The 144,179-nt window shown below is 38.1% G+C and overlaps 1 long non-coding RNA gene across 1 annotated transcript; it reads left to right on the forward strand.

Moving 5' to 3' along the window:
• The first annotated feature begins 16,676 nt into the window (after positions 1-16,676).
• On the forward strand, positions 16,677-105,967 carry LOC123334981. Its single transcript, XR_006553156.2, has 3 exons — positions 16,677-16,966; positions 77,480-77,608; positions 104,922-105,967. It is a non-coding gene; the product is annotated as an uncharacterized LOC123334981 (long non-coding RNA).
• The last annotated feature ends 38,212 nt before the right edge of the window (positions 105,968-144,179 follow it).

The following is a 144,179-nucleotide window of genomic DNA, read 5'->3' on the forward strand; positions in this document are numbered from 1 at the left end:
TTAATTAAGGGCGTTACTAGGACAATAAAATAGTATTAGAACACAAGTCTGGGAAGATGTATGCTAAACTGGGATATAATGGAAATATATAAAAATCATATCTATAGATAAATTTGAATTCCATATATTACAGTACTATACAAAGGTCTACACAATCTGATACCAGGTCATCTCTCTGACTTCATGGCCCCCCACTCTCTCCACCAGCATTGATCACTTCACTCACATTGGCTTTTCGGTGTTCCTCATAGCCTGTCACCTCAGGGTTTCTGCCTTTGATCTTCCCTTTGCCTGGAATGCTCTTCCCTCATATACTTGCAGCTTATTCCTCAGTTTTATTCAGGTGAGCCAAGTCTCACCTCCTTTTAGTATCTGTTAGACCAGTAATTTTACATAAATCATATAATCTCTCTGAACCTTAGTTCGCTGTAATGGACCTAATTCCTACTTCACAGGATTGCCACAATGTCTGTACATGTTAGGTACACAAAACATAGCTGTTAACAAAATGAAACAGACTAGGAAAAGATGCTTTTTTCTTTTTACCTGATGATTTTGATATGTAAAGCTTAATTTTTTTTCTTTGTTTATACATTCTTCCTGTGATACTCTTCAGAACTCTTCAAATGCATGTGACAGAAACCATTGAAAAGTGATTTTAGGAAAAATACATAGGCTGGTGTGACCAGTTAACTCACGGGTGGATTGGGATTCACAAATCCTTCTCTGGGTCTCTCACTCTCCAGCTCCAGCTCTCACTCTACCCGGATCTGTTTCTTGCCAAGTGACATTCTCTCCTGTGCAGACAGACATCCTCCATCTGGCTAAGGAACTCGCTCACCACTGGTTCCAGGCTTCTTCTTTCCAACCTAACACAGTGGAAAGAGCTTCTGTCTCCCAATACCCATCATGAAATATTCTGGGATTTATCCCTCACTCCCAATCCAGCCAGTTTTCCCAGGACAACTCCTAAACCCGAAGGCATCCATTGATGTAATGAAATGAACTTGTCTTTTTTGTTTCCAGAAAGGAGCTCATTTTGTTGCTTGAATTATTTTCTGAGTCCTACAGCTCAGAGGAAGAACTTTGGTTGAGAAAGTCTGGATACACGTGCATGCTTAGTTGCTGAGTCACATCTGACTCTGCAACCTCATGGACTGTACCCCACCAGGCTCCTCTGTCTATGGGATTCTCTAGATAAAAATACTGGAGTGGGTTGCCATTTCCTTCTCCATTAGATCTTCCCATTCCAGGGATTGAACTTGCATATCCTGTGTTTAAACTGCATTGCAGGCAAATTCTTTACTCGTTGAGCCACTGGGAAAACCTAGAAAGTCTGGATGTAAGGTTTGTAAATGCTCAGGCCCAGATTAGAGAGGTGATCAGAAATACAGGGTGGGGAAATTGTGGTTACTCCCAGAAGCTATACCAACCACCTCTGCTTAGCTGATGGCTTTAAGGGGAACACTGTCTGTGTGCTTGGAAGCACATTGCTAAGCCTGTTTCTGCGGTGAAGATCCCTGTCTCCCAGGGCCCTCCCCGAGGCTCTGGAGTGAGGCTGTTATCATTGCCACGTTCGGGGGCCCAGAGGAAGCAGGATTGTGCCCAGTGGATTCTTCTGGCTGGCTTCCCGGGTCGTCTTCTTGAGCTCTTTATTGAAGCACCTCAAGAAGTGGGGTGGGGTGGGGGGGAGAACTTTCTGAAGTGAAAAAGTGGTAAATATTCTCCTGGTTGCTGGAGTAACATTCAAGCACCGCCTCAAGTTGTCCCTCAGTGCCTCTGTCAGAGCCATAGTCAGGCTCGTCTGTCAGTTCCAGTGTGACATTGCATATGTTTCTATACAATGCTTCTTAGATTACAATCCTTAGACAATAATCATCGTCAGCGGGATAGTCTTGGAAAACAAAGGCGAACAGGAGCATCCGGAGCGCCCCGAGTCTGAGCGGAGCCTTTGGCTCTTGGCAGCCTGCGCCTGCTGGGGTCTACGATGGCTGCCGCCGTCTCAGTTTAGTGAGTGACGGCTTGTCTCGCCTCCTGCTATGAAAAAGGCCCAAATTTCCCTTCCCCTCCTACGACTCTTTGATTTGGTCTTGTTTTTTTCCTCTGTGTGCAATTTTTTGCCCAGAAAGCTATTTCTCCTTTGACTTTTGTATTAAAGGTTACAGGACACATTCGTCCGTGAGGATTTTGTTGGTCCTTCAGTGAAGAACAATCATGGCTGTTTGGTTCCCTTCATGGATAGTCACATGCGTTTTGACAAATAAGATGCTTCAGCTCAAATTATGTTGTCTTCCTTAAGTTTTTATCTTATTCTTTAAAAATCTTAATTTTAGGGTTGTGAAAATCCTAGTAGAAACTGAGGTCCTCTCTGTCAGCTAGCAATTTCTAGTTTATTTCTAAATAAGATTTCAGTCTGTGAAGACTGAGAAAAGCAGAAAAAATGAATCCAGCACCAGACTCTCTCATATATACAGAGCCTCTTTTTATGTAAAATATCCAGCCAAGTTGGACTAATGCTTTTGTGTGGATATTAATTATTAAGATAATTTCCTTAATTTGCCTATGGAAATACAGCTACACCTAAACGGGGTTGGAAGTTGGGAATATACCTCAGTGCTCTCGGTTTTGTTTCATTGCTTTTCCAGAATATTAGTTTCTTCAGTCCTCTATTGTTCTCAGTACATTTTTATTCCAGTCTAATTCATTTTTATGCCCCAAATTACACCTCTGTGTCAATAAAGTCTAAATTGTGGATAATTTCAATTGTCTTCTCACACATCTATTCTTATCTTTCTAGTTGACTAATCACCATTCCCATTTCACCCTTCACAATCTCAAATGCTGCATACCTAAAATCAAGATGTTCATCTAAAATCACATTTAATTTTTTTGACCCTAAAACATCCAGCCTGCCTGCCCTCTCAGTGGTACTAACACTTTCCTTTCCAACTACTATCCCTTTCTCCTCCACCCCTCACAGCAAAATTCTCCAGAGCTATTTATACTTGTAGTTTCCTGGTCCTCTCCTCTCTTTCTATCTTGAATCAAGTCTAACCAGGCATTTGCCTCTCCCTGGCTCAGGCGGTAAAAGGTAAAAGCATCTGCTTGCAATGTGGGAGACCCAGGTTTGACCCCTTGGGTTGCGAAGATTTTTTTTTGCCCCTGGAGAAGGAAATGGAACCCACTCCAGTATTCCTGCCTGGAAAATTCCATGGATGGAGGAAACTTGTAGGCTACAGTCCCTGGGGTTGCAAAGAGTCGGACACAACTGAACGACTTCACTTTTACTTTTCCACAGAAACAGCTCTTACCACTGATAACCTCTGTAAACTCAGTCCTCAAATCCCAACTCTCATTTTACTTGAATTGTCATCAACATTTTCTTGTTTGTTTTTCAGTGCAACGCATTCTTCTCCGTGTTCTGGTGTTTTTCTGGCTGATCCTGCTCCATCATTTTTTGCTGGTGCCTTGTCACCTGCTGTCTGCAGTGTAGAACTGTCTTATGGCTCAGTGCTTACACTTCTTTTCTATTTTTGCGCCATTTGAAAATGTTCTCTTTCAGTTTTATGGCTTCAAATACTATCCAAATGTTGGTTACTGTAGACCTGTATCTCCAGCCTGAAACCCTTCTTTGAACTCCGGACATCTCTACTTAGATGATTAATAAACATCTCAAATTTCATGTGTTCAAAACTGAGCTTCTCCGACCTTCCTCTATAATTTTATGCCTTCCACAGTCTTCTGCATCTCAAAAAACCCATTCTTCTAACTATTCAGCCCAAACACCTCAGAGTAATCATTGACTTTTTCTTTTCTCTCATAGCCCCAGCTCCAGTGCATAAATAAATCCTGTTATATTTACATTCACAATCAGGACTGCCTACATAAATTGGGAGGCTTTAGTGTAAAATTAAAAAATGTGAGACCATTTATACAACAATTATTAAGAGTGTGAAGACCACAACAGTAGAGCATTCAACCAAGAGTAGTGTCTCATGAGACTGCCTAAGATGCCACCTATGAAACCTGTTCACAATATATTTATTCTAGCTATTTCTCACTTCTTCCATTCACGTTAAACCCAAGCCACCATCGATTTTTCTTGACGTATTTAAATGGGGTCCTACCAGGCCTTCCAGTTCTCCCCTTTGACCCTCTCAAAGTATTTTCAAATGAGCAGTCAGAGACCTGTGGATAAATCAGATAATGTCACTTCTTTGCTCAAAACCTTCCAGTGACAGCCATTTCACTCACAGTAAAAATCTCCATTTTTCTTTCCCCATCTCTCTTTTCCACACCTAGGTTATTGCAATAGCTTATAAGTTGTCTTATACTTCTCTCCTGATTTTTATCCCCCTGCATACCTTAACAAGGTCAATCTTTATGAAACACAGTTTTTTTACCACCTCACCTCATAAGACACTATCTTCATCTCCTATAGTTTCAAGTAGAAACTCCTCTGGCTCTTAAAACCCTCTGCAGTCTACTCCAACTCTATTTTTAAAAAACCAAAACTACAACAAAACCAAAGACAAACAAAAAAAATCCATTGTCTATTTTTTTTCCTCTAAAAAGCTCCAATCTCTTTAGTCAAGTCGGGCTCAGATATTCTTTATATTCACCCATAATACTGCTGACATCATTTCCTTTAGTAGGAAGCACAATTTTTTGTTGTTGTTGTTCTATGCCTGTCTTGATCCTCCCAGGCTTACATTATTTTCTCCTTCCTCCCTAAAGCTTTCTCCGACTATCCCAGTTCTCACTGATTGACCTTGAATTCTAACATCTGTTGAAATTAGTTTTTCTACTACTTATTTTTACAGAAAGATATGCTCCCTGGCCTTGGTAGCAGGTTTTTTCACCTGAAAGCACCTTTTGGATAGGGTCCATATCTTTTTCATTACCCACTGCAGTGCCGAGCCCAGGGAGAATGTTCAACACACGTTTATCTATTGACTGTAGTTTCCCAGGTGGTGTAGTGGTAAAGAATCTGCCTGCCATTGCAGGAGACACAAGAGATGTGGGTTTGATTCTTGGGTGGGGAACATCATCTGGAATTCCTGTATTCTTGCCTGCAAAATTCCATGGCCAGAGGAGCCTGATGGGGCTGCAGTCTATGGGGTCAGGAAGAGTTGGACACAACTGACCAACTGGGCACACACACGCATAGACATCTTAGTATTTAATAGTTACTGACTTATGGAACATATGTGTTAACAGGCACTACATGTTAAATCAAAGAAGACTTTTTTGGAGTGTACCAGAGACAGCACCCATGATACCCAGAATAATGAGAGTTACCATGTATTGAGCACTTGGCAAGCATTCCACTAAGGGTTTTGCATAGTCCTCACAAAGCCCTATGAGTTAGATATCATAGTTATTCTCATATTAACTGTAAGTAACTTGAAGTTCAAAGGGATTGAAGGCAGGAGGAGAAGGGGAAGACAGGATGAGATGGTTGGATGGCTTCACCGACTCAATAGACATGAGTTTGAGCAAGCTCTGGGAGTTGGTGATGGACAGGGAAGCCTGGCGTGCTGCAGTCCATGGGGTCTCAAAGATTCACACATAACTGATCGACTGAACTGAACTGAAGGAATTAAGGACGCAAAGCTAGAATACACAAAACTGTTTCAAATACAGGTAGTTGAAGAGCTGAGCTAAATTGCCTCTTGTAGGTCTGCTTACTGGAAAATTTTAAGGCCCTGGACCACAGTAATTTCAATACAGTTTCCAATATACTTTGCTAAGATGCAAATAATATTTTCTGTATCAGAGAACTATATAGACTTTGTATTTTTTGTTGGATATCAGAGAAAAATAGCCAAATATACACCCATTTTCTCAGTTATGTCCACTTTGTAAATAGCTCTTGGCAACCTGGGGGCCTACACTCTGAGTGCATAGTACTCCATAGTCATTCCATCACTGGGGCAAGAATTCCAAGGGTCTGCCAGTCTTACAGATTAGTCTTGGAAAGATTTGTTTTTCAATAGTTGAGTTTAAAAACATTCTAAATTATATTTGCTACAGTTTGTTTGAAGTGTTTTTTTTTTCCCCCAGCCTTTCTGAGTTGCAGCTTAATTTTTCACTGTCTCATTTTAATTTCTCTTTCTTTCTAGATTTCATCCTCTCATTCATTATTCTTTGTCTCCTCTCTGTTGCTGGCTTTTCTTCCTGCAGCTGGGCTCTGGTTAGAAGGGATGGACGCAGCTGCCCAACCGTTTCCACATTCTTCACTGATATGATTTCCTTGAGGTAAAACATCATTTAAGAAGTATTACTCAACAATTAAATGTGTCTGTCCTCCTCGAATTCCGTGTCTGAAAGTCTGCCAATAAGGCCCTTTGCAGTTGTTTGTATTGGTTTGGATCCCTTCCTGTTATGTACTATTTTATTTATTCTGTGGTGCTTTGCCTTTTATGTCATATTTTGTTATAGCTCTAATTTCCTCTTTCTATCTAATCACAACCACTGACTTAGTTCCTCTGTTAGCTTTCTTTTTTTCAGGGGGAGAGGGTTCATTGACCACTTTTCAGTGCTTTTTAGACTAAATGTTTCATCAGTTTGATGGGCCAGAGTTCACAGGGCATAGGAGTAATTTTAAAGGCAGGGGTTAGATTCTTGCTAAGCCTTGGAAGATTCTAACTTGTCCACTATGCTCCTGGCTTGAAACAGGAATAATGTATATGATATCACTAGTTAAGGACACAAAGTTATGCCCATAAGACAGTGATTTGGGGGTAAAACCTGAGACTATCCGATTTGAATGTTATTTCTGAAAAGAAGTATCTTTTAATCTTTCAGCTGTTATCACAGACTTTTTCAAAGTAGCACTCTAGAGCTGAGTTTTCAATGGAATCATTAAGTATTTAAAAATGCAATTCTTATTAGTTCATTGAATATACCTTATTCATTATGCCTCATTTATCTTCAAATAAATAAAGATTTATCAGAGTACCTGAATCAAATGCTGCTCTTTAACATTTAGAGAGGGAGAAGCGAAAAGTGGATCCAGGGATAATGTTAATATATTTAACAACCATGAACATCAGTGATCAGGATGGAAGCCAATCTTAAGAAGGGGTTGAAACATGTATAATATCGTGTATGAAACGAGTCGCCAGTTCAGGTTCGATGCACAACGCTGGATGCTTGGGGCTGGTGCACTGGGATGACCCAGAGGGAGGGTATGGGGAGGGAGGAGGGAGGAGGGTTCAGGATGGGGAGCACAGGTATACCTGTGGCGGATTCATTTTGATGTTTGGCAAAACTAATACATATTGTAAAGTTTAAAAATAAAAATAAAATAAAAAAAAAGAAGGGGTTGGGTCTTGGAGACTCCTGACAGTCTAGTACTTAAACCTCGGTTGCTGAATTATTGGGAGACTGGGGTCCCAACACAGGGCACCAGGAAGTGCATGTGGGGGACTTGAGCTAGTATGGAATTATTTTAATACTTTAATTAGTAGATTACATCTCAGTCTGGGGTTAGAATGTACTCACAGTTGATTTATTTTCATTCAGTTAAAGTCATCCCTTTCCAACATATACAATATGACAGGTAGACTCAGAGAGAGAATTGGGATGGCATGTGATTTTTTTTTCATGGTGGTTCCTAGTGAAATGTGTCCTGGTCAAGTTTAGATCGTTTAAAGTTGAGGCTTTCAGCTCTATCAGAAGCAAAGCCTATCTTTGTCTATGTTTCAAAATACACTAAACTTGGGATTGAGTTTTGACTGTACCAGTTATTAAATGTATTTTTGGGAAGATCACTTAATAACTTTGATCTTCACCCTCCTCCCTTATATGTAAAAAGATGGGAATTGCATAAGATGAACTCTAAGTTCCCCAGGTCAGTAGGTGCCCAATATGCTACTGGAGATCAGTGGAGAAATAATTCCAGAAAGAATAAAGGGATGGAGCCAAAGCAAAAACAATACCCAGCTGTGGATGTGACTGGTGATAGAAGCAAGGTCTGATGGTGTAAAGAGCAATATTGCATAGGAACCTGGAATGTCATGTCCATGAATCAAGGCAAATTGGAAGTGGTCAAACAAGAGATGGCAAGAGTGAATGTCGACATTCTAGGAATCAGCGAACTAAAATGGACTGGAATGGGTGAATTTAACTCAGATGACCATTATATCTACTACTGCAGGCAGGAATCCCTCAGAAGAAATGGAGTAGCCATCATGGTCAACAAAAGAGTCCAAAATGCGGTACCCGGATGCAATCTCAAAAACGACAGAATGATCTCTGTTCATTTCCAAGGCAAACCATTCAACATCACAGTAATCCAAGACTATGCCCCAACCAGTAATGCTGAAGAAGCTGAAGTTGAATGGTTCTATGAAGACCTACAAGACCTGCTAGAACTAACACCCAAAAAAGATGTCTTTTTCATTATAGGTGACTGGAATGCAAAAGTAGGAAGTCAAGAAACACCTGGAGTAACAGGCAAATTTGGCCTTAGAATAAACAATGAAGCAGGGCAAAGACTAATAGAGTTTTGCCAAGAAAATGCACTGGTCATAACAAACACCCTCTTCCAACAACACAAGAGAAGACTCTACACATGGACATCACCAGATGGTCAACACCGAAATCAGATTGATTATATTCTTTGCAGCCAAAGATGGAGAAGCTCTATACAGTCAACAAAAACAAGACCAGGAGCTGACTGTGGCTCAGATCATGAACTCCTTATTGCCAAATTCAGACTGAAATTGAAGAAAGTAGGGAAAACCACTAGACCATTCAGGTATGACCTAAATCAAATCCCTTATGATTATACAGTAGAAGTGAGAAATAGATTTAAGGGCCTAGATCTGATAGATAGAGTGCCTGATGAACTATGCAATGAGGTTCATGACATTGTACAGGAGACAGGGATCAAGACCATCCCCATGGAAAAGAAATGCATAAAAGCAAATGGCTGTCTGGGGAGGCCTTGCAAATAGCTGTGAAAAGAAGAGAAGTGAAAAGCAAAGGAGAAAAGGAAAGATATAAACATCTGAATGCAGAGTTCCAAAGAATAGCAAGAAGAGATAAGAAAGCCTTCCTCAGTGATTAATGCAAAGAAATAGAGGAAAATAATAGAATGGGAAAGACTAGAGATCTCTTTAAGAATATTAGAGATACCAAGGGAATATTTTATGCAAAGATGGGCTCGATAAAGGACAGAAATGGTATGGACCTAACAGAAGCAGAAGATATTAAGAAGAGGTGGCAAGCATACACAGAAGAACTGTACAAAAAAGATCTTCACAACCCAGATAATCACGATGGTGTGATCACTGACCTAGAGCCAGACATCCTGGAATGTGAAGTCAAGTGGGCCTTAGAAAGCATCACTACGAACAAAGCTAGTGGAGGTGATGGAATTCCAGTTGAGCTATTTCAAATCCTGAAAGATGATGCTGTGAAAGTGCTGCACTCTATATGCCAGCAAATTTGGAAAACTCAGCAATGGCCACAGGACTGGAAAAGGTCAGTTTTCATTCCAATCCCAAAGGAAGGCAATGCCAAAGAGTGCTCAAACTACCACACAATTGCACTCATCTCACATGCTAGTAAAGTAATGCTCAAAATTCTCCAAGCCGGGCTTCAGCAATACGTGAACTGTGAACTTCCTGATGCTCAAGCTGGTTTTAGAAAAGGCAGAGGAACCAGAGATCAAATTGCCAACATCTCCTGGATCATGGAAAAAGCAAGAGAGTTCCAGAAAAACATCTATTTCTGCCTTATTGACTATGCCAAAGCCTTTGATTGTGTGGATCACAATAAACTGTGGAAAATTCTGAAAGAGATGGGAATACCAGACCACCTGACCTGCTTCTTGAGAAATCTGTATGCAGGTCAGGAAGCAACAGTTAGAACTGGACATGGAACAACAGACTGGTTCCAAATACGAAAAGGAGTTCATCAAGGCTGTATATTATCACCCTGCTTATTTAACTTATATGCAGAGTACATCATGAGAAACACTGGACTGGAAGAAACATAAGTTGGAATCAAGATTGCTGGGAGATATATCAATAACCTCAGATATGCAGATGACACCACCCTTATGGCAGAAAGTGAAGAGGAACTCAAAAGCCTCTTGATGAAAGTGAAAGTGGAGAGTGAAATAGTTGGTTTAAAGCTCAACATTCAGAAAACAAAGATCATGGCATCCAGTCCCATCACTTCATGGGAAATAGATGGGGAAACAGTGGAAACAGTGTCAGACTTTATTTTTTTGGGCTCCAAAATCACTGCAGATGGTGACTTCAGCCACGAAATTAAAAGATGCTTACTCCTTGGAAGGAAAGTTATGACCAACCTAGATAGCATATTCAAAAGCAGAGACATTACTTTGCCAACAAAGGTTCGTCTAGTCAAGGCTATGGTTTTTCCTGTGGTCATGTATGGATGTGAGAGCCGGACTGTGAAGAAAGCCGAGCGCCGAAGAATTGATGCTTTTGAACTGTGGTGTTGGAGAAGACTCTTGAGAGTCCCTTGGACTGCAAGGAGATCCAACCAGTTCATTCTGAAGGAGATCAGCCCTGGGATTTCTTTGGAGGGAATGATGCTAAAACTGAAACCCCAGTACTTTGGCCACCTCATGTGAAGAGTTGACTCATTGGAAAAGACTCTAATGCTGAGAGGGATTGGTGGCAGGAGGAGAAGGGGACGACAGAGGATGAGATGGTTGGATGGCATCACTGACTCGATGGACATGAGTCTGAGTGAACTCCGGGAGTTGGTGATGGACAGGGAGGCCTGGCGTGCTACGATTCATGGGGTCGCGAAGAGTCGGACCCAACTGAGCGACTGAACTGAACTGAACTGAACTGAAGTTCCCTGGAGATCTAACACTCTTTAATTCTATGTAAATATCAACAAGAAAGCTTCTTTGGCCTGATGTTTAATAGAGGATTAAACAAAAATTAACTCCTCTTCTAGGATGTATAAGAAAGACACATTATGACTAAATTCAGGTGCACAAGCCACTCCAAATAATCACTTATTTACATCTTTCCACATGTATTTTCAACAGTGTTTAAAGACTATCTGGTTGAAATCTTTTTTCCTCTTTGATTTGAATACAAAAGAATATGATAACTATGATATATAAAATGGCCTTTTCTCTATAGTATTCAATTATACTCTGAAACATTACCATACCCTTTTTGCTTTGAGAGCACAGAATTCTTCTTTTTGCCTTACATGGAAGACATAATTTTTAATTGTTTAACTCAATTGATATGAAGAAGACATGTTAGTTGCTCAGTCGTGTCCAACTCTTCGCAACCTGATGGACTATAGCCTACCAGGCTCCTCCGTCCATGAGATTCTCCAGGCAAGAATACTGGCGTGGGTGGCCATTTCCTTTTCCAGGGGATCTTCCTGACTCAGGGACCGAACCCGGGTCTCCTTCATTGCACCAGGGAAACAATTGAAAATCTCAATTGAAAATGGGTTGAATTTTATGAAAAGTTGTTTTCGAGATAGCATTTGTTATTTTTGGAAACTTGCAGAATGATCTGTGTTTTACATGAATGACACATATGTGGTAAGTCAGAACTAATAAAATGTGTTATAAACAGTCTTTACCCCAAATCAAAGAAGGAAACCAGAAAAGGTAATTTCTTCTTAAACCTTAAAAGCTACTCAGCAATGAACCGGAATCACACACCAGGATTCTGTTAGCTTTTGATGTGTCCGCGGGTCTCTGAAGCACAAGAGCAAAATTGTTTAGGTCATGTGGTTCAATATCGACACTGAGGACCTGTTCTACAGACAGTAGCTTTCATCCCTAATGGTCACATTTTGACAATGTTCTTATTTAGCATTGCAATTATCCTTCTCATCTTACAAATTGGAAACTGACATACAGGAGGTTATTTATCCAAAGTCACTCAGTGATTCTGGGTCCACTGAGAGGAATCACTTCTCAGATGGGAGACTGAGTTTTTTTAAAGAGATTTGATTAGCTCCAGGGAACAATTGCAAAGAACCCTGTATACGACAGTTACTGAGCCACGTAGGTCCTTCTAAAACCATGCTCTATAGAGAGATAGTGCTATCCAGAATACCTGGAATATTTTATCCAGAGTGTGTATTACACTGCTGAACAAGGCTGCAATGGGCACTAGTCTTGGCATCAACATTTCTTCTTCCAGTTCCATGTATGTCACAATGAGTCATCGTAACATGAAATTCTATTTATTGAAGACTTCACCAGCTGACAAATTTCCTCACTTTTTCACCTTAATCAATACTGTGGTAGGGGTATTAGTCAGTTTGTATGTATATATCCAACATGATATCTATATCAATATTTATTTATTGTGAAGAATTAGTGAGGCTTGGAAGCTAACACCCTGCCCCCTGTCAGCTGGACAGCCAGTGGTACCGTTCCAGCCCCACATGGAAAGCATAAGAACCGGAGTGCTGATAGTGTGAGCGCCAGTCCCAAAGCAGGAGCAGCCCCAAGTCCTTGCTCAGTAGTCAGGCAGAGAATAACTTCTCCCTCCCTGGCTTTTTTGTTCTTCAAGCCCTTCAGAGACGTGCTGACACCCACCCACACTGGGGAGGGCAATCTGCTTACCCCAGACAATTGATTCAAATGTTAGTCTCTTCTGGAAACATCAAAGACAAACCCGAAAATAGCATTAAATCAAATATCTGGATGCCCTGTGACCCAGTCAAGTTGACATAAATTAACCATACATGCATATAAGTCACTTCAGTCATGTCCGACTCTTTCTGACCCCATGGACTGTAGCCTGCCAGACTTCTCTGTCCATGAGATTCTCCAGGCTAGAATACAGGAATGGGTTGCCATGCCCTCCTCTAGGGGATTTTCCAGGCCCAGAGGTCGAACCCGAGACTCTTATAACTCCTACATTGGCAGGCAGGTTCTTTACCACTAGCGCCAGCTGGGAAGCCCCAAATTAACCATCATGAAGTGTCTGATTAGCATAAAAGTATCAGAGGCCCACGGAAAGAGTCCCATTGCTGCTGGTTGGGATTCAGATACTTCAACTGACAGACCACATGTCTCTCTCTGGATGGTTCCCTCTGCCCATGTTATAGTTTACTGGTTCCAAGGAGGACTAACTAGATAAACCCACTCTGCCAGTCAGTCGTGAGAAAACACATTAGGGAAAAAGCAATTCATCCAGTATATGTGAAACCCTTTTTTTTTTTAAATGTTTGAAATATTACATAATCTATTTTCCACCTAAAGTAATTAGAGAGATTATACCCAGTTTTGTTGAGAATGTAGGGAAATGAATTCACTTATCGCAGTTACAGGATTGTAAATTGGCACAATCTTTTGGGAGGAAACTATGCATATATTTTGACATGATGAGATATAATAGAGGTTCAAAGATAAGTGAACAGTTGTTGTCAATTGTGGACACTTTATTGTTGAAAAAAATTGGGAAAATTTACCTGGTGATGGGAGATTGGCCAGATAAATTAAATCTAAACCATGGGATACTATGTAGTCATTTAAATATCACATTGTGGGAAGATTATTTATGGAAATAGGGAACACCTGATACCAAAGTTAGTCTTAAGTGAAAAAAACAGACTAATAATCCAGTAATATATTGTTCAGTTCAGTCACTCAGTCATGTCCAACTCTTTGTGATCCATGGACTGCAGCATGTCAGGTCTCCCTGTCCGTCACCAACTCACAGAGTTTACTCAAACTCCTGTCCATTGAGTTGATGCTGCCATCCAGCCATCTCATCCTCTGTCATCCCTTTCTCCTTCCACCTTCAATCTTTCCCAGCATCAGGGTCTTTTCCAATGAGTCAGCTCTTCACATCAGGTGACCGAAGTATTGGAGTTTCAGCTTCAGCATCAGTCCTTCCAATGAATATTCAGGACTGATTTACATTAGGATGGACTGGTTGGACCTCCTTGCAGTCCAAGGGACTCTCAAGAGTCTTCTCCAACACCATAGTTCAAAAGCATCAATTCTTCGGCACTCAGCTTTCTTTATAGTCCACTCTCACATCCACATGACTATTGGAAAAAACATAGCTTTGACTAAATGGACCTTTGTTGGCAAAGTAATGTCTCTGCTTTTTAATATGCTGTTTAGGTTGGTCATAACTTTTCTTCCAAGGAGCAAGCGTCTTTTAATTTCATGGCTGCAGTCACCATCTGTAGTGATTTTGAAGCCCCTCAAAATAAAGTCTGTCACTGTTTCCACTGTTTTCCCATCTATTTGCCATGAAGTGATGGGACCAGATGCCATGATCTTAGTTTTCTGAGTGTTGAGTTTTAAGCCAACTTTTTCACTCTCGTCTTTCATTTCATCAAGAGGCTCTTTAGTTCTTCTTCACTTTCTGCCATAAGTGTGGTGTCATCTGCATATCTGAGGTTTTTGATATTTCTCCCGGCAAACTTGATATCAGCTTGTGCTTCATCCAGTCCAGCATTTTTCATGATGTACTCTGCATATAAGTTAAATAAGCAGGGTGAGAATACACAGCCTTGACAAACTCCTTTTCTTATTTGGAACCAGTCTGTTGTTCCCTGTCCAGTTCTGACTGTTGCTTCCTGACCTGCATACAGATTTCTCAGAAGGATGGTCAGGTGGTCTGGTATTCCCATCTCTTTCAGAATTTTCCACAGTTTGTTGTGATCCACACAAGCAAAGGCTTTGGCATAGTCAATAAAGCAGAAATAGATGTTTTTCTGGAACTGTCTTGCTTTTTCCATGATCCAGGAGATGTTGGCAATTTGATCTCTGGTTCCTCTGCCTTTTCTAAAACCAGCTTGAACATCTGGAAGTTCATGGTTCACATATTGCTGAAGCCTGGCTTGGAGAATTTTGAGCATGACTTTGCTAGCATGTGAGATGAGTGCAATTGTGTGGTATTATATTAATTGTGCAGTATTATATTGTTAGTAGTATATGTCAAGTATGTTCAATACACAATTTTTATAAAGGTCAGTATTTATTTATGTATATGGGCTTCCCTGATAGCTCAGCTGATAAAAGAATCTGCCTGCCATGCTGGAGACCCCAGTTCGATTTCTGGGTTTGGAAGAATCCCTGGAGAAGGGATAAGCTACCTACTCCAGTATTCTTGACTGAAGAATTCCATGGGCAGAAAAGCCTGGCAGGCTACTCTGGGGTTCCACGAGCCTGGCAGCCCATGGGGTTGCAAAGAGCTGGACACGACTGAGCTACTTTCACTGTTGCTCTATATGTATATAATATAAAACATATGTATGTAATAGTATATATATAAATGTATACTTTATAATTTATAAAAGTATAAATGTATATATAGACACATTCTAGAAGATTATAAACTAATATTTCATTAGTAGTGAAATTAGAATTAAAAAAATATATATATTTTTTGCACTTAGCATGAGTTGTGTAATTAAGAAAAAACTAGTATCTATTATATAGGATAGTGTTATAAAGAAATCCAGATATAATACAATTTATCACTTTCTCATTAAACTGATTTTTAATTATTTTTTTAAAATAAACCTGGTCCTTCTCCAGACTTGAACTGTACCTTGCTCACACCATTTACCTGTTTTGGGCTATGAAGCTTCCTAACGTCTTTAATAAGGATTATTATAAGCATTTTCTTACTTGACTTAACCAGTCTACATTTTTATCATCATTTTGACATATAAGAAAAGAGCTCATAGTTAATAAGGGGCAGTGTTTTGGTGTTTGCACTAGTTTTATTTCAGTATATTCTAGGTTAGAAGTCAGCCTAAGGCTTGGTCATAGGTGTTTGAGCTTAGTTACCATAGTTTCCTCTAAGATGTAAAAGACATAAGCTTTTTCACGTGCAAAAAGTCAGATATGGGAATTTTCTTGAAAACTAGCTCTCATAACTCAGAGTTTGAATTCCTATCAGATAGTAATGAGCCAGAGATGAACAGCCACTGTCCTTTGAAAATGGCACACATCATGCAGCTTGCCATGGTTCCTACCACTCCGCACTTTATACCTGGCTGAAATTCCTTACCTGGATTTATAGACATTTTGGTTTGCTATCTATTTTTAAGTCATCCTTATTTTCATTGTTTTTAAGGATAAGGATGAAAGAACTGAGAAATGAATAGTATTATTTTTTTAACTCTCTTAAGTAACATCTCAATAGTAATTGAATCTATAATTTCAGGTTAGGTTTCCTTTATTTTTCCAAAAAGATGAAAGGTGTGGGCATGGAGAGAGAGGGTCAGAGGAAGAGAGGGAGAGAGAGGGAGAGAGAGAAAACAAACTACATAAAAGGTATTTGATAGAGGAAAGCATGAAATGTCAAGAAAGTTGGTATTTGTAAGATTTTGTTTCTTTTGGTTTCTAACTTTATCAATGGCCATACAAAATTACTTTTTGTATTTGAACAGTTCAATATTTATTCACTTTGTGCTTTAAAGTAAATACTTGAGCCTTTTTTCCAACTGCCTTTGTGTGTATGAGCAGAAAAATAATGGAACATTAAAAGGAAACTAGCTTTGCAAATTTATTGAAATGGAAAACAAGACAAGCAGATTATCTGGGAGTACTCCAAGGGGGCGATGATGCTCTGGCCTGTTAGGACATTGGGGCATCAACCAATGTGCAATTAAAAAAATAAAACCTGTGAAGATGCGATGCGGGAGAATAAAAGCCTATTAAAGCGCTCCTAAAAGTTGAGACTCTTGCCAGCAGAGCCATCTGTCAAGAGATTATGGAGAAGAAAATTTCTGCAGGAATTTTCCCTTGGGACCAGAGGAAGTGCCAAGAAAAGGTGTGTGGCATCAGGAGTGAGCACAAACTCGAGTCTTCCGCAGTGCCTATCACAGACAGAGCGGGAACCATCAGCCCACTGGGTCTCAGAGAAGAGAAGAGAAGAGATGGCAGTCTTTGTATTGCTTTTGACCAGAGAACCTAGGTCATTTTAGCAAGAGTTCATGAAAACCAGTCTCTTTTAAGGTAAGTTAAACTTCGTTGCATTGATTCCTAAAAGTTCTCTCTGATTCAAAGACTGTAAAATAATACATTGCACTTTGCCTACTAAGGATTCTAATACAAAAATGAATGTGAAATTTATGTCAAAATGCAGAAGGTGATCCAAAATACTTGAGCCAAAATTAGAATGTCATTATTTTTTAACTTGGATCTTTGGAGTTTGTGAAAATATCCAAGACATTTACTTATATGAAATGCTGAACCAAAATGCTGTTTTCACTTATTTCTTTCAAGTAAATGCTGGGTAACATGTAATCAAAATGGACTCATGAGTATTTGCCTCTAGAGAATTCAGTTCATACTGTGCTGTGAAATAATTAAAAACCATACAACCATGAAAGTTATAAGAGTTTATAATAGGGACAAATATTTTGCAAAGTTCCTGGAATCATTTCAGGAAAAGATACTTTAAATTTTAATTCTAAGTAAATCTCAGTTCAGTCCCTGACCTATGTTCCCATATAGTACTATTTTGTGGTTTTAACAATAAATATTCCCCAATTTGCTTTGTGGTTGACTTTATTTTTCATTCTTTTTTAAGGTAAGAAAATATGTTGATTATAAAGTTGGGATAAAAATTACAGATTTATGACCTAGATTACAAAGATAAACATGCATTTTTTCCTTTCAAATTTTTCAAGTCAGAAAAAGAGTTTCCTCCTTAAATGACAAGAAAATAAACATGTAAGAAGTTAAGTCTCATGCTAATTTAGCAAGTATTTTTAAACCTATGAGAAATTGTTAATCAGAAATTAGGACTAACTGTAGCTTAATTCAATTTTATTTTATCTTGATCAAAATAGAGACATTTTGTTTAACATATTGGTTACTTAGAGAAACGGATATGAGCAGACATAAATATAAGTGCTAAACAGTGGTAAGAAATAATCTTATCTTCTGGGAAAGAACACAAAGTCCAAGAAAACAGTGCTAATTTTGAAGGCTTGCAGTGCTCATGCTGGCATGGTGCCCATTTCAGATTATTGTGCCTGTAACTGGAGAGACATTATCTTGTGATTTTTAAGTCAAGTTATCCTGTGAGTTCAGTTATAGTGGACAATGAATTTTAATAACCCAGGCCTTTGAATCTTCCTTTCTCTCTTACTAAAGAACAGTTTGCCTGTATCACAAGGGTAGTGTTTACATTCCTTTATATTTCATTCATTCTTCCATTCACTCATTCATTTAACCAATATTTAGTCAGCAGTGTTCAAGTGGAAAGCATACTCGGGCTTGGCATTATTAACTAATGAATGGATGTGGTCTCTCCATACTCTCAAAGGCCCTACAGTCCAACACGTGGCATATAACTTCTCTTTTCAGTTTCAAATAGTTTGAAAACCAAAACTTAAATATTATTCCAACAACATGTATTTAAGGCTAACAGAAGTTCAGTGATAGCCTTTGGAAGTGGTTGTGCTAATTGCGTCATTCAAGACTTCCAGTGCACTGATTTTATTTGTACTTCAGAATTTACATTAACAAAATTATTCAGTAGTAGGTACTGAACACATTATTTGCTCTTGGTTTTTCATTAAATATAGTTTGAGATTCTTTAAAAAATGTGAAACAGATTAATTTTGGATGTAGAAAATGGTAAAAATTCCTGTTCAATAAATGTAGACAAATTATTCTGGGAGATTGACAGATACTGCATCTCATTTATGGTCAGTCTTATTTAATGTATATATCTCTGTATGTTAAGTGTATTTGAAATTAAAGGACAGATTCTTACCTGCTATATCCATTGTTCCTAAGATTGATTGTGGAGGGGCAGGGAGGTGAGCATTTCAAGCATTTTTGGCAGTATTACCATAATTGGTCCTGAACAAAAATGATATTTAAGTTCTGAGTTATGGAGATCCTTCCTGGGATCCTTGCCAGAAATAATGAAGCTCTTGCTTGGATGAATGGGTCTGGAAACTGTCACCTCAAATAAAATGGGTTTTATACTAGAGTACTACTGCCATATCTTTTCAAAATAATGAAATGCTAAGTTCAAGAGTCAATATTTTGATACTGCAACATTTTAAACAGTAATATGAATATAACTTTTTTTTTCCATAGAGAAGGTGTTAGTCAAAAGGAAGCTATTTGGGAACAAAATCTGGGGTATTAAAATCATAGTTCAAATGCCCATGAGCAAAGAAAGCAACTGATTGATTTGACTTTTTTTTTTTTCCTTCAGATAAAACCTATAGTAGATTTCTAGTGAGGAGTTTGATGTTTCAAACCTTTGTTTACTGGTCACAAATCATGTTCTTATACCATATATTTAAAAACGTGCATCCCCTTCTGTCTCTGCTGAGCACCTAGGGATGGAGTACTCATCGTTTTGGGGGCTGCGTGATTATTGAGCGAGTCCTTCCCTGTCTCACTAGAACTGGTGTGTGCTTTGTCGCTTCAGTCATATTCAACTCTTTGTGACCCCATGGACTGTAGCCCACTGGGCTCCTCTGTCCATGGGATTCTCCAGGCAAGAATACTGGAGTGTGTTGCCATGCCCTCCTCCAGGGGATCTTCTCGGCCCAGGGATGGAACCCACATGTCAGGTCTCCTGCATCGGTAGGTGGGTTCTTCACCACTAGCACCAGCTGGGAAGTGCTGTTACCTGCTTGCTTTATATCTGGAATGTAGTAGATGAACTTCTCTTCAGATGCAGTGAATCATGTGAAGATGCGTGAAGTTATGATTAAGTATGAGGGTCTAATAGCAAACATCCTGGGTTTCAGTCTTGCTTTCTAGTTACTACTCTGTGAGGGCAAGTCTTCTATCTACTTATCCCAGCTGTAAAATGGGGCATAAGAAGGACACTGTTGTTATTGTGTGGATCAAGTAAGATAATGTGTGTACTGAGCGTGCCATACTGTATATTCTCACAGATGATGATGGTGATAAGAGTCTGAAGAAATTCAGACCTTCCTGGTGCCATGTTTGAATTTTTGCATTAGCCTCTGTGTCCAGTTTTGCATATCTTTATTGCATCCTATGCAAGTTGCCAGATAACTTTCTCAAAAGTACAAATCTGATACTGTTACTTTCCCAGGTGACTCTCCACACTTTGGCTAAAGATCCACACGTCCTAATATGGACTATGGGCTTCCTCTCTCTCTCCCTGCAGTTTCTCACACCTCTGAGTCTTGGCATGTGTTGGTCTTCCTGCCTGGAACACTTACTTCCTCTTCCTTACCTGGCTAATTTGAACTTAACCTTCAACATTAAGCTCAAGCTGTCAGAAAGACTTTTCTGCCCCCACCTTCACCCACCCCTCTTTATCCTCAAGAATGTGCATGGTGGGTCTGTTGTTGTTGTTTTTCAGTTGCTAAGTTGAACAACAGCTGTTGTTCAGTTGTCCAACTCTCTGCGACCCCTTGGACTGCAGCACGCCAGGCTTCCCTGTTCTTCACTATCTCTTGGAGGTTGCTCAAATTTATGTCCACTGAGTCGGTGATGCCTTCCAACCATCTCATCCTCTGTCATCCCCTTCTTCTCCTGCCTTCAATCTTTCCCAGCATCAGGGTCTTTTCCAATGAGTAGGCCCTCTGTTTTAGGTTGCTAAAGTATTGGAGCTTCAGCTTCAGTCCTTCCAATGAATATTCAGGGTAGATTTCCTTTAGAATTGACTGGTTTGATCTCCTTGCTGTTCAAGGGACTTTGAAGAGTCTTTTTCAGCCCCACAATTCAAAAGCATCAATTCTTTGGTGTTCAGCCTCCTTCATGGTCCACCTCTCACATTTGTACATGACTACTGGAAAACCCATAGCTTTGACTATATGGGACTTTGTTGGCAAAGTGATGTCTCTGCTTTTTAATATGCTGTCTAGGTTGGTCATAGCTTTTCTTACAAGGAGCAAGTGTCTCTTAATTTCGTAGCTGCAGTCACCATCCACAGCAATTTTGGAGCTCAAGAAAATAAAATCTGCCACTGCTTCCACTTTTTCCTCATCTATTTGCCATGACGTACTTGAATCTAATGTGGCTCTAATTTTCTTGTCTGTCAGCTTGTCATTTCCTTCAAAAGACTGTGAATAATTGGAAAACAGGGGCTATATCTTTTTTTTCATCAACCCAGAATTTAGTACAATCTCTGTCACCTAGAAGGTGTATAATCAATGTCAGTAGGTTGAATAAATGTTCTGGTGGACATGTAAGGAGCAGCGATACTACTTTTATGACTGTGTTTATCTTCTAAGTACTGATGTCATACAGAGATGCTGAAGTAAACACAGGGCTCCACGAAAGGGAGGGTGAGCATGGCATAAGTACACTCTGAACATACTTTTGCGTCTCTCAAAAGAACCTTATTTTACCCTTTTTGCTGCAGAGCTGGAATAAAAGGGCATGCTATTGTGCTTTTAATTTGAAATACAATTTTTCAACTGTACACTGACAGTAAAGAATGAATTTTGTTGAAATTTTTGATCAAACAATTTGGGCTAGTGTATCACCAAAGTATTGGTCGGAAACTTCTGGATCTTTACTCACTCTTCTCTTTAGCGTTTGTTGAATCTTGTATTTGGAAGTCGAGATTGCAATAGTTCTTAGACTGATTCTATCTGTCTAGATGTGAAGATGTGGCCTTACAAAACAAGATTCATATCCAAAAATACTACATAATGCTATTAGTGTTATTAGGAATGCATTCAAAATATTTACAGAAACACTTGAGCTGTTTTATGAGACTCACTCAAGTTCTGTTATTCTGACATCTTGACAATGAATTCGGATTTTTACTGTGATTTGTGTATTTTTGAGTAAGCAAATAGAGGAGACTCAGGTACAATCGCTCTTCCTTCTTCAAAGAAGGAGCTGCTTCTAGAAACTCTAAATTTGCATTTCCTGCACTTTGAAATAAACTGTTTTCCATCTAGAGCAAGAACCTCCATCCCCAGGTTCTTTCCGGCCCTTTCCTCTGGCACCTGTTGGGGGTCTCTGCCACTGCTGATATGACTAGAAAAGCAGAAGAAGGAAGATTTCTCATCACAGGCACGTGCTCATGGTTGCATCGCTCATTCTGCTGCTAGCTTCCACTCATCAGTCCCTTCTCTTTCTTGGCACTGCTGTGGATGTGACCCTGTTTGGAACCTTGCTTTCAAGGCTCCATATCCTTAGCACAGTGCAGTGAACCAAGACTCAGCCCCAGTTGGTTGCATAGGTCTTGTCCTAACGTGAAACTTGGCAGGTAGCTGTGCTATCTCCAGGGTTTTCTTTGTGGGTCCTTAATAGGAAAGCAAGTTGTGGCCAAACTGGTTTGGACCGAGAATGTAACAGCCTCAAACCTAACTGCTCTGAAAATGACTTACACCAGAGTAATGATGAGTTATAATCAAACTGTACTACCTTCTGATGTAAGCATTTCATTTTCCTTCTATTCCTTTTGCTTTATGATCTACTCAGAAAGGTGCCATGGGCCATTTTATATTTTTATTTTTTTCTTTCAACATTATGGACTGAAGGTCTACCATGCAGACTAATGCTTTAACATTTTACTCTTTGGGTAAATGAGTCCACATCTGAATTCTCTAATTGCTTCTTTGTGTTTCCAGGACCTGGCATAATCCTTGGCACAGAGTAGATATTTACCTTTTGTGAATACTTGAATGAGACACTAACCACAATTAGAGTAGCTGGTATATGGAGGCAAGTTGGAGAAACCATGTAGATTCTCCTTAACTTTTAGGAAAACTGGCATTGAACTGGCATCAGAAAATAGCTGAGAGACCATTCTCAGATCACTGGATTTCTCTGAGAAGTTTGTACAGAAGGACAGTCATAGGAAGGAGCCCTTAAGGCCCATTCTGGAACCTCTCATCCATTACTTTTTAAACTTTGATTCTAAGGTTATACATAAACACAACTGTAAGGGGAGACCACAAAATTCCATGGACTACAAGCCAATATGCCTAGGCAAAATACCTAATGTTTAGTAAAATAATAATTTTGAAACTGTTTTATGAAGTTGAAGTCCAGATTAAGAGAACAATCAAATGAAAACTGAATCAATTGACAAAATTTCATCTTTGTATGTAACTCAGTTCCTATTTCCATTTTTGCTTCAGTAGCAGTTTCCTTGGTGACATTCTTCACAACAGTGCTGCAATAAATACCTTCTTGTCTGAGATCTCCAAAGTTCTGTACAATATGATTTCTGGTGCATGTATGTATGGAATTTTTTGTTGTTACTAACAATGAACACAATAGAAGTCACATTTATATAATAGTTTATATTTTATTAATCATAAATGTTAACAATGTAAGGGGGCTTAACAGATCTAAACAAATTCACTCATTTCACAGATGAAGGAACTGAGTCATAAAGTGATTAACTTATTTTCCCCCCAGGGAAAAATTAACCAAAATTGTCATTCAAAGTTATGTTTTCTATTATACGAAAAAGTGATTGTCAATGAGACGCTCAAGGTCAAGGTTGATATCTGGCTTCATCTTCTTTTAAAAATGAATTTAATGACTTCATTAAAATCTAGGGATGTATAAAAGGCAGGAATACTATCACTCTGTTAACAGAGATTTACTTATCAGAATTTCAAACAAGGAATTCATCAAGCTAAAATTCTTTCCAAAGAATAGAACTGTCCTATATTCAAAGAGCGCGAGGCCCATATCTCCTGTCATGCCCTTGAAAATCCTGACAGCTTACTCTAAGGTGGCTGCAAGAGGCTGCTTCCTGTCTCAGCTGGCTCAAGGAACAGGAGCTCTTCAGAGGGCCAGTATGCTCAGAGCATCCTGGCATGTCTATTGTGAATCAAGCTTCTATATTCCCAGGTTAGCCTATCCAGATATCCTTATGGCTGTTTATCCTTCTAGGGGTCCTGACGGCGGAGAACTGGCCTTTAGAGTAGAGTCCTCTGCCACAGTGGCTCAAGACCCAAGGCTATTCAAGAGGAAAAGCAGAGACAAGTACAGGAGAATAGTGACTAAGACTTCAGCACACACATACATACACACTCACATGCAGCAATTTACAGAGAGACATACTATGGCAGTGACTTCTTTATCTTGAATAAAGAACTGAGTTCTTTAAAGAAAAATGGCATAATTAGAATCTATTGTTCTGTCAAATTGGTCTTTCTGAGCCTCCAACTTGCCAAACTTGTCTTTGTCTCCAGACCTTTGCACCAATTATTCTGCTGTTTGGAATGTTCTCCCTCTATTTTCATATGACTGACTTGTCATTATTTGTATTTTTCAGCTTAAATCTAAACCTCAGAGAGGCTTTTCCTGACCAGTCTAAGAAAGGCAGCCAATTACTCATCTGTCTTCATTCTTTGCATTGCATCATGCTCATCAATACCTTATATTTTCGTTGTTCATGTTAAAATGTATATTCTATCTTCACCCTTACCTTGGCAGAATAGAAGACCCTATGAGTGCAGGATCTTGCTTGTTCCCTCATATCCCTTTGTTGACACATAATAGATATTCAATAAATATTTACTCAGTGGATAGCTTTGTCATCACCAGAGATTAAAAAGTTGCTTGAATTATAACTGGGGTTTAATAAAAAGTTGTTTAACTGAGTTTGAGGACTAATAGTAGTGGAAGCAATTCCAATAAAGTTATCGCTAACTCTCACAATGTTCTTTGACACTTTCTTTCCATTTACTAATTTGGGATAAAATGTCCTTGATAGTTTGTCTTAGTTATGAAAATAATCAAAATACTTGATATGAATTTGGGCGAGATTTAGCATTACACTGAAGCTTGATTTTAAGGCTGAGATGGTTTCTACATGTCTCACAATTGATTAAACAATCAACCAGAATACACTGAAGGGTCAGGTTTATAAGATTCCTTTACATTTTATCTGTTATGTAAGCTTTTAGATGAAGAATATGGTTAGACTAAAAATGTCATGCCGTTATTTTTTCATCGTGTGGCACATTGCTGTTCTCTTTAGTTTTGTTATTTATGTTATTTACTTCTATAGTAAGACAATGACAAGAGGTACATCACTATTTTAAAACAGAGTTTAATTATGAAGGTTTTGTGGTGATAAGCAGAATCAACAACAAGCAAACTAACTTATTTTCATGTTAAACTGAATTACAATTGCCAAATATTTGTTTTATTTTTAGGGGGCAAGTCTAGTAATCTTCTAAAATAATGTCAGTTTGATTATATTCTATTAAGAGCACATCAAGAGCACGTTGTGACAACTGATTCGAAAAAGTACTGAGTAATTCACTTTACTGAATGCTGACAACAAATCTGCACCAGTTTATGAGAACACTGGATGCAGACGAAAGCCAGGAAATGAATAGGGCGTTTTTCAGTAACTGTAACAGACCCCATGCTCAAACCTGAGACTGAGATTGGCACATATTAAAAAATGTTGCTAACTTTTAATCTACCACTCCAGCAGGTTTCAAAAAATTCCATAACCAACAACCTGGTCCCCCCAAACATACTTCCCAATCTGTTCCCTTTCTTCCTAAAACATGCAATGTGTCTGTGACGTGGTCCTGATGCGTGGTTTTGTTTGAGCTTGACGAAAAACTGTGTGAGATGCCTCTGTCCTCCACTGCATCCTGGATCCTGTTGTCTTGCTGGATTTTGCTGACATTAAACAGAGTCTTTAGGGTTCAGAAAGGCTGGGCAGGTGCGTCAGACACATCAGAGGCAAATGTGTAACAACGCGGAGCATTTCTGCTTGGCCTGTTGGGTCTGACATGCCAAAAGAGTCCAGAAGGAATAGCAGTGCCTTTTGAAGTAGCTGAGATGCTTCCCTGATGTCACTTCTCTGAGCTGTAGATCAATGCCTGGAAGATGAATCGGAACATGTGAGAAGAGTCACCGAGGGGAAATGTGTTGGAAAGGTTGCAGGAGTGAAGCACCCAAGCCCAGAGAAAAGATGGGGTGAGATGTGCAAGCAGGAAAAACAAAGGGCTGAGTCATTGGAGGCCTAATTGACAATGGCACAGCTGTGACAACAATTTGCCGGCGGCCTGACCTATTTGATGAAAGGGCCTCCGCTTTCCTTGGAACCTCAGAGTTGCCGCGGCTCACAGGAACGCACCACTCGTGTTTCCAGCTGGCTCAGCCTCATAAATACCTCAACTCACAAGATGACGTTTTTAATGCTCGATTCTGCATTTATATTTATTGCAATTCAACATATCCATTAGTGCATCTATCACTGATGAGTTTGTCACTGTTTCAGGAAAACAGTCTATCAGGCTGCATCAATTTCACTTTACAAGCTATTAATGTGCTATAATGTAGTAGACAATATCGTGTGGATATATTTGATCAGAGAGGTGCCCGAGTCAGATTGAACTGAGGCTTGCAAAGGGACCCAAAATCTTAATTTATTTATTGTGAAGAGGAACAGGCTTGGAGCACAGTGAACGTGTTAATATAACAGGTGTATCTTTTTCACTTTCTCAAAACAGGCACGGAAAAGAACAAATTTAAGCCATCTATTTTGACTCAGTTTGAAGCACAGCAGACTTATAATATCTTGTTGACACTTGACATGTTTATTCTTTTAGCAGAGTCATGATCATGTTTTAATATTTTCTGCATGCAATTAGCAGCTTTATTCAAGAGACAATGATGGGGAGTATGAGGCCAGGAGATAGAACCAATTATGGCCTTCTGAACTGGGGTAAATAAAAACATTAAAACAGTAAATAAAGCACAGATTTTCAATATATGATGAGATATTTCTGGATGCTGTAATAGTTTCTGTTAAAAATAAAAACAAAAGGCACCTGCACAACAAAAATGTAAAATTCTGTAGAAATGAACAGTGCTGATGAGAACGGACAATATACTTTCATTCTACAACTAGACTCTGGCAAATCACTGGTATCTGTGGCCTCCAGAGGCTGAACTAGCTCAGGACAGTCTGAGCTAGATGAACATTTCTGGCCATAGCAAAATGCGTGAGCCTCTTTCTAAGTCTTATAGTATCAGTTACAAAATGTAAAGGGAAAGACATTATGTACTTGAAAATCTGTTTGTGAAATATGAAATCCCTCCATGAAAATTTTCTAGAGGGGTTATACATAGATAAACACTGGAGTCAGGCAGATACTCCCCTGAACCCTTACAGAGTTACTTTACAATTCTTGGCATTGAGCAAGGTAATAGTGTCTATAAACCTCAGTGTTCCGTAGGTTTAATGAGGAAGACTCATGCATAGCATTGTTGTTAGAATTAAATGAGATTCAAACCGTGGTACATCCACTCAATGAAATACATGTAGCTGTTGGAAAGATTTAGATGATCCTGTATGGAATGTTATGAAATAATTTCTAAGAACTGGTTAGATCTAGACTGAAACTGTCTAAGACTGAGTATTATAGATACTATGTAAAAACATGATATATAATATATACACACAGAAAAATTTTGGTGGGATATATGAAACATGGAAATGTGTGATAAGGTAAGAGTAAGATTTGCCTTTCATATTATGTCCTTTTGTACTGATGTCTTTCTATCTGTTCATATTTTATGATTAAACATATAGTTTAATTTTGTAAAAGGATATAATTCATTAAAATGATTATCTGGCATATATAAGAGCTCAATAGATGCTGGCTGTTTCAATAATGCTAGTAACCAGTGTGCCTTTTCCCCATGAGGTGTAACAGACATCTTTGCTCCTGCTTTAAGAAGTACAGTTTGATTCTGAGGCTACATGAGGAGTTGGCATGAGAATAGATGGATTTTCAAGGTCCATGTGATAAATGTCTCCATATGTGGCTATGTAGTAAACTCAGGAGGCACCAACAGGATGAGGGGCTGCTTAGAAAGACCGCCAGCCCTTCGAGGACATCTTTATAAACACAGTGCACAGGGTGAGGGAGGAAGCTGTCCCTGGCTCCTCTTCCCAGGAACCTGGTGCTCCGTGTGGGCTTCCTATTTTAGGAGAGATGTGACAAGTTCGAGGATGTGCCGAGGAAGAGGCCCAGGACAGCGCAGGGAGCAGAGTGCACACCAACAGGAATAGTTCATGGAGCTGAGGACCTGGGGAAGTGCATGAAAGGGGCCCCTCTAATGACAGTTCAAGGGCTGCCACACAGAAGAGGGATTCAACTTCATCTCTGTTCCTGAGGGCTGAACTAGGACCACAGAGTAGAAGTTAAAAGGAGATATATTTCAGCTTTCAGCCGCAGCTAAAACCCAGCACGTCATGATTTATAGTAGCAAATGCCACCCTAGGCAAGGATAGACTTCTCTGTTACATTCTGAAGCTAAAATGTACCAAAGCATCTGGATTCTCCCAAGGATAATGCCCCAAACTTCAACTAAATAAATAATCCCCGTAGATACAGCTTTGCAAAGGTTAGATACATCCAGGGGATGAACTTGTGTCTGGGGTGGAGCTCCCCGCCCTCCTTGGCTCCAGCGCCTCACTGCTCCCAGCAGTGGTCAGTAACTCACACTATCTTCTTGATTCTGCTTCCAGCCCCCCTTCACTGCATTCTGATATCATAGCCTACAGGGTTCAGATACTGGACATCACTGCTTGGTGAGGCTGGGTTTGTCTCTGCCTTTAAACAGCGTCCTCCCTCCCCTTTTTTTTATCCTCTGTGATCTCCTGGTCTTGCATTTATACTTCTGCTGCTGTATTTTGCTTCTGTCTCCATTAACATTAGTTGAGGGATACTTGTTTCTTCTCATTAAAACATAAACTCCTTAAGGGTTGACACAATAAATGTTTGTGCCCTGCTATCTGAGAAGAAAGCAAGCCTTGGTAGATTGAAACATACCCCTTTAGGAAGAGTAAATGGGGGCAGTCACAGATTTAAATGTAAATTTAAATGTTTTTAGCAAGCCACCCATCACCTCTTTCTGGCCCTTAGTTTTGCTAGAGATCATCTGTCTCTGGTAATTAGCAATGAGGAAATTTAAAGCACAAAATCAGAAGAGGACTTTTAGATAATGGAGTATATGAAACCTGTATCACAAATCAAGGAAATCCATAATAAAGACGTATACCCTTCTTCAAAGTTTCTGGGCTTCAGCTTATGGATACTTTCATATTTGTCTATGGATGAGTCTCTAAATATTTTGCAATTATAGTTGCATAGGGATGGACGACTCCCTGGTAGCTCAGCTGGTAAAGAATCCACCTGCAATGCAGGAGATTCCAATTCGATTCCTGCATTAGGAAGATCCCCTGGAGAAGATACAGGCTACCCACTCAAGTATTCTTGGGCTTTCCTGGTGGCTCAAATGGTACAGAATCTGCCTGCAATGTGGGAAACCTGGGTTCAGTCCCTGGGTTGGGAAGATCCCCTGGAGGAGGGCATGGCAACCCACTCCAGTGTTCTTGCCTGGAGAATCCCCATGGACAGAAGAGTCTGGTGGGCTACAGTCCATGGGGTCACAAAGAGTCTGACACAACTGAGCAATTAAGCACAGCACAGAATAGGGATGGACGAATATTGTCTTTAAGGCTGGAGCAGAGTTCAGAGGTCCACTGTTGCACTAGGCGTTGACTCTTTGTAGAAAACTCATTTGCAGCCCTGGAAGCTCCAGAGAGCAGAGGCAAGCCTCTGGACAGCATGGGGATATAGCACTAGCTTACATTGTGTAGTCAAACTATTTCGCTAAGAGTAACTGCTTCTTGTAGACACATCACTCACTCTTTCAGGCCAGTGGAATCTTATAGGTGTCAGACTTTTCAACAGGCAGCTTAATTTTTCTCCCTGACTGCCTGTACCCTGTTCAGAAGTGTGTTCAAGAGTTTGAAATAACAAACACAGGTTTCATAAGCACTTCACTTAAAGTGAAGAAAGCAGGATAAGATTGTAGCCTAAGCCTCAAAAAGAGTGGGGCCTCTGAATCAGGTTCATATGTTAGAGTGAAATACACTAAATGTTTGCCCTAGATTTCCAAAAATACACCTCAAGTCTGAAAATCTAGCACATTAAAAATAGTCTGTATGTCTTAGAAATATTAGGTTTTCTTTTTAAATAAACTTTTAAATATTTTAAATTCAAGGAATGAAAAGCAAATATCCTGATGGGAAAGAAAAGATATCACTTCTAAAATGTCTCTAAAATGTAAAATTTTCTTCCATTTATTCCTGCAATCTTATTGTTGTTCTGATACTCATTAGATCAATTTAGTAAACTATTTAGTAAGTATCTGTTCTGTGCCAGCCAGAGTCCCAACTACTGCTGAACATTATATAGTCAGCCTAGATTGAGGGGCTACAACCTAGGCACCTGATATTGCTTCAAGACACCTAGATGGGTTGTAGTTTTCACAAAAGTTTAATTTTTAAAATATCTGTCATCTGAGCTTTGACTCCAGGAAGGCAGAGCCTTTCCCATCTTGTTCTTTAACAAAACAATGCCTAGCACAGTGAAGGCACATGATAGGCATTCAAGAAAAGTTTGCTGAATAGGTGAATTAAAGAGTGATTATCCTATTTCAAAATAGAGTAAAAAAGTATTGTGAGAAAAGGACCCACAAAGCCCTGGGATCCAAAGATACGTCTTTGGTGAGATGTGAATGAATGAATATAAAATTTGTGTTACATGTGTAGAAATTTGATCAGATGGAGATACTGCACCCACCTTCATCCTAATACATTTGAAAATGAAGGTTTTACATTCCAGTCCCTAAAATGTCCCTTAGGGTCGGGGAGGGATATATAAAAGACAATGCTTTGTTGTTACCCCAACTTGCACCTGCCTGCATGAGCATGTTTGGGTATCGTCCCTGTCCTTCCTAACTTTGGGGAGAGGGAGCAACCTTTGCTAGTATTTACAGATGACAGAGCTGAAGGTATTTCAAGCCCCGTGCATGAGTGCAGACCGCAAGATCAATGGAGCCCTGTGGAGAGTTCACAGGCACCGCGTAATGACTTAGTCCTTCCTGTCCTGGGAGCTGCTGGTGGGGAATCCTTTTGCTGTCAGCAGTCCCACTTGCATGCTCACTCTTGAGCAGTGTGACATGGTTTCTGTGGTGTTAGCCACCCCCATTCTGCCCACGGGCACTCCTGTCGCTACCCAGAAAATGACAGGTTTTCCACATTACCTCCGGTGGTGCCTCACAGCATCCCCATCACCTGTGATCAGCAGCTTTAGCTCCCCTTTCTGCTGTTCCTTTGGCGTCTGTCTCTGTTGGTTCTCTGCACACTGTTAGCCTGGCAGTCTTTGGTGCCAATGGGCCGGGTTTTGAAGTTGGCTGGCTTGCAGAGTAGGAACTCAGCACTGATGACTCCTTCTTGTCATTGGAGGTTACACACAGTTTATCTGAGAAAATGAACACAAGAGATTCCGGGCTGGGGTATGGCTCTGGAAGTGTGCCATTCTTTGCAGGGCTGGCCCCATCAAGAAATTTAGGGCAATTCTATTTTCTAAGAGTTAGTATGGTACCCTGTGTATGGACGCATCCTTTGAAAGAATTTCCTTAGGTCTGAATGGCCTATAGATATGCTGAATACAGGGCTTCCTTGGTGGCTCAGCTGGTAAAGAATCTGCCTGCAATGCGGGAAATCTGGGTTCAATCCCTGGGTTGGGAAAATCCCCTGGAGAAGGGAAAGGCAGCCCACTCCAGCATTCTGGCCTGGAGAATTCCATGGACTACACAGTCCATGGGGTTGCAAAGAGTCAGACATGACAGAGCGACTTTCACTTCTCATGGTGGCCCAGACAGTAAAGAATCTGCCTACAGTGCTACAATGTGGGAGACCTGGGTTTGATCCTTGGGTCAGGGAAGATCCCCTGGAGAAGGGAATGTCTACCCACTCCAGTATTCTTGCCTGGAGAATTCCATGGACAAAGGAGACTGTTGGGCTGCAGTCCATGGTGTCGCAACGAATTGGACAAAACTGAGTGGCTAACACTTTCACTTTTTTTTTCCTTTTTTTTTTTTTTCCATGCTGAATATATGTTAATTCTCTCATGCATGTAGGTTTCTGATTTAGGGATCATCAATGTCATGTAGAGGTCATTATTCATGATTACAGATTAATTCTTCTTTTTGAAGGTTGATCAATATATATTGATGGCCATTGAACTTTAGAAATTCACAACCTAATGATATGAAAGAACACCTGATGAATTTTCAAGTGGCAATTCTATATTCTTTATTATATCTTCTAGCATAATCAACTAAAAGCATACTTCATTTTCTCATGTCATTTTCATATCAAACTTAGGGACCACAGTATATCTAAGTCAGAAACACAATACCACTAACAGCCAGAGTGTCTAATAATATTGGCTGGAGTTATACATAGATACATATATGTGTTTTATATTTACATTTTTTTTAGAAGACAATTCTCATTTTATAATTCCTAATGACCTCTTATTGATTAAATCCCCTTTCAATCATAATAAGCAGTTAATAATTATTAAAAAGTGAAGACTTTGATTATAAAGATCAGGTCTACACACTTTTCCACAGAATGTTAAAATTTTCTCAACTTTCTTCTTTTCTACCTGAATGCAATAAACCATGCAGTCGTTTGACAGCTGACCATTACAGTTGCTTTGCCTGTTAAGAGATGTCCAGCTTGGGAAAGAGTCAGTATTAATTCCAAATTCCAGCTTTTGATTTATTTCACTGAGCCACACTTTCTCTTTAGTATCTAACTATTAACATAAGTAAAATTGTGGAAAAGGCTAAATGTGCAGTATTTTCATCTACTTAAAGTTCTTCCTTTGACCTCGATGTCTTATATTGACCTTGCATGTCTTATATTAGTTAGGTGTCTTTTGGCTTTAAGTCTAGTGGGTGCTCTTTTAATATACCTCCACTTAACCACTGCTCTAGATTAATAGATGCCTTCCAATTGCCCTATAAAATGCACTAATGCCTGCATCATGCTAAATGTAAGAGTTATTGCATAAATGGTTATTCTCTATCATGCTTGAGCACTTTTTCCTCTTACTGGTGAACTTAATGCTTACTAAGAGCAAGGGATGTTTGTTTTGTTTCCAAACTGTTATAGTATTATAATCATGTAATTTAATATTTCCTGATGACATAGTGAAAGAATTGTTGTGGGTGCAGAAATTAAATTAAATACTTGGGAAAACTTGATAAGGGCAATCCATTAAAGCAATATTGCTCAGCGATCACATGTTTTTAGACAAGTATGAATCAGGAAAAAAAATCGGTAGAATTTGGAGTAATTGTGTACCCAGATTGCTTTACTACTAGTTTAAAACTCCTATTTTACTTTGAAGAAGCTTAAATTAGAACTCACAGTTATTGATTTTGGCTGTGGTTTTTACAAGAATAACAGTAGAAACTCCAATCAGCAGATCTAAAAATAATTGGAAAACATCTATACATTTTATATCTTTAAGAATCTGAAGTATCATCACTTTTATGGTTTCCCACCTGAAAAGCTTTTTTCAACTAAGCAACCATCTCTTGGTCTAGATCCTTTTGGAAAATAGTTTCCTCCAGTAACAACAACAAAAAAAAGGCTCTAGATAGTGACTTACTGGGACGTTACTGGATTGATAGTGGGGAACTCATCACCTCCTAGGGTGAGCTTCCCCAGGACCTCAGGTGAGGGGGCAGCAGGAGGATCTCAGATCTCAGAGGCAGAAGTGTGGTTTTCGCCTTCATCCCCTGCCTCGTCTCTGCTTGTATCAGCTCTGGCACATCTCATTCTGTGTCTCTAGATTTTAAATTTCAAGTTTCTGGGAAACAGAAGCTGATGCTACCAGCTTGGATTAGCTACCCTTGAAGTAATCACCTCTCCTGAATCAATCATCTATATTCCAGAGAAAGAGCCTGGCTTTATGGTCATGCAAGATTATGGTTTTTCCAGTGGTCATGTATGGATGTGAGAGTTGGACTGTGAAGAAAGCTGAGCACTGAAGAATTGATGCTTTTGAACTATGGTGTTGAACAAGACTCTTGAGAGTCCCTTGAACTGCAAGGAGATCCAACCAGTCCATTCTGAAGGAGATCAGTCCTGGGTGTTCTTTGGAAGGACTGATGCTAAAGCTGAAACTCCAGTACTTTGGCCATGTCATGTGAAGAGTTGACTCGTTGGAAAAGACTCTGATGCTGGGAGGGGTTGGGGGCAGGAGGAGAAGGGGACAACAGAGGATGAGATGGCTACATGGCATCACTGACTCAATAGACATGAATTTGGGTGAACTCCGGGAGTTGGTGATGGACAGGGAGGCCTGGCGTGCTGCAATTCATGGGGTTGCAAAGAGTCAGACATGACTGAGCAACTGAACTGAACTGAACAAAAGAAAAAAAAATTTTTTTTAGAAAGAGAGAACCATTGTGAATCATGCACCTGCCCCCAAGAAGGATGTATTTTTTCCCTTGAAATTGTTTGAGAATTAGAAAAAAATCCAAAGAAGTTTAGTGATTAAATATATAATGAGGATGAGGAGTTTTATCCAGAATTCTGTGCAACTGCTCCTAAAATTATGAGAGCTAAGAGCTGTGGGTCAGGATATAATTCCTGAAGACACGACAGGCAGAGAGGTCCACATATAGGAACGATGGGACTTTCCAAGAGGAATGGTATGAGCAGCAAGGCTTTAAAAGGAGGAAACAAAAGGGAGAGCAATATGAAGCTAAGTGGTTAGCACGCGGGGGTGGCGGTGAAGGGGTTGGAGGGGAGAGGGGATGGGATGGGAAGGGAAAGACCAAGGGAGTGAAGAAGAGAGGGAAGGAGGGGAGAAGAGAGGGGAAGGAGGGGAGAAGAGAGGAAGATTTTGACACCTGATTCCTATATGGGATTTGGTTACAGAAAAGATCTAAAGGAGTTTACAGAACTTTTGCACAGTCAAAGTGAAAGTGAAAGTCACTCAGTTGTGTCCGACTCTTTTCCATGGAATTCTCCAGGCCAGAATACTGGAGTGGGTAGCCTTTCCCTTCTCCAGGGGATCTTCCCAACCCAGGGATTGAATCTAGGTCTCCTGCATTGCAGGTGGATTCTTTACCAGCTGAGCCACAAGGGAAACACCACATAAATACCTACATTCTTCACTTAGAGAAAACCAAAACAAATGTCAGCTTTATTTTTTAAAGATTTAGTTGTTGGAATGGACGAGCAAAACAAGTCTCAGCAAGGCAGCCAATAATTATTCACACTAAAATATCAGCTCAGTTTTGCTTCTGGAAAGCATTCCTATTCTCTCTTCGGAGGAAAAGAGTTGTATCTAAACTCATTCATTCCATGTATAGCAAAACAGACAACTAGAAACTCAGGTTCTAGTCTTTGTTTCTCAAATTAATAGGCCTAGTATTTCTAATCCTCATTTTTTCTGACTCATAAAATGTGGTTGATGGATATGAATATCAAGTAATTTGACATGTACAAATGTGCTCAGTACAAAAGCCAAGTATTATTCCAGCATGAAATTATTAATGGCTCATTGCTCATATACTCTTATTCATTATGAAACCTAGAATCCTAGAAAGGTAGAGACAGAATAAAGCAAATGTCAATAAATATTATTGGTAAAGGAACCTTTACCTTTGCTCTTCTTTACTTTATTATTTCTTCTGAAAGACCACAAAGATCACTCCTCTTTCTTTTTTCTCCAGCTGCCCCAGCACATTTTGATCTTCTGAAGTCCTTCCCCATCACCCTGCCAGGCCTGTAAAATATGACATAGCCTCCCAGTTCTCCTCCTTCATGACCCTGAAACCAACGTGAAGGCCTTTTGGTTTTGGGGGATTTCCTAATAAAGGCTGCCTGGAAATAAATACCAAATCAAAACCCACACACATTAGAGAAGTTCCCAGTTCTCCAGATACATCAATGTATTTTCTGTGTATTTGGCCCTGCACCATATGGAGGTAACCGTGTGGTTGGCCCTTCATGAGTGCCCATTACCTCCTCCTTTATTTTATAAGGTTTAGGGTATGGTGTGTTTTATGCCTTTGTTTCAGGTTGAAGTGCCTAAGATCTTCCAATTCTTGGTTTAAGTAACCTCTGGCTGTCTTCCTCTCTCTGTCCCCATGCACTTTCTGTCTACAGTAGAGAACCCTCACATTATGGACCATGATCTGAAACACCTATGCAGACAAATTAAGACATCCCCAGGCACTCAGTGTCAAGTAGATCATTTGTAAATTAAGGAAACTCTTGACAAGTACCTGCAATTTTAATATTCTTCTGCTTCTCAAAGGAAGAAAAAAATCACCTTAGGTCATTTCCGGCAGATAAAATTTGGATCTCCTGTATATACTGCATGAAAAGGGACATGTATGAATTAGCTTTTACTGCACTCTATATTGCAAAAAGATTATAGCTCTCCATAAACTTAACTCATAAAATGACATTCAGTGTAAGTTATTTCTTTCCAGAGAGATTCCCATGGAATGCCTGTAGTTTTAAAATAGTTCTCATTGTTTATTGAACTACTTGAAAGAAATCAAAAGTGATTATGCTTATGTTTTCTTAAAGAAGAAAAAAAGTTAGATTTTAATCTCTTCACGCTCCCTCTATGAGAGTATGTTCCAGCTGAGAAATGGGACAAAACAGGAAATACTTTATGATTTTTTTTTTAATGTGAAAGGGGGACCATAAGCATCACTTCTGTTTAGTTTATAATTTTTCAAGTGTTGGCAGCCTTTCATCCCCTCCTGATGGGGTACTTCTTAACTTTCATCATACACAGTTGTACAAATGGGTACTAACAGAGGAAAAATTACGTGAATTATTTAGGAAAGTCAAGTTCTTTAAGCATTACTGTGAAAAATAACATTCTTATCATTTGTGTATAAAAAGCCAACATTTACTTATTCTGGGTAAAAATGAAATATGTTCTTATGCCAGTTATTGAAAAATTTGTATATAGACATGATACCATGTATATATAATATATTATATTTAGTGAATAAAATAACTTTCTGAAAATATTGTGTCTCTAAATGGATGTCTGAGTGACATTTACAGATAATTTCTTTAATTTCTCCATAGAATTTCTTTTCATATGATACAAATCATTTGAATCACAATTACTAAAGTGTTTTTGAATAGTAAGGTTCTATACCAGTAGGTGGAGAAGGCAATGGCACCCCACTCCAGTACTCTTGCCTGGAAAATCCCATGGACGGAGGAGCCTGGTGGGCTGTAGTCCATGGGGTCGCTAAGAGTCGGACAGGACTGAGCGACTTCACTTTCATTTTTCACTTTCATGCATTGGAGAAGGAAATGGCAACCCACTCCAGTGTTCTTGCCTGGAGAATCCCAGGGACGGGGGAGGCTGGTGGGCTGCCATCTATGGGGTCACACAGAGTCGGACACGACTGAAGCGACTTAGCAGCAGTAGCAGCATACCAGTAGGCAGTGTTGTTATTACTTCTGTGGTTTATTTGTACCCTTATAGACTGCACTCTACATTTTTTGTATTCTTTTATTTGTGAAAATCATTGACAATACAATGAACTCTCCAAATACCACAAATGATGCTGTTCACAAATACTCTGAGAGACTCATTTAGAATTTTTGAATAATAAAAAATGAAATCAATCTCTTTGTGCAAGTTCCTAGTGTGTTATGAATGCAATGTGATCTTGGTATTTACTTATCAAAGGAATGTACTAAAGTACTGCAGAAAAGGCCATGGGTCATGGAGAACTCCATTTTATTACTTCACTTGACTTTGACTATTAATTCCACATTCCTCTCTCTTCTGTTGGTCTTCATGGTGAGATAAAAGCCTTTGTCTTGTATTTAACAAAAAATTGTAGAATTTCAACATGAATGTGGCTTTATTTTATAGAAGATATTGTGGTTAGTGAATAGTTTCCATTATGATGTTTTTAGATTTTACTAGGAAAAGTATAACTCAAGGAATAGTTTGCTTACTTGATGATTACTTACTTTTGTACTCTTCTCATTGAAAATTAATTCAGCAGTATGAATTGAATTCCTATCAATGCTTTTAAAGTTCCTTTAAATTGACTTTTCTAGTCATTTCTTTAGTTCTTGTATTTTGTTTCTGTATTACTTTGCTCAAGATTCAAATTCCCAACAAAGAGGATACACTTGGCCAAACTTAGGTGAAGAGCTATAATGGGGTGGTGAGCAGAAAGTTTTGAAAGAAGAAGCCAGAAATCCTTCTATTTTTTTTTACAAGCACTGGGTTTAACCCCATAAGACTGAACTCATTAGGGACAAAGTAATGCCCCAAATTAATGTGGAGTGTGGAAAGCAAAGGGAGAGAGAAAATGGTCTCTGTAGTCAGGAACCCTATGTGGAATGGGTAGAAACTGAGCAAAGCCTTGAACAAAGTGTGAGTTCCAAATGGGCATAGAAAAGGAATCAAAATCAATTCATGAATGAATTGATTTGAATTACCACTATTCAGTTGTTCATTTTTAATAATCTCATGAGAGAGGTACAGATGAATTAAACAGTCACAGAGACAATAACATAACAAATTATGAGGTATGTTTGGGTTCCATAAATAAAGTCACTTTGTAATGTAAGTCCTGGTAAAGGTTTTTATTTTTACCTGTATTTCACTTGGTCATTATTAGCCTTATTGTGAAATACTAATTTATATACAATTACTGTGAGTTGGGCTTCCCTGGTGGCTCAGAGGTTAAAGCGTCTGCCTGCAATGCGGGAGACCTGGATTCGATCCCTGGGTCAGGAAAATCCCCTGGAGAAGGAAATGGCACCCCACTCCAGTATTCTTGCCTGGAGAATCCCATGGACGGAGGAGCCTGGTGGGCTACAGTCCACAGGGTCACAAAGAGTCGGACACGACTGAGCGACTTCACTTTCACTTTCACTATGAGTTTCATTAGTGACTCTGCTGTCCTCAGAGGAAGGTTCAAAATATTGCAAAAAAGAGATGTGCCAAAATTATTTTCCTAATTATTTCTCAACTCAAGTCTTAGTTATGCCCTTTACTTGTTAGATAATCTTGAGCAATGATCTTAAACTCTTTGACTCTTCAGTTCCACACATGAATACATAATATTTGTATCATTAATTGATATATATAGAAAATATAATAGATTAAAATTATTTATAGAATTAAATATATTGCCAATTATATCGACCCCATGGACTGCAGCCTACCAGGCTCCTCCGTCCATGGGATTTTCCAGGCAAGAGTACTGGAGTGGGGTGCCAATGCCTTCTCCTGTCTTATATTAAGAAAACTATATTCTAGAATTAAAGAAAACATGTTTCAAATAAAAATTCGATGCCATTTTCTAGGAAAAATATAACAAAATAGTTCAATATGACATATATATATACACAGAACAAGAATGAGTTTGAAGCATTAATGTCTCAAAAAATAGCACTAGTCATCTATTAAAACTAAAACTTTATTCTTAAGAATTTGTATAGATGCTGCCTCTTCTTTTCCCAGTGTTGGTAGGCCAGTAGAAATACAGCTCAATTTCCATCATCAATAAAATCAGATTTCCTAGCTTAAAAAAAAAAATAGTAAGAACAAATATATAGGTCTTTCTCAACTTTCTGCACCAGAGAAGCAAAGATGTATTAGATACTCTAAAACAGCATGTAATGTAATCAATGCTTATGTTACTGGCTTGCCAAACCTTGTTTGGAGTACATTTTACTTTGGTTATTTCTGATCTTTGAAAAGCAGCTTTGCATAAGTTAGATCAGTAGCTGATAGATTGGTTATGTGATATGATTTGAAGGGGTAAACCCTAAAATATCTCTCTTGTATCCAGAGTACCTGAAAATCTTACCAAACTTATTGAAAGACTTGGGTAAGAGTAAAAACTTTACCTGAGAAGAACAGAAAATTAATTAACAAATCCCAATATACTCATATATGTCCTTCTTCCTGAACCCAGCTCCATTTCCCTTGTTCCTTGCCTGAAAAAAACCCTCTTCATTCTTTGCCAAACATTTGTACATAATTACTGATTTCCATTTCTTCCTATTCTGGATTGGGTTTCCCCTTTCTCTCCATTTGTTTTAATTCTGTACCAGCCTCTAAGTTCCAGTTTAAACTGTCTTCTGATAAAACCTTCATTATTAACTCAAGTAGAAAGGCATTGTCCTTTCTCTGAACACATGAACTTTCTGGTCTGTATGACTCATTTGCCATTTAATCATTTGGTTTTGCCTTGTGACATCTACTCTATTGTATATTTAGCTTTTTTTTTTTTTTTTTAAATGCTCCTTTTCCTTTTTTTTCTCCCATTTTTCTTGTTCAGTTCATTCTTCACACAGCATCTGTAAGCTTCTTCCAAATGTCACTCTCCTATTTAAAACCCATTGCACAACCAATTAGGTCTAAATTCCTACCTTGACTTATGAAAACCACATGAGTATTCTTTCAAGTCCCAGAGTACAGACAGCTCTTTCCTACACTAGGACCATTGCCAATACTATTCTTTTTGCCTAGAATTCTCTATGCTTATCTCTTTATGTGTTTGACTCCTCATTCTTTAGAGCACCATCTATGTGTTACCTCCTCCATAGTCTTGCTCTGACCTGATTCTTTCTGGGTTCTCTGTTTTAGGACCTTATTGCTTTCTTTCATATGTACATTGACTTTTTCCTTATCTCTCATCATCTACTCTTCACCACTCTCCACCCTGCCTCTGCCCTGGAGGCTTTCCCTGTGAATTGCATCAGTGAACTCCTGCCTTCTGGATTCTGAAAATCCTGCTGAAAAAAGTTAAAGTGAAAGTCTTAGTTGCTCATTCGTGTCTGACTCTTTGCAACCCTATGGACTGTAGTCCGCCAGGCTCCTCTGTCCATGGGATTCTCCAGGCAAGAATACTGGAGTGGGTTGCCATTGCCTTCTCCAGGGAATGTTTCCAACCGAAGGATCAAACCCAGATCTCCTGCACTGCAGGCAGATTTTTTACTGTCTGAGCCAGGGAAGTTGTGGATTCACACTGGGTATAGCCAATGAGAGAGGAGATTGAGAAAGTAAGGACTGAGAGCTGTGTACTTATTCTTCTGGCTTCTTCTTTTCCAGGTCATCCAATGGTGGCTATTTCTTAGAAAGTAGATATTGTATGTTTCCATTTTACAGATGAAGAAACAACTCAGAATGGTTAAGAGATACACACAATTACACAACTATGACCCTATGGACTGTAACCCGCCGGGCTCCTCTGTCCATGGTATTTTCCAGGTAAGAATACCAGAGTGGGTTGCCATTTCCTCCTCAAATGAGTTGGTAGTGTCAGGATTTAAATTTAAGTACTTTATCTACATCACCCTGCCTCATTTAACAATTGGAACAATCATAGTCGATCCAACTTTTTATGTCTCAGACCAGTTGAAAACAAGTCTGTCTGCTTCATTTCTCTACCTCTTTGCCTCTAAAATCACTGTCTCTGTGACTTTAGCTCACAACAGAGTATTGGAGGGAAGGTCACCACAGTGTTGATACCATGTGTGTTGACCTGTAGAATGCCTACGGAGTTTGTTATCAAATGTGCTCAGGATCATCTAGACCTGTGACAAATAACCAAGAGTGACTAAATTAAAAAAAAAAAAAAAAAAGGCAGTAATAATCACCTTGAAATATTTCTTGAAGATAAGTCTAAGATATAATAATAACTTAATTTCCAGAATTACTTGAACTTAATTTTTAGCTAAGTTTAAAAAAAAAAATCACTAAAGATCTTACTATTGAGCTGTATATTTTTATATCATATGATTGACCAAACTCTCAATGGGAGCCTATTTTTGAAATCATCATGTGACAAAACCCTTTCACAGTAATATTTCTATATTATATTTTGTTAACTGGAAAAAATTAGTATTTGGAATTTACTGAGAAAACAAATCAAAAAAGTAGAACATAAACTCAGGGAGAATGCAAAATCCTTACAGTTTTTAAATCTTAGAGGTGGTCTTATTCAGAAAATTGTGTGGGGCTTGAAGGAATAGACGATTTACGCTAAAACATCATATGTCCAATACCTCCACCCTTCCCTCTGTATTGAAGAGTTGTAAGAAAAGGCTCTCATTCTCTTAAGAAGATCTGTTAATCTCCTTAAACATAGAAAAGCCAAAAAATATGAAGGATGAGAATGAACCCTAATGTAAATACAGATAAATATGGCGACAGCTGTAGCTGAATAGTTACAGAATTGACTTGAGAAATGAAACCTCTGTACTACACACACACACACACACACACACACACACACTTTGAGTTTATTTATGAAACAGCGTCTTCTAAACATAGAACCTTGCATTGCAGAAAAGGCAATTAAATAGAACAGCATGAGGTTGTCAATCACTTCAACAACTCACAAAAGCATCTACTATCAAAGCAAATAATGTAAATGTGCAAAAAGGTACCTTGCTATCAAAGCGAATAATGTAAACATGCAAAGGCAAAGAATTCCCTGTATCAAATGTCACTCTTTTAACGGCTCACCATTTTTGTGTATGTTTTTGCATATGCTTGATCCTAGTATATCAGTTATTTTGAAATGTGATAGAGGATTGGCCATTATCATTTCTTAGAGGATTTGGTCATAGTGTGAAGCTTTTGAAAGAGGTTGGGACTTTTTTTTTCCTTCTTTTTTTTGTTGCTAGTGTTGTACAAATAAATGGACGGTCACAGCTTATCATCACTTAAAGATGCATGTGCATGCTGCAGTTTACTGAAACATGATTGGCTGCTACATAAATCAATCTGATAGAGATCGGTTCCATGAAGAAGAGATAAATCATTAGCCAGAGCTTTTGGAATGTAATTCATTTTAGATAGTGATTATTGATGATTTAATTTTAGCAGTACATGTACATGTCTAGACCATGATGTTATATAAAATGTTAATGCAGAAGAATATATTCATTTTTAAAAGTGAGTATAAAGAAACCAATTAGAAGTTTACACGCAAACCATGTTAATGAAATAGAAGTGTGGAGAAGTCCAAAGTACTGTTTTACTAAATAAGTTAGAATGTAGCCTTATTTTTTTCAGGCAGAATTCTTAAATCTTTTCTTTAGAGGGCAGCACAAAGAAGTGGCTCCAAACTTCATTCATCCTGTCATATCCAGATGACCATAGGAACATTTTCGATACATATCTTCCAGTGTATCCATTTTGGATACATATCTTCCATATATCCGTTTTGGATACACCTTGGCCTCCATCTCTAGTATTGTTTATACCTTTAGACCCACCATTTCTATTCACAGCGTTTAGAGGGAGTCCTCGTGACGAGAGATCTTGTGTTCGGAAATGCACTGTTTTTATCATGTGGGTAAGTGGGGAATGAGGGACATATGTTCGGTGGTCCTGACACCAGGAACCCAAGTAAGTGACAATAGTATAAGACTGGCAGAGACATGTTGAGAGGTAGACCAGCTAGATGGTGTCCAGGGCTTCCATCTGCAGGAGACACCAGGACATCATTGGGCAATCAATAAGATGGAAGAATTACATTTATTAGAAAATTTCCAAGGAAAGTTATATACCTTGTTGGGACCTAAACTTTGAAAGGCTAGCTTGGAGTGGAAATGAGCTGGTCAAGTAACAATAGCTGGTCGTCAAAATATCTCCTCAGAAAAGTCTTTGATTTACTCAGCGAAGTCTTGAAGTTTGGGTCAGAGATAAAAGCTGCCACCAACAGGAGTCTTCTGTCTTTCCCTCATGAGGTCCTGCTCTGAATAAGTGTGAACAAACATTTAGACTGTGCTGGTTTGCAGGGACACAGAATTAGTACCCTGCCCAAATGCCTGGTTCAAGTCTCCAGAGAGTAGGGCAAATGAAAGCACAGTGGCAGTCCTCAGTGAAACTTTCATTTCGTGTCTCTGGTCTTTGCTTTGTCTAACCCAGAGTGAATCACTCTGGGTTTTTCTAATCAATCTCTAGCCTTTAACAGGGAAATTCACTTCATTGAGGAAATAAAGTATATTACATTTGGTATTTTTTTGTTTTAAATTAATTTTTTATTGAACTATAGTTGTTTGATAATGTTGTGTTAATTTCTACTGTGGAGAAGGCAATGGCACCCCACTCCAGTACTCTTGCCTGGAAAATCCCATGGGCGAAGGAGCCTGGTGGGCTGCAATCCGTGGGGTTGCAAAGAGTCGGACACGACTGAGTGACTTCACTTTCACTTTTCACTTTCATGCATTGGAGAAGGAAATGGCAACCCATTCCAGCGTTCTTGCCTGGAGAATCCCAGGGACAGGGGAGCCTGGTGGGCTGCCGTCTATGGGGTCGCACAGAGTCGGACACGACTGAAGTGACTTAGCAGCAGTTTCTATTGTACAGCAAAGTGAATCAGCTATATGTATACATATAGCCCCTCTTTTTTGGATTTCCTTCTCATTTAGGTCACCATAGGGCACTGACTAGGGTTCCCTGAGCTATCCAGTATATTCTCATTACTTATCTATTTCATATATAGTATCAGTATTGGATGTATGTAGATCCCAATCTCCCAATTCATCTCACCTCCTCCTTCCCACATTGGTATCCATACATTTTTTTCCTCTACATCTGTGTCTCTATTTCTGTTTCTCAATGGATCATTTCTGCAGTTTTCCTTTCCATCTCTTGCTTCTCTGTATATAACTCCTCTCATCTTTGCTTTTGCTTTGGAAGTATCATCATCTAACTCTTAACAGTTCCTCAGTTTACACAGCCTAAGATCTGAGCTGATTAACCTGCCGGTCTCAGAATCCAGTTCTTGCCTTCTCCTTTTATACCTGTGACTCTGTAATTGACTCTATCCCTTTATTCTGAGTGATCCCAGGATCCCCTCCTTAAGTCACACTGGGTACTTTCTTTAGTCATGGACTCCCCAGTAGAACAGCATATCTAGATGGATGTCAGTATCTGTATGAAAATGAAGGCCTCGAATCCAGAAACATCTTGCCTTTTAAATTGCACAGCTGTCCCCTGTCCACCCCTCCACATCTTGATTAAAATAAGGTAAGGCAAAGACTTGTAGTCTGAGAAAGTTTGAGACACTAGGGAAAGAAGCTGCATAGATAACATAAAGGGTTGTCTTCTTTTCAGATCACATCAGATTTCCTCTTAGGAAAATAAACTTTCCTGTGTGTGGTAGTCACACAGGACGTGTGAGACTCTTGATTCCAGACAAGAGAGAAGGACGCTGGCCAGTGCCACATAGTATAAGACGTGTGTGTGTATGTAAGGGAGAGACATTTAGCAGGGAACCCCTGGGAGATGTATGCATTTGAAGAGGAGTTACACAAATCTAGTGTCCTGTCCTGTATTTCTTTTCTTTCTGCTATCTGTAAGCCTCCAGCAAAGTTTTGTGAAATTCCTAGCCTGCTGCAGGCTGTAGGGAGTAATGATACAGGCCCACGTCCACGCTTTGGATTGCGGGGAGCAGAAACAGCACTGGAGAAGGCAGGCTCTGGCAGGAAGAGGTGGCCAGCAGAAGGGTGTGGCAGCAGACAGAGACAGATGGCTGGCTGAAGGGAAAAGTGACAACCCGCACACGTTCTGAAACATATAAGCAACATCTGGGCTTCTCAGAGTTTTGAAGGCACAAGAAATTGCTACAAGACCCAGGTCCCTCAGGGTGGGGTCTCAGACTATTGCTGAACAGTCATTAAAGGGAAGGGTGACCCCTGGAGGCCAGAGCAGCCTACAGCGCGAGCTGCCTTCATTCACTTCTTTCCAGATGCATTCCTTGGTAAATAATAAAAATGCCCACCCCTCCTGAAATGCCAGCTAAGCATTTTGAAAAATGCATTATTTTATTAGGCCATCTTATAGAATTAATGTACAGTTAGAGCTCAAGGAATAAATGCAGACTTAGCAGTGCTGATCCTCTCAGGCACCTGCTACCTGATTCTCCAGAGCCCGAGATTCAAGCATCCTTACTCTTCCTGAAGAAACCCCAGTGTTCCCAATGGCATGGGTGTTTCCTCTCACCCCCTATCCAACCCTTATCCACCACCAAAAAGATGGCTGTTTGCTCTTGTAGTGCATTCTGACCTAGCAGCGCATTTGCTAGAGTTAAAATGTTTTCTTCTCACAGTCTAGTGAATGAACTTTTTCTTAATAAGATTTGATCACATTACATACTTTGGCTTCACCGTCAATCCTATTAGAGGGGAATTCCATGTGTCGGGGAGGCATGTTCTGTGATGAAACCGCCCGGCTAGAAAGTAATGTTTTCAGCTTGATCCCAAGGGCTGCTGGGCTCTGAGGTGTTCACGCTGAAGCAGAGGCATTGGCAGTCGCTCCAGTCAATGGAGAACTGTATCCAGGCCTGGCGGATTATCTTTGAACCTTTAACAAATACGTTAGTCTCTTTTCAAATAACATTCTCAATTTCACCAGTTCAGAAACAGCTTTTGTCTCCTTAAACACAAGTTATGATCCCCAGCTGACTCACAACTTACATACTGATCAAAAGTAGATTTGTTCTGTGGCTTGACTACTGAAAAGGTCTGCCTTCTCTCTGTATCCTAATTCATGACTTACAATAACTAATGTATTGTATCATGCAATTTTGCAGGGAAATATTTTCTGAAGAAGACAGAATTGTCTGATTGGTTTTTGATTCAAGTTGGAAGCACATCATACTGAAGTGAAATAAATATTTAGATTATTTTATAGTTATAATTTCATTTAAAATTTTTGGTTAGCAGCTACTCAGGCACCAGATACTCAAATTGTGATGATTGTCTTAGAGTTCAAAAATCAGAGTAAGAAATTGTCTTTTATTGTGAGCTGACTTTATAGAAGTCTCTATGAATGCTACAAACTTTTTCCAAGTGATGTTTTACAGAATTGCTTTTAAAAACCCCAGAGGGTAAATAGTATTCTCAGAATAAACAGAAAAATGCTGACCTTGTCAGATTCAGCTGCTGAAAGCCAAGCTGTTTTAAGACTTGGAGGATCAAGGGTCATGGTTATAAACAACGCAGATTTTTTTTTTAAATGAAGAAAGTAAGAAATCTAGAAGAAGAAGAAAAAAAAAGGATAGTCAGCTGCACCATGAATACAAGTAATAGATCCATTGACCTTGGAAAGAAAGGAAGGAGTATTTATGTAAAAATATAAAACGAAAGCAAAAACACAACCAAAAAAATGAAAAAAACCAAAAACATTCAGGCCCAAAACTACTTGAGAAAATGTTTCTTAGAGCATATTTAAAGCCGGAAATGAGTCACTTTAACTTCATCTGTTTTTGGTTTCAGAAGGGGAGAAAGGTCAAAGCTTCTTTGTTTTAAGTAAGCTGGTCACTACTTCTGAAGTGTAACTTGATAGGGTTCAGCAGCCTTAATGAAACAGGCATTTCCCAGACACCCCGAGCTGTGTGAGCCCTCAGCAGCAGCAGGCCAAGAACAGGGCTGAAAAAACGTGTCATCAACAGAGGCAAGGTGGAGCGTGACCCTCTCTTGACTTTTGTATCTGGGTGGGTGTTTCTCAGCCACCTCTAAGGACAAGAGAAAGCAGAAATCATCCATTCCTTCCTCCATTCTCAGACATTACCACGCAGTACAGCCCCACAACCAGACCATAACAGTTCCATTTATACCCAGGCACTAGATATAAATCTATTCATTTTACATGTTTCTTTAGTGATGCTTTCTGTTAAGCCTAGGCAAATTAGAGAAATAAGTTAGGAAACAATACTGCTGAGAACGCAAGTACTAACTTCAAGCAAATTCTACAGTCCTAGTGAACTCAGCATCCTTCCAATGTGAACGTCAGAGTGTAAGATGTCAAAAAAGTACTAAGGCGGAAGCTAACTGAGGAGCTGGATTTCAAGAAGTCAGTCCGGTTCCAGCTGTGAGCCTGGGAGGCCAAAACAAACTGCCTTCTTCAGCGGGAAGGTATCCTTTTCCAAGCTTCCCTGGTAGCTCAGACAGTCAAGAGCCTGCCTTCAATATAGGAGACCCAGGTTCGATCCCTGGACCAGGAAGATCCCCTAGGGAAGGGAATGGCAAACCACTCCAGGATTCTTGCCTGGAGAATTCCATGGACAGAGGAAACTGGCAGGCTACAAGTTGGACATGACTGAGTGACTAACACTTTCATTTCACTTTCCATGTCTTCACAGGACCTATGGAGATAAAGATGTCTTTTTTAAAAAATTATTTTTTTACTGGAGTATCATCGCTTTACATTGTTGTGTTAGTTTCACCTGTATAGCAAAATGAATCAGCCTTACATATACACATATCTCCTCCTTTTTGGACTTCCTTCCCATCCAGTACATTAAGTAGAGTTCCCTGTACTATACAGTATGTTCTCATTAGTTATCTATTTTAGACAGAGTATCAAGGAAAGAAGAAGCTGGTGGAAGAAAGAAACAAACCCTGAAGATACAGTCCACCCGTGAAGTGTTTCCATAGCCTTTCCTGTTGGTGGTTACCTCCCCTTTGCTGTTCTCTACTCCATCTTGAACATTCTGTTCCATATACATCTCTGGACCATGGCCTGGTTGTTTCTGACCTTGACTTGCCATCCTTTTTCAGGCCGCTGTATTCCTACCCTTGCTTCTCATGAGCAGTATGTTCACTTTGGGTCATCACTATTGGGCCTGTCACCATTTTGCTTAATGGTTGAGGTTTCATGTTTTTGACCTGGGGTTGAACCCGGAAATGAATAACTTCTCTATACTGGCCCAGCGGCTGAATTATCAGTGCCTTTCTCTGATGATATGCATGTTTTCAATGATTAGAAATGCAGCCTCCAAGTAGGGCAAGAGGGTGATATTTGCATGGGCTGGGGTCAGTAGCAAGATCTGGGGCTGGAGCTACTCCAACATAGATGTTGTTCAAAGAAGTGCTCCAAAGCTGTGTTTAGTACAAGGACAGATCCTATCTTAAATCCTGTAGGACTTCACCATCCCTTTAAGAAGGCAGAGAACTGTTTCCCAATCATGACACGCAACTCTTTATAGTTGATCAAGATTTTTCGTATCTATTGTCTCACGCAATTCACTACAGTCTGGGGCACTTTGGAGAATAGTAATTTCTCTAGTAATTTACATCATCGACAGGGGGCAGGTCTGGAACCAAACTCCACGTTCTATTGCTCCCACAGCAGTGCTGTTTCTTCCAATCCATGCTGCTCTCCAATGGTTATTATAACAAGAGTAAACCACAGTTGCAGAGTTTTAGAGTTGTACGAAACTTTAAATATTACCTATCTTAATATTAATGTTAAAATTATTATTATTAAAAAGATGAAATTTGGCTCTGAAGAAAAGAAGTGGCTTCTGCAGTATTATTGGTAGAAAACACCATATTTCTGACTTCAGATCTTACACACACAGGAGAAAGAGAGAAAGAAGGGAGATTGAGGCATGAGTTAGTAAGGGATAGGTGACAGTAATAAGGACATTTTCAATATGGTCATGGTTTCATGGTAGTAAAATTCAAGAAGGCTCGATTCTGATATGAAAAACATCAATAATTAGTTTGATTTCTCTTTATATAGAATACAAAGGCATATTTGTAACCAAATTTTAAAAGACATTTATAGTTTATAGTTATCTTTAGTTATTGAATATCTCCTGACCTATAAGACATTGTTGGTGATGTAAATATGACCAGGACGTAGTCTCTGCTCTCAAAGTACACTTTATATCAGAGGCATTTTTGGCAGTTTTAAACCATGGCTGCAAACTATTTGACATTCCTGCCATTAAAGGGTGGGATATATGATGTCTCTTCCTTATGAACCTGGTAGGCTTGTGACTGTGTCCACCAATAATGGTGATGCTACATGACTTCTTAGTTATTTAAGGCCATGTATTTGGTGGCCTCAGCTGACATGTAAGAAGTCCAATGATAACTGTGAGCCCACCTTGCTGGGTAAAGGATATGCATATGCCTCCTGTAGGCACTAGCATACCTGCTGAGCCCAATTTTCCCAACAGCCTCACCAAGGCACCAGAATGTGAATAAAGACATCTTGGACCCTCCATAGCAGTCCAGCTGCCAGCTGAATACCACCAATTACTTTCTCAATGCTTTTCAAAATAATAGACCCTCCTGACCAACCCCTGACCAAATTCCTGACCCGCAAAAATCATGAGACATAATAAGATGGTTGCTGTTTTAAGCTACTGAGTCTCAGGGTTTGTTATATCACAATAAATAACTAAGACATGGAAATGATGAATAAAATTCTTTAAGAAATTCTGAAACAATAGGAGGCATTTTCCTGATCTTTAGGAGTTTATAGTTTTTCTGTATTAAGGGGTAAGAATCAGTTACGAAACATTTAGAGAGATCAATAAAAGGCAGAAAAATCAAGGAAATCTTAGAAAAAAGTTAAAATTGAAATGGATCTTGGAGAAACTTCCTCGAAGACTTCACCTTCCAATGCAGGGGACATAAGTTCAGTCCCTGGTTAGGGGGCTAAGATCCCACATGCCTTGAGCTAAAAAACCAAAACATAAAAAGAAACAATATTGTAAGAAATTCAATCAAGGCTTTAAAAATGGTCCACATAAAAAAAATCTTTAAATAAATAAAAAGAAAAAGAAATGGATCTTGGAGATGCAACCTAAGTGAGGAGACAATTCGGAAAAGCAGAACAGCATGAAATTTAATGAGCATCAAAACTGGTGTTAGGCATGATAATGGAGACTACTGTTTATTTAGTGCTTATTATGAGCCAAGAACTCTGCAATGTCTTTCATGTATGATTTCATTTCATTTACAAGGCTTATCTTGTAACTTTTAAGACATGCATTGTTATGCCTTTGGTATGTGGGAGGAAATAAAACAGTTTGCCCAAGGTGAGATAGGTAGCTTCTGGCAGGACCACGTGGGTTATGTCTGACCACGTGGTTATGTCTATGGTTTTAAGCCTCATTTCTACACTGCTTTTCTGAAATCACCTTCACAAAATGAGAAATACAATTGTATTATACACATATCTTAGAACATTACTCATATTAATACAATTCTAAATATATTCTTTAATTTTCTGGGGCTTTAGTAACTAAGTCAAATATAGCATATGTTCTACCTCCTCTTGAGTCCACAATATATATTTGATGATTAAACTTATTTTATCAACATTTGTGACAAGTTTTTCAAATATGACTTTTTAATATGACTATAAAAAAAAAAAATCCCCAGTTTTTCAGTATCATCCTTTTGTCAATAGCCTCTTTTCAGATTAAAAAATTTCTTTGTTCTAGTTGGGACATACCAACACTTCTAAAAGATCTTATTTTGGGGTTTTCTTTGCAAGGACTGAGAAAGTGCCCTCTGCTATGTAACCAAATGCAGTGTTGGTTATTTCATTGATGGTATTTTAACCCCTATAAGCTATTAAACAAACCTGAAATATGATGAAGGAGCTCAAGTTTTAACACACTGAAATAAATGAATAATCCAAATCATATTCTTAGCTTTAACTAAAAGAAAACACATGTGAAAAGGTGCAAAGATCTGCAGGAAGATAGAGTTTAAGTGGTCATCTGGTATAGAAAGGATATCAGGAGATTGAGCAGTGTTGTTCTCTGTGATTTAAATTGTCATTAAAAACAGACTCAATCCTGAAGTGATAATCACAAGCTTTAAATCACCTACTCTGAATGTCTCAGAAAATAGAAACCTCAGCTCTCAGGAGGAAAAAGTAAATCAGTGCAATGTGCCCACCAAAGCAGGCAGTTCTGTGCGGGTGGCAAAGGAGGTTCCCATGTATCCTCATGGCTTAGGCAGATCAGACTGTGCAGTGTTGCTGGGAGAAAATGTCCATGAACAGAAGCAATGCTTTATCCAGAATGAAGAGCTCTTACAACATCACCAGCAGAGGAGTGTTTCAAAAGTAACAATTTAACATACACACACATGCATGCGCGCATACACACACAATGCCAAAAGTCTGTTTTTCATTAAACTGAATTAAGAATATTTGAAAATAGATTAATTGACTGTTTAAAGAAGTAAAATGACTGCAATGGTGTTCTTGCTTGACAACTCGTATATTATAAACATTTTCCTGTTTTTAATTATCCTATTATATGGAAATATCAAGATTGACTAATTTAATCCTCTGTAGTTGGGCATCAGATTTTCTTCTCCTTCGCTACTATGAAGAACTTACTTGAATATAAGTCTTTGTGCACATTCAAAATTTCTTTCAACCACATTCTTAAAATTTAACTTACTGTGTCAAAGAGTGTACATGTTTTTCAGACATTTTGTACATAGCACCAATTTGTCCTGGAGGCACATCATGCCAAATTATACTTTGTAAGCTAGGAGAATGGTTCTTTTCTTTTACTGAGTCTAACAATTTAAGTATTTTTCACTTCAAAGATGTATAAATTTACTAAGTCTCTTTTTTTCCGTGTATTGTTTTTTAATCTTCTACGTGCATTTTTTTTCTGATGTATTTTTTTAAACCATCAATTATACCAATATCAATATGTTCCTTAAAGGTTCCCACTTTGTTGTTATGATGTTTAGCTAATCGCCTGTAATGTCTTCTAGATTTTTATTGTTTAATTTAAAGAGGACATTTTTAATTCACCTAGAAATCATTTTGATATTTGAGAATAAAAAGTAATTTATTCCTTCTACTTTAAAATAAAACAAGTATATTAAAAGCTATATGCCCAAATTTAATTTTTGTTCAAAATCATCATCTTAGGAAGTAGTTACACATTCTAATGATACTCAGAACAAATTTATAGCTTTCATCTAAAATTGTCTTCAATGACAGTAGAAACTTTATAAAACCACATAAACACACCACTGTGGAGTTTGCAAGCGGCTTTGATTCTGATCAGAAGTGGAACGACTCAGCTTGATCACTTACCTTATGCAGCAGACTTGGCTTTGATTAGCTTTTTGCTCTCTCTAAAAATACAATTTGACCTCAATTGATGAAGATTCAACATCACTAAGAATATTTCAAAAGATTTGGACCAATGGTACCTAAAAATTCCCCAAAGAGGACTTCCAAAAATATTCTGGGTAGTGCAATAAATGTTTGTCTTCTAGAAGTGACTAATTTGAAACTGGCAACACTAATTTTGTTGTATCCATTCTGATTTGGTTGTTTGAATTTTGGTCTTCATTATTTAAGAATTGTACTCTCCATATTTTCTTTAAAAATCAGCTTTGTAAGTTACTAATGTTGGTATCAAACATGTCTTGTGTGATTCCAAAATGTTCATGTATTTGTGGGAAAAACCATTCATATCAAAACAAAGAAGTGTGTGTGTGTGTGTGTGTGTGCATGTGTGTGCGTGCCTGTTTTAAGCAGACTAATTCTAGGATATATGTAGCAAAGTATCTCACTGAGATAAAATTATGAACAATATTCTTATTAAACACAGATTCTTCTTCTAGTGGACTTAATAATGAGAAGCACAGCAAACTATGAACACAAATAATATGTTATACTAATTAATAAAAGTGTATTTTCTAATAACACACATTTTGGACAGAAACTTTATTTCCAGAAATACCAAAAAGAGCACAGGAATATCTTCCATGGAGTCATGAAGGGGAAGAAGTTTCATTTAGAGGTGGTAAGGACTTCCCTTGTAGCTCAGTCAGTAAAGAATCTGCCTGCAGTGCAGGAGACCCGGGTTTGATCCCTGGGTTGGGCAGATCCCCTGGAGAAGGAAATGGCAACCCACTCCAGTATCCTTGCCTGGAAAATCTCATGGACAGAGGAGCCTGGTGGGCTGCAGTCCATGAGGTCGCAAAGAGTTGGGCATCACTTGAGTGACTAACACTTATTTACTTACTTAAGGTAGTGTACCTCAATTCTTCCTGTTCACTTTCTTTTTTTTCTTCACTGGGAGTGTCAGTGGACTCTGAAGCTACCAGTCTCTTCCCACTCCTGGGCTCTAAGATATTTGATTTTGTAATTCCCAAATTGGAATTGTTCAGAAACATTAAGCACTAATTAAACAAGCAAAACCCTATACATTTGAGAATTCTGGTTAGTCTTCTGAGAAAGGACTATAATTAGAAAAGAAAGGGGGAGCGGGTAGGGGATTTAGCCTTCAAGTATGAAAGGAAGAGTAATGAAATGATTGATTAATTCTTTACCTTTGGAGTCTGCTAACTTTGTGACCTGTAACCTCTTAATTCTTACCTGGAAGGCTTTGAGGTCGTTTTTTGTTTTTTGTTTTTTTTTTAATCTTTTTGCTCACGCAAGTTTAAGGAGCACCAGGCTAAGAACACAAATGGAAGCCCCCTGGCTGTCCCTCGTCTCTTCCCAGCCCAGCTTTATTCTGCACTTTGAAAGGTCTTGTGTGCACGTGGCTGGATGTCATAGTCACACGTCCACATTCGAGCTCTGTCCATCTTCCCCTTTCCCTCAACAGCCACTTCATATCCATAGCTCAGGCCCAAAAGTACCCACATAGGTGGTCTGCCTATTACTGAAAGAATGGACAGGAAGGAGCCTCTTCAGGCCTCAGAAGCAAGTTCATGGCCATGAGAGCAGAGTATAGAGGGCTGGGCTCAGGATCCATGCCGTCTTAGCACAGGGTCCTCCTCGCTGCATGGCAAGGAGGATGGCTGCAAGAGCCCAGGGAGTCTCTAAAGCACAGAGCTTGGGACGCTTTGGACTCAGTCCCTGGCTGTTTCCAGGGACTGGAATCTTGGTTACTTATCCAGCCTTGGTTCCCAAACCAGCACTTTCATTCTGCCATGTTCTTCCCAAAGACCACAGCTTTGCCTGAGACCTTGATCTTAAATATTTTTGACTCCACTTTCTTCTGCTGATGACTTGAATTTCTGTTTGTCTGCTCCAGGCTCCTGGAGCATCTTATTAATCCAGAGAACTAGAATCTCTGCTCAGCATCTTTCTAGTACAATCATGATGCTGATTGCTATTCTTAGCTCACACCACAGTCCGCCTTCTGACACCTACTATGCTCTAGTGGGCTTGCCCTCTGCTTTCATGGTCTGGTCTGATCTGGAATCAAGTGAAGCCTCTGTAGAAGAGATTCCAACAAACATACTTGTCCTGGGAAGGATGGCTCCAGGCCTACAGAGAAATCAGGAAAGAGAGCAATCAGGCCCAGGGACAGGCCTCTAACAGACTGTTTCTAATTCATTACCTTTAAGGTAGTAAGAGGCCATCTCAAAGGGAGGTCTCATGTCCCTTCTGAGCATATGTACAATTATCCTAAAAGGAGTCAAGCAAATTTACCTTTAGTGCAGGCCTTACCTTGTAGAAGCATTCTTGCCTTTCATTTTACAGATGCTTGAAATTACTTTAATGGGTTACAATCTTTCATTCCATAATTAGAGACAAAAGGCTTAAAATACACAGGCCTGACTATGGTTAGGCATTTACAGAAACTCATTCACACTCAAGTGTCATCAGTCAATCAATCAGTTAGCATCTATAAATGGCAGACATTAGATCTCTTCCTTTTTGATGAGCATGTGTAGGGGGAAAGATAGTAGAAAGACACTTCGAAAAATCGATGCTTCTGCATATGTGGGTGGAATTACCATTGAGACAAGGAAAGAGGAACATAAATGGAAGGTTGAGAACCTCGAAGACAACACTGAAATCTTCACAGATTCACTCACTTTCTCATTGCCAGACTGAAGGCAGAATTCAGTCCAGTTCAATTCCACCTTCAGGACATAGGTTTCAAAGAATATAATCTATAGATGCTTAAAGAGTGATGTGATTATGTTTGAAGAACACAGTGTCACACTACAGATTTTGTGTAGAGAGACAACAGACATCTTTAGCTTACTCTTTGAAATCTGAATGCGCAGTTGGGAGGCAGCTTTTCATGTTGTGTGGAGTCTGAGGGTGTCATGCACTGAAGAATGGGGTTGGGCCTATGGTTACCAGGATCTTTGAATAGCTACCTTCATACATCATTTCCTGCTCTCATCTTTACTTTTAATCTTAGGGCAAACAAATTTCATAGCAATAAATGTAATCATAGCTAACATTTTTTGTTGTTGTTGTTTGTTTGAACAAAGTAGTGGGCTAAATAAGCTACTTGGATTGCATTACTGAATCCTCATAGCAACCCTAGGAGATGAGTTTGAGGATCGAGGTTAGGGAATTTTACTAAACTTCCAAAATTTATGGAGGCTGATAGTACCGGGATTCTAATTTCATTTCATCAGTGCTCATGGATATTTTCGTTGTCCAGTGCTAAGTAAGAGCTACACTTCATGGTTTCTTCTGTATATTTTGTGTTCATGTCACTCTTTGCCTCAGGACTTTGGGTTAGAGGAAATGTTTTGCAACAGTAAAGGGATGACTAAACGTCATAATCACCTATGATTTAACTGTTCCCAGGATAACATGTTTCCAGCTGATGTAACCGCTCAATAAGTGAAATAAAAATAAGTGGCATAAAGCTATCCTTAAAGATGGCTAACAATAATCTAATATAGTGAGAAATGGATTTGGCTTTCTCATAGTAATTTAAGTAGGGCAACATGCTTGAAATGCTACTTTGAAACATGCAAATAAGTTTGATGTCCATCTGCTTCTCAGAACTTCTCTGCTTACAGGATTTTCTTCTTCCTTAAGTAAACAAGCTAGAATGCTCTGATTAAAGTAGTTTAGACACATGCTAGAATGTTTGAGAGAAGCAGCATTTTTGCTACAAGATCCTTTACTCCTAGAAGGTGACACTGGAGTCACAGTGGGAATTATAGGATTATTGAAACTACATAGCAATTGATTTACTGATTAATTAGATATTAGTTGCAGAAACATTTATTGAGCATCAATGAGAGATAATGGATTAATATTACCATGGTTTATTCTGTGGAGAACATGAATATTAGACATATACAGGCTCAGGGTTCTTGGTTTGTATCAATAAAAGCCTGCTGGAGCTCACATTGAATCAAGAGATTTATTTGAAGGAGATACAGGATTCTAAGAAAGGGAATATAGTAAGGGATGCTCCAAGAGGCGATGGAACTTACTCCTTTATCACTGTGGCCATGCCTACTGTTGGCACATGGAAGAACTTGATTAACAGTTGCAGCATAAATTGACGGCTGAATCAAGAACAGAAATGTCTATACTAGAAAACCCAGAAAGTGGTCAATTTCCATGTTTCTTGGTTTTCATGTTGCCCATACTCACTTGCTAGAGAATATGGCTGCTCTACCATCCTGGAGTTTAGATAGCATAATCCAGCTATACTTCTGCATCATGTGTGATTCAACTGGCTCAAAGTGAATGCCCAGCCATAAGACTCGGCGTAGCCTTCATGGCCAGAAGTGGGATTATATGGAAAAATATGACTGCTGGGTCCACCTAGAGAGAGCAGTTCTGAGGTCGATGTTTACTGCAGCCTCAGCACATAACTCAAGAAGTGTTTACGCCAAGCTAAAAATGAACTGTGCAGCACCAGGCCCTTTAGATATGTATATAAATATATGTTGTTGCTCAGTGTGCTACACTCGAGCTCTCTCACTCTACTCACTCTCCCTGCAAACATGCTACTTACACCCATGTTTTCAAAAAATCTGATAAACTGATTGCCAAATCTACATTTTATTTATTTATTTTTTTAAATTTTATTTTATTTTTACACTTTACAAAATTGTATTAGTTTTGCCAAATATCAAAATGAATCTGCCACAGGTATACATGTGTTCCCCATCCTGAACCCTCCTCCCTCCTCCCTCCCCATACCATCCCTCTGGCTCATCCCAGTGCACTAGCCCCAAGCATCCAGTATTGTGCATCGAACCTGGACTGGCAACTTGTTTCTTGTTTCTACATGATATTTTACATGTTTCAATGCCATTCTCCCAAATCTTCCCACCCTCTCCCTCTCCCACAGAGTCCATAAGACTGTTCTATACAGAGTGAAGTAAGCCAGAAAGAAAAACACCAATACAGTATACTACGCATATATATGGAATTTAGAAAGATGGTAACAATAGCCCTGTGTACGAGACGGCAAAAGAGACACTGATGTATAGAACAAATCTACATTTTAGCACAGAGCCCTCTCCTGAACACCAGATTCACATACCCAGGTTCTTAAATTCCCACACATGTCTACTAGACACCTCAATTTTGATATGCTCAAAGCTGAAATCTTCCCTCCAAAATGTATACCTTCTCCAGTGTTTTTTAGCATATAAGAATGAACACAGGTTTTGAACATGTAGTAAAGACTGTGATGAATGTTGGCAAGCCTCTCTCATTAGAGGCAAAAATATTAAGATACAAAAAGGACATCTTGGAATTTGGAGCAGAAAATTACAATCTAAAAACTGCCAGCAATATCGCACATTAATAAAATGTGTGCCCACACATAGTCTGAAAACAATGTGTCATTTGGGAATTCAAATCAATTTATTTGGCCACAGGAGTAAACCTCAATAGTAGGGTGGCAATACATCCTAGTTTTCCTGAAAGAGTTCCAACTTATTGCTGTTGGTCCAACCGCCTATCTAGTTTTATATCTGTTTCCAGTGTTTTGTTCTTGGTGAAGTATTATTAATAGATGGATTAAAATCGTCTTGGATGGGCTTAGTAGAAAGAATTCCACTTTTTAATTCTAGTTTCTGCCATGGGCTCATCTAGTAACATGGGAGATGTATTCTCAGTGAACAGAGTTCTCATTGTAATACCAGTGACAGGAACTAGTGATAATCCATTTCTCTGTTCCTAGCTTTTTTCAGACACAATATGGCTAAACTCCCATTTCATCTAAAGACAGCTAACTGCATGTGGTATCCATATGGTAATGGGAGGGGAATCACATACTCTGATACCCCTGATGGTACTTGTTAAACTAATTACTTGTGCCAGGGTCCGTACAGTGCTCTATGAGATTCATGAAGTCGTCAATCAGTGGAGTCAATGAGAAACATGGGAAAAGATAAGTTGGGTGTGCATGAAGAATAAGTAGGTAATAAAGGCTGAGCAGCATTGCCCTGGAAGACATACACAGTAATTTAAATACTCTTGCTACAATAAGTTTGGTATTTATTATATGGTGCAAATCTATTCAATTGTTTGATTTGGAGGAATGCTTTTAAAATTTCCTGCAGAATGAAGTTCAAGTTTCTTGTCCTAGAAGCTTTCTACCTAACCTTCACGTCTTACTTCTTGCCTCTTTCCTCCATGTACCCTTCAGTTCTGCTGCACCTATACATCAAATATGGGCTTCCCAGGTGAAATTAAAAGATGCTTGCTCCTTGGAAGAAAAGTTATGACCAACCTAGACAGCTTATTAAAAAGCAGAGACTTTACTTTGCCGACAAAGGTCCGTCTAGTCAAAGCTATGGTTTTTCCAGTAGTCATATATGGATGTATAAAGAAAGCTGAGCACTGAAGAATTGATACTTTTGAACTGTGGTGTTGGAGAAGACTCTTGAGAATCCCTTGGACAGCAGGGATTTCCAACCTGTCCATCCTAAAGGAAATCAGTCCTGAATATTTATTGGATGGACTGATGCTGAAACTGAAGCTCTAACACTTCGGCCACCTGATGCAAAGAACTGACTCTTTTGAAAAGATTCTGATGCTGGGAAAGATTGAAAGTGGGAGGAGAAGGGGACAGAGGATAAGATGGTTGCATGGCATCACAGACTCAATGGACATGAGTTTGGGTAAACTCCGGGAGTTGGTGATGGACAGGGAGGCCTGGCGTGCTGCAGTCCATGGGCTCACAGAGAGTCGGACATGACTGAGCGACTGAACTGAATTGAACTGAGGTGGCACTAGTGGTAAAGAATTTATCTTCCAGTGCAGGAGATGTAAGGGTCTTGGGGTTGGTTCCTGGGCTGAGAAGATCTCCTGGACAAGAGAATGGCAACACACTCCAGTATTCTGCCTGGAGAAGCCCATGGACAGAGGAGGCTGGCAGGCTACAGTCCATAGGGTCTCAAAGAGTCGGACACAACTGAAGTGGCTTAGCTTGCATGCAGGGTAAATTACAACATGAAGTTGAGTGGTGAAAAATATTTTCAAGGTCCAGATCAAGATTCCTGAATGGTAGACTGTCTGAAGTTCAGACTTTATTCTGTGGTTCTCAGTGTTTGAGCAGGAGTTAAGCATCCTCATGTAGTCTGAAAACTGTATGTGAGATGGTTTCATAGGAGGAGAAAAAAAAAAAAAAAGGAAAACCAGAAGGGATTAGCAGAAAACCACTGTACCAACTAGATGAATGATAAGCAAAACTGCTGCTGCTGATAAGTCGCTTCAGTCGTGTCCGACTCTGTGCGACCCCATAGATGGCAGCCCACCAGGCTCCCCCATCCCTGGGATTCTCCAGGCAAGAATACTGGAGTGGGTTGCTATTTCCTTCTCCAGTGCATGAAAGTGAAAAGTGAAAATGAAGTCGCTCAGTCGTGTCCAACTCTTAGCGACCCCAGGGACTGTAGCCCACCAGGCTCCTCCATCCATGGGATTTTCCAGGCGAGAGAGTACTGGAGTGGGGTGCCATTGCCTTCTCTGTAAGCAAAACTAGGTAAGTGGTAAGCAGTGCTGTCCTGCAGCCAGATTGTACTGGCTTGTAAGAGCCAATTGCTAAGTTTTCAGGATTTTTGTGGGTTAGTTTTTATATACAATCATAATAAAAAAATGGAATTATGTAAACTTAGAACTAAATAATTTATATAAAAATAAAAGTAATAAACACAAAACTATTCACTTCATACTCATTTTACCCTAGTTATCTATGCATTTGAGGTCACATATATCTGTAGGGTTCAAATAAGATAAATTATGTATTACTCCACATCTCTTCCCAACTGTGTTTAGTGGCATTAAGATGGTAACTTGAAACTCATGATGGGAGTATTTATTCTACAGCAGCTGGTAAATGCTCCAATCATGACTTTCCCCTACAAAATTAGAACTGGTTTGCAATTATTAATATTTTTGCTAATACTATAACTTTATGCTTTATCCCCTATGTTTATCAAGGACACTTAATATATAAAGTAATACATTTAATACATTTCTTTGGCCAAACTTGTAGTGGAATTATTATAAGAGTATGTACACATTGCATAGTAGTCTTTTTTTAAGAATCCATAAAAATATTTCCCTGTGTGAGTTCAGAAACAAAAAGAGTGTTATGTAAAGGAGCGGGGAAAAATCAGTTAGTATTGTATTTTTGGTAAATTCCAACAACAAAAAATATATATAAACACATATTTTCAAATAAGGTCACATTCTGAGGTTCTGGGTGGATGTGAATTTTGGGGGGATTCTGTTCAACCCACAACAGCTCATAACTGAGTTCAAGATTGCAGGAAATATTACAATAACTTAAAAATTACAGATATGGTTTTTCTAAGTAACAAGATTATATTCTGGTTTATTTCATATTACATCCTCACTCATTTTTCACATGATTTAATGTCTCCTTCCGTCACTGCTCTAGTTTCGGAAGGCTGTGGCTTACCCATAAGAAATGGTAAACTCTCCCCTGTGGTTGATCTTTATGGGAATACAAGATGACAGGTAAGCTGATGCACTCTTTCTAAATATCTGACCCACAAATGTAGCCAGACACGTAAAAATAAAATCTGTGTTTCCTAGCTGTGTGGTTATGTTAATATCAGACAAAGTAGACCTCAGACAAGGGTACTGCCAGAAATAAAGAGGGCATTTCATAATGATAAAAGGGTCAATTCATCAGGAAGACATATTTTAAATGTGCATTCACCTAATAAAAAGAGGCTCAAAATCTGTAAAGCAAAGATATAGTCAAATCCGCAATCATAATTGAGCATTTTTAATATTTCACTCTCAATGATTGATAGAACATATAGACAAAATTATCAACAAGAATAAGAAGAATTTGAACTGTACTATCAAGATTCTTGGACAAAATAGTATTTATAGAACACCCCCCCCACCCCAAGACTAAAAAATATACATTCTTTTCAAGTTTATACTGAAAGTTCTCCAAGGTAGATAATGCTGCTGCTGCTACTGCTGCTAAGTCGCTTCAGTTGTGTCCGACTCTGTGTGATTCCATGGACTGCAGCCCACCAGGCTCCTCAGTACATGGGATTTTCCAGGCAAGAGTACTGGAGTGGGTTGCCATTGCCTTCTCTGAAGGTAGATAATAGGATAGACCAAAGGATATTTTTAAAGAGTATATATTCTCTAACCACAATAGAATTACATTAGAAAGCAATGATACATTAAAAAATCTCCAAATATTTTGAAATTAAAAAAAGAGTTGTTTAATAACTCAATTCTTAAAAAGGATGTCAGTTAAACAACTTGGTCAACTCTATGAATTCCTGGTAGCCAAAGAAAAATTTTGATCTAGAAAATTAAAAAAACTCAAAATCAAAAATCATTTTGAAATGTATGGGTAATGGGGCTCTTAAAGTTTTTATATATTGCTGTTAATCACTGGCTTGCAGCATCTATAAATATATATTCAGCAATATAAATAATCCTTTCAGATATGCTTAGATTATTTACAAAAATACAATATATTGCTTTTCATGGTTCTATCTTTTAAAACTTCAGGACCTCCAAACCTTTCTTGAGCAGTGGAGGGAGTTACCAATTGTCTTGGAAATGTAAAATAAACACTTTTTTCTATATATGTTGATGCCATTGTTTATCGACTATTTACTCAGCTCCAATGTAATTGGGGTCATTAGCAAAGTAAAAGCAGCTCAGATCTGTCAATACTTGACCTTTAAAATAGTTGTACATTCTGTGTTCCAGTGCAGTCTTAGATGTTGTTGCAGTACAAGTAGAAGGAGAGGTGCCATTCCTTGTTGAAAACTTTCTGAGGAAAAAAAAAAATCTTCTGCTGTAGACATGGTGTTTCAAAATTCAGACAAAATGTATTTCATGGAAAATCTATTTTGAGATCAACATTCATTTGAAAAGCTAAAACTAGCATCCGGATAAAAAAAGGAAGGGATGAAACATCAAACTGAAAATATCTTCCTATATTGTGACATTTTCTCAAATGTAAATGAGACCACCTTTAAGGCTGTCACAAGCAAAGAAATTCAACTGGGGTCTTGATGACTGAAGGGATGTTGAAGAATCTCTCATCAGCGGACCATAAAGGATAAAGCAAAAGCTATCAGTAATGTGCAGATGTTATCAGGATGTGACTTCAGCACAACCCCACATCCCAGTGGAGAGACAAAACTGCAGATGTTTAATGTATTACAGACACCAACCGCAAGTTCTGTTTGGCTTCTCCTACTTTATAATGTTTAATTTTTTTAAAGACATGAGTTGCACTTTTGGAAGCGCTTCACCCAACCTTCATCACTTTGTAAGTCTAACTGATTACTACTAAGATGCTGGGAGCTCTGGGTAAAGGGGCAGATCAGTTATTCCTTGGATGTGGGACAATGCGGAGTATGCAGGCGTGAGATGCATTTCAGCATTCAAACGAAAGTGATAGGAAGACAGTTCTCACTGTTGTGTGATAGAAACCCTAAGTGCCCAGTAGACCTGTGTACAACAAATCTGATAACAAATCTGCTCAAGTCCTGACGATCAAAGGAATTCATAGAAGTTAGGATTTGTTAAGTACAAAATGTTTGGAAATATGAAGCCAACAGTTCTGCACAGATGATTCTTTTATTTAAGTTAAAAATGACAGGGTTAATGATTTAGTAGATTGTTAACACAGCTTCGAAAGAAATTATTTTCCTTGGTGAGAATTCACTTTCAGAGAACGGCTGGGTTTTGATTTTTACGTTCTTGAAACAGCCAGTTGCGAAGTCATGAACCTAGATTTCTCTCATATTGACTAGTTTGAGATCATTTTCCAAGAAAGTTTTGTTTTTCAATTAAAAGCGGCCTCCCTCTGCTCTGTTCAGAAGCAGCTGCACTCTTCCACCCAACACAGGTCTCCCATGGTCCTCTTTGCTCTCCACCCTGGTGGTGCTTCTCTCCCTTCTGGAGTCAGTAGGACCTGCCCTTCAGGGTCTTTAGATCTAATAAGCCTAAATCTTCTGGATCACATGGACTGAAGGTTATAGAGCAAATCATAGAAAAGTAGGCGCAGGGGGCTGGTGATTAAAAAAAAGATGACCTCTTAGAGAATAAAAACCACTCTAATTTGGGAGATGGGCTTGTGTTTCAGGAAAAAAAAAAAATTACATTCTAAAGAGTAAATATTAGGAACCATACCAAAGAATTACATTTTAGTCATTACATTTGGTAGAAATGATTAAGTCTGGTATTTAAAAGATAAAAAATCAGAGGCGGATATCACCTGGAATAATGGCATATATATGAGCTCTTAAAATCATTTTCTGGAGATTCATGGAAGAGTAAAGCCAGGAAATGGGGATAATATACTGCACTTGATTCCAAAAGGAAGACACAAGACAGGCACAAAATAAAAAGGAGAGTCGTGCTTTATCCTAGAAGGTTCAAGTAAGTAAAGAAATTCTGATCTGATCATGAGAAAGAAACCAAATCAATGACAAAGCAATTCCTGATCTTAAACCAAATAAAAACCAATCCCTAAAAAAAAAAAAAAAACCCTGGGTTTTAAGCATATTTACCTATTTATGTCCATATGGACTCAAGTGTAATGGAAAGTGAACACAATTCATCTTTAAAGGATGGTTTCTTGTGGGCCTTCATTCTCTTCATATTTTTTTTCCCCCTAGTGTCCAATACAATGCCTGGTACTTTGATATTGTCCAAGAATGTCTATTTAATCATCGACCAAGAGGAAAGAACCCTATTCTGAATAGTGGATGAAGTAAAAGAGTCAAATATTTGAAGACTTCAACATTCTTTGTCTAAAGGACCACTAGAAATTTGTAATAAAATTTTATGTAATTTTTATGTCAGGATAGGCAACTACAGAAGGAATGAAAGAAGATTCTTTAGTGTAAGATGGTTCCACCCTTGCTAAGATGTGACCGACTGAAAAACTCAAAATATTTTGAGGAGATGTTATCTGCCAAAGGGATTACCACAATACATGGAGGATCAAAGAAAATTCCACATTTTACCCTGGTGATTAGCTGTAATTAAATAAAGTAAGTCTTTTTAAACTTCATTAGCAGCAAGATGTTCGCTACAGCAGAGTGGGCACAAATCACCCATTCTTAATTAAAAGATAATCCACAGGATGGCCATAATCTTCTTCAAAAAAATACACCATTTCCCCCTGAAAGATTTTCTCATCAAATAAGGATAAATAACAGTTTCTATGAGTTTAAGCCATGAAGGAATGGATGCTCTTCCCGTTTGCCTGAGTGAGTGCTGCGTGTGGCTGATAACATCACTTTGGCATGCTATTATCTAAAATGGTAGAATACCTCACTTCAGCAAAGTCTGACATAAATCTTTGAAAACAAAGACATTGCATATGTATGAGCTGAAATAGATATGACAGTGTTGGCACATTAATATTCCTGTCACTAGGGGGTTTCAAACTTTTAAGGAGAGGATGAGAATGAATTCAGACTGTAGCTGGTAAAATAGGGCAACCTACAGTAGAACAATTAGGCATTGCTAACCAGAATAAAATATGTACAAAGAAAGGTTCCCCTGCTCCCTGCCTTGGGTTAAAAAAATGACTGTAGGGTTATCTCTTGGGAATGCCAAGAATAATTAATTTGGCTTAGAGATTTGCATGGTTGTTCTAAGCATACTAATAAGAATGTTCCATGAAGACCAGTCCCAATCAACAGAAGCAAGAACAGATTTTTTTTTTTTTTCTTGTGTAGCCACTGTGGCGGGTCATGGCTAACAGATGTTTCCACTTATTCCTCAACAGCCCTTATAAAAAGTAACCGTGGGGCCTAATTGAATAGTTCTCCACGTAGTTGGATCTGCATAGAAAATAGTCCTATGACTGTATGGTTTTACAATGATTTCTTTTCCCATATTTGGTGGCTGATATGAAAAGCTTTACCATAACCATAGCCTTTTCAATTAACTTTTCAGAAGAAGTAAACGGTTGAAAAATAAACTCTTTCCTACATCCTACTCTGGATGGACTTACTGTGTGTTGGGAAGTCCCTACTTGGACATGCTAACCATTTTAGAAAAGCCTTGCGAATCATCAAATTCTAGAAAATCATCACTTACTAGGGAAAATGACACAGTAGTTGTATGAAATTTCATTCTGGAGAGGAGTGGGCAGGAGTTATTCAACACCAGGGTCCCAGTGAAAAAATCATCACTAAGTTACAGTTCTGATGTTTGAAGCTGACGTTGAAACGTTAGAATGTTTCTTTTGGTAAAACATATATGTTGACCTGGTGAGTGGATAGGAGGAGCTGCTTAGAAGAATTTTTTTTTTTTTTTTTTAACCAAAAGCTGTGTAGACATTTTGCTGTTGCCCTGGGAGCCTTGGTCTGAGCCTGGGCGGCAGCCACCACATGCAGAAAAAAACACTTCGAAACCTCTGCTTTGCCAAAGAGACGAGAAATAATATCTGACAAAGGCATCATGAGCAAACATGATGGCAAATCAGCAATTATGCAGGCTATAAAGGAGAGCACATCTCACTTCCAAATGTCTTTTTTCTTCTTCATATTTTACTAGTAACATCTCATAGAGGTGCTTAGGTCAGTGTTTTTAAAAACAATTTAATATATGACTGTGCTTTGGGTTTGGTTTAACTCCTTTATTACACTAATGCTATCTGTCATTTCATGCATGTGTCAGCATTGTTTTTGAATGGCAAAAAGGTTGGGATAAACCAAGCACAAAGAGACTCTTGCAGCTTACTACATGTAACTTTGTTTTAGAAAGGAACAAATATTCCACAAAGATAGGTTATAGGCCACTTGCAGAATATTGCTGTCTCTTAAATGGAGTCATATGTTGAAAGAAAGGCTTACAATAAATCTTACTTACTTAATAATATATTAGTGAAAAAAAATCACATCAAGTTTGACCAGATCCAAGTTGCACAGCTTCACTTTTTAATCTCAGACTCTCTTGGAATGTATTGTTCTTGATTTTGGAAAATAAGAGAAAGGTTTTTAAAAGGAGTTACAAAATTAAATTTACATGTCAAAATAATCACTTTGTTTTTTATCAAACAGTATAGCATGAAAAACTTAGATGTACAAAATGAATTTTCACCCCATTTTACAAGTAAATTATCATTAAAAGTATGTATTGGGCTTCTTAGGTGGTGCTAGTGGTAAAGAACCTGCCTGCCGATGCAGTAGACGCAGGAGACATGGGTTCGATCCCTGGGTTGGGAAGATCCCCTGGAGGAGGAAAAGGCAACTCACTCCAGCATTCTTGTCTGGAGAATCCCAAGAACAGAGGGGCCTGGCAGGCTACAGTCCATAGCATCGCAAAGAATCAAACACAACTGAAGTGACTTTGCACACAAAAACATGTATGTTGAATGAAACTTCAGTTCAAGTTTCAATCAGGATTGATATGAAGAAAACAACAATACTAATATGATAAGTGGAATGGGATAATTACCTCAGAAATATAAAATACAACTTACACTTTCTCAAAATCTTTGCCTCTTCATTTCATAATAATCAGTTACTAATCAAAGATATGCTATATCTCAAATAAGCGAGATGTTTATGGTATAAAATTATTAATATGAACTATAAATGAAATAAAGCTACTTGGGCCTTGAAAATGTTCACTTTCATGTTGATTCATTACAGATAACTAATGAATTGCAGCCTCTTCTTCCCCTGACATATTTGGGATGGTTTACATGACTTTGAAATGGTTTAAATATTTTACCACCCACTAAAGAATGTTCTGAAGAGGGGAAGAAAAACATGTATTTATTTTTTTGGTGGTCATTTTTTGTCATCTCATTCAGTATCCAGGAATCTAGGAATCTAGTATCTAGGAATACCAAAGACATTCTGTTTAAAGGAGAAAGGAAAGAAAACTTGGTCAAATATATTAAAATACAAGAATATATTTTAAAGATTATGTTAGAAGATTTTGATAATTAGCAATCAATCTACTTAATACATGGTCTTCAGTATGAAACTGTTGTTATGATCTCTGATAAATGTATGCGTTAATCAAGCTACCTATAAAGTGACCTTAGATGAGGGTGTCCCTAAAATTATGTCTAAAAACATCAGTTACGATTTTAGAAAGCACTAGAAAGATGTATTTTTTCCCAACCACATTCACATAAATTTATTTATGCCCTTACAATTTCCTTCTTAGGATAATCTCTTTTATTCTGTAAGATCATATATATTGAATTTACTATGGCATTATGATTTTCTCATGACCATGAAAGTCAGAATTTCAGCATACCACTCTTAAAGCTATTATACCCCCTTATTTATTATGTAAAATGCACCTATTGTGGTCTAGACACTTGCTAAAGCTAAAAGCTTTTATTAAAACACTTCAGACATATAATCATATTTGATTTCAAAGATACAGGATACTATATCTTGTTTATTTGAATTAAGCATTTGTCTCACGTGTTAGTATACTATACACATTTCATGGTTTACATTGAACAAAAATGGCCCCAGTTTGTTTCTATATGGAGTTGAAACATTTAACACATAATCATTTCATATGAAATGTAGAGAACATATCTACAAACAAATGTGAATTGGGTATTATCAATGAAGAATACACCCTGAGACATTGATACCATTTCACGTTACATGTTATGGCACTTCATTATCTGGCAAAATAAATCTTCCATATTTTGCTACCACTTTACATAAAATAAAGACCAACTTCTTTTCTTATCCTTGCACTGCTTACTCCTGAAAAAAACAGATATGTTTTGTAAGAGAAGTTGTTCTATTAAGATGTATGTCTGCTTTCCTTCGGAAGACAGATTAGAGTGCTTCAGCTGCCACTAAAGTTGTCGCTCTTTGTAACAAAATGTAGCGCTGCAAATATAAAAATGCGAAGTGTAATGTAGAGTCAAATGTCTCTCAGCACAAGAGTTGTTCGTTTTAGCACCCATTTTGTTGGTATTTATCAACTTACTAATTATAGGCAAATTGCTTCCAACACGAAAACTGTGATGATTAGCAGTTTTTTCTGCTAACTCTAGTCTACTGTAGTTCCGGTAAAGAATGTCAATAATCCAAATTCCTTTCTTTTTCCTGGCTTAGACTATGTAAAAATAAATTCATCAGGCTAGCATTTCTAAATTTTTGGGAAACGTGATTTGGAAGGATGGGGGTGGAAAGAGGAAAAGAAGGGATGGATTAAATATATCAAATCAAGAAAAAGTCTACTTGCTACTTCCCGGCAATTGGACAATCTTGAGGGCTCACTGGAGATTGGTCTAGCGCAAAATGGAATTAGGTAACCCCAGTTTAGTAACAGAGCAACTGCATGTGATTGCAGAGTAATTGCATAGGAAATGCATCGATTGCTAGATACCAGCATAAAATCTCTATGTTAAATGACGGAAAAAGATTCTTAAGAATTACTTCACATATCAATGATGGTACGTGTATACCAGCAAATGCTGGTGTGTAGTGTGTAAACCTCACATATAACGATTCAGCAGAGCCGTACAATATTGCTTGGTCAGACATAAAAACAGTTTGTAACCTTCAGCCTTCCATTACAATCCTTTAAAGTGAGCTCAAATGAAAATGGGAGTGACATGCCCATCTAGCAAACATTCTCATAACATGCAGTACAATAAAAGGTTGAATTTTCTATCACCATTGCTAATTTCACCATTTGTTTCTCATTACAATAAGTAAACAAGATTAAATGGAAAATCTTACAGTTCACAGAGTACATTACACAGCAGAAATGCCTGTAACGAATAGTGACTTAGTGTCTTAACCAACTTATATACCTCTAAATGACTATTTCTCCCTGCTATGAAGTTTTTGCAATCTTAAAGTTATATTGGCAGGTTCCAGTCAACAATGATGTCTGCAATGGCCGTCTTTCTCCGATATGTTGCTTTTAGTGTAATTGCTTATTTGCAGTCTCAGCAAGCAGAGAGAAGAATTTTATCCTCTTTGCCTTGCCTCTGAATACTAACTAGCTGGCCCAGCCGAGGCTCTCTAAAGAGAGAAACTGCATGAGAGACACAGTGCATTTGACACAGTCAAGAGGTAAAAGAAAGAGCAAAACAAAAGTCTATTCAAGACTGAATCCTCTGATATTCTCTCCCAGCCCCCAATGCCTTTAAAAATAAAGCGAAAGGGGGGAAAACCCATAAATCTATGCCTGAATGCCTGAGGTTGTCAGAATAAAGGACAATGAAGGACAGGTGACTGTCAGCATAATTCTCAGTCTCCAAGTTATCACTTTTGACATTGTTGAACAAAAAACTGTATACATAACAAGGGGATGTGTCATAAGTTCTCTACGTGTGCACAGTCAAACTCAGTATAGGAGAAGCAACTAAGCTTTTCCACACAGGCACATGGGTTTCCTTTCAGTTCAATGTATTGTTGCTGGAAAATGTTCTCAAATTATGTGTTTTTCTAGAGACAACAATGCTAAAAACTTTGGGGAAAGTACCGAAGGGCTAGGAACCTACTTTCCTCCTACTTCTTTTTAAAAATGTATTTACAGAATGGTTGATCTGACTTGATAAATAAAACTCCTTGCACACATTGCTAAAATGTTTTAAAAAGAAAACCAGAAAAACAAGGAATAAGAGCCAACTGATGAGAGTTTTCCTGTTTGATTTTTAAAAGGCTTCTCTCCAGCTATTTTCCCCCAAGATTTCTTTACACTTTCATCTTCACAGACTGCCTTAATCTTCCTGTCTTTGTTGTTCCAATGTCTGATCAGTTTGTTTTAAAGTCTCCTCTCCCCCCACCATTTGCTGGAACCGAAACTTGACTTCAGGCACTCACAGTTATAAATGCCGACAAACATGTAGGCATTTCCAGAGATAGGTGGAAAGTGCTGAAGCAGGAAAGGTTTTGATGATTATTTAAATCATGTGAATTAAGTTGCCTGAACTCCAGGTACAGAGGGAGAACCAACAGGAAGTGAACGGAGTGGTTGATAATTAAAAGAAGCCTGGCTTCCTCTCAGATTACTGGTGCACTCCAGTTTGCTGAGCGTCTGTAGTGGAAGGACGGGGCTTCTAGCCTCAGTTCCCCTGGTCTGGGAAAGAGACAAAACTGCTCAGAGCCCCAGGCTCCTAGGTCCTGCCATGGTGGGCATGAAGACCATTCACTTTGGCCAAGTCTGATGCCGAGCGTAACCAAGTGACGAGCAGAAGGAACACAGAGACTGTGAAAGTATCACTCTAAGTACTCAAAAGTGAAGGCACAGCTCTGCTGCAGTTGCTGCCCCAGCAGGTCTTCCCACACGGTCTAACTCTTCTGAGAGAAACAACTGAAGAAGGGAGAGAGCACAAACGAAATAAAAGGAGAAAATTAGGAGGAAGTTACTTTCCTGGTTATACCTCTTTTCTTTCGCTTGCTATAAAGAAATAAAAAATTTTAAAGGATAAGCATGACGGAATCCTGTGTATTTATTTCACTATAAAATATGGTCAAGAATTTGTTTTGCTTTTAAAGTTTGGAAGTTGAAAGTCCTTGAGAAGAAGCAGTCACTTTATACAGACTTGAACTCAATCTTCAAGAAGTTAATTTGCAGTTAACTTAGCAAACTGATCAGATGAGGACTTTCTTCAACTGCATGGGAAATATGTCTTTGCACAGAGAAATGAACAAGATTGCTGGGTTCTGTTTCTGGTTTTCATTTAGAGTGGCTGTAACTGAAGCAGCCACATTTGAGTCTTTATTTCAGAAACCCAAGTAGAAACAGTTATATCCAGCACTTGAAACTGTTTTCATATAGTCCTTATTTGTAGTAACATTTCTACTACTTTTTTTGGTGTGATGGTCCTCATGGAAAAACTCCTAAAGAAAACAGTAAGTTTAAAAATCTTCTTGTCCTCATTGAGATTGATAAGCTTAGAGCTGTTAAACTTACAAGTCACAGATAAAATTGTTTCAAAATTCAGGCTTAGTCTAATATTGCTTCTGGTTATTAGGAAAGCCTGGGCATGTGAGTATTTTAGGACAGTGGTACAAGACAAAGATTTGCGAGGTAATAAGAGGCCAAATTTCAACTTTCAACAATTGAAATTAAATGCTTGCACATTTCAAGAACCAATTTCTGTTTTTATAGGGAAAGGAGGGCTCAAATGAACTGAAATTAAAGATGACTACTCAGTAGGTGCATGAAAATTTTTTCATAATGATAATAGAATAATTATTTTAAATGAAGGGTTTATTTGTGGATGATGTGTCTGTATGTCTATATGATGAGAAAGTAGAAAGAATTATGTTGGGGATGACAACCACTTTATACTAGAGCCTTTCCAAATGAAGATATTTAATTCTTTGTTTCATTACATTTAAAAGGATTCCTCCTCTACAGTTGAGAAATTTTAAGTATTTGAAAAATAATGACTTTTGCATGAGTCATATCTTGACAATTCCTTGTGAAAATTTAAGAAAAACTTCAAGGTCTTAAAAGCATGGAAATCTACATGGTCACCATCATCATGAAATAACAGAAAATTTCATCTATTTAATGACTAAGATGATTATTTTCTGAGCTATTTATTTTTATTAAGACTTTTCTTTTCCCTAATGACAAAGAGTGAGGTGGTCAAGGGAAGGGATGAAGTACTCAGTTGACAGTCATTTTTCAAGAGTAGGTGATACATGCTTTCCTTCTGGAATCCATTCAGCCATAATACATTAGTAACTATTTTACGCAGTATGGGGATCCTCTGGTTTGCCGGGATGCAGTGCTAGGTCTGAGGAGTGGAGAAAGTGGCAAGCAGGGCTGGTAGTCAGAGAGGCAGTGAGGTGGGTGGGTGGGGAGGCTTGTACTCTATGCTGAAGGGGGATGGATTGAGAAGAGGTTGGGAAGAGAAGAAAGACCCTTGCCGGACCAAGAATGACACGAGCAAAGACACAGATGCAGTAATGAAGCTGGGTGGAAACTGTCTAAATTCTGACTTTCCCTTTGCATAGATAGACAAGCTAGAAGGATCCATAGTTGCTGAAATGCAGAACCTCATGTTGGGAAGTGAAATTCTGTGATGATAGTTTTAGGAAAATTTATTACTTTCTCTTACCATAATTTAAAATACATAAAGGAGAAGTTTTATCTTAATAATATAACAAAGTTCAAAAGCCTATTTAGCAGTGACTTATACAGTGCTGTTTAAGGTTTTTGTTTTTTTTTTTCCTGAAGAAAAGAAGCAAGCAAATGCCCTATAGGTCAAAAACCTTGAAAATGTGTATATATTGTACTCGCAATTCTACTGCTTGGAATTTATCCAAAATAAATAATCAGATAATCCAGGTAATTAAAATGGAATCCACCATTTTAAATGTGAACTGTAAAAGATTGATTAAATAAACTATGTTATATCCAGATGGCCATCATTGCTTAATTCCAACCATGAGAAAACATCACTATTGACAATTGCTCTAAGTTAAGGTGAAATGGAGCTGCTATTCTTGATCAGGACCCCCTTGGGGGGCTGTGCACGGGTATCTAGGTGGGAAGTCTGTATTTCATGCTTGATGAGAGGCTTAAATACACTTATCTCCTTGACTCCCAAGAGAGAAATGGTTCCACTATGTTACTTCTGGCTATTTGCCACCTATGTTCCTCCAGTGAGAAGATTCAGTTTGGTTACCAAGTAAGAAGTTTTTCTTTACACTTACTGAAATTTTAAATACCGATGATATAGCAAGACATAGACAGAGATATAAACTGGGTTCACCATAAGATGGCCTGTAGAAATCCTCTTTGCTTTACCTATTCCCCAAGACAAAAAAATAGAAAACTGGCTAACATCTGTCAGAAAAAAGCAAAGGTATGAGTAAGGATTTTTCAGATTTATATAAAGCAATCACAATTGTGAAATTACATTTTTCTTCACATATAGGTTATATATATTTTTTATGAATGCTTTTACACTTACTCCAAGTGCTAAAGTGAGAATCAATTAAAGCTAGAAATTCTCATGATTTTCATGGAGCGCTACACTTGAAGATTTCAAACGTCTGCTCATTACCGGTTTCAATGCATTTATTTAAATCTAGCATTTACTTTACTTTTTCTACCTGTAAATAATGCATTGGTAACATCAAAAATTTACTTTGGAGAAGATGGTATTTTTCTCACAGAATAGCTTTGGGGCAATAGTCTGGAATTTTTGTTAACCCACTGGAAGAATTTCCTTCTCTACTTGAGATGTTTGACCTTGTGTTCCGTAGGGGCCAGTACCTGAACACTCCATATTCCATCAGAGCCTGGCAGTGTGTGTGTGTGTGTGTGTGTGTGTTAGTCCCTCAGTAATGCCCTACTCTTTGTGACTCCACGAACTCTAGCCCACCAGGCTCCTCTGTCCATGGAATTCTCCAGGCAAGAATACTGGAGTGTGTTGCCATTCCCTTCTCTAGGGGATCTTCCCAACCCAGGGATTGAACCTGGGTCTCTGGCATTACAAACAGATTCTTTACGGTCTGAGCCACCAGCGAAGCACAGAGCCTGACAGTAGAAGATTAAACAAATGTTTGTGGCAGTAAGAGCACTCTGAGGCAATCCTCACTATGTCAAAGTTCTCTATACATTCTATACATTGTCTCCTGTGTACATTTTGCCCTGTCTTCCTGCCTGGAAAATCCCATGGATGGAGGAGCCTCGTAGGCTACAGTCTATGGGGTTGCAAAGAGTTGGACACGACTGAGCGACTTCACGTTCACTTTCCTGCCTACAAGGTTGTCACCCCTCCTACTTTACTCTACTGAAACCCTGCTCTTCCCTGAGTGTCTCTCTCTCCATTATCCTCTCTTGATGAACTGAGGCTACTGCCATGTCCCGTTTCATTAAAAGTATTGAGATTTTTATCTATTTGGCTCCCAATATCATGTATGTTATCTTGCCTTATACACAATCTTTCATAATTACATGTATTATATATCAGTAATGGTACTTCCTTGTAGGCCATAGACACCAGCTCTGGTTAACAAAAGTGAAAGGGTACTCACTGGAAGAATATCCAGGTGGGGGGCGGGGCTCACACAATTAACAGGAAGCTGGTAGGCCAGGCTTTCTCCATGACTCAAGAACATCAGGAAGGTCAGGATTTAGCCAGTAGGATAACCACAGTAACTTGCAACAGCAGGAACAGAGTGGTCAGAGCACCATTAGAATGGCAGCTGTTAAAAGTCACAGGAGCCCCCAGACCCCCACACCCCGCAACAGTGTCTTAGAAACAAACATCCAATTGACACATTTAGGCCATAGACAGAACTTCCTATTCTGCTAATGGTCCAGGAAAAAAAAGTATAATTTGATCCTCATCATCTTTCTAGAAGGGAAGGAACAGGCATGAACTTGACATGCCAGGAGAAGGAGGGGATTTTCAAAAAGGAACTTGGGGGATCCTCAGGAAGAAGCATGAATGCCAAACAGCCACCCACTTACCAACTTAACAGACAATTAATTCCTGAAGCACAGGGAACAGGCTTTATACCACTTCATCTATAAAGGGGGCCAGTAATGCCTTGGAAAAGTAGATGGCCAGACATGTGCTGATAGAAAGGAAAATGGGGATAGAAAGAGGTGATATTAATATTTATTGAAATTATATGACTGGGTTACACATGTTTATGAATGCAGGCATTACTCTGTTGCTCACATGAGTTAAAACCATGTAAGCAGCCCCCATCCAGAAAGCTGTCTTGTGAGACATCTGTTGTGCATGCACTGAAATTGTGCACAATCTAGAAATAACAGTAGAGATTGTATATCATACGGTTCTTAGTGCTGCTGCTGCTGCTGCTAAGTCACTTCAGTCATGTCCAACCCTCAGCGACCCCATGGACTGCAGCCTTCCAGGCTCCTCTGTCCATGGGATTTTCCAGGCAGGAGTACTGGAGTGGGATGCCATTGCCTTCTCCATTCTTAGTGCAGTATCTATTAAAGGTATTTGGTCAATTACAATTATACTTAAAATGGTGGTTTATTATCAGAGTTAAGATTCTTCAGCCTCATGCAGGGGGCCATTTTTAAAATTTTCTCTTGACCAATCATTCAGCTTGTCCAAAAACTCCACAGAGGAAAGAAGAAACCCTGTATTTAAATCTCTTATCACTGTTAAAGTAAGACTCTTTGGAGGTTCTTGGGTGACCTGATGCTGCTGCTGCTGCTGCTAAGTCGCTTCAGTCGTGTCCAACTCTGTGCGACCCCATAGACGGCAGCACACCAGGCTCCCCCGTCCCTGGGATTCTCCAGGCAAGAACACTGGAGTGGGTTGCCATTTCCTTCTCCAATGCATGAAAGTGAAAAGTGAAAGTGAAGTCGCTCAGTCGTGTCTGACTCTTAGCGACCCCATGGACTGCAGCCCACCAGGCTCCTCTGTCCATGGGATTTTCCAGGCAAGAGTACTGGAGTGGGGTGCCATTGACTTCTCCACTTGGGTGACCTAGCAGATATCAAACAGGCTGAATTAAGTGTTAGCAACCATGTAAAAGAATTATACAGTGAATAACCCGTTCCAGCTGCTAAGTTTGAAAACAAATAAGTAAAATGAGTTAACAAAAACAAAAACTTCAGCCCTCCCCAAACCCAGAAAACTTGATGGGAAATAAACACCTTCACCTGACCCATTTTGCATAAGGAATATTTTCAGGAATATTTTCAGTGTTCTGGCTTTGCTTAGTGATTTCCTCATTTCGGGGTTAAGCCATACAAATAAAGGAAGATGACAGTGCCCGGAAATTCACGTCCATCCCCTTTCCTATGAGTTTGCCAGCTGCCAAAGTGCTGACCAGAGTTGAAAGGTCAGCATTCATCTGTGGCCAGATGTGCTTCATTATGATAAACACTTGGATGCTGAAAACAGTTCTGTTCACAGATAGTTTACAATTTAGGTGAGAAATAGAAATGTGAGAAAGTGTCACTGCTGGGAATCTTATTTCATGTTTGAGAACAATTAACCAGCTGATAAACAGGCTTTTGTTTTCCATATGAATGGCCAATGTCCATTCATTTGAGACACTGTCTTATCCAATGGGCAACAATAACAATAAAGTTTATGAATCTTGGCTCTCTTCTGCTCTAAAGCCTGTAGTTATCTCTTGCATTGGAATCAAGAACCTTAACTGAGCATGCAAAATAATTATCTTCCAGAATCCACCTGATGGTGATGCCATGGAAGATTATCTTGTTTTGAACTGAAAATAAGACTAAAAATCTCTCTTAATTTCAGTAACTCTTAATTTTGGTAAAATCAGAACTCTTAAATTTAGTATAATCAGAATATGCTTGCAAATGCCCATGTTCTAGATTTCACGTTTATGTGGGTTAAACTTGAAGAAATATACTTTATCACATTTCTAAAGATATTCTAAAATTTTAAAAAGCATATGACAGCGTTTTATTATCCAGATTATCTTGTAGCCATTTTCTAAGTGCTTATTATTGATAAAATGCTGAGGACTTTTCATTGTCACAATACTTAACCACAAACTATAAATTTTGCATCTTCTGTTTCCTTTTATCTGCTCACCATACATTTTCCCACTGTTCCATGTTCACCTCTTTTTTTGTAAATAATAAGATCACCTGTTCCTGTTTTGGCTTCATAAATGAAAATGATACATGATTGCATTGTTGTTTTGTTTTTTTTTTCTCACAGTGATGATTGAGAAGAAAAGCCACCTATATCCTCTTGCTTAGATTCCCTTGAGAAGTGAGAGGAAAGTGAGCTGTGTAGCCTAGTAACCGTGGAACATATTTCCTGTATAATGTTCACAACTTTGGCAAGGTAATTATTATTGCTATGAAACTTCTGGTAAAATTTGTGAAAGAAAGGAAATAACATTATTAGCTTTCCCATGTTGACTCAGATATGACTGGATCAGTTTAAGAAGGCCAATCAGTAGAGTTTTTCATTTATTCCCCCAATAAATAGGTGTTGAGTACTACTACTATATTCTATTTACTTGAGGGTAGAATTATAAATAATGTATGCTTCAGTTCCCAAGGAATTAATAGCCATGTGTTCGGTTGTCCTGGTAGTAGCAGTCATAGATACTGATGATGGTTTTGGTTTGTGTTGAGGAAGAAATGTTGGGAAGCAGGTATATTCCTGGGAAATCCACACGAACTTAAATTCTTAACTTGTTACATCTATTACCACAGAATTGCTTAAATGTGATATTTCTTATTGATTCCTATCAGTCTTAAATCTCATTTATATTTTAATGAGCATCAAGGTTCTTAAAAAATTTCAAAGACCAGACATCCAATGGTGCAATCAAACTTTAATCAAATAGAGAAACTTTCCTTAGCTCCTCTGACTGGAAAAGTGCTTCATACTCTATAAGAAATGTGTTCATTAACATAAAGGATTTCATCTCCTTGTGGAGATGGGATATATATACACATACACACATGCATATATATAATATACAGTGTACATATGTATATACAATGCTCTTGCATATTCATTTACATATAGTTGTGAATCAGTGTGGTATGGACCACATATAAAAAGTGGTGAAAAAGAAGTGAAATACAAGTGTTAGTCGCTCAGTCGTGTCTGACTCTGTGGCTCCGTGGACTGTAGCTCGTCAGGCTCCTCTGTCCGTGGAATCTTGAGGCAAGGATACTGGAGTGAGTAGTCATTTCCTTCTCCAGGGGATCTTCCCAACTCAGGGATTGAACCCAGGTCTCCTGCATTGCCTATAAAAAATGGCACTTTATTCCAAATATTAGATCATTGTGGGGTGAGGGTTAGTCATAGAGATAGGTTATTATTAAATTTGACATAAAATGATGTACTATATTTTAATAAAGAATAAAACATATATGTTCTCATCATGGAAATAGAGAAAGGATAAGAGAAACCATATCAAGGACTTAATGTGGTGAATTTCAGGAAATGGAGTATCTACTTGGCCCTTTCACTCCAGCCAAAGAGTTGGTATATGGCACTGTTTTCTTTAGATTGCAATCTTGCTGATGAAGAATGGCTTACAGTGAATTATTTTCCAGGAGCAATCACCTTATAGTATCAATGACTCTTGAGCTCTCTTGCTTAGCAGTTTTATTATTTACCTATTAACTGTATGTGTTACATAATTATCATGAACTGAGAAGTATTTGTGGACTTTTATCTGACCAGCCTTGGGCCAGGTTTTAGAGAGCAGAGCAAAACTGTAAACCATGATCCTTTCCTATAAGGGGATTCTGGAATTATTGGGTAGCCTACTCTCTGGCCATATATTTGAAAATACAATTACTGGTAATATGGAAAGGGACATGTGTTCCTGCTATATAGCAAGACAGGGCTTGTATCTAAGGGCTTTTTACAAACTGGAGAAAACACAATACCAGCAAGCAGAGGCTTCTGATCTGTACCTTAGGGAATTCTGCACTTTGGAATGCCTTCTGCTACATTTTTTATGATTCCTATTGGGGGCTAGGACCTACAGGATCCAAGAGTGCCATCCAGGTCAGGCACCTGAGTTTAGACCACAGTGTTTCTTTCTCAGGATCACATGAGACTGAACTTCCAAAATAAGGTTGATGTGTTGATTTGAGGTGAATCTCACTTATTTTGAACAAAGGAGGAGTTTAGGGCCCGAGGTTTCTTGGGCCACAGGGACAGTTCTCAGCTCTCTGAGTCCAGGTCATATGGCTTCTCTGATCTATAGCATCAGATCATGGCAGGGACAGCAGCAGGCACCCTTCACTTTGTGCCCGTCCCCACCCCTGCCCTGCCCTGGTTGTAACCTAGACCAGTTACCCTGCTCCTTCCACAGGCTTTTACCATGTCAGGCAGATTTCTGGCGCTGGCTGTGCCTATCTCCTTCGAGGGATTTCTAGAATGTTGCTCCTTGATGTTCATCAGCCCTTCTGATCACGTTCTCTGTTGCCTATGGTTGATGTGTTGATACTTTCTTGGGTTAGTCTTAGGCTTTGCTAGGAATAGATGGATGTTCCTTGTGTGAATAGGACCATTCTTCTTGCTCAGATCATGGGGCCGTCACCAATCCTCCTCACTGGTGGCCACAGATGGTCAACATTGAAAGGTAGTAAATTCTAGAAATGCAATGACCTTAGCTAAAGATTTCAAGGGAATACATATTTAGAAGATATGTTATTCTCTGTTAAACTAAAAAATTCCATGTGATAAAATTATAGTAACGGAAAATGATAGATCTATATTGTCTCAATGCAAATGCATTCTGAAGAGCTATAGCTTTATGAATAAGAATGGCATTGCTGTCTTGTTCAGATATTTCAAGGCATGAAATAATTTAGGAAATGACACACTAGAAAATGAATAACATGATAAGGTTGTTCTTCAACCTGAACAGGAAGAGAGGGAGCCTGGATACTAAGAAGATCTCCATATACACTGCCTAGGCAATAGACAAATATGTAACTATGACTTCTCTACCCATTATTCTGAACTAGGTCTTTATTTCTACCTTCTATGAGCCTATGAATTTTGTAGTATATTTAAACTTAATTATGTATATAGACATAATTCAGGCATTCACAATAGTCATTAATCACCCACTGGGTGCTAATTACACATATTTTAAAATTGTTCAAATGAATAGAATGTATGCCTTGGTCTTGTTCCTATGCTAGCATCTACTGTAAAAAGCACAACTTTTTTTTTTTTGAGTAATTGTTACATTATACCTTAATTAATACTTAATATTACTGCAAAAGGGGCTTCCCTGATAGCTCAGTTGGTAAAGAATCTGCCTACAATGTATGAGACCCCAGTTCAATTCCTGGGTCAGTAAGATCCACTGGAGAAGGGATAGGCTACCCAATCCAGTATTCTTGGGCTTCCCTTGTGGCTCAACTGGTAAAGAATCTGCCTACAATGCAAGTAGACCTGGGTTCAATTCCTGGGTTGGGAAGATCCCCTAGAGAAGGGAAAGACCACCCACTCCAGTATTCTGGCCCACTCCAGTATTCTGGCCTACATAGACTACAGTCTGTGGGGTCCCAAAGAGTTGGTCACGACTGAGTGACTTGCACCTTCATTTTACTGCAAATGTTAGATTTTAAAATTTTGTATGTCTTAAATAAGAGAGTGTTTTCCCAAAAATTATTTAGACAGTTAAAATGCTACTGCAAGGAGAAATCATAATCTACAGTTTTATTATCTAATATATTCAAATCTATATGTTTTATGCATGTTTTATGATCCTGTCTTAATAGCCAATGAACACTATGATAACACTAATAGACCAAAAATTATTATAATAACTCTAAATTTCAATTTCTTATAATTAATATTTCAATTTGCTTATGAAATTTTTTAAAAGTTTCCTTGTTTTCTTTCACTTCCCTTTTTAAAAAACCTTTTTTTTTTTTTTAAAGAAAACATAAGAAATTGTGATGATTTCAGTTGGGCAAATTTCATATCTTAATGGTAAACTAAATTATTTAAAACCACAGATAGAATAAATGGTTTAGCCTAGCTTTTCTTCCATCATAAAGAAAATAATTTTTTTTTTTTAGATACCAGCTGCTCCAATGATTATTTATAAATTTTAAAGAGCTATTTTATACATTCTAATTTTGGTGTCATGGGCCACACAAAGATGGATAGACTCTTGTAAATGACCACGAAAAATTCTCTGATCATACTTGATGCTTGTAAGTCATCAAAGAGTGCTTGCTTTCAAAAGAATTATTATACTTCCAGCTTGCTTGCCTTAGGGAATGTCAATTAAATCCAAATTATTTTATGACAGAGATTTTGCCATTTTTAGAGACAGGGTAAGTGAACTAGAAATGACAAAAATCAAATGAGAAATGGAAAAATAAAGTTTGATATTTACCTGTAAATTGCTTATCTTTCAATTAAGCATTGGTTTACTCTTGCCAAGTGTCCCCATTTGCAGATGTCTATTAAAAATAAGCTGTTTTCATTTCCTGCTAGTATACAATTTAGCTTCTTTTAATGCATGCTTGTGCTCAGGGTTTTCTGAAGAGCTTTGTATTATCTTTGCATCTAGTCCTTATAAAGAATCACTTTCAGTGTGTGTGGCCTGGATCCTAACAGTCTATTGATTCATTGAATTTCCTGAATTTCAGAAAGACACCAATTGATTCTTTATGCTGCCTGGCAGAGCAATTCTCAATTTTTGTCTGTTTCTTCCCAACAACAGTCTTAAGAAGAAAAGGTTTTCCTTACAAGGCCTTGAAGGGTTTACTGAATCATACATCACCAAGAACATTTTAAAGCATTATTTTGTCTGTTATTTAAAGTGGAAAATGCTGTCCCTTAAGACACTGGCATTCTGCCATTTGCCTCCAGAATATTTCATGGTTCACTGTCAGGACTGCTGCTTTTCCTAGAAGAACATATGGGCCATTTTGGAGAAATTTTCTGAAACGTTCAGATGCTGAACATATAACTGTATATACTTGGTTTCCAACAAATACTTTTTTCCTGAAATTTTAATGCCTAATGGAGTTTTTGAAACTTACTGAAAAGTGCATGAAAGCGTGGTAACACCAAAGGAGGCTTGTGAGCTGGAGGTAGACAAGATGAAATACAATCAATGCAGAGTTTAGCATCATTAGAATATATTTTTGTGGTTTTATTATTTTTCATTGGAGTATTTCTCCTTTTTCTTATCCTTCTTTTTCTCTCAAACTTCTCCTCCTCCTGTTTCTTCTTCAGTTCAGTTCAGTTCAGTTCAGTCGCTCAGTCGTGTCTGACTCTTTGCGACCCCATGAATCTCAGCACACCAGGCCTCCCTGTCCATCACCAACTCCTGGAGTTCACTCAAACTCATGTCCATTGAGTTGGTGATACCATCTAGCCATCTCATCCTCTGTCGTCCCCTTCTCCTCCTGCCCCCAATCCCTCCCAGCATCAGAGTCTTTTCCAATGAGTCAACTTTTCGCATGAGGTGGCCAAAGTACTGGAGTTTCTTCTTAGTGACTTCAAATCGTCACTAAAAAATATGTTAAATGTGAGAGAATCCTCTTGTATTCTGTGATGTTGATAAATAAGTCATTGGAATGTGGTAGGAGTTGGCACACTTGAGGATGATTATGTCATTAAAATTGCATCCAGGCAATCTGAGAATATCTCACCTGAACTGTTCTGTAAACACCTTTCTCACTAAAACACCTGTTTGTTCGATGCTGTATATTTTCAACAAAACATTTAAAACAAGCAATTAAAATTAAAGTACGACTGCATTCTGAACAGAAGAGCCAATCACAGCTCCAATAAAGACTTGTTTCCCCCTTTGTACAGTCTATTGTATCAGTGACTAGAACTGAGCAGATTCTAGTGAGAAGACACTAGAATATGTATATAACTGTTATACCAGATTGACTCTTCGCTGGTAATTTGGTGAACAATTCATTGATTTGCAAAATTATGGAGCGAGGTGTCTTTTAAATGAGGGATAATCTGCAAATGGGTCTATGATGATTAAGGAAGAATGGGGGAGTACAAGAAAATAAAACAATATAATAATTATGTTTTAAATCTTGAAATCACTAGTGACTCCATAGTCAGGGACCTCTGCATAGAAAGTCTTTTACTCAAGCAAACATTGGCTCTTTCCATATCCTGAAGAGCTGAGAAGTTGGAGAAGACAGAGGTGATGATGGTCAGAGAAAGATAAAAAGGGAAAATGAAAATACATACATGATAGAGTCTCTGTAACATCACAGAAGGGATGAAATCAGAGATAGATTATAGAGGCTGTACCCTTTGGGGAAATCAAAAGTAAGTATGGCCACGTGTCTTACCATTTCAATTATTTCATCTTCCCTCTCATGTTTCAAATGTATATACATAGGATCTGGTTGTCATCTCATTTTCACTCTATGTGTTATTTTGTGGCTTGGCCGTGACACCAACCAGTGTAAGAATAAGAAGTCATGGCCATCTCTGGACTACTGTATGGTTAGTGGCATCCACTTGCTCCCTAAAGATTTCTTGAAAGGACAGGGATAAGGAAAGCTTGGGAAAGATCCTGGTAGGCAACAGTCTGGAGAACAGTGGACTCCCTAATCACCCAGGCCATGCTGGCGGAGGAAAACAATGATTCCTTTACTCTGATGGCAGTAGAGCAACCAGGAGAAACAATGGAGTAATGATTTGTTTACTCTTACCTTCTAGAGGCAAAGTCAAGAGAAAAGAGTCCACACTTCTTGAGAAATGTTGAGAGTAGTTGTTTTTCTGCTTGATGACTGGTTAGTCTATTTCATTTATCCATAACCACAATATGATTATTTACGTATGACTCACATCCTATTGGGCTTCCCTGGTGGCTCACTGGTAAAGAACCCATCTGCCAATGCAGGGGAAGCAGGTTTGATCCCTGGGTCAGGAAGATTCCCTGGAGAAGGAAATGGCAGCCCACTCCAGTATCCATGTCTGGGAAATCCCATGGACAGAGTAGATGGAGAAGCCTGGTGGATGCAGTCAATGGGGTTGCAAAGAGTCGACTAGGACTTAGCGACTGAATAACAATAATACATTGTATTAAAATGGTGTTTGTCTTTTGTTTAGGATATTTTCATTAAAATTTGGTGAATGAAAGTATAAATGTAGTTTTAGGCAATCTCTTTAACAAATGGTGCTGGGAAAACTGGTCAACCACCTGTAAAAGAATAAAACTAGAATACTTTCTAACACCATACCCCAAAATAAACTCAAAATGGATTAAAGATCTAAATGTAAGACCAGAAGCTATAAAACTCCTAGAGGAAAACATAGGCAGAACACTCTGACATAAATCACAGCAAGATCCTCTATGACCCACCTCCCAGAGTAATGGAAATAAAAGCAAAAATAACCAAATGGGACCTAATTAAACTTAAAGGCTTTGCACAGTGATGGAAACTATAAGCAAGGTGAAAAGACAGCCTTCATAATGGGAGAAAATAATAGCAAATGAAGCAACTGACAAAGAATTAATCTCAACAATATACAAGCAGCTCATGCAGCTCAATACCAGAAAAATAAATGACCCAATCAAAAAATGGGCCAAAGAACTAAACAGACATTTCTCCAAAGAAGACATACAGATAGCTAACAAACATATGAAAATATGCTCAACTTCACTCACTAGCAGAGAAGTGCAAATCAAAACCACAATGAGGTACCATGGCATGCTTGTCAGAATGGCTGCTCTCAAAAAGTCTACAAACAATAAATGCTGGAGAGGATGTGAAGAAAAGGGAACCCTCTTACACTGTTGGTGGGAATGCAAACTAGTAAAACCACTATGGAGAACAGTGGAGATTCCTTAACAGTGGAGATTCCTTAAAAAACTGGAAATAGAACTGCTATATGACACAGAAATCCCACTGCTGGGCAGACACACTAAGGAAACTAGAATTGAAAGAGGCACATGTACCCCAATGTTCATCACAGCACTGTTATTGCCAGGACATGGAAACAACCTAGATGTCCATAGACAGACAAAGAGATAAGAAAGTTGTGGTACATATACACAATGGAATACTACTCAGCTATTAAAAAGAACTCATTTGAGTCAGTTCTAATGAGGTGGATGAAACTGGAGCCTATTATACTGAGTGAAGTAAGGTTGAAAGAAAAGCACCAATACAATATATTGACACATATATGTAGAATTTAGAAAGAGGATAACAATGACCCTATATGTGAGACAGCAAAACAGACACAGAGATAAAGAACAGACTTTTGGACTCTGTGGGAGAAGGTGAGGGTGGGATGATTTGAGAGAATAACATTGAAACATGTATACTGCCATATGTGAAAGATGACCAGTCCAAGTTCAATGTATGAAACAGGGCACTCAAAGCCAGTGCACTGAGACAGCCCTGAGGGATGGGATGGGGAGGGTGGGGGTGCTCGGGACTGGGGGACACATGTACAGCCATGGCTGATTCATGTCAATGTATGGCAAAAACCACCACAATATGGTAAAGTAATTAGCCTCCAATTTAAATAAATAAATACATTAAAAAAAAAAAAGAAAAAGTAAATGCATCTTTATGAAATTCCCAAATAGATATATCCTAAAAAGGAACTTTGGAGGAGGAGGATGTTCTACTGTGGCCTTTTAGTACATCTAGCCTTATCTACCCCTCAACCATCACCCTCACAGTCCTGATTTCTCTGACCATTTGCTGCTTTTGCTTTTACTTACCCTGAGACATATAACTTGGAGCTAGGGCTCACAGTACAGCACATGATAGTGTTTTACTAGAATGCTTACCAGATGCGGACAGTCGTTTAAATATTTCTATTCCAGAGACACACCTTTGATTTCTGTGTTTGAATATTTATTACAAACAACATGTTCCGTGTTTATTCAAAGGTTCCCAAATCCTGAAATCTATTGCATAGTAGAACTGAACCAATTTTAAGTCCTACCACCCCAGGAAGCCCAAGATATTTGGAAGATCTAAAAAGCCTGTAATGTACACACATGTCAGTACCCCACACCCAGAGGCAGAATGATTCTCAAAATGTATATTTTAAGAGAGACGGTATTAGGGGTGTGGGGAGGGCTGCATACACTGCTATATTCAAGTCAGTAAAGCATATCATTATCTTAGATTTTCTCAAAGGGAGTTTAGTTTCCGAAAATACTGCTAAGACCTTGATAGAGTGAAGTCTCACCTGTGAAATGATCCTTTGGACTTCCCTACATTTTTTGCCCTTCACATTCAAAAGTGGTGCTTCAGAGGGTGTCAGCGTATTTGTCAGATCTCCATCCATCAATAGGCCTCCTGCTTGACTTGTTTATGCAAGCCCTGACTTGCAGGGAACAAGGGCAGCTGCAGAACACAGGGAGAAGGGCTATGATAATTGCAGGGAGAGAATGCCACTGTGCCTTCTCTCATGCCCAGGATGAATGACCTCTGTTCTCATAGAGACAGGCATGACATGAGGAAAATACAATTCATGACATCTTTTATAGGATATTAAGTCTAAAAAAGCCTTTTAAAACTCCAGTGACTTAAAAATCTCTACTCTTGAGAGCACAAGTTGAGTACAAATGATGAGGCAGTTGACTCTAGATAATCACCAATGTTTCTTTTTACATAGTTTATGAGGACAGTCATTTGCTCACCTTCACTTTATGCTAGAAAGACACAACTCATGCTCCTCCATTCACCAGGGGCTTGTGGAAGAAATGATGAATCCCACTCTGACTCCAGGGTTTAGACTATTTCTTTCTGTGACATGCACAAGCCTCGTGGTGCTAGGCCATAGAAGAATGACATGTAGTGTATCACGAAGAAGCTGGTTGTCTTATGCGCTATGAAAATGCCACAAGCTCTGGATCACTGGCAAGAAATTAACAAAGACCAGCTCTGTAGGTTGCTTGTTATTGTCCTTTGATATCACCACTAGAATAATTCTGTCTTCAAGTTTTCTCAGTCTTGTTGCATTAGAGAACAATTTAATAGGGCCCTATCCCATCACTTCATGGGAAATAGATGGGGAAACAGTGGAAAGAGTGTCAGACTTTATTTTGGGGGGCTCCAAAGTCACTGCAGATGGTGATTGCAGCCATGAAATTAAAAGACACTTCCTCCTTGGAAGGAAAGTTATGACCAACCTAAATAGCATATTCAAAAGCAGAGACATTATTTTGCCAACAAAGGTCCATCTAGTCAAGGCTATGGTTTTTCCAGTGGTCATGTATGGATGTGAGAGTTGGACTGTGAAGAGAGCTGAGCACCGAAGAATTGATGCTTTTGAGCTGTGGTGTTGGAGAAGACTCTTGAGAGTCCCTTGGACTGCAAGGAGATCCAACCAGTCCATCCTAAAGGAGATCAGTCCTGGGTGTTCATTGGAAGAACCAATGCTGAAGCTGAAACTCCAATACTTTGGCCACCTCATGCAAAGTGTTGACTCATTGGAAAAGACCCTGATGCTGGGAGGGATTGCAGGAAGAAGGAGAAGGGGACGACAGAGGATGAGATGGCTGGATGGTATCACCAACTCGATGGACATGAGTTTGAGTTGAACTCCGGGAGTTGGTGATGGACAGGGAGGCCTGGCGTGCTGCGATTCACGGGGTCGCAAAGAGTCGGACACAACTGAGTGACTGAATTGACTGATACATACTTCGGTATGAATGCTGACCATTTTATGGCCATACTTTATGCGAATTTAGCAACTTCCCAATGGAACTTTCAATCTAGAGGGTATACAGTAAATCTTAGTTGTATTGAAATGTATAGTCCAAATGGCACAATACACAAGTACCACCTTTTTTACCCACTTATCTCTTTCATATGCTTAGTATTTAGCTACTAAAAGAGAAAATGTTGATGTTTGATTGGTGGTAATTAATAATATTAGCTCATTTTCAGTATCCTATAGAACATACAATTTCTCTACATCCACTCATATTTCAACATTCACTCAGATATTTCAAGTGGCTAAACCAGCTTCCTCTTTGACATGCTTAGAGGAGACCCTAGGTTTGACATTTTATGCTTTTAAATGCACTATGAATCATTCTGCCAAACTCCTGCCCTTCATGTGAATGATATATTTTATTTACACTCTTAGAAAAAAATCTATGCATAGCCATTATTAATCACTCACAGCTTTAAGAATGATCTTACCTTTTGGCTATTCATCAAGATCGGTATCCTTCCTGTTAGAAAGAGACACATCATAACTGATGTACAATCAAACCGTAGATGGGTCCAAGTACATGGCATTGCCAGAATAGATGTCTCTTCACTTGAGGATTACACACATGTGTAAAAACACACACACACACACACACACACCCCTACCTCTGTGCACTGTATGCATTCTGACAAGTCTCTTTAAAATGCCAAACTACCCAAACAATGTCATCTCTCAGATAATACACCACTATGATATTGAAGAGCAGCATATCATTTCCCAAAGCTGTCCCCACCCTGAGCAAGGCTAATAAGACATTGGACAACTGGAAACAGCAAGAATTCAAAGACCATAATCTGATATGTTTTATCAAAAGCAGGAGGGGAGGAAAACTGTTAAATGAATTCTCTCTGATGAGAAAGAAAACTATTTATGATTGAGTCATATCTCTATTTAAAAATTAAGAAAATAATTTTTCTGCCTTTGACAGTAATTGTAATGCATGCTTTTAATTGGTAAAAACTATTAACTGGATTCAAAAATGGATTTAAATCCATTTTTTGGTAGACATTCTCATGTAGCTCTAAAATGTTGGCTGAAAATCACGTAAGTGATATTTTTACCAGTCCCAAGGGAAAAACGAAAACACAAACAAGCAACCAAAACAATCCAGAACTTAAAATATCTTTGATTTTTCTTTTCTCTTTAGCTACTACTCTAAATTTGTATTGGGATGAGAATTAGAAAAGGCCAAACATTTAGCTAGCTTCTAAAAATTTTTAGATAACAGAACAAAATGAGGTATAAAATGTTTCAGAGTAAGAGTCTTATTACAAAACAACTATATTCAAATGTGTACAACCTTAAAAATATCGCTGAAATAAATATACCATGAGAGAGACATTTAGCTAAACAGGTAGCATTTTAAAATCACAAGATCAAGGAAAACATTGCAGTAAGGCTTTGAGTCTTAGAAGATGCTAAGAACTCTCTTTTCAACAGAATGTTGAACTCCCTGGGCATTAAGGAATTACTTAATAGAAAAGGAAATAACCCATGGGAGAAAATGTAGCCAGCAGTAAAGCCGCTTACAATTTTTGATAGGCCCCTAGTATAGTACAGTAGAAAGGCAAATGATTCTCTGCTCACTCCAAAACTCTATTTCTTAAGAGTTTCTCATTCATTAATTTTTCTTTGCTGGCATTAAAGGCTTCTAAAGAGACCGGCTGGGATATTGAGCTTGTTATGAATATCCTTCTTACTGATTTCCTCACTTCATGGAAGGCACATCTGCAAGACACAGGATCTAATCCCAATTTAGACTTTTATAACTAAACCCTAAAGTAAAGAAAGGTAGAAGTTGGAAGAAGTTGCTGCAGGTAACAGGGGTATATTGCTTGCCATTAAGTGTCTTAAGCGCAGAGTAGTCAATCTTTCTTAAGGTAGATTTAGTGAATGCTTACAGTGTGCCTGGAACTGTGTGAAATGCTGATGAGAAGACAAACATGGCAAGCAGAGATTCCTTTTTTTCAAGGAGCTCACATTCTAATATGTGAAACTCATGTGAAAATATTAATAACAACATTATAATATGACATGGACCACAGAATAGCTGAGAATACAATTCCATAGAAACAAATACTCCAGAATTATACCTTATGTGAGCTTTAGACACATTGTGGAAAAACAATCCTATATATTTAAAAAATAATTTTCCAAAGCAGTAATTTTGTGATCTCATATACCACACTCCTTTAAAGAGAGCACCCCACTTTTTCTTGTATAAAACTAGCAGTCTCGGTCAGTGGCTCCTCTAAGGAATGATGAATTTGAAGCAGCAGCATTCATTATCTCCAGGTTTCAGGAAAGCAAAGTCAGAGACAAAGGGATACCCCTTTAGGGTCTGGATCCCTTCAGCCTGTTACATTTCAACCATCAAACCTGCACAAGATGTGCCCAGATTAGTCAACAAGCAGATGATTAGAGATAAAACCTCTCATCTTGGGATAAATTTAATCCAGGCAGCATGTACTCTTTGGTCATTTTATAAATATAGCATTTCAGAACAGCATTCTCAGAGATCCAGCCGTGCATCTCCAGCATTGTAGCTAAAATATTCAAATAGAAATAAAAATAACTCCCCAGAAAGTCGCTGGCATTCATGTTTTCGTTGGAGAATAATTACAGAAGTCAATTGAAAAGCTAACTTTAAGAGATGTCCAAACACTACCTCTCACCCCCGCAGAAATGCTAATGACTAGTGGTATTATGGTCCTAAAGCAAAGGTTCCACAACCTTCTCTTTCCCAGACTGATGGTGTCACAATTACTGGCCAGAACCAGGCTTGGGAAGGAAACAGAAACTCCCCCTGGACAGAAAGGAGTTCCAACCTTACATCTCCGGGGGCAGCAGAATTTAGCCCTGAAGGCTTAATATTTCTAACCCTGTTATTTTCTAATCCTATTACTACAATGTTGAGGTGAATTGAATACATTTCCTTCTTTATCTCTATGCAATCTCATCTGTTTCCTTTGATAATGACTTTTGACTGACCCTGCAAACAGTTTTGCTTCTTTAATTCTTAAAAAGAATATATACACCATCTAAACGATATCTGTGTATCCTAATGTGCAGAGCGGTGTTTCCTGGCGGTGCCTCACAATGAAGCTGGAATTACAGTTGACTACACACCCAGTCTGTGATTTCTTGCCTTTTATTAACCCAACTTATTATATCAAAAATCATGGTTTCCACTGATGACAGATTCAGCATACACATATTCACACTAATGTGTGTGTTTATGTGTGTGTGGAATAGCTACACAATGAGTTATTGAGTTGTATACAGAAAAAGTGCTAGCAACTGCAAATTACAAGGATATAATGCCATCAAGGGGTTTAATGGTGACATCATAAATCACAGGAGCAAGGTATAAATGGCCTGGGCTTCCCCACAACTCTCAGATGCCGCTAGTGCTATGATTTTAAAAGTTGTCTACTCTCCCCTGATCATGATTGCCTGATACATGGATAATTCATGTAATGATTTTCATCTTCTCCAATTCTCTCCACTTACTCTCATCAACTTCAAACCTTCTCTCTAACACCCAGAAAGAATCTGTCTTCCCCGCCTCTGCTCTTATATTAGAGCAGCTATATTTAAATGGAACCCTGGATTGTCCCAAGTTGAAATATAATAATTCTAAAAATCTTGCCATTCTGGGCTAGGTGTCACACTCAGGCAAAATGACAGACAGGTGACAACACACCCAAGAATTAAGAGATTTCTCCCCTTGGATAACAGTGCACTTCATGCACTGTTCTCTTTTCCTTGGAGACTAGGAAATCTAATTACTTGACTACCCCTATTAGGACTGCAAACATATAAATGGGTTTTAGAGTTTTGCTTTTTTATTCACATCTAAAGTTCAGTGAATCCAAGTAATTTATTACTTATGTCCTAAATGATTCCCTTTTCTCTGATGCTGTCTTACAGAGGAATATATTAACATAAAATAATAACTGGCCCAAACTTTTGTCCAAATTTAAATATGTCCTCGCAAAGCCAGCCCCATTCTAATTGCTTTTATGTGTCACTTTAGAGCTAAGAGACCCAACCTCCTGGCAGCTTTGCTTTGGGTCTTAATTAGCCACTTAACTGCAAATTGGTTGGCACCCTAGTCCTTTCATCAGTTATTATCCAAATAGCATCACCGACTCTAGATAAAGAAAAGAAAAGATCCCACATGTAGCAGGTCTTTCCATCATTATTGCCCTTTAATACAAAGAGGGGGTTCCCAACTCTAATTAAGGCTATGCTTTTAATAGGCAATTGGCATCTTATTTAATTCATTCTCAGTGCGGTGTCTTAAAGGAAAAACAATCACAGTAATGTGTGGATAGTGCTATAGAATTTACAAAATATTTCCATCTACTTTACTACTCTTACATAGTGTCTGTTTTAGCCATGTATTAATCAATATGTTTTTATTGGTTGTAGTGATTTAAGATGTGGATGTTATTTCAGTATGTATCCACTTGCCTGCATATCCACTAAGCTGTCTAATAAAATTAATTAAGTCAATCCCCAGTATATAAAGGGAGTCGGCATCTTTATTTTTTGTTGCGCTTCTGAGAATGATGCACACACTACACGGAGAGGTACTTCTTTGCCGAGCAAACCTAAGAGGTTAGTAGGCAGAAGAAACAGTTAGCTACAAGCGAAAAGAGAAGAATGGAGAAAGAGCAAGAAGACTTGGTTCTGTGAATATAAAAAGAAGCACGGAAGGGAGAAAGAGCCACAGATATAGGGTGGATCCAAAACCTTGCCAAAGGAACGTGATAATTCAGAGTGTGACTTAATTAGTTTAGTGTTTTAGCAGAAGACCCTCAGTTGATGCTTTGCATGCAATATGATATAACATCCTTTGTTTCTCCTAGAAAAGAAAATTAATAATTATGGTGCCTTTTTTATAAGCAACACAGTGGGTTTTTTAAACCTATCTTTTCAAACTGGTTTTTATTAATTTCTACTACAGCATCTTTTTATAAATTTTAAATGCAGGTATTCTTTATAGTCTATTAAGTCACTAGAAATTATATATGGTCATTAAAATCAAACTTCCTATCTTTCTGAAAGGCAGTAGTTGAGACTGCACACCCCAAATTTCCTCCGCCCATCACAGCTCCTGGAACTGACAGCTAAACCCACAGGCTGACCAAGAGTGAGAGCTTTTCAGGCTATGTGTTTTTGAAAACTTGGAAATACTGAATTATGTTTATGAGATTCATTTCTCAACTGCTCCAAAGCTTATAAAATATTAGTATTTACAATATCCCGGAACAACAAACACAGCATGAAGGCAGCTGCCTCATCAGAGACGGAGCCACAATGATCTCAGACATTTGTCTATTTATCATGGATTGGATTTCCTTGGCAAAGAGTTCAATAAGGATGATGAGCAAACCCGTCCAACACTTTGCTCAACCTTGCAATGAAAATTGTCCCTCACCTCACCCCAAACACTTAGACCTTCTATTTGGTAAGCCCGTTGTCTCTAAGTGGAAGTGTGAAAAATAGCGATGTGGAGCTGAGATCAAATGAAGTCAGGCCTTTGATTAAATGCAAACCGAGAGATGTTTTGAAGGGAACAGGGATATTTTTCCTTTGGCCAATGTAAGCAGTATCTACAATTAAATCTCAAAAGGAGCAGATGTATGCTTACAAGAGAGATTTGAAAGAAAAATCATTAGGAATTATTATGCTTTAGCTATCTAAAAACAAACTTGTTCCTGTGAAATATATGAGTTATTAACTCTGGCAACACTTGAGCTTTTTTCCTCCCATATGTGATTATACAGTATCCTGTTTTTAAGTATATTATGCATTTGAATTTATCCAACAAGTTCTCTTCCCTAAATAAAAATTCAGTAATCCAGAAGCAGCTTGATGATAATGCAATCACTGTGAATTACTCAGCTAGCAAAGGATTTTATTTTTCTATATCAAACAAACAAATAAAACACTTCACTTTGTGCCTTTCACCTAGTGAGTACTGAATAAAATGTCTGAATGAAAGAAATAGATGAGAAGATAGAACTAGTCTAATAAGAGACTATTTCTAGCTAATGCTACATGGTTCCTTCTTTGATATCTAAAGAATCGTGTTTTAACCACTTCAAAAGGAACATTTTATTTTTGTTTTAACCACTAAAGTAATTCCACAGTGCAACTGCTTGCCCACAAAGAACCCTGGATAAAAGAGTGTCCACCTGAAATGAATGTACAGCCAGAAATGTAATAAAAAATAAAAAATCCTGGTGTGTCTGAGAGTTCATTAAGTCTTCCGTGTGATAGACATTACCCTGAAAAATAAAATGGAGTGTCTCTTTCGTCTCTCTAGATTGAGTTTATTCTGGCCAAAAAACACATTCCAGAGGTTTTCTAATTTCCTTATTGGTGAGTTCATTGTGAGTGGCCACAACAGTTGGCCGAGGTCAGCAAGTCAGGACCGCAGTGCTTTAAGACTCTTGGGGGTTGTAATTTTTATATCAAAATGCATGTTATTCAGGGTGGTTTCCCCCCCAAGCTGTTGTTAAGCAGACGGTATGCTGACCACCCAGTGAATGAGACCAGGGTGGGTAGAAGTAGAGAAACTATTTGATGTGATTCAAAAGGAAAAAAATGTAAGATTCTTGGGGAAGATTCTATTCTGGCAGAAGGCCATGAAATACTTGTCTTAAACAACTAATCTTATTTTGAACTCTAGATTATAAACCTACCTCCTATGAGCAGTTTTTAAAAGTTGAGACAGAATAGAAGACAGCACTGACGTGCTGTAGGAAGAAGATATGTATAAAAGTCAAGTTCATAGGGTAAACAAAATAGATGACTCTAATCTCTTAGTTATTTTTAACTATCCTGTTTTTATATCCTGTTTTGACTAATACCAAAAAGTCCATGAAGAATTTAATATTAATTGAATAAACCTTAAGTGAGCTATTCTACCCTAATAATTTTATGAAACTGGAGTTATAGAACTGATTTGTGTAAATAGACTATCAAATAGAATTACCATTTCTAAATATTAGAAGTAATAAAAGGGTGGAATAATACTATGATTTTATGGTTTTGTTTTATTCACAGCTGAATCAGTAGGTCTTTTCTTTGTGATTAATTTAAATCTTAATTAATCCTTGACTAATAAGTAAATATAATTTAGTTTATTAGAGTGCCACTGATAATAGACATATTATGTGATGTTAGAATGTAAGAGTAAGGAGATTAGGAAAACAGGCTTGTTTATAACTATATTCCTAGTATCTACTACAGTTCTCACAAACTAAACATTAGATAAACCATTTGCTGAATAAATGCACCTAAATCAGTAATTTCCTTGACCAAAGAGACAAACTATAAAACCTACAACAAAGCAAACTACAACAAATCATAGAAAAATAAGACTCTTAAGACAGAACCTAGAAATTTGAATGTTTTAGTAAATTTCCCAGTGAGTCTGATGATTGTTCAATTTTGGTAACCACCAACTGTTTACAGGTTGACACCATGTATTAGAAATGACTAAATGATCGTATAGACATGGAATTCAATTTTTTAAAAAAGAATTTGAGTGTCTTTTAAAGAGGTGCACTCAATCTGGTTAATTAAAATTTCTGTATTCCTCTCTACCATTGCATACAAATTCCATTTTACTCATTTTCTTTACCTTTCTGGCAACTGAAGACATATGAGTTATCAATCTCTAGATTACAGATTCTTGTGACTCAGTCTTCATCGACTCTCAATCTATATTAAGTGAATGATGTAATGTACTGCTCTTATTTCTGCCTGCTGCTAAGATTTTCCCGAACACTGTCCTTTAGACAAGTTCTAAGTGGGAATGGGGTGGAATGGTAGTCCATTTTTGGCTACCACCAAGGTATAGAGATCTCTTCAAGAAAATTATTGATACCAAGAGAACATTTCATGCAAAGATGGGCTCGATAAAGGACAGAAATGGTACAGACCTAACAGAAGCAGAAGATATTAAGAAGAGGTGGCAAGAATACACAGAAAAACAGTACAAAAAAGATCTTCATGACCAAGATAATCACGAAGGTGTGATCACTCACCTCGAGCCAGACATCCTGGAATGTGAAGTCAAGTGGGCCTTAGAAAGCATCACTACGAACAAAGCTAGTGGAGGTGATGGAATTCCAGTTGAGCTATTTCAAATCCTGAAAGATGATGCTGTGAAAGTGCTGCACTCAATATGCCAGCAAATTTGGAAAACTCAGCAGTGGCCACAGGGCTAGAAAAGGTCAGTTTTCATTCCAATCCCAAAGAAAGGCAATGCCAAAGAATGCTCAAACTACCTCACAATTGCACTCATCTCACACGCTAGTAAAATAATGCTCAAAATTCTCCAAGCCAGGCTTCAGCAATATGTGAACCGTGAACTTCCAGATGTTCAAGCTGGTTTTAGAAAAGGCAGAGAAACCAGAGATCAAATTGCCAACATCTGCTGGATCAGGGAAAAAGCAAGAGAGTTCCAGAAAAACATCTATTTCTGCTTTATTGACTATGCCAAAGCCTTTGACTGTGTGGATCACAATAAATTGTGGAAAATTCTGAAAGAGATGGGAATACCAGACCACCTGACCTGCCTCTTGAGAAACCTATATGCAGGTCAGGAAGCAACAGTTAGAACTGGACATGAAACAACAGACTGGTTCCAAATAGGAAAAGGAGTATGTCAAGGCTGTATGTTGTCACTCTGCTTATTTAACTTATATACACAGTACATCATGAGAAACGCTGGGCTGGAAGAAGCACAAGCTGGAATCAAGATTGCTGGGAGAAATATTAATAACCTCAGATATGCAGATGAAACCACCCTTAAGGCAGAAAGTCAAGAGGAACTAAGGACTCTCTTGATGAAAGTGAAAGTGGAGAGTGAAAAAGTTGGCTTAAAACTCAACATTCAGAAAACAAAGATCATGGCATCCAGTCCCATCACTTCATGGGAAATAGATGGGGAAACAGTGTCAGACTTTATTTTTTGGGGTTCCAAAATCACTGCAGATGATGATTGCAACCATGAAAATAAAAGATGCTTACTCCTTGAAAGGAAAGTTGTGACCAACCTAGATAGCATATTCAAAAGCAGAGACATTACCTTGCCAACAAAGGTTCGTCTAGTCAAGGCTATGGTTTTTCCTGTGGTCATGTATGGATGTGAGAGTTGGACTGTGAAGAAGGCTGAGCGCTGAAGAATTGATGCTTTTGAACTGTGGTGTTGGAGAAGACTCTTGAGAGTCCCTTGGACTGCAAGGAGATCCAACCAGTCCATTCTGAAGGAGATCAGCCCTGGGATTTCTTTGGAAGGAATGATGCTAAAGCTGAAATTCCAGTACTTTGGCCACCTCATGTGAAGAGTTGACTCATTGGAAAAGACTCTGATGCTGGGAGGGATTGGGGGCAGGAGGAGAAGGGGACGACAGAGGATGAGATGGCTGGATGGCATCACTGAGTCAATGGACATGAGTCTGAGTGAACTCCAGGAGCTGGTGATGGACAGGGAGGCCTGGCATGCTGCGATTCACGGGGTCACAAAGAGTGAGACACAACTGAGTGACTGAACTGAACTGAACTTAACTGAATGGAGTAAAAGATAAGTCAGGAAACTGACAAGGTTTGAAGCATCATGTGAACACTTATAATAGCTGGGAGCCTAAAGGCCACCCACTCCAGTATTCTGGCCTGGAGAATTCCATGGGACTGTATAGTCCATGCAGTCACAAAGAATTGGACATGACTGAGCGACTTTCACTTTCACTTCTTTTTTTGGAAGATGTGTGCAGTTGAGTTGGTTAATTTTTTCTGTCAAATGGACTTGGCTAAGGGATACACAGGTGACCAATAAAATAGTATTTCTGGGTGTGCCTGTGAGAATGTTTCCAGAAGAGATGAGCACTGGAATCAGAGCCTGAGTAAGGAAGATTCCCTTTCCCAATGTGGGTGGGGGTTAAGGATTGGTTAACCTTAATCAATTGGTTAAGGATCCAAACAGAACAAAGCTGGAGGAAGGGCAGATTCTCTGTCTTTAATTCACCTGAATGTCCATCGTCTCCTGCCCTCAGACATTGGAGCTCCTGGTTCTCAGGATCTCTTGATCCTGAAACTTAGAAGAGTAGACCCCTTTTAGACCAGGAATTACATCATCAGTTCTGCTGGTCCTCAGGCCTTCCAACTTGGACCAAATTACACCACCAGCTTTCCTAGTTGTCCAGCTTGCTGACAGCAGATTGTGGGTCTTAGCATCCATAAACATGTGAGCCAATTTCTATAATAAAGACCTTCTTATATGTACCTATCTATCTATCTATCTATATATTGTATTGATTCTGTTTCTCTGGAGAACTCTAATATAGGAGTGCAGAGAGTACTGACATTTTTAAGACTGCTAATTTGAAGAGGACTAATTTGCAGCAGTTCTTATGGGGTGCAAGTTCAAGCTGTTGCAGTATGAGCTGTGAACTTGAAATATAGTGATGGGTGTTTTAATCCTATCTTTGCCACCTACAGCATTTTTCCTTAGCTGCAAATGTGAGAGATGAAATAGGTCTTTGAGTCTCTTTCAGGCTTGAACATTGTACAATTATGATTGCAAGTTGGAGCCCTAAGATTCTGTGACTATGAGAGAGAGGCATCCCCAAATCCTGACAAAGAGATAGTCTCACAAGGTGTGGGGGTGTGGGCAGTGCTATGTAAAACATAAAGCAAGATGATTGAACATGCAGAGGATGTCATAGCTAAATGATCAGCTAGCAAAGATATGATGGAGAAGATCTTACAGGCTGTAGGGAAGAACCATAAGTTGTGATATTTAATATGGTCTAGATAGGGATGTCAGTGAGGCTTTCCATTGGACAGGAATGAAAGAGAAAGTGAAGAACAGCAGGTGGATTTTGGTGATACATGTAGATGTATCTGGTAGCTAGATACGTATCAGTAGATAAAACTGTTTAGAATTTTAATCCAAGTAGCTTAAGTTGGAGTCACATGAAATTCCTTTACAGATGAGTTGTATGATGTGAAGTTACAGGAAATTCTGGAAAGATAGTTGAGTAGTGAAATGTAAACAACAACAACAACAAAAGCCTCCAAGCCCTTGGGTGATTGAGGGAATTGTAGTATGTTACTGAAGAGAGAAAGAACATGGAAGAGTAAGAGTTACTCTTGCTAATGCTGAAATGACTTGGCAAAAATCATTGTTTCGTAAAGAGATTTTTATTAGTGACATACACTATGACACAGGGAAAAATTTAGGCAGGTTTTAATTAAACAGTTCAACATGCAAATTAAAAATAGCACAACTAGAACTTTGCTTTTACTATTTCCCAGACTGCTATTAGATTGATAGCAGGAGAAATTCTAACTATTCTATCATGGAACTGACCTATTTATGACCAGAAACGGTCTTTACTCTGTGTTTAATAGAACAACTAGCTTTCCTGTCACATTATCTAGTCTAAGTCCTTTCCTTTGTTATATTTTTTTGAGCAATATGGTGTTCGTGTATGAATTCAGGTTAGATAGGAATAAATCAGGGGATGATTTAAAAATTGTTTTGTTCAAAAAATGTGTTGATGGTGGGTTAGCAGATATCCTCAGTATGCAAATATTCTGAGTTTTATCAAGATAAGGTGGATTCCAGCACACACGTGCTTCTACCTATAGAATACTATTAATAAAAATACAGTCATGTTGTCTTAGGTCCACTCTCTTTATCAAGACACTCAATTTTCTTTACTTCACTATAATGGCCCTGAAATACTTTCTCTAAGACTAAGGTTAAGGTGAAGGATACCGATGTGACAGTACACTATAATGCTGTAGGTTTAATAATCTGGATCAACTTCCATGCTACTATTATCCATATGGGAAATTGCAAAGAAAATAGAAATATGACTTTCATTAGATTTGTAAAATATACTGAAATAAAACAGGATAGTTTATCTATCACTTTATTTATCATTCAGGAGAAAGTAATGTGCCAATCATCCCACTATATATATTTCCATATAAAACTGGATACTCCTAAGAAATTCACATCTACAGTTTGTTGGACAATGGAAAAATTTCTCAAAGTGATCTATTGTTTTTAACTGGCTCTTCTCTTTCTACAATTATGGCATATTATAAATAGTCTCAAAGAGTCTAGTTACAATGTTTATTTGTTTAATCTCATGTCAAATTGAAGGTAAGTTTGACCCATATTAAAAAATAGTAGAAAAATAGAAAAGAAGATATTGGTGATATGCAGTGTTTAATTCGATTTTGGAGAAAACAGTCAACTCTCTTTCTGTAGATACAGCTGAAAATGGCAAAAGCTCACACAAATATACAGTGCTGTATCATTCTCAGGTTAATAAAAACATTTATATGCAGGGTAGTGAACAAGAGGAAAGTTATGGAAAACATTTCTCACCCAAGGACAGTGTACCAGATGTTGTAAGACTTAGGGGAGCAATCAGAGGTGACCAAGTCTCTGTAGCAGGTCTTATTAAGTTAGACTGTGACCCAGCTCCTTCAACTTATTAAGCTGTCGAGGACTTCAGTGATTAAAACCAAAGAAAGGTCAGAAACCAACCTTCAGAATGTCCCTGCACTGAAATTTTCTTACAGGCACTAGTCCCTCATGGAGATACTTCTCTTAATACATGGATTTGTAAAAATTAAATATTTGAACTGGATTTACCCAGAGCTTGAGGGAAATTTAGTAGATGATTCTTCTTCAAGATGTAACATACCAGTTCCAAAGCTTTAACTAACATCTCAAGAAATATCCTTAGAGGGTAATTTTGCATGTCATCAGAACTGAGAACTGAGGAAGGATTTCATGGGGACCTTCACATGTTCAGTTAGATCCTAGAAGACAAGTAAGAATTGTGATTATAGACAGAGATGTTTTAAAATCTTACAATGAATATATAGAATTTAAAATTAAAGTTAGCATTTGTTGATAGTTTAATGCTGCCCAAAGTCATATGTGACATATTAGTAAAGAATCTGCCTGTCATTTCAAGAGATGTAAGAGACGGGATTTGATCTCTGGGTTTGGAAGGTCCCTTGGAGTAAGAAATGGCAACCTGCTCCAATATTCTTGCCTGGAAAATTCAATGGACAGAGGAGTTTGGTGAGTTACAGTCCATGGGGTGGAAAAGAGTCCAGCATGACTGAGTGGCTGAGCACACACACACACACCCGTAAGTCATATTCTAGGCTTTAAATATTGTTTGAATTTAGATAACTTTTCTTTGTCCTGGGCCCTTCCTCTCTTTCTCCAAATGTATCTCTCCATTATATGCAGATTAACCAACTCTGAATCTAGTCATATGTAAATATAGAGGAACAGGGGTGTCAGGTATCCAAGATGTTAAACTTTACCCTTCCTGTTGTGTTGGAGTTTAAGCAGAAGTCTCAATTCGATAAGCCCCAAAACACTTCATCAGGAAGCAAACTGCTGTACTCTCTCTGCAGCAGATGCTGAACCGGTTCTACAAGCTGTAGCCTATTGCTTGGCTCATCAATTTTCCTGATGATGACTCATGGTATTAACAATGGTGGTATAACTAGCTGAGCACATCAGAAATTCCAAATTCAATGTAGCTTATTCCACAAGCTCCAAGTCTTACTTTAAAACTATACTTTGATATGAACAATACAATTTTCATGAAGGTGAAGGATTTAATAGATAAAACTATGGATTTACTATTGTTTCTTAAAATATTTTTGAGCACTTTTGTTTTCTATTCAAAAAAGAAAATAGTTTTTTTTTTTTTTTTTTACTGGTAATACCATCTATACTTTTCTTTTTCAGTGAGATTTTACATATTAAAAATTTGATTCATATTCTATTTCCTACAAATCTTAATTTCCTGTCTTTCTAATATGCTTAACATAAAGAATAGTCTAGAGTTTTGGAATACAAATACTTGAACGTTAACTCTTACAGCTTGTGCATGTGAGAAAACTACATAGACGGCAATGCCCATGTCTTTGTGGAGACATAAATCACAGGTCACTTTTCAGATTCCTACATGTTCTTTCTTGATCAACATGCTGCCTTCTCTGTACTGTTTTCTCCTCTACTTTCTGACTTCATTGAAAATCCTGCAAGTTTGAAGAGTTGGCTCTCTGGGAGGGGAATCTCGACCAGTGGGAAAAGAAAGGAGTCAGGTACATCAATTCCTTCTGTTTTCTTTCTCTTCCCCATGGACTCTTCAAGACTCATTTCCTTTTTGCAAAACTTACAGTTCTGAGTGGACTTCCCTGGTGACTCAGCAGTAAAGAATTTGCCTGCCAATGCAGGAGATGTAGGAAACGCAGGTTCAATCCTTTGGTTGGGAAGATCCCCTGGAGGAGGGCATAGCAACCCACTCCAGTATTCTTCCCTGGGAAATCCCCTGAACAGAGGAGCCTGGCAGGCTTTAGTCTGTGGGGTTGCAAAGAGTTGGACACAACTTCGTGAGCAAACAACAACAGCAATGTTTCTGAGTGCCAGGTGAGACAAGCACAGGGCCACCCATCATGTGTCTTTATGGCTCCTTCTTAAGCAGAAGCTATGTAATACATCTTAGCACACAGTTTTCACCTTTCTTAGCTTTGTTTCACTTTTTTTTCTCACCTTCACCATCAGGGTTAACACCTCTGTTAACACCTTAACCTTGCCCCATTCTCTGCTTCCTAGAAGAATCTGTTAAGACACTGCATTTGGGGTGAATTGTTTCAGTATGTGTAGACTTGGGCAATCAGCATTCTGGGAAAAAGCTTTGGAAATAAATCTGCCCCTGCTACTGTTTCGATAAACTGTATATACATATGGATCTGCAGTTTAGGAAATTATTGGAAATTATTTCTTCACAGACCTAAAATTGTAATAGGAAAGATGACTGTCAGAGCTAAGTGTAATGTTGTAGTGGTAATCCCAAAGACTCTGTCAATGAGTTAACCTCTGTCTGGTCCAAAGAAAATTTCCTGGCTTCAATTCTTTGTATCTAAGATTGTGTAGCACAGTCCAGATTGCATCAGCATTGTTTCTGACCCAGTGGATGATCTTACATATATTATCTGAGACTCAGTGAGCAACCCAAGCCCTGTGTGATTAGAAGTGGGTTTAATCTGGATATTACTAGATTGGGCTATGTTATGTCTGGAAATCTTGGCATTCATCTCAGCAGCTGTCATAGATGGACTTGAGAGGAACATGGTGACTCAAGTGTGGCTATGTAGAGTGAAGTGAATGTGGTGAGAACTTGGCCTTTTATACTGAATTCAGAAATGAAAATGGACATTGACAGTGAGATATGGAAGAAAGTCTGTACTTTGGTTGATGAAAGTGCCTATGAGGTGTTAGAACAGAAAGGATACATAAACTTTACCACTGATGTTATATGTCACTTATTCAATCGAATCCATATTTAAAACAACATCCATGTTCATTTACTATCAATAATAGTGAAAGATACATGACATTGAGAATAATGTCTGAGCCTTTCTTGTTCTCTGAGCTCAAGGATTCAGTTCAGTTCAGTTCAGTAGCTCAGTCATGTCTGACTCTGCCACCCCATGGACTGCAGCAGGCCAGGCTTCGCTGTCCTTCACCAACTCCTGGAGCTTGCTCAAACTCATGTCCATCAAGTTGGTGATGCCATCCAACCATCTCATCCTCTATTGTCCCCTTTTCCTCCTGTCTTCAATCTTTTCCAGCATCGGGGTCTTTTCAAATGAGTCAGTTCTTTGCATCAGGTGGCCAAAGTTTTGGAACTTTAGCCTCAGCATCAGTCCTTCCAAAGGATATTCAGGACTGATTTCCTTTAGGATTGACTGGTTGGATCTCCTTGCAGATCCAGACTCTCTCAAGAGTCTTCTCCAACACCACAGTTGAAAAGCATCAATTCTTCAGCACTCAGCTTTCTTTATGGTCCAACTCTCACATCCATACATGACTACTGGAAAAACCATAGCTCTAACTGTATGCACTTTTTCATCAAAATGTTTCTGCTTTTTTTTCTTTGCTCAAGGATTACCTTTAGTTATTATCAAGAGCCTGAGAGTAAATACATTTTGATATGCAGAAATATCTATAAACAACTATGATATCTGGCTCTATGCTGAGGAAATGTCACAGCTCTACTAATGTGACTGAACATTCAGTTTCTATCCATATTGATGGGCATAGTTTACTGTTTCATGCTAAAGCAAGAATTTGGGCCCACAGTAACCAAGGACATGAATAAAATACTTGTATTTTAATCTATTTGTTTCACCAAAGATATTTCTTTGCATCTGATCTTATAGATAGCAATAAGGGTAGTGGAGTAGAGTGACACCTTAGCTAAAGTGATCAGAGCATGGTAAGGTTCTCCAGTTTCCCAAATCTTTAAGCACATATTATTTTACAGTTTTCCCTACTTAGTCTTGTCCACTTCTTGTCTAATTTCCTCCTTTGTATTTTACATTTTTGTTGTTATAATGCAAAAGTGAACTCATCCATAATGTTTCCTAACTGACTATAGCTGGTGACTAAGTGTTTTAATTATGATGTCTGTGAGTTGAGCCATGGTGCCAATGTTAGCATCAAAGTGAGCTAATTACTACAGATGCTACTCAAAATTTCCTGGGATTGAGCCCCTAGAATTCTCTTCCTCTAACAACCTGAGCTCACATTCAGCGTATAAGTATCAGAGTTAGAATATTTGGTGATGACCAAAAAATTTAGCCTTTTAAAAAATATGTATGTCTCTTGGTAGCTTGTCTTTAAGTTATATTATGAAATTTACCATTTATCAAACACCTTAATTTGTATGTATTTCATGTAATCAAGATTCAGAAACTTTAAAAAAGTATTTATATATTCTAAAAGCCCACTTAATATTTCTCAAGTTGTATTACAATTTTTGAATTTATTTTCTTACAGATTTTCATTTGAAGAAGAAGACAAAGCTGATTATTATGACTGGATAATGTTGAATGAGACTGGGATGCTCTCTCTGTTTCCTGACTCCACACTTGACCAGGGGCATTGTGAATGAACGTATGAAGAGGGTTGAGTGACTGTTTTGGTGGGAACAATTTTCAGCAATGATCTATCTTCCTATCTTGCTTAGTTTGACCTGTGTATTTCCATGGCACTAATTACCAAGTGGGAGTCTTGACAGATCACATTAGTCCAGGGAGAATACAAGAGTCAAGGAGAAGCTTTCTCATATGATTCTCCTAAAGGTCTGCCTAGGGTTTGTCTGCAGGTAAAAGTTTTGAACTTTTTTTCTCCTAGGTATTCAAAATCTCAGCTACAAATTTACATGAGTATTACTCACTGATATTGCTTCATGTAATTATTGTTTCCTACTAAATTTGAAGACTTTTTGAGTGCTTTGTGTTTTGGGATCAATCCCATAGGCTTGTTATATTTTTCTACAGGCTTCACTGAAAAAAAGTTTAAGTTATGAGGGCAAAAGACTATTATACCATTAATTTCTTCTTTCCTTATACACAGAGATACCAGTTCAGGGTGGGAATGAATGCTTACCTTCCAATAACCATCCCCAAATCATCACTACATCCTCCCACACTCTTTGTCTCATCTTTATATAAATCACTTCCTTCTATATGTTCCCACATCAGCTCACACTTGACTATCATTGTGCTGAGCACCATTACTTAAAATTATTTATTTATTGATATCTGACTTTTCTTTACTGAATTATAACTCCACAAATTAGAAAACTGGTCTTATTTTTCTTTGCATCTTCTTCAAACTTCTGGAAGGACAGGTATATGGTAATTGGCTATTGAATAAATCAATAATCCATTGAATGATCATTTCATTTTGTTCACACATTACTTTTGAAGTTGATCAACACCAGTGTCTGCCAAATGCTTTTGTAAACTATTTTAATTCTATATCGAGTTACTAAAACTTCAACAATATTTGGTTAAAAAATAAAATTGGTGTTTTCCCTCTGTGTCTCTTCAACTTACAGAGTAAATTCATGTTTGGTTTGATGAGTAAGTGTATTTAGACATTTATCTGGCACATTTGAATAAGTTCTTCTGAGATGATAGATCAGTGTACTGTTTTTAAAGTAATAATATAGCATGTGGAATTTAGTCTGACAGTTTCTAGCAGCAGCAACAGCTAACACTTATATAGTGTTTTACATGCCAGGCTAGTAGCTAACTTAAAAGCACTTGCCAGGCATGATTTAAGAATTTACATGTATTAATTTGTTTATCCCTCTTGATAGTAGTATAGGGTTGATATTAAAATTGAAAAGTATTCCCATTTTACATATAATAAAACTGAAGCCAGGGAGAAGTTAAATGAAGTGTCCAAGATTATGTAGGTAGTAAGTGGTAGAGTTAATATTAGAACCTAGACCCTCTGGTTCCACAGACTATGACCCTGACCACTATAAAAAGACTCTATTTTAGATCATATTTAGAACATGACTCTGAGGATGAAAAATATTAAGTGGTGAAGACAAAATTACACAAATGCAAGCTACCCTGAATTCAATAACAGCAACATTAGACAGAAAAAAATTTATTGACGGCAATAAATTCCTAGATTCTGAATCATATGCTTACATCCTAAACAAAAATCTTGAAACAAAAGAGTGGCACACAGAATGCCCACTGCAGTATGTAATGGCCAAACTTAATTCAAAACCTATGAACTAACAATACTGTAGGATCTTCAGGGTTCTTTTTGCAAAAGTGTTTTGTTTTTTTTTTAAAGCCAAGATTAATTAATTAGTGCTAGTTAAGAAAGCTTGTCCACCTGGGTTTTCACGCTTCACACCCCTATATCTCTCTGAATCTTGGCTAAGCAAAAGGGGTACCTGAGGCTGCCAACCCATCCTTTGTGCCTCTCAGCTTGTCCCCTGCCATCTGTCCAACAACACGGCCACCTCTCACCCAAGACCCACCCCCTTCAGCTCTCAGACGACCTCATCAGCATGGGTATGCTTTTGAAGCCTCTTCCATTTCTGATTGCATCAGGCCAAAAAATGATTTTTCAAAGCATTTACACACACAAATTAGAACATAGCATAATATTCACACTACCTTGGAAATGATAAAGAATGAAACAAAGTAGGAATTATTTTAAAGTGCTATGGGAAGAGTCTTCTTACCTGTCACTGTGTTCACCAGAAATGCACCCTCACTGTGGTACTGTCTGCAAAACCATATTGCTATTCTTGAAGGGATACGTTCAAGTATTGCCAGATAGCAAATAACTAAATATCACAGAATATTCCTCCAAAGTTTCAGAGTCAGAAGGTTGCAGAGATGGGATTTGATATTTTTCCATTCTGACTCCAAATCTAAAACTTCTTTCATAAAGCTGTCACGCAAATGTATGTTCCTCGGTTCTTTGTCTAGTCACAACAAAGATTTGGAGTGATGGACATTAAAGCCCCCTCGGCGTCACAGCCCTCGGGTCTTGGATAGACAGTGTTATAGCTCTCAGGTCTCAAAAGGATCATGGTATAGCTGTTAGACAAATCAGTGTTACAGCTCAGTGTTACAGCTCTACTTTATTTAGAAGTGAAGTGAAGTGAAGTCACTCAGTCATGTCCCACTCTTTGCGACCCCGAGGGCTGTAGCCTACCAGGCTCCTCAGTCCATGGGATTTTCCAGGCAAGAATATTGGAGCAGGTTGCCATTTCCTTCTCCAGGGGATCTTCCTGATCCAGGGGTCGAACCCGGGTCTCCGACATTGCAGGCAGACGCTTTAACCGCTGAGCCACCAGGGAAGCCCATTTTACTTAGAAGATAGAAGGAAAATCCATCTCTGAGGCGTGAGGGCACGTGGATCCAAAGACGCGAAGAGAAGAGACCCCAGCGCGCGCGGGAGAGCGAGCTAGCTTTGGCTCCTCTTTTTATATGTTTATCTCTCCCTGGGCCTGTCCTATGTAAATTGGGCCAGCCAGGAGTGTTTTTTGTTTTACCTGAGGTCCTCACTCATGTCCTCGGACCTTCCTTTGTTCTATTTTTGTGGGCTTTTCCCTTCTTTGTCTTTTAGCCACTGCCATTTTGGACTCCTTTTCCCTATTCTACCTACCTAACATTGGTTGCAGAGATGGGATTTGATATTTTTCCATTCTGACTCCAAATCTCAAACTTCTTTCATAAAACCATGATACAAAAAATTAAAAAAGATGAATTTTAAAGAGGGACTAGAGAAGCAGCTTCCTTAGTGGCTCAGATATTAAAGAATCTGCCTGCAATGTGGGAGACCAGGGTTCAAACCCTCAGTTGGGAAGATCCCCTGGAGAAGGGAATGGTTACCCACTCTAGTATTCTTGCCTGGAGAATCCCATGGTCAGAGGAGCTACCTGGTGGGCTACAGGCCACAGGGTCACAAAGAGCCAGATGCAACTGGATGCATTTCATTCACTCACTCAGATAAGCAGCAAGGGTTGATGCCAAGAGAGGGCAGGTGTGACTGGGAGATTCTGGAAGTCAGGGAGTATCTGAAAATCTGAGTGTCTGAATGTTGATAATTGGGTGAAGAATAAAAGGTTCCTGAAATTTCAAGGATGTTCTCTCCTTTGCAATATTCCTGAAAACATGATGTCTATGGCAGGCTACACTGAGAGACTAGAAAGGGGTTCAAAGTGAATGCTGGAGTGAGCAAACCCCAGCTTTATAGATTTATTTGCCATGTTTATTTTCACTAGATCCCAAATTTTATATTTATCTCCCAACTTTTAAGGGTATTGTTTAAAAGGTATTATATGCCACCAGATGAAACATGGTGACGAGAGTGGCAATAAAAACAGAGAAGAAGTGACTGAGATATTAGTGATTTTGAATCCATATGACTTAGATGCTATTTGAATTTGAGGAAAAGAGGGGAAATTACAATCAGAGAGGCCCAGAACTTTGAAACTAGACGATCTGAAAAGGGTGTTGTGTTCATTCTGAGGTGGAGTTGAACAGAAGGGAGTTTGGATCAGAAGTGAGACACAGTTTGTGATGTAGGTCAACATATATATTTGCTTAGAAGTGATAGCTAAAGCCAGGCCACTACAGGGAGTTTTTCAGGGAAAAAAGAGATTAGGACAGGGGGTGAAGGATAGAAACTTTGGAAGCTTCTGTGTAGGGAGCAGAATGAGAACTGACGGTCCAGAATGAAGTTCTAGAAAGAGCTGTGGGAGAGGGCCGCCTTGCGGAAGGCACTGGCAGAGAGCTATGATGAAGTTAAAGAGCAGTTAAAGATGAGGATGGAAGAAAATAAGCTTAGATATGGCAGATTATTGTCACACCTCTGAGAGAGCAAGTCACTGGATCAATTGTGCAAATGGAGAAAGAAAAAGTGAAAAGAGGGAGATTCGTCTTCTGAGAATGATCTTGGAGAAAAGCAGCAGGAAAAGGGAGCAAGCAGGCAGGGTAGGGGTGTGATGCAAACACAAATGTTGGCATGTATGTGGTCCTACGGCCTGTGGGGGAAGGATCCAGGGAAGATAGGGAAGGAGAGAGAGAGAAGATGTGTGTGAGAAGAGAAAAGTTATGTGGTTACTGGGACAAACTCTCAGAAGATGCAGAAAGAGTGGAGTGAGGTCATAACTGAACAAGCCCTGCAATTACTCCTGTGATGGGAGGGAGAGAGAGAAGAAGTTGGAAGGAGAAGCTGAGGGTTTTGGAGAGAAACAGGGAAGGCGTTGAGGAAGTTCACGGCCACTAGTTTGATCTCTCACTCAAGTTAAGTGTGAGATGGCAGATTACCGTGTGGGAGTTGGGGCTCTGCTGTTAATGGAATGAAACGACTTTATGCAAAGTCAGTCAATTTAGAGACAAATTAAAGCGCTGATTAGTTCACAGTGAGTGGCTGATTTCTGCTGAGTTTATGATGACCAGTGGTTTTGTTGCTGAGTTCTCCCTAGGAGAACTTGAGAGTTCAAGAGCAGAAATATGGCCTTCGGGCTAGCATATCCTTTGTTTCCTAATGCTGCTCTGAACTTTTCATCACCTTAAAAAACTCAGCACACCATTTATTTATTTATTTATTTTTATTGCTTTTACCTACCAACTTCAGGGCCCTTATCTGCTTCTGTGATGTCAATACTTGGGTCATCATCTTTCTCTCTTACCTCTTGACATCATCCTCTCATTGTCTCTCTAGCCACGTTAACAACATCATTTCAAAGTCCCTTGACCTCCTCAGCTCTAGTTAACTATATCTTATTCCACCTAAGCAACTCATAAACACACCTACATTTCACACAGTATAGTCATTTTTCATAGCTTGTTTTCCACTCTCATCTTGAGCTGTGGCTTCAGATTAAAGAATCTAAATTAGGGAATAAAAATATACTTTAATGTGAATGTACATGGCACATATTTTAAGCTGAAAAAATAATTATTATTCTGCAAAATGGATTCACCTGCATCCAAAATGCTACTATGTTCTTTTTCTCTGAAGGAAAAATATGTAAGAAAGCTGATTAATGAATATAAACGAATGCATCCAGCTATTTTTGGTGCTCAATCAGAAGGACTTGGGCCTCGGAATGCAACCATATTTTAAAATGACCCCATGAGTTTCAGTATGAAATTATATAAACCATTAAATAATGGTCACCATTTAGTGAATATACATGTGGCATTGGTATTAGACACACATTCTGTCAACTCCTCACACAATTCTAGAAATCCCAAGTCATCTAACTAATTATTGCCATAATTATTATTTAAACCGGGGTCTTACTCTAAAACCTAGGATTTATCCCATAGTTTTCATATATGTAACATTCCTCATGTTACTTTGAAAGTGCATTTAAAAAGCAATGTAAATATTTCTAGAATTTTACTGATCTTTGAGAATTTAAAGTTGTTATATATTAAATAGTATAGAATGATTATTATTATTATTATTTTTTTTTACCAGAAATATAGGATCTGTAGTTTAGCTAAAATTCCAACTCTGCTACTTACCAGCTATAGGATCTTGGGATTTAAAAGTCAAAGCTTTGCTAAAGTCTCAGTTTCTTCATTTATAAAATAGGAAAAAAATTAAGATCACACATATAACATCAAATTATTGTTAAAACAATTAGGCAATGTAAGCATAGTGCTCAGCACATCTGTTAACAGAGTAACTACTCAATATGTTCCAAATAATACCAGTAGTCATGTATGGATGTGAGAGTTGGACTATAAAGAAACCTGAGCACTGAAGAATTGATGCTTTTGAACTGTGGTGTTGGAGAAGACTCTTGAGAGTCCCTTGGACTGCAAGGAGATCCATCCAGTCCATCCTAAAGGAGATCAGTCCTGGGTGTTCATTGGAAGGACAGATATTGAAGATGAAACTCTAGTACTTTGGCCACCTGATGCGAAGAGCTGACTCATTTGAAAAGACCCTGGTGCTGGGAAAGATTGAGGGCAGGAGGAGAAGGGGCCGACAGAGGATGAGATAATTGGATGGCATCACCAACTCAACAGACCTGGGTTTGGGTAGAAACTGGGAGTTGGTGATAGACAGGGAGGCCTGGCGTGCTGCAGTTCATGGGGTCTCAAAAAATCAGACACAACTGAGCGACTAAACTACTGCAATAATATTATTACTAGTATAACTACTTTTGTATCCTTCTAGTATTTTTTGAAAAGATTTTTTACGTATTTCTGAACACTAGTTAATTTTAAGGCCCTGAGAATAGCCCACTGAGATGATATCCCTGATGAGAATGTTTACTAAAATATGTGCTCAGTCATTCTGTCATGTCTGACTCTTTGCAGCCCTATAGATTGTAACCCACCAGGCTCCGCTGTCTGTGAAATTTTCCAGGCAAGAATACTGGAGTAGTTTGCCATGCCCTTTTCCAGGGGATCTTCCTGACCCAGGGATCCAACCCATGTCTCTTGTGTCTCCTACATTGGCAGGTGGGTTCTTCATCACTAACACCACCTGGGAAGCTTGGTTTAATAAAATACAATGTATTTTATTGGTGCATCAGTTATCACAAGGGGAAGCCGCTTCTCTGATAGCATAGATTCTATTTTCCTTAAGTTAGAGAAAATTCCCTACATCTTTTTCCTTCTGGCTAGTTAGCAAAAAGGGGAAAGAAAATACTCTGAAATTCGGATATCAAAGTCACACAGCTCCAAATCCCATTCTGGATATTTCCTCAATGAACCGGTTTGCAGGGCCATGCTTGGGAGGTTGGCTGCTTCCACTCTCACACATGTGGCCCACCATATCTGTTCCTATTCCCCCCTGACCTCATAATGTGTCCCCAAGGGGGGGCTCTGTTAGCATCTGAGCTGTCAGCCTTCATGTTGGCACTGGTGGATTTCAGCAGCATTGCTTCTGATGATGTGTTTGTTAGGGAGGCCATTTGCTAATACCTGATGAAGAGTCACCAACATTAAGCTTCTTGAAAATGAGCGTGCTTTGCTAATGTGAAGGCTGTGGAACCTCTGGGATTAGGGCGCATTGTAATGACGAAGTTTGGTTCCAGACCGCCTATCTGTGACAAAGGGCTGGGAGACTGAGACATCCCTGAGCTGCATTCTGCACAGGAAAAGAAGACGGGAAGGGATGTGCCTCTCCAGTGAGGATTTCCTTCTGATTCAGTGACAGTTCACCCCTAAGGGGCTCACCGCCTGGTGGTTTTTATTTTTATTTTTTGCAGTGAGTCTTTTGTTTGTCTCATGTTATCTCCAGATTAAAGCAAACCCCTTAACTAAGGGGTAGAGTTGATCAGGAAGGTTAAAACCAGTGTAAAGTGAAGAAGTGGAGAAATTTGCCTGCAGTTTTCGGAAGTTTGTAATTCTGTAAAGCTTCAGATGAGTAATTCTGAAAGGAAGGAAGGAAGGAGGGAAGGAGGAAAGGAAGGGTCAAAGTCACTTGGGGTACTTGGGAATACCTGTTAATAACAAATTCTGGGCAGTATCCCTAGAGATTCTGATTCACTAGGCCCGACACAGCTCCTGGAAATATGTGTCCTAATGTGTTATAGTCAATTCTGATGCAGGCAGTCTTAAGAAAACACTTCATGAAACACTGACAGTGAGTTTCTAGAGAGCTGGAATTTAATTTTTAGAAACCATCTTGGCCCTCTTGTAGTCAGGCAGTAAGATCCACGTGAACTCTCTCTGAGTATCTATTCTCTTTCCATGTATAGATTCTCACTCGTGTTGCCATCTGTTAATCCAATCACTCATTTAGTTTCTATGTATTGAATGCTGGAGGCTTTGCATTTACCTCCAGGGCCACTGTTCCCCTCTCAGACCTCCCTGGGTCCTGGAGGCCAGCCTCTAAGTGTTGCATCAACCAGTGTTCTTGTCTTCAGAGGCCAGTGGAGACGAAAGTCAAGGTATTTATTTTCCTGTGCTCCTGTAGAGAAAAATTTGTCAGTGGCCAAGTCAGCTTCAAGTTTGGCAGTGGCTGAACTCCTCTATAAGCATTTAGTAGGAGATGCTACAGTTATAGCTCTGGTAACTCCCCTGTTCCAACCCCCTTTTGGTTCCTTCAGGCTTAGAAGACTAACAGTTTCTTAAGCTTGTCTAATCTGGGGAGCTCCACTGTCTCTTGCTGATTTCATGAAACTTTCCTCATACCTTATAAGAGTTCTGTGGTTCAGTTACTCCTCTTGAGTGTGGCATGCTTTCTGCCAAGGTGCCCTGACAGCATATTAAGAAGATCTATATGGGTTTTTGAGAGGGTCTTGGAAAATAAAATAAGGTAACAAATAAATATTCTGAATTGGGATAGGTTTTATGATAGAAGCATGTACAGAATGATAAAAGAGCGTAGTGGAGGGAAAAAATACATCTGTCCTGTTAATTGAGAAATACTAATAAAGAAGGTGACATCGCTGTAGGGTCCTGAATATTATTTAGGAATACTTAGGTGGAAAAGCAGGGGAGAAACAGTCTGCAGAGAGTTCCCCTGAACCCTGACTGCCATCACATGAGCACAAGTCACTATCATATCACAAGCATTAATGCTACAGTTTTCCTTTATTCTTTCTACCCTTTTCCAATCCAGTCCCCACACAGTAGAGAAGTGATCTTTATAAACTGTAAGAGAATGTCAATACATACATGTTGAAAAATAAATAAATATTTCTAAAATGTTTCTAAGTTCTTTTTTTCTAGCTAAAACTTAGAATGTATTGGAGGTAGTGGTATGAAGCATATACTCTAAATAGCTACTTAAACACTGCAAAATCATAGAAGGCTTTAGAACAGAAGGTAGCCATAACCCAATCTTTATTTCAGAAACCCTGGAAGCAATATGAAAGATGAACCGGGGGAAGAAGAGACTAGAGTAAGAAAAACCTTATTAGGAACATCTTCTCACATGATAGGATTCTCTCTGATCTGGTAGAAGTGATTCTATTATCCATCGGAAATGTTCTCTGAAATATTATCTTCTGGTAAAGAAGATGAAAATCACCAGTGACAATTCACACCTAAAATTTTACAATTGCCTAGGCATATTGTCCTGAGATAATGTAAAATTCTAAATTGCTTTAATGCTCTACAATAGAGAAAAATGTGTCATAAAAGAATATTCAAACTTCAAAATTTTTTCAGCAATCTGATAATTATACGTTAAATCCAATTTTTTGACTTTTTTTTCTCAAATGTATTTCATTAAATCAGGCTAATTATTTTTTCAATATTCTGGCACAGATATTAAGTACATATTGTGATCATGTAAATTTAGGTGATTGTATTCTGATGGAAAATCCTGAAAATAAAATATTGAGCAAGAAGTATTCCTGAGCACGTTTTATTATTTACTTAAAAATAATTGGCTATCATCAAAAAGTTTACAAATCATAAATCCTAGCAAAGGTATGGAGAGAAGGGAACCCTCCAACACAGTTGGTGGCAATATAAATTGGTACAACCCCTATGGAGAACAGTGTGGAGGTCCCTTAAAAAACTAAAAATAGAGCTACCATATGATCCAGCACTTCCACCCTTTGGGTATATATCCAGAAAAAAATGAAAACTCTAATTTGAAAAATAATACATGCACCCCAGCGTTCATAGCAGCGCTATTTACATAGTCAAAATGTGGAAGCAACCTCAGAGCCTATCAACAGCTGACTGTTTTAAGAAGATGTAGTAAATGTATACACCGGAACATTATTCAGCCATACAGAAGGATGAAATATTGCCATCTGCAGCAACATGGATGGACCTAGAAATTATCATACTAAGTAAAGTAAGTCAGATAGAGAAAGAAAATCACTATATGATATCACTTATATGTGGAATCTAAAAATAACACAAATGACTCTATATACAAAGCAGAAACAGACTCACGGATATAGAAAACAAACTGATGGTTACCTAACGGAAGACAAAGGGGAGGGACAATATCCAAGTGTGGGATTGGCAAGCATAAACTATTACACATAAAATAGATAAGCCACAAGGATTTATTATATAGCATAGGAAATTATATTCAATATCTTATAATAACCTATAATGGAATATAATCTGAGAAAATATAAGTGAGTCACTTTGCTGTACACATGAAGCTAATAGAATATTTTAAATCAACTAAACTTCAATAAAAAATAAAATAAATAGGGAGCAAGGTCCTATAAATTTATGTTCGTGGAAAATATCACACTTTCTGTCAAAAATTTCGTTGAAAGAATCTGATTTTCTATCATTAATGACTTAAGTACTTCCTCACTTCCTCTACTCTTAGAGGAAGAAGTGAAAGGCAAAATAAAATTTCATTGCCCCCATCACGTGCTGTCCAATCATATTATAAAAGCCTTCTTCTCTCATGTGAAACTATTTCTTTCATTCTTATGTGTGTTTTTTAAAAGCAGCTTTATTTATGCATAATTGACATACAGTAAACCGAATACATTTAAGTTAAACAACTTGAAAGGTTTTCACACATGTATATACTCATGAAACTACCATCATAATCAAGATGATGAACATACCCATCGCCCCTATTTCTCCTGCCTCCTTGTAATCCCTTCCTCCAACCCTCCCTCATCCCCAGATTGACCCCAGCAAACCACCGATTTATTTTTTGTCACTAAAGATTAGTTTACATTTCCTAGAGTTTAATATAAATAGAATCACATGTATTTTTTGGTCTAGCTTCTTTTATTAGTATAATTATTTTGAAATTCAACCATGTTATGCGATCTCAGTTGCTCAGTCATGTCCAACTCTTTGCAACGCCCTGGACAGTAGCCTGCCAGGCTCCTCTGTGCAGGGGATTTTCTAGGCAAGAACACTGGAGCAGGTTGCCATTTCCTTCTTCGGGGAATCTTCCAGACCCAGGGATTGAACCCACATCTCTTGTGTCTCCTGCATTCACAGACAGATTCTTTACACTGAGCCACCTCTTGTTGCTGTTCATCAGTCACTAAGTTGGCTACCTGGGAAGCCCCTATATCTGAGTCGAGTATCAGAATACTTCATATTGATATACTAGAGTTTCTTTTAGGAACATTTGTGTGCAAGTCTTTGTGTGGACATACACTTGCATTTCTCTCAGATTAATACTTAAGAGTGGAATGACTTGATCATATGATCAATATTTTTTCAAACTTTTTATTGCATTATCAAATTGTCTTCAAAGTGATTGTATCATTAAAATTCTCACCAACCATGTATGAGAATTCCAGTTCTTACACATTATTATCAAGATGATGTAATCAATCTCCTTCCTCTTCTTTGGGAGCTCCCAATAAATATATATTAGATGACTTGAAGCTGCCCATAGCTTACTGATATTCTATTCATTATTTTTAATATTTTTCATCTCTATATGGTTAATTCAGGTTTTTAAAAAATATCTTCATATACCTGACTTATTGAATATATGTGTTATAATAAGCTGTCTTAATGCCTTGCCTGTTAATTTTGACATCTGAGTCAGCTCTAGGTTGATTTCAATTGATTGAATATTTTTCTCTTTATAGGTCTTCCTTCCTTCTTTGCATGACTAGTATTTTTTTTTTTTATTTAGGTGCTAGACATTATTAATTTTACCTTGGAGGCTGCTGGATATCTTTTTATTCCTCTAAGTATTCTTGTGCCTTGTTTTGTAATTCAGTTAAATTGCTAAGAAACAGTTTGATCCTTTGGGGTCTTTCTTTTAAAATGTATCAGCTCAGTCTAGAGAGCCTTGCCCGAACTGAGGCAAGATGCTTCTAATTATTCTTTTCCAGTCTGGTCCAGTGGGAGTTCTGAGCACTATTACCTCTCCTCTTCTTGAATGTCTCTTTCCCAGGCCTCATGGTTTCTTCAGAGTGTGAAGTGCTCGGTATCTAAGCACCCGATGATCGAAGCAGACCCTCTGCAGATCTCCAGTGTTTTGTTTCCACTCAGTTCTCTTTTCTGGAGCTCTGTCTTGTGAACTTCAGCTGCCTTCATCTCCCTGGCCTCCATGTCCTCAGCTCAGAGAGTCTTCTGAGTTGTCCTGGACTCCCTGTTCCTGCACCACAGGTCAGAAACCCTCTTGCGACTGGTACTGGGGCGAGGAGCTTGCCTCATGTGTTTCTTGTCACTCAGATCCTGTTCTTTTTTGCCTGATGTCCAGGGTCTTGAAAACCATTGTTCATGTTTCTGGTTATCTCAAGTGGGAGGGTAAATTTGGCCTGTGACTTTATCTTGCCCAGAAGACAAAGCTATCTATTGTAATGAATGATTTCCCTTATTTAAGTATATAGCAAGACTTTTGGTTTTCTAGAAAAATTATTTTATATGTCTGGAAAAGGAATTCAATCATGAAGAGTGTCTATGACTCCAAACTTAATTTCACAAAATATTAAAGATGACAAAACAGTTATTTTATAAGAAATTGAAGATAACTACTTGAATGAAAATTTCAGATACACTTTCTGAAATAGTCTTAGTATTTTTTTCAGAAACTCTGCCAGGAATATGAGTAAACTATATTTAAGTAAAAACTATCTATACTTTGATCACCTATGTGATTATGTTGAATTTTAGTATAAAACATTTATTATTGGAATACACACCTGGCCTGAATACTGTTATATTTTGATATATGTGGTTTAACAGATTCACCATTTCCCACTCTGAAAGAACCATCTGTATCTCTTGATGTGTAAATAGAACCATGTCCATAAGAATAGTTCCTTAGCACCATCAACTACTCCAGACAAGCATAATGCACTAGTCTATATGAGGCACCGTATGTCTCTGAGAACATTTGGGTAAATTTTATAAATGGCATCCTGTTAAGGTCCTCATTACTCTGGTGTGGTTAATATACTTCATGCGAATCATCTCACAATCCATCATTTTTAACTGCCAAGGCTCAGATACTAACTGCTGCTTACTACTTGTGTAATTCTGGGCACACTTGGGCCTCTCTTTGGCTCATATCCTCAGTCAGAAAATAGAATTAACAATACTAGAACTTTTGAGAACAGTACCTTGCAAATAAAATGTACTATGTAAAACTTTTGTGAAAATAAATAATTAATGCAGTTAATACCAGACAAAGCTTGCTGGAAGAGGAGCATCTGATAATGATAACACTTGGTGGAATTACTGGTGTTCAATAGCAGAGGGAGCTCATATTTTTCTTCTAAGAGAAAGTCTGGGGTGGCAACAAGCCTGTGTCGGGGTCCCCTAAACCAGTATTTGTCAGGTGTGTCTTAGAAAAGAGGCAGGTATGCATATGCGCTAAGTCACTTCAGTTGTGTCCAACTCTTTGCAAACCTATGGACTATAGGCTGCCAGGCTCCTCTGTCCATGGGATTCTCCAGGCAAGAAAACCAGAGTGGGTGACCATACCCTCTCCTCCAGGGGATCTTCCTGAACCAAGGATCGAACCTGCATCTCTTACGACTCCTAGAATGGCAGGCAGGTTCTTTACCACTAGCACCACCTGGGAAGCCCTGGGAAAAGAGGACCCATGGCAGGAAGAGGGCTGGAGAGATCTCTCAAGTCTCCTGTAGTCCAGTAGCACGAAAAAGCATCCTATAATTGTTTTGCTCCTGAGAAGTGGTTAAAGGTTGGATTGATAAAATGGACTCGATAAGATCAGGATGGACGCTGTGGCCATGGAAGAGGCTCAGGAGTAAGCAGCAAATGCAGTGGAGCTCAAGGGCAGCATCTTAAGGCCGGGCTGGCCAAATCACATCCTCCTGGTGCCCATGCAATCCGGCACCAATGGGCCTGGGTCAACCACCTTCACTCGTATCCTGAGAACACACAGGCCACCAGGCCGAGAGAAAAAGGAGCAATGGCCAGAGAAGAGCACTCCTGAAGTGTTATTTGAGTCATCAGGAATCAGACCACATTTTCCTGGATGTGGCTAGGTCGGTTCTACCCTCAGGCAGAAATAAGATTTCAAGGTAAAAAATTAAGTCCAGTGGTGATAAAATAAAGTTGAAATTTTGAACCCCTGGATTTCTTGATTGTTAAATTTGTACCAATAACTTTTAAGCACAGCTTAAAATTACAAGTGCACATAAGAATACGTGATGCTGTAAACTTTAGAGCTCGGGAGTGCTGTAAGGAAGCATGAAGCCTAGGCATAATTTTACTGCTTATAATTGTGATAACTTGAGCAATCCTATAACCTAAACATGTGCTTTTTTTCATGATAAACTGTGTGTGGTAACACCTGTCCAGCATTCCTCAGGTTTCCCATGAGCATCAAATAGGATTATTTATATAAAACTGCTCTGAGAATCTATTCAATATAAAGCATAATGTGATCACAGGAAACTATTACAAATTAGAACATAAGTAATGATGAGTTTTAGAGGCACCATGGAATGCAGATTTATACTAAAATGTGCACCCCCAAATGGGGTTATGGAAGTCAGTATACAGTGAAGGAAATCAATACACGGAGTTGGGAGGGAATATATTACAGTCCTCACAGTCAGAATGACCTGATAAAGAATTCAAGAATCCTTAGTGCAGATATTTACTATCTTTATGGCATGAATAAAGTTAATTTACATTTTTGAATCCCAACTTTCACATCTGCAAGATGAGTTTGCAGTGAGGAATGGAAATTATGTGTGGTAAAGGCCTTGGGCATAGCAGGCCTTCAGCAACAAATGATAGTTTAATTTGTTCTAAAGGATGTGAACCAGTTTACTTTACCAAGACAGAGTGGGGAAGTGTGGGTAGATGAGAATGTAAGATATGTGATGAATGAGAGATGTCATATACAAGAGTGTAATGCTCATTGACTGAGTATTACATACAGTGTTATATGTTACATACAGCATTATATACAGTGTTCATGGTATATAATCTATGCAATTGCCTTCTGAGGACAGGAAAAGTCACAGGAATCATTGTGGGGAAGGAGGAGATTGAGTTAGCTCTCCTCCATGTGCCCTGGGACGCTGCCCTGGCGGCTTAGCAGTAAAGAATCTGCCTCCCAAGCAGGAGATGTGGATTCGGGTCAGAAAGATCCCCTGGAGAAGGAAATGTCAACCCACTCCAGAACTCTTGCCTGGGAAATCCCACAGACAGAGGAGCCTGAAGGGTTATAGTCTATAGAGTCATGAGAATTGGACACAACTTAAAGGCTAAACCATCACCACCATGTACCCTGGGAAAGCATGTGGGAAGTTTAGAACACTCTTTAATTGACTATAAATACAAAGATGACATAATATTCCACAATGACAAGGTGGGATTGCTTTATCGTGGTGTTTGTGGTATAAAGCTCAGAACCTGAACAGGACACACTCCTCCTCTTTTAAACTTACAATCTAGTGAGGCAGGTCAGAATCATTTTTGAAATACATAAGTGATTCTGAACATTAGAAAAAAAATGTTTTCATTACTAGGAACTAAAAGACACAGACCAGACTGAAGGCAAGCTAAAAGTATAGTTTGGGATAGAGTAGAAATCACAGTGTCACTAATAATAATACTGTTCTTTTGAAAAAGCAGAGTAATTATTCAAAAGGAAGAATACAGGATCTCCTTCTTTACTGAGGTTATTGTGAAGGGTACCATGCTAGCTAAGTGGAGATGAAGCCCCACAGGAGCTGAGACTTGGTGCAAAAGGCCAAAAGGATGACCTTGACTTTGAGAATCATCTAATTAAAGATGGTTTTGGCACCTTGTTAAAAAATCTGTTTCTGGGTTTTTTGGACCATGCTGCTACTGCTGCTAAGTCGCTTCAGTCGTGTCCGACTCTGTGCGACCCCATAGACGGCAGCCCAACAGGCTCCCCCGTCCCTGGGATTCTCCAGGCAAGAACACTGGAGTGGGTTGCCATTTCCTTCTCCAATGCATGAAAGTGAAAAGTGAAAGTGAAGTCTCTCAGTCCTGTCCAACTCTTAGCGACCCCATGGACTGTGGCCCACCAGGCTCCTCAGTCCATGGGATTTTCCAGGCAAGAGTACTGGAGTGAGATGCCATTGCTTTCTCCGATTTGGACCATAGGAAAAGGCAAAAGTGATCTAGAAGGCCATGATTACCCTCAGGGTTAGCATGAAAAATTTTGTTTCTCTTAGGTAGATTAAGTTTTAGGAAGCAAATTGATAGAAATAGAATCTGTCATCTTCACAGTTTTCCAAATCTTTCATATGAATTAAGTCATTTTATATTAAAAATAGTCAAAGCATATGTCAATAGCCTCTGTTTGCAGAAAATAAAAAGTTCATAGAGGGCAAGTGACCTGCTCAAGGTTGGTAGTGGTTTAGTTGCTAAGTTGTGTCCAACTCTTGCGATCCTGTGGACTATAGCCCACCAGGCTCCTCTGTCTGGGAGATTTTCCAGGCAAGAATATTTGAGTGGGTGGTCATTTTCTTCTCCAGTGGATCTTCCCGACCCAGGGATCGAACCTGTGTCTCCTGCGCTACAGGCATATTCTTTACCGACTGAGCTACCAGTGGGGCTATAACTCATGTCTTCCGATAAATAGTCAAAGTCTTGCTACAACATTCAGTGTGTTATACTCTGCATCTTTCCTCAGATACAAAACATCATTTTAAATGAGAGAATTGCCCCAAACCTATCAATAAAAAGTAAAAACAGTGGCCAAATCCAGATCCTAGATCTCATATTGGGATGCTGGAGTGCATTCCAGTTTCAGATCTATTGTTTCTATCTTAGTCTACAGGTCTGATATGATGGGGATTTACCCCACCTGGTTCTCAGTTTCCCTAAATTGGGATTTTCTGAAGTTTTAAGAAAGGTTTCTGTGAACAATTTCAGTTCTCACCATCTCTCCATCTTTTAAGGAGAAAATGAAGCTCTTTGCATTGGCCATTCAAATCAAGAGGTGCTTAATTAAGCAGAAAGGCTTCCATTTTGGTGAAGCATGTTCTTGATGTAGGTCTGTGTGGGCCAACACAGCATATCAATAGGTCAAGAATATCTTCCATCCCTGAAATGTTAGGCTGATTCATTTGAGACATTAGAGAAATTTCCCCTTTCAAAATTTCATTTATGGGATAACCTTAAAATGAGCAACTTTATGAGAATGGGAGATCATGGCATTTTTTAAAGTCATGTTGTCCTCAGGCAACCTACATAGGCAAAGGAAAAAAATATGTTTTATCAGTTAATTCTATTGAGATATATATATATATAATCAGAGTTTGGCAGAGTAAGGCAGAGTAAGCATTTACTCTGCCAAACTCTGACAGTTAAAGACCCCAAACCAGTTCACTTTTTGGTTATAGACTAATGTCTTTTTCCCTCTTCTTCCTTTTCTTTTGAATGTTTTGTTCCTAAAACTATCAGATTAGTTAAGCTTATATATACAGGCAGAGGGTGTCAGAAAGAAAGAGTGTTTCTAGATGTATACAGGCTGAGTCAGCAGTTATTACTGGTTCTAGAAATTAAAAGGGAATACTGTCCTCATTCAGAGGTACACTGCTAGAGACGGGGTCCTGTGACATTCCGGCCGAAGTGTCAATTCTGGGTTTGTGCAAGTTTGGCCGGGTCTGACTACATCTGCTTAGGTTGCGGATGACACTTTTTCTCCAACACTGTGGGCAGGTCGTTCCCCCTTTTTATTTGTGTTCCATTCCATTTAGTATGCACGGTGGACATGGTGCCCCTCTGACTTTTAACCCTAAGAGAGTGCACACAAGTTGACTGGGAGCCTCTAGGGAAAACTGAGCTTTAATGACAATTTGAGTGTAAAATCTGGTCTGTGGAAGAAAGGTCACCACATCTGCATAGCCCCTGGAGTCAGGCTTAGAGCCCCGTCTGCCTTCAAATAAAGAAGCATTTTCCTGTATCTTAAGGCTGCTTTGGTTTGAGGTACAGGGAGCTCATGACAGAATCAGGGGAACTGAGTGATGTTTGTGCATGTTTGACTGCACTCTGCATCCTAAGAGAAGACTTTGGAGAAACCCAATCAATACTACAAGCATGTCCTGGACAGCAGCAATGCTGTTTTCATTCTGTTACAATAATGAATTGAAGTCTCCCAACAGCAGGTATAATAAGCACTACTCAACCCTTGATATTCAATCACCTTTAACTGGTTATATCTATCTAAAATTCACTGTTAACTGTGGTTTTACAATACCCCATTGGCAACCTTTTATGGCTCTCTCTGCACAAAAATGCAAAAACATCAAAACTGCTTCTCAGTGCCATATACTCAGGGCTTCCCTGTATTTGCTAAAATGTTTTCCATTTTTTATTTAAAGTCCAGTGGAAGGCATTCAGACATTGTGCACAAAATGAAGTGGTTTTGCCTTCAGTTTGAAATTATTTTTGCCATTACTGTTAGCCTAGAGTTCATATCTTCATCATTTCTGGTTGTGAAGAGATCTCGTGTTATTTAGATCCCCAAAGCCAGCTCATCTCTTACATGAAATCAGGCTGTCTTTTTTTCCACAAATCTCTCTTACACTTTTTCTATCTGATGACTTTTTACTTATTTAAAGGCTTTTTTTTTTTTTTTTTTTTAGCTACAGAATGCAGAATAGCAGAGGCAGTTTATGCACAGGATAAATAAGCAAGTGTTTCTACCTTATTTTATTAAGAGAAATGAGATAAGAAAGTAAGGGCTAGTGAAAAATTCTGGCAAAATCCACATCCTGGAAAGAACCTAAGTTTAAAACTCAGAATCTCAATATGGATAACTCTATCTCAACATATTTGACTATTTTTCATTTTGTTTTCAGTTTAATTTTAAATATGAAGAACATATTGTTTTAAGGTTAATTCAACATTTTTACAAAAGTATCTGGTCAATTCAAACTATGTCACAAGATCATATCAAATTATATTATTTAATTTTAAGATTTCATCAGTTCAGAGTGCTTCATGTAAACAGGATAAATTTGGCCAAAATCAAATCTTGGACAGGCAAGCTAGAGGCCTATATAAATATTTTTGATTCAGTGACTGAAATTGGTTTATAATCACTTTGCTTTTATTTCTGACTTCATCTATGGACTCTGTAAGATGATTTCAGTAGATTCTTCAAAATATTCATTTTCTATGTAAAATATGAAACAAGACAACAATGACAGAAGCTGAAATTAATTACCATAAAAATTATTTTAGTTTTCTTATGTAGAATCAGCAAAAGTATAATCTATTTGGATCTAAATTTAGTTAAAATCACAATATTTGACAAAGATGATAATTAAAGCCATTATTGTGATAAAATTTACAAATTTCAGTATTTGTAAACATACTCATACATGAATAATTTAATAATATACATAGATTAAAATTTATAAATATGATTTAAAATAATAGACTTTCAGTTCCTTTATGTCTTGTATACAGAGTAGGCAAACTTCTACTTCCAAACAAATAAAAAGCTAAAAGTTTCCATCAAAGCAAGGGTGGTAAACTAAACTTAGCTTTTATAATAAAAATAGTGTCAAATTCGATTTCCCTTTCTACTATCAAGAAATTCTGAAATGTTTTGAAGTAGCACCAGGCTGCAGAGTAATGCAATCTGTAAAATATCACCAATATTTTCAAACATGTGGTAATGATTTTCCTCACACTTAAATGTGGCCCCAATTCTAACAATAAGCACAGTTGCTTTTGAAAAATGCTAACTTTGACAGGTTTGCTAGCTATTTTTTCAATTAGGTTTAACGTAATATCACTAACTTCTTCTAATACTTCAAAAGATCATCACATTTTGGGGAGGAGAGGTGAAGTAATCATTCTAAATCCTTATTACCCAAACAAATAGTAGCTGCACTAGACTAAAACATCAATCAATTAGGTTACTTATATTTAAGATACTTATAATTTCAATAATTATTAATTCACAGATTGTAGAACTTAGGTAATCTACTTTATGAGATATAAAAATAACCTTACTTCATAATGTCTGCCAAATAAAGCATACACACTTTTTTATTTTACAGAAAATAAAATCAAAATTAGGAACGTGCATAGTATTGATAAAATTTGAATTATTACTCTTAAATTCAAGGGAAATCTAAATTCTGTCAAAATTTGGAAAGGCATTGCAATTTATCTCAAAGTGTTGTAAAAATAGACAAACACAATGACATTTGTGGCAGTGAAATAAAAGGATTTCAGAGAAAAAATAATTCAGGTCCAGTATTATGACCAAGTTCTTTGGTTTCTTTTCACAGATAATAAATACATAAATAAAATAATGCATATTTTATATAATTAATTAATGACTAGCACCATAAGAAAGCCATAAAAAAATCTTTGTTTTGAAATGACACATATTTGTCTTTTTGATAGACTTTCATTCAAGATGTGAAATAAAATTCATTGGAGTTCAGCCACTGTAGAAAAATGTTTCATAGCTAGAACACAGAAATGATTTAATAAGTTCTATGAAAAGTCAATTTGCATGAGATCAGCACCCAGCCTATAACGGGTGGTAATGGATTGTTGGCTTGATTTTATACCACTTGACATCAGATTACAATACACTGAATAAATGTTAACCTATAATCCCTTTAGTAAAAGCGAGCATTGTTTGTCTTCCCTAGTAGAGACCACATTGATTTTCTTTTATTGGATGCTCAACCACTGCACCTTAGATTGATTACCTTGAATTAAATGTGCAGAGAACATTTTTATTATTCTAAAACAGCAATCTTAACATTAAGGAGATGCACTTCCTCCCATCCCTCTGAACTACAGAATGTATACTCAGCCATATCATTTAGATTTCTTTAGTTTTCCCATTTTGTTTCAGGGCTGCTGTGATGCTGACCCTTACTCTGCCCCATGACCCTTGACCCAGACACATCTGACCAGTCAAGGCTCTGGGGGTGGCAAATTAATAGAAACCCTGCTTGTTAATTGCATAAAAGAAAAGCCAAAGAATTCATCACCTCAGTCATGGCCATTGCTTTCCTTTGACCTCCTTTTCCCACAAGGCTTTTGCTGGTGGTCACATCTGTGGTTTTCCTATAGCCTACATATTTGCCATATAATTATTCAGCATCAAACCTTATTAATCAAATCGATGCTGTGTTTTAAATGGAAATGGCAGGATTAATACAAGCATTCATTTCATCCTGAAAATCTTGATGGCTTTAGCACGTGAAATCCAATTGGAATATAAAAGAAGGGATGTAGAGAACTGATTGAATTAGGGGAGGCATGGTGCACATTAAATTACATATGCCAGCAGGGTTCCATGCTTTTATAGTAAAATACTGCTTTGGAGTCCATACGTCATATACCTCTTGTGATTTTCTGTTATTCACTAGCACTCCCAATAAAAGCAAGTACATAAAAGATTTCCATATTTTTAAAGCTATTTTTTAAATGTCGAATGTGCCTTCAATAGGAAAAAAAACAATTTTCTTGACTATCTCATTGAATGTAAGAGATAATCACAAGCTGATATAGCTGAAACTAAGTATATTTTCTATTAAATGATGTTAAATAATTCTTTATATGATGGGAAAGGATAGGTAAATCTACAATATTAACTTTCAATAAACCCCTTTTATTCTAAATGTCTTTATAAAGTAGGTGTTCAATATATATTAATGGAATTAATAGAAGAATTTTATATAGGGTTTGAAAAACTGTATTACAAACAACACTATTTAAGACTGAGACTTGGAACCAGAGTTCTAGCCAGACAGTTATTGACAAGTACCACAAGGATATTAGCAAAGCTCAATAGCTTATTCTTTGGAGTTAACCCTGACCTAATGCAAGATTAGCACTAACACATCAATAATTTTAGGAAATAGGTGGATTTATGTTTTTTTAACACTTAAATTTGAAAAAAATTTGGCACATTCTAGAAATTCTTTTCTCCCAAAGAGGTTTACTTAGCTGACTTTTTTTGTTTTTATTCTTTGGGAACATGAGAGAAGATGTGAGTGTAATCGTATTGGTAGCCCTATCACGGATGTGTAAATAGGCTTCCCAGGTGGTGCCGTGGTGAAGAATCTGGGTGCCAATGCAGGAGATGCGGGTTTGATCCTTGATTCGGGAAGATCCCCTGGAGAAAGGAATGGCAACCCACTCCTAGTATTCTTGCTTGGGAAATCCCATGGATAGAGGAGCCTTGCAGCCTATAGTCCATGGAGTTGCAAAAGAATCAGACACAACTTAGCGACTAAACAACAACAAGTTTTGGCACATTTTTACATGACCATTGGGAAGGAATTTAAATATGATGCAAGTACAATAATCCTACAAAGATAGATAGTTACAAAATAATAAAGCATTTGGTTAGGAGAATTCAGTGAGGGTAAGTGGCATTATCTTATTCGGTACTATTAGAAGTTAGATGGACTTCCCTCATAGGTCAGTTGGTAAATCATCTGCCTACAGTGCAGGAGACCTGGGTTTGATTCCTGGGTTGGGAAGACCCCCTGGAGAAGGGAATGGCAACCCACTTAAGTATTCTTGTCTGGAGTACCGCATGGACAGAGGAGCCTGGAGGGCTACAGTCCATGGGATTGTAAGAGTCGGACACGACTTAGTGACTAAACCACCACCACCACCAGAAGTTAGATACAATAGGAGACATTTCTTCTAAACTTTCCTATCTTTATGTAATTTCAAGGCCAGAATTTGTCTCACCTAAAACATATTTAAACTCACTTTTCAGTGAGTTTTTTAAAAAAGCTTACATAAACAAAGATCTTTTAACAAAGGTCTGTGATTATTCATACGGACCATTGTGTGAATTAGAGAAATTTACCACCTATAGACGAACAACCTTCTGGATGTCCAGCCTGGTGAGCTTTTGCTTTTACCCCAAATAGAAAATGAAATATCTTGCCAAGCTGCATGGTGTGAGAACTAGATTTCATGCCCTCTGACACTCATGGCTGGGAGTCCTTAAACAGTGAAAAACCTGTACTACCTTATGTGGCAGACCTGCCTTCTATGAATACCCAAAACCAAATGCACAGCCTCACTTGCTTGTCCTCAGTTGCCAGTAGACCATAAATAGTTTTAAAGAACAGATTTGAATTCAAATAAAATTAAGGAGTAAACCTGTAGAAAGTTCTGATCAAGGAGAATTTTTCTGGAGAGTCCATCTAAATGCTAATTATCTGCCAGTTAAATTTTGTTTCTTTTAGAGAATAGGTGTTTTCTGTAATTGATTTACTTGGATAGCTGTACAAGAAGAAAGACTTCGAAGGACCTTTGCCTATGACAGCTCACCCTCATTTGCACTATCATTCTGGAGCAATAGCTCAAAGCATGGAAGCCCTTTCTCCTTCCTAAACATATTGAACCATTTTTGAGTAGTGCATTCCTCTATAAATTCCATCATAACCTAAGAAAAAAGTCGCTCACAAGATGTGTATGACAATATACTTGTGAAACTGCATTTGACAATCATGAAAACAAACTTCTGTGGTATATTTTATGGCACAAATTAGATGATTTTACTCATGAAACTTTACTTCACGATTAGCTGTAAAAGACAATTAGGTGTAAAATAAATCAGTTTATCATCCAAACAGAGGACTTTAAGAATAAGGTGATATACAAATACTGTCAGGAGCTGTCTGTTAGTTAAAAATAAATTGAACCTCAGATCCTTCACTGTAATTATCATTATTCACTATTTTTACATGATCTGGAGTTTCGTTCATCTTGGAATTGACTCAAGAGCATTTGTTTTTCACCAGGCTTCCAACAGGATCTTAAAATGAAAATCTTCAGGATGAATGAAACTGTTAATCTAGCATTCTATTTGATCTTGGTATAAATGTGTATGTGAACAAACATGTGCAAGTGTGTGCTCGCACGTGTGTACACAAGCATGAGAAGTATGTCTCCCCATATTCCAGAGAGGAGGTACAGTGGTTCTATATGAGGTAGTTGCCCAAATAGTTCTGCCAATCTTTTCTTGCTAAGGTCTAGAAAGCAGCATTTCTTAAAATCAAACCTTAGTAAATGAAAGTAATGAATCAGTTTGATGTTGCACTTCATTAATAAAGGAATAAACAACGTTCTGATTTACCAAGAAAGCATTGCATTGCCCACGTATAAGTAATGCTACTTTCACTAATAGGAGAAAGATTTGCTAAGTATATGTGTGATGTGTTGGAAGTGTTTTCAAGATAGGTGTGTGCAGAAACTGAAAATCACATCCTCAAAGCCTAAGATAACTTGTTCTGGATCAATCATGTAAGCAATTCCTTTTGCCAGCCAGGAGATCCAAATATTTTATGCCTCATAGTGAATGTGCATTGTCTCTAAAGCAAACTGAAATTTACTCTTTCTATTCCTAGGATGAAAAGTGGTAGTGTTAGTCGCTCAGTCATGTCATAATTTTTGTGACCCCACCAGGCTCCTCAGTCCATAGAATTCTCCAGGCAAGAATACTGGAGTGGGTAGCTATTCCTTTCTCCAAGGGATCTTCCTGACACAAGGATCAAACCCAGGTCTACTGTGTTGCAGGCAGATTCTTTACTGTTTGAGCCACTGGGGAAGCCCATGGATAAAAGTAATTATTTGATATACCTAAATTGGCTTCCCTGGTGGCTCAAAGGGTAAAGCGTCTGCCTGCAATGCAGGAGACCTGGGTTTGATCCCTGGGTCAGGAAGATCCCCTGGAGAAGGAAATGGCAACCCACTTCAGTACTCTTGCCTGGAAAATCCCATAGACAGAGAAGCCTGGTAGACTACAGTCCATGGGATCGCAGAGTCAAGACACGACTGAGCGACTTGACTTTCACTTTCACTTTCATACCTAAATTAGGAGAATTGGGACTTCCCTATATCTCAAATGGTAAAGAATTTGCCTGCAATGTGGGAGACCCAGGTTCAATCCCTAGGTCAGGATGATCCCCTGAAGAAGGAAATGGCAACCCACTCCAGTATTCTTCCCTGGAGAATCCCGTGGCAGAGGGGCCTGGCGGCTACAGTCCAAGGGGTGGCAAAGAGTCAGACATGACTAAGCAACTAACACACAAATTAGGAGAATAGAACAGACTAGGACAAATCTAGTTCTTACCATGGCAGCACATAGTTAGGGACTGATGAAAAATAATGCCTGTTAAATGCTTCACTGGTGGCTCAGATGGTAAAGAATCTGCCTGCAATGCAGGAGACCCAGGTTTGATCCCTGGGTCAGGAAGATCCCTGGAGAAGGGAATGGCAACCCACTCCAGTATTCTTGCCTGGAGAATTCCATGGACAGAGCAGCCTGGAGGGTTACAGTCCATAGGGTCACAAACAGTCCAACATGACTGAGCAACTCACTCTTTCACTTTTAATTCTATCATGTCTAGATCAAAGGAAAATGCAGACTATTAAGCACTTAATGAGAAACAAACAAAATAAAAATGAAAAACCTGTCATTTTTAAGGAGACAAATGTGCAGAAAAGAAGCAGGAGAAGTTTGGGTGGCAAAAAATGTATAAATTATTTCACTTCCATGAGAACATTCTCTGCACAGTATAGTGAGAGACATGAAGTTACTTAATGATATTTTGAACATTTCTTGAAGTTGTAAAATAATCTAAAAGTTCTATATTAATAATAGTTCCTTAGGTTTGGCAAAAAGTTCACAGAACTGAAGTACGTATCACCATGAATTGAATTGTATCTCTCTCATTATATTGAACTCACCTATGATTTGCTTTATTGTTCTAATCATTTGCTATCATTTGTCATGGGGTAAAGAAAATCCTTTTATAACAGGCACCAATTCTATTTAAATAAAAGTCAAATGTTGTTCAAGCTCATTTAAATTGTCAATGTATCTTGTTGACAAAAAAGGAAAAAAATATTTTAATTCTATATCATTAGGTTCTTTTCACAAAATTATTTTTTAAAAAACTTTGTTGCTACATGAAGAAATAACCTCTTAGCATTCATATGAAAATGGGTAATAAGCATTTAGGGAGATTGTTTAAAGAATTCAGACTTAACGTCTATGCCCAGCATTTTTTTTCCTTCTCAAGTTCAGTTTAAAGAATTAAATGGTCAAAGTTGTCAAATGATTGGTTTTATTTGATGCCATTCTATTCAGTTTTTTGGCCTACTATTGTATAGCAGTGATCTGATTTTGTTCCACTTTGAAATATAGGTGAAAAACTGCATTTTCTGTTAAAATCTGTAAAAAGAGTTTATATGTTTTGGCTGAACTGTCTCAGCACTATGAAAAGCGCTCTTTCATAATATGTAATGCACATTTCAAGAAGATGTCCTTTTCCATGACAAAGAAAAGACATCTCTTTTCTCAGTGGCCTTATGAAAACAAAGTTGCTCCCTTTCACTTGGTAATATATTGACCTAAGGAAGTAAATGATCTACAAATTATTCATATTTATATTTACATTTGCAATATAGCAAAATAACATTAAAAAATAACAGCTAAAGAGTAATCTCCTCTTTCCTTAGCAGTAGAGTACAGTGATAATGAAAAGCATGTTCTAAGAACAGTCACACAGATAACAAGCCATAAAACATAGAAGGATCCAGTGAAATCATTCTGAAAAAAACAAAACAAAACAAAAACTGATAAAAGCTAGACATGTCTCAAAGAATAGAGTTTCAACGGACAGATGATGATTTATGCTTAAGAAGAATCTTTTAAGAAGTGTAGGTGATAGAATTGCTCAAACTGTACCCCCTGTCCAAGTCTCAAGTGACTGAACACGGTGAATGTGAACAGTGCAAATGGACTCTCACACTTTATGTTACAGGCACCGAATGACCGCATGAATTGACAAGCACGGAGGGTGATCTTTATTTTAATAGGAGATTTGAAAATCAGGTTTTAAAAATTTGAAGAAATAAAATTAAAGGCAAATCCACTTCCTCCATAATCTCTTTCTAAAGTCAGCATTTAATGAGGAGTCAGACCTTCTTTAACGAAGGCCCATCACACCAATACTGCACTCTGTGCTTTTACCGACAGAATCATGCCATAAACTCCAGATTCAGTGCAGGATGATAGCCAACCTTGCGCCAGCCCCTCAGATAGTCCGGGACATCTCAACAAACACTTGAAATGCTACCAAACCCAAGCCGCCACTTCACATGATTTATGATGTCATTAATGTCAAGCTATCAGTGGACAAGAGTAAAAGAGACAACAGCAAAGCTGACTAAAAACAAATAGTTTTGATTAAACTCAAGGACGTTCAGTACAGCTTTCAGCAAAAAGGCATTCATCATTTCCGAAGCTGACCTTGTGTTTTCTTCCCCCTTCATTTAAAAGAAATCCTAAATGCAAACGTAACACATGTCAGTGTCTTGCAGACTCCGAACCCACAATCGCTGTGTCCACTCTTAAAGGTGAAATGAATGAAGTAAAAGATACAACACCTTTTTTTGATGGGGCTGATAGAGTAGTTAATTGACCCTTTTCTTTAAACTCTCCCTTCCCCTCTCCTTTTATTTCCCAGAAGAATTCTGTCACTCTCCTTCTAAATCATTTCCAAAGAGTAGGCTCTTCTGTCTCTCCCCTCCCCTGTTTTTTATGCCATTTTTATATTCCAAAGAAAGAGGGACTACAGATGAGACATAACAAGAAAGATAAAAATGCATGTGAAGTAAACAAGGGAAACAATTTTCATGTAAACATTTCTAATTCGGCTACAAAGCTCTTTTTCTAGAAACACAGTCAGATTATTCCTCAGAGTATTAGTGTGTTCACGTCTCTTGTAATAAGCAGGCATAACGCTTCTTTATCTGACGTGGACTCTGTTGAGAGCACACCAATTCTCTTTAGAGGGAGAATTAAAATAAAAAAAAAAAGTAAAGGAGAAACAAATGATTTATCAAAGATTTTGTTCTTCGTCAACATCCAATTGGACCGTCACCTCAGGAAATCTCATTTCATGCCCTTGTAAAAGCTGCAATAACTCATTCAAACAACAGGAGGAAACTAATAGTTCAGGCTTTAAAAATGTATTTTAAAAAGCTGTCAGTAACCCTGTTTCTTTTATTTTTTTAAGGTATTAAGTTTTTCTACTCAAGTACAGATTTAAAGTAATAATGCTCTCCTCACACACTTCTGCTGTATCTTTTTGAGCGTCTGGATCTCACGTTCTTTTATTCAATAATTTTTATATTTTGTTAACATGGCACACTTCAAAACCGTGAGGTTTATCAGCAGGCTTTCATAGACATTAACATAAATTAAATTATATCTCAATAGCAGAATGAAATTATTTAATTATGGTATTTCAATTTTAACTACACATACCTACTTGTAAAAAAATCAGTATCCCATAAGACTTAAGATAAAAGCTCTTTTTAATAATGATTGAAATACTTTATGAAATGTTGCCCAGTTTTAGTTGCAATCATTTACTCATGTACACTTAAAACACTCCTCCCCAAATTAGGTATATTTACTCTGATTCTCAAAAACTTTCTGGCAGGTTTTTTTTTTTTTTTTTTTTTTAATGGGAAATAAGACAGACTGTTTTATAAGTATTAACTGTGCATGAGAACATTTGTAATATCACCCTTGGAGAATAATAAACAGATACTAGAGATTGAAATTCTGACATAGTTTACAGAACAATAATCCAAACATCTGTTATAATGACAAGGGATTTGAGCAGAATAGAGAGTACATGGGAAAGCTATGCTACTTTTAGTACAGTTATAACGTTAAATCAAAGCAATGCAGCTCATGGCAGCTTGCTGCTAATATAAACAATTTTCTACATATTCCTGGGCCACAAGCCAGATCTCAGGATTCAGTTACAAGCGCAAGGTCAAGAGGGAATCAACAGTATGATATTACTGCCTATGAATCAAAAGAATAAATGGATAATTAAATACGAAAACAAATTAGAAGGTATACTCTCATTTAACGCATCAAATGAATTTCTGGGACAACTTTACGTATGGAATTTGCTGCAGAATCAGTAGAAACGCTAATGTATTTATTGATTAAACCCGAGTTGTTAACATTTCCCTAAGTCAGGCTCACCATATCATTTTTTCTGCATATATATTTGAATCAATAAGAAAATCCAAAATCTAATCATAATCAAGAAGATAAATATCTAGTCATAATTTTATTCATAGAAGAAATTATACTAAAAAATTTCCCACTAATGATAAAAGCAAATTTTCTTAAACCTGAACTATGAACAGACACATCGTTGTTTGGAGACTTGTATCCCAGACTTCTTAAATGATCTAAAATCTAGTTCTTCTTTTTATAATATCTTGGCCACATTATTTTGCCCCTGTAAAATCCAGTTTCCTGTAAAATTCAGATTACATTAGAAAGACCCCAAGAAACTATCTGGTATAAGAAAAAAAGACATATACAAAACAAACTGTGGTATATGAACTTGATATGCATATATATGTGTATATACACATATACACACATAAATGATAATTTATTGAATGTTTTGAATTAAAGTTTCTAATGAATTTCTCAGTATGTTTGCTTTCTGATATGAATAGAAATAATGTCATCAGACATTGGCTAGAAAAGCTTCTTTATTTTTGGTTAATGGCTATCTGAATTCCTTTATATGGAGAGAACCCACTCTAGTATTCTTGCCTGGAGAACCCCATGGACAGAGGAGCCTGGTGAGCTACAATCCACAGGGTTACAAAGAGTTGACTAAGTGGCTTAGAAATAAAGCAAGCAATATTTATAAAATCTACTTCAAGTATGAAAGGAAGGAAAATAATTGAAAATAAAAAATGGTAAAAGTTGAGGGGGAGAAAAAGTAATAATGTGATTTTCTTTTTAATTCTATTAAAGAGAAAAGTAGAATTGTTTTGGGGTCAAAACCTGTGAATTTCCTCTTCCCAACACACATTTTTGAAGACTCCACAATGTGCATAAAGATAATTTTCTCTGAAAGAGGGCAATCTTAGAAGTTGTGATAGGAAATTGAAGAGACAAAGACATATATCATAGAAAATATTCCACATGAGTTCATCAGATTGGTGTAGAGTTTCAACTATGCCATCAGCTTAAACATCATCTTCGTCAATTGTTCTATCCCAAATAAGGTCCATATAAATTCCTCTCAGAAGTTTCAAAAAATGTAAGAAAACAAATTGCTACAGTTTAATGATGGCTTAAAGTTGTTCTGAAATGTTGAAAAGCTAAATATAGGATTGTCTTCCAGTTCCAGTAAAGATAAACCTATGCCAGAGTTTCCCTTTGACTGACTGCAACCAACCTCCACAAATTGCTTGAGCATTTGAGGATACTGAAAAGTAAATATCAGCAGGCAGGAAAGGGAAGAACACTAGAATTTGAAGGACCATGAAACAGAGTTTATTATTTTTTTCTCTAATATTTATTGGTCTGGATACATTGCACTATAAAACCCAGAAGTGAGCACTATGATTCAGAAAGACCAAGGGGAAGCTCTCTTATTCTGGTTTGAGAAGCAGTAAAGGAAACTCCTAAAGCTCAGAGAAAGTGGGAGATATCTCTTGCTTTTGCTCCTCTCCTTTTTCTCTCTTCTATTGCACTCCCCACCCAGGTTGTCCTGAAGCCGAAACTCCTCTTTGGGAGAGCTGCATCTCCAAGAGGCTGGTGCAAAACTGTTTATTTCTCCCCTCTCCCTCTGTCCTCCTGCTACATGGCTCTGGAGGGAGTAGTACAATCACAGAAGACAACAGTTTCTGACCAGAAGACCAAAAAGTGAAAACCAATGGGCTGGAAAGTCCCAGTGATTTTATGAAGAAGAACTATCTTGGGAAAGCAATAATTTTGTTTATTAATTCCAGGTTAGCCCCTGACCTCTGCAAGCATAAGTCTGATCCTAATTAGCATACTGTAGACTTAAAGAAGTATGATAAGAAATAGATTTCTCATTAAGTCTCAGACTGATCACTGACCACATACATATGCAGGATAGAAATGAAAGCACTGCCAACGCTTTGAAAACTGAACCAGCACTGGAAACACAGTCAATAGAAAGCTAAAAAAAAACCCCAAAAAACAACAACAACATTCTCGTAGAATATAAATAAGACCCCTTGTCTCATAAATGTAATATCCAAAATGAACACAATAAAAAAAAATTACTTGGCATATGAAGAATCACAGATATTTCTTTTTATATGGGAAAACGAATAATTTTCATATTTTCATAATTACCAATGAAAAAATAACAGAGATGTTGAAATTATCTGGCAAGAACTTTAAAGCAGTGTTGTAAGTAAAAATGCTCCAGTGGGAAATTGCAAGTAATCTTGAGTCAAATATTAAAATATATAATATCAGCAAGATAAAAGAATATATAAAGAATAAAACACATATAGACATACACATACCTAACTTATATGCACTTGAATAAAATATGTTGTTATTCCATTGCTAAGTCATGTCTGACTCTTTGTGACCCTGTGGACTGCAGCACTCCAGGCTTCCCTGTCTTTCACTCTTTCCCAGCGTTTGTGCAAACTCATGTCCATTGAGTTGGTGATACAATCCAACCATCTCATCCTCTGTCTTTCCCTTAAAAAATAAAATATGGACAGAATTGAAAGGAGAAATAGTTTATCAGTAATTGGGAAGACTATGATACTCCACTATCAATAATACTCCCCTATCAATAATAGACAGATAAGTACTCAAAAGATCAACAGGGAAATGGAAGATTAATGGAAACAATGTAAACCAACAATATGTATCTAATACTCTTCAGTTCAGTTCTGTTCAGTTGCTCAGTCGTGTCCGACTCTTCGCGACCCCATGAATTGCAGCATGACTCTTTATGACCCCATGAACTGCAGCACACCAGGCCTTCCTGTCCATCACCAACTCACGGAGTTCACTCAGACTCACGTCCATCGAGTCAGTGATGCCATCCAGCCATCTCATCCTCTGTTGTCCCTTTCTCCTCCAGCCCCCAAACCCTCCCAGCATCAGAGTCTTTTCCAATGAGTCAACTCTTCACATGAGGTGGCCAAAGTACTGGAATTTCAGCTTTAGCATCATTCCTTCCAAAGAAATCCCAGGGCTGATCTCCTTCAGAATGGACAGGTTGGATCTCCTTGCAGTCCAAGGGACTCTCAAGAGTCTTCTCCAACACCACAGTTCAAAAGCATCAATTCTTCAGCGCTCAGCCTTCTTCACAGTCCAACTCTCACATCCATATGTGACCACAGGAAAAACCATAGCCTTGACTAGATGGACCTTTGTTGGCAAAGTAATGTCTCTGCTTTTCAATATGCTATCTAGGTTGGACATAACTTTCCTTCCAAGGAGTAAGTGTCTTTTAATTTCATGGCTGCAGTCACGATCTGCAGTGATTTTGGAGCCCAAAAAAATAAAGTCTGACACTGTTTCCACTGTTTCCCCATCTATTTGCCATGAAGTGATGGGACCAGATGCCATGATCTTCGTTTTCTGAATGTTGAGCTTTAAGCCAACTTTTTCACTCTCCACTTTCACTTTCATCAAGAGGCTAATACTCTTAACATATATTTTAAGAACATTCCATTGAATGGCTGCAGAATACACAGTCATGTCAAATGCATAAGGAATATTTTCCAGACTAGACAACAGGCTAGAATTTAAAACAAACTTTAATTAATTTAAAATAATTAAAGAGACTATTTTAATTTGAATAAAATTCAGTTTAATTTTTCTTTTCTGGACCACAATTTGGTGTTCTATCTCAAAACTCATCACCAAATTTAGCCATGCAGATTTTCTCCAGTTTTTCTTTTCCATGGTTTATAGTTTTCCATTTTACAATTCTATCTCTGATCCAATTTAATTTGTGTGTGACATGTAAAGTTACATATAGACATCCTCATTTTCCAGGACTATTTGTTGAAAACCAACTTTGAGAGTAATTACTTTTTTGTGTCTTTGTCAAGATTTGTGTGGTGTATAAAGATATATTTCTGAGCTCTCTTTATGTTCTATTTATTTATATGTCTATAATGTCACACTGCTGTGGTTACTGTCGCTTTAAAGGTATGCAGTCAGTAGTGTGGATGCTCCAAATTTGTTCTTCCATATTGTGTTGACTCTTCTCAGGAGCTTTGACTTTAGAGGAGTCAAACAGAGAGAATTAGCTGGTTGTTATTGAACCTGGGTCTCCCACATTGCAGGCAGTATATATATATACGTATGTATACATATATACATATATATATATGTACGTATACATATATACATATATATATATATGCATATAGTATTTTGTTAGGATGTTGATTGGAACTGCATTGAATCTGTATATCATTTGGAAGCATTGATAATTTAACAAAATAGAGTTTTCCAATTAACAATCATGGAAAATTTCTCTACTTACTCTTTAATAGACTTCACTAACATTTTGTTGCTTTCTGCATACTGATTCTATACATATTTTCTTAGATTTATATCTATGAATTACATTTCTATTCTAGTGTAAATTAATTTGGGAAATTTCACATTCCAATTTCTCAATGCTGATATCTAGGAAATCTATTGACTTTTTCCTTTAGCCTTGTATTTTACGACTTTTGTATATTCACTTATGAGTTTCAGACATTTACTTGCAAGTTCAAGGGCTTTTTCACATAGACAGTTGTTGTTGTTCAGTCATTCAGTCATGTCCGTCCTCTTTATGACTCCATGGACTGCAGCATGCCAGACTTCTCTGTCCATCACCAACTCCCAGAGCTTGCTCAAACTCATATCCATTGATCCCATCCAACCATTTTGTCCTCTGTCATCCCCTTCTCCTTCCACCTTCAATCTTTCCCAGCATTAGGGTCTTTTCTAATGATTCAGCTCTTCACATCAGGTGGCCAAAGTATTGGAACTTCAGCTTCAGCACCAGTCCTTCCAGGGAATATTCAGGATTGTTTTCCTTTAGGATTCACTGATTTGATCTCCTTAAAATTGTACTGTCTATAAAAAATAATTTTTCCCTTGTGTATGTTTGTATTGCTATTTCTTATCTTATTTCAGTAAGACTTTAAGTGCTACAATAAACACAAGTAGTGAGAAAGAATGTCCTTTCCTTGTTCCTGATGTTGGCAGGTGGGGGTAGGGGGAAGTACCTAGTGTCTCATTAGTTATAATATTATAGTTTTTTTTATAAGTATGCTTTATTAAGTTAGCAACACTGTACTCTATTTAATTTTATAAGAATCTTTGTCACAAGTGAGTGTTGGATTTTGTCAAACAAAATGCTTTGTCTGTGTTAACTGAAATAATGATATGATTTTTCTTCATTAGCCTGGTAGATGGTTTTGATATTTGAATGTTAAGCTAGCCTTGTTCAATGGAAATAAATTTCTTTTGGTTATGGTATATAATGCTTTTTTATACAAATGTTGGATTCTATTTTTTTCATATTTTGTTGAGGAGTTTTACATGTATGTTCATGAGAGAAACTTGTCTGTAGTATTGTCTTTTTTTAATTTGATTTTGATCTTAGGGAAATAATGACTTTATAGAATTAGAAGAAAAGCTTCTTCTGCTTCCATTTTCTGAAAGAACTGTTGAGGAATTTCTTCCTTGAATGGTTGCTATAGTTAATTAGTAAAACCGTCTTGGTCTGATAATTGCTTGTTTGAAGGTTATTATTTATTTATATTATTTAAAATTTTCCTAAACATGTTTTATGACTCAGCACATCAACTATTTTGGTGCATGTTCCTTGTGAGCTTGAGAATAATATATATTCTGCTTTTGTTGGGTGAAACACTGCATAAATGTCAATTCAGTCAGTCAGTTCAGTCGCTCAGTCGTGTCCGACTCTTTGCGACCCCATGAATCGCAGCACGCCAGGCCTCCCTGTCCATCACCAACTCCCAGAGTTCACTCAAACTCATGTCCATTGATTTGATGATGCCATCCAGCCATCTCATCCTCTGTCGTCCCCTTCTCCTCCTGCCCCCAATCCCTTCCAGCGTCAGAGTCTTTTCCAAGGAGTCAACTCTTCGCATGAGGTGGCCAAAGTACTGGAGTTTCAGCTTTAGCATCAGTCCTTCTAAAAAACACCCAGGACTGATCTCCTTTAGAATGGACTGGTTGGATCTCCTTGCAATCCAAGGGACTCTCAAGAGTCTTCTCCAACACCACAGTTCAAAAGCATCAATTCTTTGGCGCTCAGCTTTCTTCACAGTCCAACTCTCACATCCATACATGACCACAGGAAAAACCATAGTCTTGATAGATCAAGTTTACCAATAACACTCTTCCAGTGATCATATCCCTAATGGTATTCTGCTGGCTTGATCTGTCAATTACTGACAGAAAGTTTTTGTCTTTAACTATATTATTGCATTTCTATACTCATTTTTTAAGGTGTATGTTTGTGTTTATTTTAATTAATTTATTTTTTAATTGAAGAATACTTTCATTAAAGAATTTTGCTGTTTTCTGTCAAACCTCAGCATGAATCAGCCATAGGTATACATATACCCCCTCCCTTTTGAACCTCCACCCCATCTCCCTCCCATCCCAGCCCTCTAGATTGATACAGAGCCCCTGCTTGAGTTTCCTGAGTCATATAGCAAATTCCCATTGGCTATCTATTTTACACATGGTAATGTAAGTTCCCATGTTACTCTTTCATACATTCCATACATCTCACACTCTCGTCCCATCTTCTCATGTCCATAAGTCTATTCTCTATTTCTGTTTCTCCACTGCTGCCCTGTAAATAAATTCTTCAGTACCATTTTTCTAGATTCTTTACATGTATTAGAATATGGTATTTATCTTTCTCTTTCTGACTTACTTCACTCTGTATAATAGGTTCTAGGCTCACCCACCTCATTAGAACTGACTCAAATGTGTTCCTATTTATGGCTGAGTAATATTCCATTGTGTATATGTACCACAACTTTATCCATTCATCTGTCGACAGACATCTAGGTTGCTTCCACATTCTAGATATTATAAATAGTGCTACAATTAACAATGAGATTCATGTGCCTTTTTCAATTTTGGTTTCCTCTGAGTATATGCCTGGGAGTGGAATTCCTGGGTCATATGGTGTTTTTATTCCTAGTTTTTTAAGGAATCTCCATACCATCTTCCATAGAGGCTGTATCAGTTTACATTTGCACAAATAGTGCAAGAGCATTCCCTTTTATCCACCCCGTCTCCAGCATTTATTGTTTGTAGACTTTTTGATGAGGGCCATTCTGACTGGTGTGAGGTGATATCTCATTGTAGTTTTAATTTGCATTTCTCTAATAATGAGTGATGTTGAACATCTTTTCATGTGTTTGTTAGCCATCTGTATGTCTTCCTTGGAGAAATGTCTGTTTAGGTTATTTTCCCACTTTTTGATTGGGTTGTTTGTTTTTATGGTATTGAGTTGTATAAGCTGCTTGGATATTTTGAAAATTAATCCTTTGTCAGTTGTTTCATTTGTTATTATTTTCTTCCATTATGAGGGTTGTCTTTTCACTTTGTTAATAGTTTCCTTTGCTGTGCAAAAGCTTTTAAGTTTAATCAGGTCCCACTTGTTTACTTTTGCTTTTATTCCCATTACTCTAGGAGGTGGGTCATAGAGGATCTTGCTTTGATTTATGTCATCAAGTGTTCTGCCTATGTTTTCCTCTAAGAGTTTTCTAGTTTCTGGTCTTAGATTTAGGTCTTTGATCCATTTTGAGTTTATCTTTGTGTATGGTGTTAGGAAGTGTTCTAATTTCAATCTTTTGCATGTATCTGCCCAGTTTTCCCAGCACTGTTTCACCATTTATTGGAGAGGTTGTCTTTGCCCATTGTATATTCTTGCCTCCTTTGTCAAAAATAGGGTACCCATAGGTGTATGGGTCTATTTCTGGGCTTTCTATCTTGTTCCATTGGTCTATATTTCTGTTTTCTTGCCAGTACCATAGTGTCTTGATGACTGTAGCTTTGTAGTATAATCTGAAGTCAAGAAGGTTGAGTCCTCCAGCTCCATTCTTCTTTCTCAAGACTGCTTTGGTTATTCGGTGTCTTTTGTGTTTCCATATGAATTGTGATTTTTTTGGTTCTAGTTCTGTGAAAAATGCTATTGGTAATTTGATAGGGATTGCCTTGAATCTGTAGATTGCTTTTGGTAGTATAGTCATTTTCACAATATTGATTCCTCCTACCCAGGAACATGGAATATCTCTCCACCTGTTTATGTCATCTTTGATTTCTTTCATTAGTGTCTTATATTCATTTAAAAATTTTTATCAGTTTTGCCACATGTGTTTTGATAATCTATTAGATACAGATAGATAGATATAGAGTCCATATGTCTTCTTTGAAGTTGGCTTCTTTAATATTATGCAATGTTCATCTTTATCTATGGCAATATTTCTTTTTATTGAAGTTTTATTTTTTTGTCTGAAATTACTGTATAACTATTCCAGCATAACTTTACTTGGTGTTACTCTGATATATTTTTGTCCATCCCTTTACTTTTACTTATTGGTGTCTTTATACATGAAGTGGATTTATTTTACACAACTTTATATCGTCTCTAGTGTACTTTTGTTTGTTCACTAATTTGACTTCCATTTTTTAAAAATCGACATATTTACATCATTTACATTTTAAGTTGTAACTGATGTTTAATCATTGTATTTGTTCCTTTCTTTTTTCCCTCTCTGTCTTCTCTGCTATTAATTAAAATTTATATAAATTATTCCATTTTATCTCTCTTCAGAGTGTACCAATTATACTTTACAATTTAAAAAAGCATTGCTCTAGAGTGTATAATATACATGTTGAATCTAAGTCAATATTCAAATAAAACAATCCATCTTTACATGTATACAGATAACTTAGAACCTTCTCAATATTGCTTACCATTCTCTGTGACATTGTTGTCATGCATTTCACTTATCCATAATTACCCAATACATTGTTACTATAATTACTTTGGGACTTCTTAGGTGGCTCAGATGTAAAGAATCCATCTGCTGATGCAGGAGCCAGTGGAAACATAGGTTTGATCCCTGGCTAAGGAAGATCCTCTGGAAAAGGAAATGGCAACCCACACCAGTATTCCTGCTGGGAAAATCCCATGGGCAGAAGAGCTTAGAGGGCTACAGTCCAAAGAGTTGGACAAGACTGAGCAACTGAGCACATAATTACTTTAAGCATCAAATAAAAAATAAGATTTTGTTTTACCTTCATTTATTACTTCTGCAACATGCTTCTCTTTTTTTTACATATATTCGTTTAATGTCATATATTTTCCCTTCAGCATGGTGAACTTTTAACTTTCTTATAAGAGTGATCTGGTGAGACATTCCCTCAGTTTCATTTGTCTGGGAAGGTCTTTCGCTATTTTGAAGGATAATTTTGCTGGGTACAGAATTCCAGTTTGTTTAGTTGTGTTCTTTTTAATCAATATTTAAAATATTTGACTCCTCTTTCTTCTTTCTTGTATGGTTTCTGATGAGAATTCACTTAATTCTCATCCTTGTTCTTACATAGGCAAGGCAGTCTAACTCAATGTCTCAAACTTCCTTCAAAGTTTTCCTCCTTTTATATTTTCTGTATAAAGATTGACTATAAATGCTTAGATCTGTTTTTTTGTGTGTGGTGGGAAGAGTATTTATTCTCCTTGAAGTTCTCTGATACTTGTGGATCTGTGCTTTTTAAAACATCTGGATGAATTTTGGAAATTCCTTTCTATTATTACTTCAAATACTTTTTCTGTTTCATTTTCCTCTTTCTAATGCACCTAGTATTCCAATTATAATTGTATTAAGCCTTTTGAAATTGCACCACAGTTCTTAGATCATTTGTAAAAATTATTACTTAAGTGTTTCTACAGTGAGGTTTATGACTTCATGGTCTTCTGCTTTACATTAGCACCTCTCATTGTTATACCTCTCTGAATGTACC

The sequence above is a fragment of the Bubalus bubalis genome, chromosome 9 (assembly GCF_019923935.1).
Source record: "Bubalus bubalis isolate 160015118507 breed Murrah chromosome 9, NDDB_SH_1, whole genome shotgun sequence".
Classification (NCBI taxonomy): domain Eukaryota; kingdom Metazoa; phylum Chordata; class Mammalia; order Artiodactyla; family Bovidae; genus Bubalus; species Bubalus bubalis.